Here is a 144,179-nt window from a genome sequence, read left to right as displayed (position 1 = left end):
TCTGCGGAGTCTGGCTGTGGTGGCCAAGTTTTTACATATATTTAAGGCAGAGATTGATAGATTCTTGATTGGTCAGGCAGGACATGAAGGGATATGGGGAGAAGGCAGGAGATTGGGGCTGAGAGGAAAAATTGGATTAGCCAAATGGTCAAATTCTGCTCCTATATCTTACAGTCATCAGGACTGAAAAGGAAGGTAGAAGAAGCCAGAATAACCAATCAGTTTAAGATCTTCGAGGACTCAGCTGAAGGGAAATGCCTTCACTCAGACAGTGATGAATCTTTAGAACTACTTGTGGAAACTGTGTGATTCAAAACAGAGATCTATAGATTTTTGACCATTGAAGGAAATGAGGGATATGGAGATAGTATTGGAAAATGAAATTGAAATGGGAGAGCAGCCACAATTTTAATGAATGGGAAAAAAAGCACTTTCTATGGCCTAATTCTTTAGTTTGCATGTTTGAACCAGCGTCCTGATAGGAAATAAAAGAGTGCAGGTTCAAATCCTTCTTCAGAAACCTGAACTCAATGAGGAAAGGCTGAGATTCCCAGCGAGGCACTGAGTGAAGTGCCTTATATTTGAGGTGACCTTAAACTGGAATCCAGTGAGCCTTCTTTTGCAAAATATCTTTAAAGGAAGGAGGTGGAAACTTTTGGCAAGGTGTAGAAGTGGTTCACGAAAATGATGCCTAGATTAGAGATTATTAGCTATAAGGAGGGTTTGAGTAAATTGGGATGGATTATTTCCTCTGGAGCATCAACGATTAAGGGACGAATGGATAGATGTACATCAAATTATGAAAGGCACAGACAAGCTTGTGTATATTGCTATCGATATGATAGTCTTTTTCCCAGTAAGGAAATATAAATACTTGAGGAAAAAGTTATTAGGTGCGAGGGGATATACATATGAAGTTATTTTTTTATATACATTGGGTACAAGGTGGCAAGAGAAGTGATGGATGCAGAAACAATAGCAAGTTCCTCCCGGGAGGGGGGAGAAGATGGCGGTGCGACGGCAGTTCACGCGGCCAATTCGATGATGATATCTGTTATCTGTCAAGTAGGGGACTGAGCACAATTCTGATTTGATGGAGACAGATGTAAGAGCACGGAGGAACATCTGGAAAACTTCTGAAATGCCCGCTTCGCTGCCGCTGCTACTGTGTGGTAACTGGAATCTCCGGAGCTGAAGGCCCCGAAATCCTCGGCTTTGCGTGTTTCAGCAGCCGGGGAGATGTTGAAGGCGCTCGGCAGAGGATGGCGCTCAGGAGGCTATATCGGAGAGGCTGGTCGGAAGCTCGAAGTTTTCGGATGGACGGACTCAGTGTCAGCTGGGGTCGGCTGCTTCCAAGGTATCGGCAAGTTGACGGTGCCTGGAGGTTTATGGCAGGGAGTTTCTCCCTTTTGCCGCCTGCTATCGGGGACTCGGGAGTCGATTGACTCAGGACTTTGAGACTTTTTTTTTTACTGTGCCCATGGTCTGTTCTTCATCAAATTATGGTATTGCTTTGCACTGTTGTAACTATATGTTATAATTATGTGATTCTGTCAGTGTTCGCCTTTGGTCTGTCCTGTTTTCTGTGATATCACTCTGGAGAAACATTGTATCATTTCTTAATGCATGTATGCATTTCTAAATGACAATAAAAGAGGACTGAGTGTTCTCATAATCTAAAAAAGTTTTATGAGGCATTTAAACAGGCATATGAACAAGCAGGGAATGGAGGAATATAGACCTTGTTCACACAGATGGGATTAGCTTGACCTCGCATTATGATTGTCACAGACAACGTTTTTCTGCTGTACTGTTCTATGTTCTATGACTCTTCGGTTGAAGGAGAAGAAATCAGAGATCCTTTGACAAAGAAGGAATGAATTATCCAGCACACTGGAAAAGTCTGAAGCACATATGTATAGCTAGGGTGCCTACAATGTTTGCACAGTACTGTAGTAATTTTATGTATTGCACTATACTGCTAGCGCAAAAAAAAACAAATTTCATGACATATGTGAGTGACAATAAACCTGATTCTGATATGGGTCTCTATTGCTGGCTGAGTGGGAAGGGGGTAGGGAGAAGGGAATCATGGTTGGGAAAAGGGGAAGGGAGAGTGGAGGCAGCATGAAGCACCAGACAGACATTCTGTAACGATCAATAAACCAATTGTTTGGAATCAAATAACCTTGCCTGGTGTCTCAAAGCCGGGTGTATTACCCCCCACCCCCAACACTCCTTCTCTGTCACCTGTCCCACACCCCTCCTGTGGCGCTCCACCCTCACCATTCCCAGCATCCTTTGCTTCCGCCATATTTAGAAACTCCACGTCAACAAATACAATACTTTGCAAAAGTCTTATACACCCTAGTTTGTTTTACGTATTTATACCTTCTGTATTTTCCAGTCTGTCCTTGGATTCTTGGATAACAGAAATTGTGGACATGCTTTTGGAGGAGCTTTTTTCACAATTTGCTATAGCACATCTTGTGAATGTCAATTAAAATAATTTGATATTTTTTATATCATGACAGTTAAAGGAACAATATTTATTTACAATAGCTTACATAAAACTCAAAAAAGTATCATGCTATGACATTCTAAGTTAGGCATATTCATTCAATAAGGCAGAATATTAAGAAGACTATCCTGTCCATTCTGAAATCTGGCATGAGATGCTTCAAATTGAAAACAATACACTGCACTTCAATTTGCATTATTATACTTAAAAATGAAGAGCTTGTCACCGTAGAAACTAAACAAGCTCAGTTCATCTTTTCCCAGTAATTGGAAGAAGGAATTACTTCTAGCTTGTTAAAACCCTATTTCCAGCTTTAAGTAAGAATCTGAGTGAATTAGTTATTGAACTAATTGATCAGTTAAACTGTTGAAGGCATACTCGCCTATTTCCATTATTCCCTGCTGCATCAGCCAATGTTGCAATTGTAAGCTGAACAAAATTTCTTGGAGCCAGTGGCTGAAATCTGGTGTGTGTACGTTCAGCAAACTTATCGCTGGTCAGTTCACACCACATTCAGTTTCGGGTTTCTTATCACTGGCATACAGAATGGCATTTTGAATGATATTTTGTTGCTTTGAGGCAACAGTACAAAGCAATACATAAAATTACTATAAATTATGGAAATATATAGGAAGTAAATAAGTAGTGCTCATTAGTCTTTGCAGTTTTTTATTGATTCTATTGTACTCCTGTCAATGCCTGCAAGAAAATGAATCTTGGGGTAGTATTTGGTGACATATATGTACTTTGATAATAAATTTACTTTGAACTTTGAAGAATGCAATACAGTGAGCTAATGTTCATGGGTTCCTGGACCATTCAGAAATCTGTTGGTGGAGGGTAAGTTATATATTTAACTATATGTCATACTGTATGTACACTTTATGTCAACTCAGTTTTTTTATTATCTGATCATATTGTGTTAACATTATTGTATGTGCTGTATGTGATATATATACTGTGTTTTGCACATTATTCACTGAGGAGCATTGTTTCTTTTGACTGTATACATGTATATGGTTCAATTGCAATAAACTTGAACTTCAACTTAAGAAGCTAAAATTCTGAGTGTGCTTCATCAGATTCCTGTACCTCCCTTCTGATGGTAGTAATGAGAAGAGGGCATGTCCTGGAAGGTGAAGGTTCTTCAGCTGGTGAGCTCAAGAACTGTCTGTTTAAAGGGAAGTAGCTAAATCTCCTGGTGTGGGATTTCAGGCTGCCCTACTCTCTGCTGATGGTAGCTGTGAGAAGATGACACGGTGCCATCTATAGGAATGGTGTGGGCCCCATAATAACACTGCAGTCAGTGATAATACCACTTAAGCACATTTTTAAAAGAAAATTCTACCAATTTCAACATGTTTAGCAATTCCCTGGATTGTACATCATCATTCAATACAATGTAACACATACGTTTTGGGCCACAATCCATCATCAGGACCATGAGCCTGATGAAGGGTCTTAGCCAGAAGTGTCAACTCTTTATTCTTTTCCATAGATGTTGCCTGACCCGGTGAATTCCTCCAACATTTTGTGTGTGTGAATTTGGATTTCCAGGATCTGCAGAATCTCTTGCATTCAATACACCTCCTTACCATACTAAATGTGAATGAAACCCAATTTTTAGGCATGTGTACTTCGTTTCATCTTTCAATAGACAGCCAACAGTACTTTAGGACTTATGATAAAAACAATCTGCACCAAGGCATTAGGGTAATTTTCTATCATTTCCTTGTGGACTGAATGACCCATTGTTATGCTGTACTGCTCCATGTTCCATTTTCTAATATCTTTTATGTTTTTATAACAATTCTTTACACCAAATTCAAGCAAAGAAATTAGGAAACAGGAAATAAATGTAGTTAATCAGGGCAATGTTAAGTTTATCTTATAGTGCTTTTTTTGTGGTGAATGGGATTTTGAGTAGCAATTATTTCATTCTCCTTTACACATGTGTAATGGAAATAACATTAAACAGTCTTGGATCTTGAATATTGAATATGACATAGAGGCAGGAAATGTAGGAAACCTCTTCCCATCACATAATGTCTAAAAGCAGTGGACATATCATGGATAATCAGAGCAACAAAGAAAATGCTAGAGGGACTCAGCAGGCCAGGTAGAACCTGTATCCATGATAAGGATGCGCCAAAATATTGATTGTTCATTTCTTCCCGCAGATTTTGCTTGAACATTGAATCAGAGTCAGAATCAGAATTAGGTTTATTATCACTGACATCTCTCAAGAAACATTTTGCAATACATAAAAATACTATAAATTAAAAGAAATATATATTAAAGATTCAGTAGTGCAAAAACAGAGCAAAAAGTATTCTAGTGCTCATTGTTCCACGATCCATTCAAAAATCTGATGGCGGAGAGGCAGAAGCTGTTCCTGAAACATTGAGTGTGTGTCTTCAGGCTCCTGATCCTCCTCCCTGATGGTAACAATGAGCAGAGGGCATGTTCAGGGTGATAGACGTTTTTAATGATGGATGCCATCTGTTTGAGGTATCTCCCATTGAAGATATCCTTGACAGGGGAAAAGTTGGTTCCCATGATGGAGCTGGCTGAGTTTATAACCCTCTGCAGCTTTTCCCAATCATGCTTAATAGAGCTTCCATGCTGGGTGCTGATGCAACCAGTCAGAATGCTCCAGCGTATTCTTCGTTGCTCCAGGTCCAACATATGCTTGAGTCTTCATGAATGAGAGGAGATTTGACAAAGAATATTTCACCTGAAAAGTGGAGTATGATCCAGTATGCTTGAATGGGTGTTGGAAGTAGATACTCCCAAAGAATCACTAAATTGCTACCATCTAGGTGCTAATAAATGAGATTCATGTTGATTTTGTGGTGGAGTGGAGCTATGTCTCCACCAAAAGAGATATAAGGTACCTCTTCCCTACAATGGCCTGCAGGTAACCCTTGGGCAAGGTGTAGCACCTGATCAGGGTCATGTGAAGCCATGGGAGCAGGTGGTCGATGGTTGTATGAGCAACGGGTGCATACCACAGGTCCTGGTTATCTGACCGCTGATGCAAGGAAGACAATCTCTGAAAAAGGTTAAAAATGGTTGGGGTCACCCATCTTGTAAAGACACTGCCTAGAAAATGGCAGTGGCAAACCACTTCAGTGGGAAAATTCGCCAAGAACAATCAGGGTTGCCAGTGACCACCCATGTCATATGACTCCGTGGGGCAAATGGCATAATTCTGCTCCTCTGTCTTATGATTTTCTTGTGAGAAGTAATGCCTTTAAGCTACAAAGATAAAATGAGGGCCTATTTGGTGTGATGTGAAAGATTCGTCAATTATTAGTTCAATAAAGAGTTTTTTTCTAGTGTCCTGCTCAAGATTACTCCATCACCTCTAAGCATACCATCCTCCATTTGTACTTTGTTGTTTGCGAGAGCTTACTCTGTACCATTTAGTTGTCACATTGTCAGAGTATATTGTTGTGGATGAAAAGTACTTTGGGGCATCTTAGCATTGTGAAAGGCATTTTATAAATAGATGTCTTTCTATTGATGAAAATAACAACATAATTTCACATCTATTTATAGTTGCAAACAGCCCACTATAAACTTTGTTAATGTTAGAATATAAATATGAGTGAGGTTGATGTTCCGGAGCATGTTGATATTAAGGGAGAGGAGGTGTTGGAGTTGTTAAAATACACTAGGATGGATAAGTCCCCGGGGCCTGATGGAATATTCCCCAGGCTGCTCCATGAGGCAAGGGAAGAGATTGCTGAGCCTCTGGCTAGGATCTTTATGTCTTCGTTGTCCATGGGAATGGTACCGGAGGATTGAAGGGAGGCGAATGTTGTCCCCTTGTTCAAAAAAGGTAGTAGGGATAGTCCGGGTAATTATAGACCAGTGAGCCTTACGTCTGTGGTGGGAAAGCTGTTGGAAAAGATATTTAGAGATAGGATCTATGGGCATTTAGAGAATCATGGTCTGATCAGGGACAGTCAGCATGGCTTTGTGAAGGGAAGATCGTGTCTAACAAGCCTGATAGAGTTCTTTGAGGAGGTGACCAGGCATATAGATGAGGGTACTGCAGTGGATGTGGTCTATATGGATTTTAGTAAGGCATTTGACAAGGTTCCACACGGTAGGCTTATTCAGAAAGTCAGAAGGCATGGGATCCAGGGAAGTTTGGCCAGGTGGATTCAGAATTAGCTTGCCTGCAGAAGGCAGAGGGTCATGGTGGAGGGAGTACATTCAGATTGGAGGATTGTGACTAGTGGTATCCCACAAGGATCTGTTCTGGGACCTCTACATTTCGTGATTTTTATTAACGACCTGGATGTGGGGGTAGAAGCGTGAGTTGGCAAGTTTGCAGACGACACAAAGGTTGGTGGTGTTGTAGATAGTGTAGAGGATTGTCAAAAATTGTGGAGAGACATTGATAGGATTCTGAAGTGGGCTGAGAAGTGGCAGATGGAGTTCAACCCAGAGAAGTGTGAGGTGGTACACTTTGGAAGGACAAACTCCAAGGCAGAGTACAAAGTAAATGGAAGATACTTGGCAGTGTAGAGGAGCAGAGGGATCTCGGGGTACATGTCCAAGATCCCTGAAAGTTGCCTCACAGGTAGATAGGGTAGTTAAGAAAGCTTATGGGATGTTAGCTTTCATAAGTCCAGGGATAGAGTTTAAGAGTCGCGATGCAATGATGCAGCTCTATAAAACTCTGGTTAGACCACACTTGGAGTACTGTGTCCAGTTCTGGTCACCTCACTATAGGAAGGATGTGGAAGCATTGGAAAGGGTACAGAGGAGATTTACCAGGATGCTGCCTGGTTTAGAGAATATGCATTATGATCAGAGATTAAGGGAGATAGGGCTTTACTATTTGGAGAGATGGAGGATGAGAGGAGATATGATAGAGGTGTACAAGATAATAAGAGGAATAGATCGAGTGGATAGCCAGCGCCTTGTCCCCAGGGCACCACTGCTCAATACAAGAGGACATGGCTTTAAGGTAAGGGGTGGGAAGTTCTAGGGGGATATTAGAGGAAGGTTTTTTACTCAGAGAGTGGTTGGTGCGTGGAATGCACTGCCTGAGTCAGTGGTAGAGGCAGATAGACTAGTGAAGTTTAAGAGCCTACTAGACAGGTATATGGAGGAATTTAAGGTGGGGGGTTATATAGGAGGCAGGATTTGAGGGTCGGCACAACATTGTGGACCGAAGGGCCTGTAATGTGCTGTACTATTCTGTGTTCTATGTTTTATGTTCTAAATATAGTGCCTGTAAATTCTCCTCCAGTTAGTAGTATGGATGTGTCATAACATAGAGGCAGTGTGTTTTACTCCATATCAGAAATTTTCTCAAAACCTACATCAGGACCAAAATGTCAACAATTCCTTTCGACCCACAGATGTTGCTCAACCATTGAACTCATGCAGCAGGTTGTTGGCTGCTCCAGATTCTAGTATCTAAAGTTACTTGTGTCCCCAGGGACTTCAACTTCTGTCAACTTCAATGGAACCAAACTTCAAGTTCAGGATTATTGTCATTAACCATACACATGTATACAACTAAATGAACATCGTTCTTCTGGGACCATGATGTAAAACACAGCACATACAGTCACAAAACAATATTAGCAGAAGTCCCTAGGTGACATGGCATGAAGATTGGTGGTGCACGGGATGTTGTCCTGGAGCCATATGTCTGTAAGAAGAAACCTACAGCAGTTCCTCATCTCACCCTGGGCCAGGTATTCTGCTTTGGTTTCCAGGAAGCAGACACTGGAGATCAGTATTGATAAGAGAGCTGGCCGACCATGGTTAACCTTTAACCTAGCACGGATTCCAGTGTACTTGTTGTACTTCTGTTTTTTCCTTCACCCCTTGGTGGTTGTAAAAGCCAACACTGTGGCATGAGGGCCTGGTCCAGAGAAATATACTCAACAAGGGTTCTTTCTGTGTTGTAATTCATAAGTAAGTGAAGCACTTTTGATCAAGGATAAGTTTCTGGTCATGCTTGCTTGATGACTTTTCTGATCTCTTACGAGGTTGATGGATGATGTGTGCAGAATGAAGATGAGGTCACTTGCATCAAAGTCAAACTATTGTAAAAATTACCTCTTATAACAATGATCAGTGAGGCACAGAGAGATCTGTATTTACCGACAAGTACCTTTATTGTTCAAACTAACAAGTACGTGATTCCATACAGGAAATACCTTGTGTTCACACCAGCTAATTATCACTGACTTTCCTGAATAATCAAAGAATAGCAAAGGTACTGCCTGGGTGAAGGAGCCTACACTGGACATGCATTCCTCGTAGTCCCAATTCCCTCACCACGTGTTTCACGCAGGGTTGCTCACGCTTGTATCTGCGATGGTTATTCTTCACAGTTACCACTGCCAGCACACATGAAGCATCCACTTTTATACCCATTCCTTACCAATCCAAGTAGTGTCCTGACGAAGGGTCTCGGCCTGAAACATCGACTGTGCCTCTTCCCAGAGATGCTGCCTGGCCTGCTGCGTTCACCAGCAACTTTGATGTGTGTTGCTTGAATTTCCAGCATCTGCAGAATTCCTGTTGATTACATTCCAGTGTCATTGGCCACAGGTCGTGTGTCTGAACTTTTACACCTTGTTATTGGCTCTGCACCAGGCCAGCGTTAATTTATTGCTCTCTTCCCATCAAGTAACAGTCAGTAATTTATGGCTCTTTGTTTTCAATCAGCAACAAGCTCGAATCACTCCAGGTAGGCAGCAACCCCAACATTCACAAACCTGCATATTATATCCAACCAAAGAACATCTCACAAATTGCAACATTGCGGCTACAACACTCCAGCCAGACATGGTCCTGTGGTTCACAACAGCCAAGCTGGCATATGTTGTGGAGTTGACAGTACCATGGGAAGGTGGTGTCGAAGAAGCTTATGAGAGGAAAAAGACCAAGTACTCTGAACTGGCAACTGTAGCTGCCTAGAATGGCTGGAAGACCAAGATTTTCCCTGTAGAAGTGGGATGCAGGGGATTCGTTGCTACATCTACGACCAGTCTATTGAAGAAGATGGGGGTGAGGGGTCACTCCCTCCAACAAGTTATCAAGTCCTTGTCAAATGCAGCAGAAGAAAGCAGCAATTGGATTTGGATTAAAAGGAAAGACAACAACTGGGCTGCAAGATGAAGACAGGAGGGTATGGAACTGAGGGGGGTGTATCTGGGACGCCAGGTAGCACCGTTGAGCCCTCTGGAGATGTTGTGGGCTTATCAACGAAACTTCAAAGAATAGGGTGCCCACCTGATGACCCCGATGACGTATCCACCCTCCCTCCTTGTCACCACTCCAAACCCACTGCCAACATCGAGAGTGCCAACTTACCATAGGGATTGAAACATCAAGTCCTAGTAGCTCTATTACTTCTTATTTGGAAATGATTTCCAGTCCAGCAGATTACCTGAAGTATCATTGTGTCTTCCTTAAAGCATTGATCAAGCCAAGCATGACAAGCTCACAAAATGGAGAATAGAATGTCTTCACAAAATGGCAGCCTCCATCCCAAGCACGCAATAAGAACAAAATTAGTCTCACTGCTTCCACTGTCCTTGATTCATTTAAATTCACTGATTTATAGAATGTAGTTCTTTCTGGCCAACAAAACTTTAATTGACAAGGCCTTCCAAATCACTGGAAAAGTACCAGCCGTGGTCCTCTGCCATATCCTTCAAATCCCTTGGAGCCAACATCAGTGTTCTTTCCCAGAAGAACATATTGAGTCTCTCCACACGTTCAACTGATTCATCTATTCCAATCTCTGTCTCGACAGGAAGTTTTGAGGAGGATGAATAAAAGACTTGAAGGATATTCTCATATCGGGTTTGGAAGATGAAACATCTCAAATTGTTCTTGGGGTTACCAGGCTCAGGAGTATTCAAAGAACAGGAGGAGCATCAAAAAAGTCACTGACTCCAAAAGCCTATAGCACTGGCCATTTGCAAATATTGAACATAGTGTCCGATATCCCAAACTACTTACCCACCCACCCTTCTGTCAGGTACCTCCTCCCACCTGTGAAGATCTCACATTGGCATCATCAGCCACCTTAGTGTGCACACACACTGAATAATAAGTCATCTTTGATCCTAAATGTCAGAATAAATGGCACAACCCTGAACTGATTCTACAACCTATAGTCTCACTTCCAAGGACTCTTTACAACTCATGTTGTCAATATTAATTTTATCTGTGCAATTTGTCTTTGTTTGCATATTGGCTGTTTGTCAATCTTAGTTAATGTGCAGTTTCATTTTGGAAAATTCTATTATGTTTCTTTTACGTCTTGTAAATGTCTGCAAGAAACTGAATCTCAGGGTAGTATATGGTAGTTCCATCACTTTTAACTTTGAACTTGAAATTTAAAGGGGAAGGTACATTGGATCTGTTATGTCTACAGTACTAGAAATGCCTAGAGATTAGGAAAATCAAAGTCGAGTTTATTGTCAGATGCACAAATGCACAATGAAAAACATCTGCAGCAGCAAGTGACTGCGTAATGCACTTCATCTGATCTATTTTCTCTCTTTGTCCCTCTCGAATAGTACTCATATCTTTTGATCATAACTTCTTGCAAGTGAACAGGCGTGGCATTCTGCAAGTCAGATTTCCCTAATGTTGTTGTCAGTGATATCTCACTGTTTAACAGCAGGGAATACTGCACAAACTGGAAGATGTCAATTCTGCCTCCTTTCCGGGGTGGAATAGTTTACCCCCATATAGAGTTCCCACTTGCCATCATGCTGAGAAGTGACAAGAAGCACGCAACCAGAGCTGATAACTTTGAATGACAGGTGTTGCCTGGAGATTGCAGCTCACAGCTTTCATGGTGTGGCATTGAATACTGGACTGCCAAAGTGTCAAAACAGCCAGCCACCCTGTACAATTTTAAACCACATAGGAAGGAGCTGTACAACAATCACATTTTTCTGCACTGTAAATGCAGCTGAAAAGGAAGGTAAATAATGCCCTTGCCCTATGAGCACATAAATAGGCCTTTCACCAGCAAGTAGAGTACTGTGCAAAAGTCCTAGGCATATATATGAACTGTAGCTAGGGTGCTTAAGACTTTTGTGCAGTACTGTATTTGTCAACGTGGAGCAGTGAGAGTTTGTAAATCTGGCAGGAGCAAAGGAAGATTTTGGGAATGGCGAGGGTGGAGTGCCATGGGAGGGATCTGGGACAGGTGACAAAGAAGGAGTGCCGAGGCAGGGAGCGGTGCGGGTGCAGAAATGCTTTCTCCATCTTCATGCTGAAGAGGGAGGAATGTGTCATGAAACGCAAGGTTATTTAGAGAGGTGATCTGTTCTCAAAATGGTTTATATTCAACAAGAATATTTAAATATGTAATCTCTGGATTTGGTCACTGGATATTTAAATCAACATCATTGTGTGGGACAAAGTCACCAGTCATTCTTACTTATTAGAATCAAATCAAGTTTGTTATCACTGATATATGTCATTAAGTTCACTGTTTTGTGACAACAATAAAACCGAGACATAAAAATTACTATAAGTCACAATAAATAAATAAATAGGTAGATAGATAGACAGGTAAATAGTGTAAAAGTTGAATAGGAAGGAAGTATACATGGACTCTTCAGAAATATGATAGCAGAGGGAAGAAGCTGTTCCTCTAACATGGAGTGTGGGTCTTTAGACTCTTGTAGCTTCTCCCTAATGGTAGTAACGGGAAGAAGGCATGTCACGAATAATGAGGGTCCTCCGTGACGGATGTTACCTTCCTGAGGCACTGTCTTTGAAGATGTCCTTGATGGTGGAGAGCGTTGTACTTGCAATGGAGCTCGCAGAGGCTGAAACCTTCAGCAGCCTCTGTGGATCCTGCACCTTGAAGTCTCCATAAGAAGCAACTTAGCAGTTTGAAATTCTATAGGTCTTGACAGAAATTCTGTTGGTAAGTCAGTTCACTTTGTTGCCAATAATCCACACAGTGGAACTAACCTCAATGCCCTGCTCAGATTTCTCAGTGCTTTATTGGGCAGGGTGCTTCTGGATGCAGTCTAAGACCCTGGAGCCTCCCTCTATACTTTCCATAGACCCACACTCCTCTGGGTTGGGTGGGAAGGGTGATTTTTCATGTTCTCCTGCCATGGCCTCCTTATTGCCACAGTGTAACCACTCTCAAGTTAGAAGATCAACACCTCTTATTTTGTCTGGGTAGCCTCCAACCTGGCAGCATGAACATCGATTTCTCTAACTTTGGTTGTTTCTTCCCTACCCCCTTCTCTCTTTTACCATTACCCATTTTGACTCCCCTTTTATCCCTTCTCTTCTCTTCTCCCCACCTACTCAGCACCTCCCTCTGGTGTCCTTCCCTTTCTCTCAAGATCCACTATCTTGTCCTATCAGATTCCTTTTTATTCAACCCTTTAGCTCTCCCACCAATCACCTCCCAGCTTCTTACTTTATCACCTCTACCCCACTCACTCACCTGGTCTTACCTGTCTTCTGCCAGCCTGTACTCCTTCCCTGCCCAACTCCACCTTCTTATTCTTGCTCTTTCCCCTTTCCTTCCAGTCCTGATCTAGGGTCTTGGCCCAAATGTCAGCTGTTTATTCCTCTCCATAGATGCTGTTTGACCTCTGCTGTGTCCCCCCAGCATTCTTTATGTGTTGCTCTTGTCTTTCATAGGCTACATTCATGCTGTGCATTTGTATTGGTGTGGTAAAAAGGACCTTGCCTCGCGAAGCCCTTGATCAACAGTAATATTCAGTTTGCAGTTTTACCTTCTGACAAAGATGTCAAAGCTTTTAACATTGTTTTTAAGATATCTCTGTTCTATAAAGATGTTAAAAATTATTAAAATTGAAGTAAATAATTAGAAATAACAACTTCACATAGCTAATTGAAACACTTTAGAACACTAGGAGGCAATTAAAGCATTAAACTTAATTGAAATTATTAATATGAGAAAAAACCTTTATCCCTGTTGGTTCCTCAATGTCATGCCTGGAGTTCCCTTTGAATTCAACTGGGTGTCAGATCCTGTGCCAAATCCCAAAAGAGACCAGCAGTGAACCCAATAACAGATGTGGTGCCATCTGTTGCTCAGTAAATCTTGAATGTTTGCATTGCAATGGCCGAAAGCTGGGCTTCCAATCGGAATTTCATTCTTAATCCAACAAGGTTCATCCATTAACTTTACCTTCAACAATCTATGTTTCCTTCAACAGTTCTGCAAATCTTTGCATTTTAACTCCTAAGGAGAGAAACCACAGCCCTGTCAGGCCTGCTCATGCAGGCTCCTCACAATTCCCACTCAGCTAACAGGAATCACCTGCAGCCTATTTAAACCCAGCTCTCATCCACAGTCCCTGTTAACTCATCAAACCAGACAGCCTCAACTAGTTGCTCCTAGCTTTCAGCTACTGTGTGTTAAGCATCTGTTCTCTCTGTTTTTGTGGCCCCTTTGGCTTGTTATTTTGCAATTTGTTATCAAAGTCATAGCTCATCGCAAAATAGTCTCCACTGCTTTGTGTTTGGTTTAAGCCTCCACTACATTTCCTGACAAGCTTCAGTGGTCAGGGTTCATTCCTGACCTCTGGCGTCTTCTTTGTGGAGTTTTCATATTTTGTTCTGTGACTCTATGGGCTTTCCTCTGTGGCTTGGGCTTCATTCTGTCTTGAATATTGCAGAATCATAAGTTAATTTGCTACTTTAATGATTCATTGATAGAGTGGACAGAGCTGATCGATAGAAAGTATAAGCAGTGGGGGGGAATTTCAGAATTAGTTCTTGCTACACAGAGGTGTATGGAATACATTGCCAGGGTTGGTGGTAGAGACAGATACATTTAAAAGACTATTTGATATGCACATGGATGAAAGAAAAATGGAGGAATATATGGTGTGAAATGTTAATCTTAAAATAGGTTACAGTTTTGGCACAACCTGGTGAACTGAGGGGCTTGTATTATGCTGGTATGTTCTATGTGTGTGTGTGTGTGTGTGTGTGTTGTAATAGGAGCATATACTAAAAGTAAGTTAATACTAATTAGGATAATGGGAGGTTTCTATTTCTGTTCTTTTTACTTACGGTGGGCTTTGTATATAGTGTGCCTGCCATGCCATACAGGTTGTGAAAGCTTCTGTATACACATAACGGTTTTGAAGTTCGACAAAAAGTTGTTTCTTCAGCATGAAGTTGTCGAGTGTGCCTTTTTCAAAGTAGAAGTTACTACATATTTTTGGCAACGAGGTAAACTGGTTTTGTGGACGTGTTGGCACGTTTCGAACGGGAGCAGCAGCTCCGATGAGGAGCCTCACGTTCGGCTGGCTACGTTTAGAACTATCCGTGAATTTGTGGACGTGACGGAGGACTGGCCGGAATATGAGGAAAGGTTGGAACACTTTTTCTGTGCTAATGGAATTATGGAAGAGGCTAAGAAGTGCTCTATTCTCCTGAGTGTGTGTGAGGTGAAGACTTACAAGCTAATAAGGAATTTAGCCACACCGTGGAAACCGGAGGACATTCCATATGACGAACTGGTCAAGCTCTTGGGGAACCACTACGATCCGAAACCTTTTGTGATTATCCAATGGTGTAAGCTTCACAGCCGTTTCAGGAAGCCGTGGCCGATTTTGTGGCCGAGCTTTGGCAGTTGTCAGAGCATTGTGATTTCGGAGTGGTGTTGGAAGACATGCTCTGTGATTGATTGATATGCAGCATTAATAATGACGACATACAACTCCGCCTGTTAGGGGAAACCCCACCACCGACTTTCAAGAAAGCCCAAGGCATGGAGATGGCTGCTAATAATGTCAAGGATATCCAGAAAGGACATGGGAGGTCACATTCGGCGGCAGTGCACCAAGTCAGGAGGGAGACTGGTAAACAGGCAAAGTGGGTGGAATGTTTCCAGTGTGGAGGGACACACTATGCAAATGATTGCAAATTCAAAGACACTGTCTGCCATGCTTGTAGCAAAAAGGGACATTTAGCTAAAAAGTGCAGAAGTTCAAAGGGTAAGGTTAAGCCTGGGCAGGGGAAAGCTCTACAGACTCAGGCAGCCACACGCCATCTAAAAGATGCAGATGAAGAGGCAGCGTGTGCCTACAACATGTTTGCAGTGGAAACAGATGAACCACCTGAACCATATTATGCTACAGTCACTGTCAGGGCATTAAGTTTGAGATTGATTCAGGGACTACTGCATCGGTCATTAGTGAGGAGACCTACAGGAGGGCATGGGGGTCCAACCTGCCCCCCATTAGACCGTCAAAGCTCAAACTTAGGACCTATACGGGGCAGCCCATACCTCATTTAGGGGTGTTATATGTGGACATTTCAGCCAGGGATCAGAAGGCTGAAGCCAGGCTAGTGATAGCTAAGGGGAGGGGGCCCAGTCTTTTGGGTCGCGATTGACTTCGCAAAATCCAGCTAAACTAGCATGAAAGTAAGTATGCACACACGATGGAGGACATATTCTGGTGCGCCCGGACATGAAGGCAAAAGTGGAGAGAAAGCAGGAAAAGCAGAAGGAGGGACATGATCAACATACACAAGAGAGACAATTAAAACCGGATGACAATGTCGATGTGAGAAATAATCAGCCATGGCTGCCTGGGGTTATTCTTAAGCAGAGTGGTCCCATATCCTATGTTGTTAAGCTGACTGATGGGCATGTTTTCCGCAGACATCAGGACCATGTGCTCCTGCGTCATGATACCGGCTCAGAGGCAGACAGTTCCATGAAGTTTCCATTTGTGAGTCAGACTACTGTGGAAGCATGTCCACCAGTGACTTTGCCAGAGGGCGAGACGGTGGCAGAGGGGTCGGGGTCCCTGAGGAGGATGGACATTCTTACACAGACACACAGACCCTTCTCATGTCCCCAACACCAGACCCACCCAAAACACCATCACCAGCGGTGCCTGCTGTGTCACCGGGGGTAGTGCGCAGATCACAGCGCACTCGTAAACCTCCTGACAGACTGAATCTTTGACTCGACAGTTCCTTTTTTTTTGTTGTTGTTGTTAGATTGAATGTTGAATCTGTCACATTTTCCAGATGTTTTGTACTGATAAACTGTTGCTGAGATACTAGTTTAAGTTTTCAGGGGTACGCAAGTTAATAATACCACTGTTTTTATTTCCTAGTTTTTACATTTGGGGGAATGTTGGATTTTAAAGGGGGAGAAGTGTTGTAATGTGAGCATTACTAAAAGTAAGTTAATACTAATTAGGATAATGGGAGGTTTCTACTTCTGTTCTTTTTACTTCCTGTGGGCGGTATATAGTGTGCCTGCCATGCCGTACGGGTTGTTAAATCCTCGGTTTTGAAGTTCGATATAAAGTTGTTTCTTCGGCATGAAGTTATTGAGTGCGCGCGTGTGTGTGTGCGCATGTGTGTGCGTGCATGCGTGTATGTGTGTGTGTGTGTGTGTGTGTGTGCTTTATCTGGACTCACTTGTTCATTTCCCTCTATAGATTCTCTCTGACTGATTGAGTACCTCCAGTGCCTTTGTGCATTGCTCAGCTCGGTCTCAGATCCTGTGCCAAATCCCAATGGAAACCTGCAGTGAACCCAGTAAGTCTGGCAAGTTTGCATTGCAATGGCAGAAAACTTGAATTCTGATCTGAATTTTGAACATCCATTAACGTTAACTTCAATAATCTGCTTTCTTCAACGGTTCTGCAAACCTTTGCATAGTCACCCTTTAACATGAGAACAACACCCCTGTCAGGCCTGTGCATGGTCTGCTCTTGTTTTAGCCTTTTAAGATCAGCACAGCATAATAAATCCTTTAAGTCCCAACCTTATTCTATTGATGCCAACTTGCACCTTCTCCAAAGACAATACATATTTCTGGTCTTATGGTGCAGGTGTTCTCCATGCTACATATGACTGACCTCTGCACAACCCATACACAGAATGACCGGTTTGGAGACAATAGAATGGAATGCATTTTCTTCAAGGCTATGGGCACCTTCTAACATTTGGGAACTGGGTTCACAATAACATCTGAAAGACTGAATTTAGTGCAGTGCACATTACCCTTGGTTGAGCTGTGGTTTTATTTAACTAGGTGCTCCCATTTCCAACTTACCATCTATTTGGGTTGCACACAGCTTTCAGGAACCAAATGTTCCTGAAGCAAATGTCTGATGATATTGAAAGTATCTCATCTCACCCTCACAACTGTTGATTTGTTAAGCACAGGAGTGTGAGGGAAGATCTGACTCTTGATATACTGGTTTGCACTTCCTCGGATAGGAAGAATGGAGGTGGTGGTGCTTAAAATTATTATGGTCTGGTATGGGACATGAAAACACAGAAACATAGGAAATGGGTCTTCTGAGCTGCTCAATTGTTCAGTATGCTGATCATCTAAATATCATGCTTATCATATTCCTTGAATACATCTTATGTTTTGCTCACAGCTTCATTCTGTAGCCATCCTTGGATGAACGGAGAATCTGGCATAGTTTGCATATTGTTGTTTGATTGTTTGTGATTTTTGTATTTCTATATTTATGCTCTATTCTTGGTTGGTGCAGCTGTAATGAAACTCAGTTTCCCCTCAGGATCAATAAAGTATGTCAATGTCGATGTCTATGTCTAATCTTGGTCCTGAGCTCCTTACCCTGTTTTACCCATAAGACCATAAGACATAGGAGTAGAATTAGGCCATTCAGCCGGGAGAGTCTGCTCTGTTACTCCATCATGGTTGATTTATTATCCCTCTGAACTCCCTTCTCCCTAGAACTTTTGACGCCCTTACTAATCAAGGAACTATCAACCTCTGCTTTAACTAGACCCTATGACTTTAGATCATTGACATAAATGTCCTTGGACTGTGACACTGGTTCTAGACATCTGCAACACTGGCAACAGCATTCCCACATTTGGTCTGTCCGCTCCCTTCTAAGCTCCTTCTGCTTTGCTCATTTGAGCTCAATTGTCCCAGTCTCTTTATAATAATCAGCATTACCATCCATAGAATTGGACTAGTGACCCTTCACTGAAGTCCCAACATGGCAGAAGTATCCATTCTCAGATAAGGTGAACAGAACTGCACACTGGGTGCTGCAAGGTGGGCTGGCATTGGAGAGGGTCCAGAGAAGATTCATTAGAATGTTGCTGGGAATGAAATGGTTAACACATTGGCAGTGTCTGATCAACACACATAAAAGTTGCTGGCGAACGCAGCAGGCCAGGCAGCATCTCTAGGAAGAGGTGCAGTCGACGTTTCAGGCCGAGACCCTTCGTCAGGACTAACTGAAGGAAGAGTGAGTAAGGGATTTGAAAGTTGGAGGGGGAGGGGGAGATCCAAAATGATAGGAGAAGACAGGAGGGGGAGGGATGGAGCTAAGAGCTGGACAGGTGATTGGCAAAAGGGATACGAGAGGATCATGGGACAGGAGGTCCGGGAAGAAAGACAAGGGGGAGGGGACCCAGAGGATGGGTAAGGGGTATATTCAGAGGGACAGAGGGAGAAAAAGGAGAGTGAGAGAAAGAATGTGTGTATAAAAATAAGTAACAGATGGGGTACGAGGAGGAGGTGGGGCATTAGCGGAAGTTAGAGAAGTCTATGTTCATGCCATCAGGTTGGAGGCTACCCAGACGGAATATAAGGTGTTGTTCCTCCAACCTGAGTGTGGCTTCATCTTTACAGTAGAGGAGGCCATGGATAGACATGTCAGAATGGGAATGGGATGTGGAATTAAAATGTGTGGCCACTGGGAGATCGTGTTTTCTCTGGTGGACAGAGCGTAGATGTTCAGCAAAGCGGTCTCCCAGTCTGCGTCGGGTCTTGCCAATATATAAAAGGCCACATCGGGAGCACCGCACGCAGTATATCACCCCAGCCAACTCACAGGTGAAGTGTTGCCTCACCTGGATGGACTGTTTGGGACCCTGAATGGTGGTGTCTGATGCTTCTTTGCCTGTACTTGCTCAAGTTTAGAAGAATGGGGTGGAGGAATCTCATAGAAACTCATCAAATATTGAAAGGCCTAAATAGAGTAGATATGGAGAGGATGTTTCCTAAAGTGGGGGAGTCTAGGACCAGAGGGCAATATATCTCAGAATAGACAGACATCTATTTAGAACCACCGTGAAGAGGAATTTCTTTAGCAAGAAGGTGGAATACTTTGCAATGGATGGCAGAGATGACCAAGTCATTACGTATATCTAAAGTGGAGGTTGATAGGTTCTTAATTAGTATGGGTTCAAAGGTTAGAGTGAAGGCAGGAGAATGAGATTGAAGGGTATAATGAATCAGCCATGATAGAATTGCAGAGCGGACGCAACAGGCCAAATGGTATGATTCTGCTTCGATGTCTCTGGTCTGAAATCACTCAGGTTCTTTACTCAAACCCTTTTGCTACAAAGGCAAATGTGCCATTGACCTTCTTAATTGTCTTCTCTGCCTGCATGCTTTCTTTCATCAAATGTTATACCATATGGCCACATAACAATTACAGCATGGAAACAGGCCATCTCGGACCTTCTAGTCTATGCCGAACTCCTACCCTCACCTAGTCCCACTGACCTGCACTCAGTCGATAACCCTCCATTCCATTCCTGTCCATATATCTATCCAAATTAACTTAAAATGACAACATCAAATCTGCCTCAACCACTTCTGCTGGAAGCTCGTTCCACACAGCCACCACTCTCTGAGTAAAGAAGTTCCCCCTCATGTTATCCCTAAACTTTTGCCCTTTAACTCTCAACTCATGTCCTCTGGTTTGAATCTCCCCCACTCTCAATGGAAAAGGCCTATCCACGTCAACTCTGTCTGTCTCCATCATAATTTTAAATACCTCAATCAAGTCCCCCTCAACTTTCTATGCTCCAAAGAATAAAGACTCAACTTGTTCAACCTTTCTCTGTAACTTAGGAGATGAAACCCAAGCAACATTTTATTAAATCTCATCTGTACTCTTTCAATTTTATTGACATCTTTCATTATAATTTGGTGACCAGAACTGTATACAATACTCCAAATTTGGCCTCACCAATGCCTTATACAATTTCAACATTACATCCCAACTCCTATACTCAATGCTCTGATTTATAAAGGCCAGCATACCAAAAGCTTTCTTCACCACCCTGTCCACATGAGATTCCAACTTCAGGGAACTTGTGGGTGTGAATTGGGGTGATGTTTTTGCAGGGAAATATACTATGGACATGTGGTCGATGCTTAGAGACCTCTTGCAGGATGTTAGGGATAAATTTGTCCCGGTGAGGAAGATAAAGAATGGTAGGGTGAAGGAACCATGGGTGACAAGTGAGGTGGAAAATCTAGTCAGGTGGAAGAAGGCAACGTACATGAGATTTAGGAAGCAAGGATCAGATGGGTCTATTGAGGAATATAGGGAAGCAAGAAAGGAGCTTAAGAAGGGGCTGAGAAGAGCAAGAAGGGGGCATGAGAAGCCCTTGGCGAGTAGGGTAAAGGAAAACCCCAAGGCATTCTTCAATTATGTGAAGAAAAAAAGGATGACAGGAGTGAAGGTAGGACCGATTAGAGATAAAGGTGGGAAGATGTGCCTGGAGGCTATGGATGTGAGTGATGTCCTCAATGAATACTTCTCTTCGGTATTCACCAATGAGCGGGAACTTGATGATGGTGAGGACAATATGAGTGAGGTTGATGTTCTGGGGCATGTTGATATCAAGGGAGAGGAGGTATTGGAGTTGTTAAAATAAATTTGGACGGGGCCTGATGGAATATTCCTCTGGTTGCTCCAAGAGTTGAGGGAAGAGATTGCTGAGCCTCTGGCTAGGATCTTTGTGTCCTCGTTGTCCACGGGAATGGTACTGGAGGATTGGAGGGAGGCGAATGTTGTCCCCTTGTTCAAAAAATGTAGTAGGGATAGTCCGGGTAATTATAGACCAGTGAGCCTTACGTCTGTGGTGGGAAAGCAGTTGGAGAAGATTCTTAGAGATAGGGTCTATGGGTATTTGGAGAATCATGGTCTGATCAGGGTTAGTCAGCATGGCTTTGTGAAGGGCAGATCATGTCTAACAAGCCTGATAGAGTTCTTTGAGGAGGTGACCAGGCAGAAAGATGAGGGTAGTGCAGTGAATGTAATCTATATGGTTTTTAGTAAGGCACTTGACAAGGTTCCACACGGTAGGCTTTTTCAGAAAGTCAGAAGTCATAGGATCTAGGGAAGTTTGGCGAGGTGGATTCCGAATTGGCTTGCCTGCAGAAGGCAGAGTGTCATGGTAGAGGGAGTACATTCAGATTGGAGGATTGTGACTGGTGGTGTCCCACAGGATCTGTTCTGGGACCTCTACTTTTCGTGATTTTTATTAACGACCTGGATATGGGGGTAGAAGGGTGGGTTGGCAAGTTTGCAGACGACACAAAGGTTGGTGGTGTTGTAGATAGTGTAGAGGATTGTTGAAAATTGCGAGAGACATTGATAGGATGCAGAAGTGGGCTGAGAAGTGGCAGATGGAGATCAACCCGGAGAAGTGTGAGGTGGTACACTTTGGAAGGACAAACTCCAAGGCAGAGTACAAAGTAAATGGCAGGATACTTGGTAGTGTGGAGGAGCAGAGGGATCTGGGGGTACATGTCCAAGATCCCTGATAGTTGCCTCACAGGTAGATAGGGTAGTTAAGAAAGCTTATGGGATGTTAGCTTTCATAAGTCGAGGGATAGGGTTTAAGAGTCGCGATGTAATGATGCAGCTCTATAAAGCTCTGGTTAGGCCACACTTGGAGTACTGTGTCCAGATCTGGTCACCTCACTATAGGAAGGATGTGGAAGCATTGGAAAGGGTACAGAGGAGATTTACCAGGATGCTGCCTGGTTTAGAGTGTATGCATTATGATCAGAGATTAAGGGAGCTAGGGCTTTACTCTTTGCAGAGAAGGAGGATGAGAGGAGACATGCTAGAGGTGTACAAGATAATAAGAGGAATAGATAGAGTGGATAGCCAGCCCCTCTTCCCCAGGGCACCACTGTTCATTGCAAGAGGGCATGGCTTTAAGGTAAGGGGTGGGAAATTCAAGGAGGATATTAGAGGAAGGTTTTTTACTCAGAGAGTGGTTTGTGCATGGAATGCATTGCCTGAGTCAGTGGTAGAGGCAGATACACTAGTGAAGTTTAAGAGACTACTAGACAGATATATGGTGGAATTTAAGGTAGGGGGTTATATGGGAGGCAGGGTTCAAGGGTCAGCACAACATTGTGGGCCAAAGGGCCTGTAATGTGCTGTTATTATTATTCCTAGATCCCTCTGTTCTGCTGCATTCTTCAATGCCCTACCATTTACCGTGTATGTCCTATTTTGATTAGTCCTACCAAAATGTAGCACCTCACATTTATCAGAATTAAACTCCATCTGCCATTTTTCAGCCCACTCTTCTAACTGGTCTAAATCTCTCTGCAAGCTTTGAAAACCTACTTCATTATCCACAACTCCACCTATCTTAGTATTATCTGCATACTTACTAATCCAATTTACAACCCCATCATCCAGATCATTAATGTATATGACAAACAACACTGGACCCAGTACAGATCCCTGAGGCACACCGCTACACACCATCCTCCAATCTGTCACACAGTTATCCACCACTACTCTCTGGCATCTCCCATCCAGCCACTGCTGAATCTATTTTACTCTTCGATATTAACTCCTAATGATTGAACCTTCCTAACTAATCTTCCGAAGGTTACAAGGACAGCCATGTCTTAATGCACCTGTCTTTTTCCCTAATCAACATTCTTCCTCCCTGTGTTTGCTACCAGAGTTGATACCCTTCTATTTATTCTCATTAAAATGTATCTGCCATGCACTTGCCCACTCCTTCAGACTGTATAGACGGAGTAGACAGCCAGGATCTAATTCTAGGATCAATGTATCTAATACTAGATGTCATGCTTTAAAATGAGTGGAGGAGTTGTTGTGTATTTAATATTTCAGTAATAGTTGAGTAATCTTGTACATATGTTGGTTGATTAAGCATTCTTGTTCATTTAAACAATTAATTACCTGTTATATGTAAAAATACGTGAATTGCATTCATAATCATGCCACCATGCGATACGTGCACGTCTCACCAAAAGCAAACTTGAGGTTACGTCAGTATTTGAATTAGTTTAATGTTTTCAAATTACAAAACATAACAGGAATAGTTTACCAGATATCAGTGTAGTAGTTTTTTTTTAATGCAGAGAGTGATGGGTGCGTGTTATCTTCTGTTAGAGGTGGTTATGGAGGCAAATGCAACAGATATATTTAAGAGCCTCTTAGGTACACGAATATGCAGACAATGGAGGGATATGGACTATGTGCAGGCTGAAGGAACTAGTTCAACCAGGCACAATTATTCTGGCGCAATATTGTGGGCCAAAGGACATGTTGCATCTTGAAGTGTTCGCTGAAGCCTGGAAATTTTACTTAGGTTGAATTTCTCATATAAACATTTCAAATGAAATTCCTTTGCAAGTAAAATAAACATTTCATTACCTGCATTAAAATGGAGCACAATAAAGCAAAAATCACATTAATATATTAAAGATTACTCCCACACTATCAGTAACCATCAGTGATTGCTCACACTATGACGCTTTGTCACCTTTATAGCGCAGTTATGAAACAAAGATGATTAATTTGGTTCCTATTGTGGTTTGGGGGCTTTGTTCTAATACGCTGTCTTCACATATGTTGTTGCTGCAGACAGCCAGGAATAGTCATGCATGAAACAAGAGCATCTGTCAATCTGAACAAAAACAAATGTAAATATATTAGCAGGGAAACTTGTTATTGCATTTTGCTTTACATACGCAGGAGTTTTTAAAACACTAGTCTGCATGGACCCTGCAGGGAAGAAGGGGAAAAGAACTGACCTGTAACCTAATTATCATATAACCCTGAAGGTTCTTGGAAGTATTGGGAGATGGAAGTCGTTACCATAAGACTGATCTGGCAAAATGATTTCAGCTCTAAGCTCTGGAAATGTCAGCAGCAGGTGATCTCAAATGAAGAGTGACTTGTTGTCTTCTCTCTCTTCCCTGACATTTGCTGAAAATTATTTAACCAATTCACTGTAATTAAACAAATTAAGCTCTGCATTTTCTTCTAATTCGTGGTTTTCATTACTTATGCTGAGCAAGGCGACAGGACAAGATGATAAGGCTGTCTAAAAGGCATTTGGGATCCTTGGCTTCCTAAACCAGGACATAGGAATCAAATTAAAGAAATTATGGTAAACACAGATATGATTGTATTCTGGTTATCAATAGTCTAGTGTTTCAGAGACGCGAGTTCAAATCCTACCAAGACAGCAGGGGAATTAAAAGCAGTTAATTAGACAAACCTGAATATGATAAAAAAAACTCTGCCAGTGACAGTGTTGAGCAACTTCTGCCTTCTTATTAAAAAGACACCCAAACTAACAGCTATCACGGGATATGTGGTGCCTTTACCCACCCCGTCTGTAACTGACTCCACACACAAAACTTAAATTCCCAGCAAGTTTTCCTCTTCAGGAGCGATGAAAGAATGTATGACAGAAAGCGCACGCCAGATCCAGGTGGTGAAGGATGATCTGAAGTTTGATGCAGCCGACACAAAGGGTTGACAGTAAACAACCTAGTTTAAGACCTGCTGAAGCAGGGAAACTTCCATTTTAAAAAAACCTTAGACTGTTTGAGTGATTTTATGGCACCACTTCTCCACTGGAACGCTTGGATTACTAGGAAAACATCTGTATTATGATCTTCTGGAACACAGACCCTTGTCAAAAATGGATTTGCTTCATTACTGGAGTTGCTTATTACTGTAACGCAGACCAGAGTACAAGGTGCTACAAGGTAGAACAGTAGCGGATTGCAAAGTGTAACAGCGACAGGGAGGTGCAGTGCAGGTAGACAATAAAGTGACAGGTCATAACAAGGTAGCAACATACACACAAAATTCTGGAGGAACGCAGCAGCCCCGGCAACATTTATTGAAAAAAGTACAGTGTCACGTACCCCGTGATGGGTTAAAGAACCAACAGAAATGGAAAACACTTTGGAGTCCGGTATTGCTATTAACTAATGGTATTTATTAGTAACTACGCAATACAGTAATATAAATGCAGATATATCAAATAGGTTAGCAACGATTATATATAAGTAAGTGTGGAAATATATGAAAACCAATCTTCTTCAAGTCTAGGGGTAAATAGGGAGTCTTACGATGATGACTAAAGTTCAGTTCAGTTCGTGGTATTGAGTTGAGTAGTGATGGAGAGAGAGAGAGAGAAAGAGAGATTTGAGTCTTCAGGTGAGCTGACGCTGTCGATCTTCCTGTTGTCTTCTGAAATCCTTTAGAAGTCACCGACTGTGACCACAACAAAGGGGACCGTTTTTCTGTGGTGGAATTATCAACCCAGGCAAGAGTTGGACACACGAATAACTCCCCACCATTCACACCCTTTTTACACTGCGAGAGCCACTGATTGATCGGCCTGATTGATCCTCCAAACCCACCTTTTCTACGGGCACAAAAATGCTCATTCAGTGTCCAAAACCATGCGTCTGTAGGTCTAACAACTGACCTTCTATTTATCTCACCGTGCTGAACACCAACTATCCATCAAGCAGCCCCTCCCTTCTCTTTCTGTAAGAACTTGGAAGCTGCTATTGTCCTTGTAAAAGTGTAAGCATACTGCTGAAAGATCACAACACCATCTCAAAGCTGCCTTTGCCTCTCTTTCTCTTTCATCCTCTCTCTCCTTTAACAAGGTATCTATGTTCCACAACTCTCTCTCTCTATCTTTTAAAAACACAGTTCATAGGGATAATTCGGGACCCCATCACCACAGTCAACGTTTCGGGCCGAGACCCATAGATTGTGAGGTCATGAGTCCATCTATTGTACTAGGAAACTGTTCAATAGTCTTTAAACAGTGGGGTAGAAGCTATCTTTGAGCCTGATGGTCTGTGTTTTTAAGTTTTCATATCATCTGAGGCAGAGAAGAGAGAATGTCTGTGGCACGTGAGGTCTTTGATTATGCTGCCTACGTTGCTGAGGCAATGAGAAGTACAGGCAGAGACCACAGACAGGAGATTGGTTTCTGTGACGTGCTGAGATGTATCCACAACTCTCTACGGTTTCTGGTAGTTATTGTCAAGCAGTTGCCAGACCAAGCCCTTGGAGCATCCAGATAGCATGCTTTCCGTGGTGCACTGATAAAAAGCTGGGTGGCATGGTAGCATAGTGGTGAGCACAAAGCTTTTCAGTACCAGTGGCGAAGGTTCAATTCCTGTCTCCACCTGTAAGGAGTTTGTATGTTCTCCCTGTGACTGCATGGGTTTCCTCTGGGTGCTCCAGTTTCCTTCCACAGCTCAAAGATGTACCAGTGGGCAGTTTCATTGGTCATTGTAAATTGTTCCACGATTAGTCTAGGATTAAATTGGATGTTAGCTGGGTGGCACTGCTCAAAATGCTGGAAGGGCTTATTCAACACTATATCTCAATAAGTAAGTAAATAAATAAGATAATTAAGGTCAATGAGGGAATGCCACATTATGAAACCTCGACAAAAACTGACAAAATTTGTTTATTTTCAGTTAATTTTTTTCTTACAAATTCTGTAAGGGCTAATTTTTATTCTTTGGCGGGGATTTGTGGATTCTGTAAGGGTGAAATTCTGTTAGTTTATCTGTCATAATGTGCTGACTGTGTGGAGAAAACATTTGTATTATAACTTCACATAAAGGAAAACTCTGATTATGTTGAGGGAATCAATGCATAGAGTTATTAATGAAATGAGGTAAAAGGTGATCAGCCCTGACTTTATTAAGCAGTGATACAGTTTGAAGACAACGGATGGCCAACTCCTGCTTGGATGTCCTTTGTGCTGCTGACATACTGTACAAGGAAAGACAAGATTTGCACCAGGAGGGACCATATGAGCATTCTATGATGCACAGATTTTGAGCTTTTATGAACACAGAAAATTCTCGGGGAGAAAAAAATAACAAGGGTCAGGGAGTGGAACCAAGAGATTGTCAGGAAGGGTTAGAGAGACAGAGATTTGGGAAGGGTAGTAGGTCAGGGAGTAGGGGGAAGTGATGGTCATGGGGAGAGAGAGAAAGACAGAGAGAGAGATGGTCAGGGGGTAGAAAGAGGGTAAGGTAGAGGAGGAGAGAGAGTCAGAGAGTGGTAGTGAGAGAGTAAGGAATGGGGAGACAGACCATCAGAGAAGGGGGGAGATAGACTCACAGGGAGAGAGAGTGTCGGGGGAGAGAAAGTGTCAGGGAGAGAGAGAGGCGGGGCAGAGGGGAGTTAGAAGGTCAGGAAAAGGGAGATAGAAAGTCAGGGAATGGGAGAAAGAGAACCCTAGGGAGAGGGAGAGAGACAGCCCAGACATCCTAAATTGGCTACATCAGTCCCTTCAAAAAGCACAGAACTGGAATGGAAGGAACTCTCTTGTGATTCTGTGCACCGGAGCCTCCTTACCAGATATTAGCTTGATGAGGTTATGCATAGCATAATTTGCCATGTGGCACTCAAAGTTTTTCACTGAATCTTGGTACACCTGACCACAACTGACTAATAACAGCAATAATAATAGGCCAGTCCTGCTGAAGGGTCTCACCCCAAAACCGACTGTACTCTTTTCTATGGGTGCTGCCTGGCCTGCTAAGCTCCCCCAGCATTTTATGTGTCTTGCTTGGATTTCCAGCATCTGCAGATTTTCTGTTGATTGTGATTGGAATAATAATAATAATAATAACTGTAATAATCATCGCTGGGCACATTTACAGAGAGCACTATCACACAAAATCTGCATCCACCATCGATGACTTCCACTACCCAGCCAATGCTCTCCTATCACTACTGACATCAGAAAGAAGGTACAGGAGCCTCAGGACCCACACCAGCAGGTTCAGGAACAGTTATTACCCCTCAGTCTTCAGGCTCCTGAATCAGATGGAAGAACTTCACTCGTCACATGATTGAAGGTTATCAGATCGCAACCATAAGCTTCCACAACCTATGGACTCATGTCCAAGAACTTTACATCTCATGTTCTCCTAATTATTGTTTATTTATTTATTGTTATTATTATTCTCTTTCATATTTGCACAGTTTGTTGTCCTTTGTACATCGCTTGTTGTCCATCCTGTTGAGTGCCAACTTTCATTGATGCTATGGTGTTTCTTGGATTTTCCATGTATGCCCACAAGATAACAAATTTCAGGGTTGTATATGGTGACAATATACAATAGTAGCTAATAATGTTAAAGAGGATGCTGAAAGTTTCTTCAAGTATATTGAGTGTAAAAGAGGTGAAAGTGGATATTGGACTAATGGAAAATTATGCTGGAGAGATAGCAATGAGGGACAAGGAAATAGCAGGAAAACTAAATAAGCATTTTGCATCATCTTCACTGTGGAAGACATTAGCAGTATGCTGGAAGTTTGAGAGTGTCAATGGTCAGAAATGTGTGAAGTTGCCATTACTAGGGACAAAGTTCTTGGGAAACAGGAAGGTCTGAAGGTAAATAAGTTACCTAGAGCAGACAAGGTACACACAAGGGTTCTGAAAGAGGTTTCTGCAGAGATTGTGTAGGCATTACCAATGATCTTTCAAGAATCATCAGGTTCTGTAATGGTTCTGGAAGTCTGGAAAATCACAAATGTCACTCCAGTCTTCAAGAAGGGAGAAAGGCAGAAGAAAGGAAGTTGTAAGCCAATTGTAAGTCCGACAGTGGTTGGGCAGATGTTGGAGTCAATACTTAAGGACATGGTTTGGATATTGGGAGGCACATGTTAAAATGGGCTGCAGTCAACATGGTTTCTTCAAGGGAAAATTTTGCCTGACAAATCTGTTGGAATTCTTTGAAAAAATAACAAGCAAGATTACAAAGGAGAATCAGTGGATGTTTGTGTACTTGGATTTTCAGAAGGCATTTGACAAGGTGCCACACATGAGCCACTTACCAAGTTAAAAGCGTATGGTATTGCAGGAAAAATATTAGCGTGGATAAAGCAGTTGCAGATTGGCAGGAAGAAAAGAGTGGGAATAAAGGTAGCCTTTTCTAGTTGGCTTCTGGTGACCAGTGGGGTTCCACAGAGGTCTGTGTTGGGACCACTTCTTTTTATGTTATATGTCAATGACTTGGAAGATGGAATTAATGACTTTGTTACAAAGTTTGCAGACAATATGAAGATAGGTGGAGGGGAAGGTAGGTTTAAATCAGAATCAGAATCCTTATTATCGCTAAGTATGTGGACACATACAGGGAATTTGATGCTGGTTTCCCTGAGCTCTCGCTGTACAGAATCAAAAAGCAAACAAAACAATAGTGCAAATAATCATGAACTATATACAATGAGGTATACCTCTATATGTACGGGTGGACTTGGTTTATAGTAGACTAAAATTCAAGTGTTCATAAGACTGATGGCATACGGAAACAAACTGTTCTTGTACCTATTTGTCCTGGCATACAGTTGATCTAAAGCGCCTACCGGAAGGAAGGAGTTGGAACAGGTGATGTCCAGGGTGTGATGGGTCTACAATGATGCTGCTTTCTCACTTCCTGACTCTAGATGCATATAAGTCCTGGACCAAGGGCAGCTTCACACCAATAATCCTTTCTGCAGCCCTGACGGTTCTTTGGAGTCTGTGATGAAGGCCCGTCACTGACTACGGACAGCACATGGCGCACTCAGTAAAACACTCATCCCCAGCAGTAATAGTGACTGGCTCTGAAACAGAGCTGCTGCACGGAGCTGTCTCAGATAGAGGCAGCAGCAACCTGCACAGGTGTGCTGATGGTGGAGGATACCATCTTTAATTGGATAATTGAGTTAATTAGCTTTTGGTTGGTCTAGGGGGAGGGGCTTAGCACTTATAAGCATATATATATATATATATATATATATTTTGTTTTTTTTCCCAGTTTTTGTCTTGTTTTGAGGTAAATAAAAGCACCTCAATTTATTTTTGTGACTCAAGCCATCTGGTTATTTTTCTTAAACAATTGACCCACAGTTTTTTGTGACCGAGTCTATTCTTGTCTTGTTTGGTAGCTGGTCCAAACCAGACAGTGATGGATGAACAGAGAACAGACTGGATTATTCCTGAATCGAATTGAATCAGCAGCTCCTGAGGCAAGTTGTACTTCTTAAGTTGACGTAGGAAATACAACCTCTGCTGAGCCTTTTTGATAAGAGTGTCCGCGTTGGGTGTCCACTTCAAGTCCTGGGAGATTATGACACCCAGAAACCTGAAGGTCTCCATAGCAGACACAATACTGTTGAGTATAATGAGTGGGGGGAGTATTGGGGGGCTCCTCCTGAAGTCCACTGTCATCTCCACAGTCTTGAGCGTATTTAGCTCCAGATTCTTCTGACCACACCAGAGGGCCAGCCGTTCCACCACCCGTCTGTATGCAGACTCATCACCATCTCGGATAAGACGGTGAGGAAGTAGAGAGGCTATAGAAGTACTTAGATTTGAAGAATGGGCAAAGAAGTAACAGATAGAATACAGTGCAAACACGAGGAAATCTGCAGATGCTGAAATTTCAAGCAACACACATAAAAATTGCTGGTGAACGCAGCAGGCCAGGCAGCATCTATAGGAAGAGGTACACCATTTTTCTGTGGAAAAGTTAGATTTGACACAATCTCTCTTATATTTTGGTCCAGGTTAATGTGGTTTCCCTATAGTTGTAATTGAACATACTGTAGGGATCTTAGAGACAACAAACAGTAGAAGAGGCTAAACCATCAATGTAAAAATGATTTTAGCAACACACACAAAATGCTGGTGGAATGCATCAGGCCATGCAACATCTATAGGAAGAGGTACAGTGGATGTTTCGGGCCAAGACCCTTCGTCAGGACTAACTGAAAGAAGAGATAGTAAGAGATTTGAAAGTGGGAGGGGGAGATCTGAAATGATAGGAGAAGACAGGAGGGGGAGGAATGGATCTAAGAGCTGGAAAGATGATTGGCAAAAGGGATATGAGAGGATCATGGGATGGGAGGCCTAGGGAGAAAGAAAGAGGGAGGGGGAAGCCCAGAAGATGGGCGAGGAGTATAGCGAGAGGGATAGAGGGAGAAAAAGGAGAGAAAAAGGAGAGAGAGAAAAAAAATAATAATAATAAATGAATAAATAAGGATTGGGATACGAAGGGGAGGTGGGGCATTAACAGAAGTTAGAGAAGTCAATGTTCATGCCATCAGGTTGGAGGCTACCCAGACGGAATATAAGGTATTGTTCCTCTAACCTGAGTGTGGCTTCATCTTGACAGTAGAGGAGGCCGTGGATAGACATACCAGAATGGGGATGAGACGCGGAAATAAAATGTGTGGCCACTGGGAGATCCTGCTTTTTCTGGCGGACAGAGCATAGGTGTTCAGTGAAACGGTCTCCTAGCCTGTGTTGGGTCTCACATATATAGAGAAGGCCGCATCGGGAGAACCGGACGCAGTATATCACCCCAGCCGACTCACAGGTGAAGTGTCGCCTCACCTGGAAGGACTGTCTGGGGCCCTGAATAGTGGTAAGGGAGGAAGTGTAAGGGCATGTGTAGCACTTGTTCCGCTTACAAGGATAAGTGCCGGGTGGGAGATCGGTGGGAAGGGATGGGGAGGCAAATGGACAAGGGAGTCGCGCAGGGAAAGCCGAGGGGGGAGTGAGGGAAAGATGTGCTTAGTGGTGGGATCCCGTTGGAGGTGGCAGAAGTTATGAAGAATTATATGTTAGACCCGGAGGCTGATGGGATGGTAGATGAGGACCAGGGGAACCCTATTCCTAGTGGGGTGGCGGGAGGATGGGATGAGAGCAGATGTGCATGAAATGGGGGAGGTGCGTTTGAGAGCAGAGTTGATGGCGGAGGAAGGGAAGCCCCATTCTTTAAAAAAGGAGGACATTTCCTTCGTCCTGGAATGAAAAGCCTCATCCTGAGAGCAGATGCGGCGGAGAACGAGGAATTGCGAGAAGGGGATGGCGTTTTTGCAAGAGACAAGGTGAGAAGAGGAATAGTCCAGATAGCTGTGAGAGTCTGTAGGCTTATATACAGTGTCAAGAAGTGTACGGTCATGAGCTATGGTAAAATAAATAAAAGGGTAGACTATCTTCTAAATGGCGAAGAAGTAGAAAGATGTGAGGTGCAGAAGGATTTAGGAGTCCTTGTGCAGAATTCCTGCAAAGTTAATCTGCAGGTCGAGTCTGTGGTGATGAAGGCAAATGCAATGTTAGCATTCATTTCAAGAGGACTAGAACATAAAAGCAAGGATGTAATATTGAGCCTTTAACAAGTACTGGTGAGGCCTCACTTGGAGTTTTGTAAGCAGTTTTAGGCCCCTTGTTGTAGAAAGGATGTGCTAACACTGGAGAGGTTTCAAAGGAGGTTTCCAAAAATAATTCCAGGATTGAATGGCTTGTCATATGAGAAGCGTTTGATGCCTTTGGGCCAGTATTTTCTGGAAATCAGAAGGATGAAAGGTGACCTAATTGAAACCTATTGAATGTTGAACGGCCTTGATAGAGTGGATGTGGAGAGGGTGTTTTGCCATGGTCGGAGAATCTTAGACCAAAGGGCACAGATTCAAAATACAGGTATGTCCTTTAAGAATGGAAATGAGGAGGAATTCTTTAGCCAGGGAGTAGTGAATCTGTAGAATTCTTTACCACATGCAGCCGTGGAGACTAAGTCTTCACGTGCAGAGGTTGATAGATTCTTGATTGGTCAGGGCATGAAGAGATAAGGTGAGAAGGAAGGAGATTAGGCTGAGAGGGAAAATGGATTCGCCATGATAAAATGATGGAGCAAACTTAATGAACCAAATGGCTTAATTTTGCTCCTATATCTTATGGTAGTTTATGTGTTTGGAATGGCTCTATCTATTAAGCAAGTTTTCTTCCTTGTTTATCCTGTAATATTATATCCATACAGTTATTATGGATTGCCCTATCTGTAATAATGGATTATTCATAATATAACTTGTACGAGTCTGACTCTAAAACTTGATCATGTGTGGATTTATAGTAAAGTATATTGTATCTTATGAGTTTGTCATTATTTATTATTATTATTATTATTACTTACTTTTTCTCAGAAGCTAGTAAAATCTGAGGTATGGGCATAGCCAAGCATGCTGATTTGTCAACTGCTAGGAACGTTTGGACTACTTTTGTCATATTTAATATTGTGGCTTTCTGGAGATTTACATAGATATTACTCTGTAGCCTTAATTGTTTAATGCTATTGTGTCATGCCTTTGGGATGACATCGATTGTAGATATCACTATCAGGACAATGTATATCTTGTCTATGTTCCAAAGTCTTTCAATTTCCTCTTTTAATTTATTATTATTTTTAGTTTATTATTATTATTATTATTAAATAATGTCTTGACCAAAGTGAAGAATAGCATACAAGTTGGTATATAAGAAATTGAAGAGAAAATTGAGAAGTCAGGTCAGAGAGAATGGAATCGGTTAAATTGAAAGTGCGCGCTCAGAACGTTGTCCCTTGTAACCTGGTCTTTACAGAAAACAAAGATATTAATTCAGGAAGCAAATAACCATAGATAAAACATTAAAAATACGTTGTAACTCTTTGAATAACCTTTGACATATCAGGAAACTTTTCAAAAAATCTGCCTTGAGAGGGATTTAAAATGCATTAGGATATGAAGAAATCACTGCATACATTCATAACGTCTTGTCAACTGAATGCTAACTGACTAACTAATTCCCCTTCTTGTTTTGAAGTGATTCTGTTGAAGGTATTTGCTCGAAAAGGAATAGAAATATTTAACTCCCATCCTGGCTTTGTAGTGTCCTGCCTTGTCAAAACAAAGTAATGTTTCCTTTGCAGCAACCACTGTGGAATTGTAGGCCCTGATCAGTGGAACGCTACTCAAGAATCTCCTCAATGTCACTCACTGAGTGACATCCATAATAACCATGCTAAGGTCTAACAATGACTTGGTGATACGCAGGTCAAAGTATTGTCAATGGCAACTGAAGGTCACAAGGGAATGAGAAACCTTGAACTCTGGTCTCACTCTGACAGATTAGCTAATTTCTGCTTGTTGAATCTAAATCTTCCAGTTATAATGAATATCATAGCAGGTTAAAAGCAAAGTTTTTCATCTTTCAGTGTTCCCAAGAATGCAGTGCAGCAGCAGCTGATAGGTCTATGGAGATTTCAGCAGAGAACAGCAAATGGCCTAAAATATTTGGAGAGAGTCGAAAACTGGTCATGAGAATGATCCTGGGAATAAAAGGTTTAACATATGTAGAGTGTTTGACAACTCTGGGCCTGTACTTGCTGAGATTTAGGAGAATGAAGGGGCATCTCATTGAAATTTATTGTAACACCTGCATAGTGTGTAACGTGCTGTAAGGTTTCACTGCTAATGTAATGGCCTCTCTGTACTGTTCACTGCTAATGTAATGGTTTCTCTGTAGCAGCAATGTTTGGGTTATGACTGGAGATAACGGGGGCTTTGGAATGTGTGCCATCCAATGAGAGGCATGTTGTTTCTTTCTTGTGGGGCTGAGAGAAGGGATTCGCGGTCTTTTGTCAGCAAGAGGTGAAGAGAGAAGATGCAAATAGAGAGAGTCAGTAGGCCGCCGGACGGAGTGGACTTGGAGCGAGAGTCTGAGGATCGACGACGCTTGGAGGAGGTCGATGGGGAATGAATGGACGGAACCGTGCACTCCAACGTTGCGTATTAGACTGTTTCATGAGAATGGGCCCTTTTCCTTTTTTGTTTCTTTACTAACCATATCATCAAATTAAGAATTATAAAGCTCAATTGTTTAATTGCATATTGTGTACTGTTTGTTATTTTGAGGTACTGATTTGTAACAGGGGAACACATCACGCAGCATCCACCCAAACAAGATTTCTTAAGTTTGGCATGGCCGGAGGCTGTCTGCCCCTAGATTAAACCGCTAGATGAACCTGAGGGTTACAAGCGCTTGTCTTGTCTTGTGTGACTGGTCACCACATTCTTTATGAGAAGATCAAATTACATAGTACAACACGAGGTGCTAGTAGGTGATCAGAAGGTCTAGGTAGCGAAAGGAGGCAGTGCAAAGAAAGCACGCACTTCATCCTGATGAAGGGTCTCGGCCTGAAACGTCGACTGTACCTCTTCCTAAAGATGCTGCCTGACCTGCTGCATTCACCAGCAACTTTGATGTGTGTTGCTACACACTCCTAGAGGTAAGTTTTTTTTTTAAAAAAAACAATAAATGCAAAATATTTACATGAGTAAGAACAGTTCAAAATTCCAACATTTTGTCTGCGGTTCCCAATCTCAGATATCAAACAAACACCAAATACAATTTTCGTTAGAATCAGTGGGATTCATTAGAATAATCTTTATTACTCCAGTTTCTCTAACTAATTAGATCTAGTATCATTCCCTATTTAAAGGTTTACAGACTCACGTTTCCTTTTTATTTATCCCTAGTTTGTTAGAAAACAGATTGAATTCCTATTCTAAGATATTATGGTTAACTTCAGTTTCAGATCAGGTCAGTATGTCTACAAATTCAAATTCAATACCAAAAAATAAATAAATTATGCATATCTATCTATCTACTGTACCTATCTATCTATATATATACACATAGCTTAACTCCTTTCATGACGAGTTCTCCAACAACACAACTTTTAAACAAAGTTAATCTCATTTAGTAACTCAACAAAGTCTTTGTAAAAATAATCAGTTCTTGCAGAAAATCAAATTCAGATCCTTTGAATGAAAAATAAACTTATACATCCAATGGTCTGAAATCTTCTACATTTCGTTCCTGCACTGGTTCTTCAATCTTGGGTACCTTGCCATCCTGTTTCTTGGTTCATTGGATGAAATAGTGGGTTGCCTACGAAAAGTTGATGCACAAAAATTACACAAAAAAAGACTGACCAAATCCCTTGGTATGATTTAACAGAACTGATTCCTGATTACACAGTAGAGATCTTAGACACTTGTCTCTCTGCTGATATTGTCTCACCATAGCTGCGGCTTATCTTAGCCATAGCTTTAATAGATTTTTTACCGCTATCGTCTCTCCTCCAGGGGTTTCACACTGAGGATCTACAAGTAAGTAGGGTCGAGGTACTCACTACTAATTCCACTTTTAACAATTTATATCTTTAGTTTCCAATAGCTTGCTGTGTTTCTCTCGCTTGTCCGCGTCTGCATCAGCCATGCCTTGCTCTCAGATGCCTTTTTTCCGAAGTTCTCTTTTTTAAAAAAAACTTTTTCATCCCTCCACAGGTGGAGCCTTCTAACATTACATCTTTGAGTTCAATTAACCTGGGTTACACGACTGAATATTGAAAGGCCTAGATAGAGTGGATATGGAGAGGATGTTTCCTGTAGCAGAAGTCTAGGACCAGAGGGCACAGCTTCAGAATAGAAGGGTGTCCCTTTAGAACAGAGATGAAGAGGTATTTATTCAGCCAGCAGGTAAGGAATCTGTAGAGCTCATTGTCACAAACGACTGTAAAGGCCAAGTCACTGAATATATTTAAAGTGGAGTTTGATAGGTTCAGGAAATCCCTAAGAGATTCAATGCTCCTCTATGTTTACCTTTCTGAGACCTTCCACTGGTCAGGATCGACCATGGATATTGTGGCTTCACTCTCTAGGTGATAACACAAGCCAGTATGCAAGCCTGGACAGTATGATATGGAGAGCAATCTGTTACCTCTGCAGTAGGTTTCCCCCCTCACCCTCTTTTCTCTGATGAATCCAAAGGAACTGCAGAGACCAATACAGTTTGACATCAACGGCATCAACGTAGGACTGCCTATGGGACTCCAGCTCTGTATTTTTCCTCACTGTTTACTTCCGAAGCCTTCACCAAGTGTGGGCATAGCTGCAAAGCCGTGGAGGCTTGAGATCAAAGTTTCCCTTCTCCTAGATGAGCTGCCGCCCATGCCTGATGAGCCCCATGTACCTGTGGCGACTGGTTTTAGGGTGGCAGTAGCCTGCCTTTGCCCTTGCTCCTTTCATTAGAAATGGTTCCACCAGCTCTGTATGTAAACCATATTTGAAAAGCCGAAGTTGGACTTGGTTGTCAGAGGCTATTTGAGGCATGTGAGATTTTCCTTTCGCAGGTAATGTAACAATTATAAACTCAGTGTATTCTGCTGAGGCTGAAGTTCCAAAATAACACACAAAATGCTGGCGCAACTCTGCAGGTCAGGCAGCGTCTATGGAAATGAATAAACACTTGATGCTTTGGATTGAGACCCTTCTTCAGGAAGGGGGAAGATGCCAGAATTAAAAGATAAGTGGAGGGCAAGGAGGATAGCTGGAAGGTGAGAGGTGAAGCCAGGTGGGTGATAAAGGTAAAGGGCAGGAGAGGAAGGCATGTGATAGGAGAGGAGAGTGGACCATAAGAGAAGAGGAACCTGGGGGAGGCGATAGACAGGTGAGAAGAGGTAAAAGGCCAGAGCAGTGTGTAAAAGAAGAGGATGGGAGGGGGCAATATTTATTACTGGAAGAAGAAATTGATATTCATGCCATCATTATATTATAATTTATAATAATGCAACAATTGTTGTCCTGTGACAATCTGTATTGCAGCATCAGATCTAACCTGATTTTGAAGCTTATAACAAGCAGGGCTTTCCTGCTGATCTACTTTGAGGGACTGCTGAGATGTGCTTTCATTCCCAAGATGGACTGATTATTAAAGTTGATGAAAGTTTTGAAAATTCAAAAACTCTTAAAAATTGTGATACTTTAATCTTTTAAATAATCATTTAGTTATTTAAATTCAATAAAAAAAACTTAAGTCCAACAAATGGAAAATTCTTGTCATACAGCTGCTCTTTCATGCTAGACCCCTAAATTTCCCGGCTGTTAACTGTGTAAATGCTAATTTTTCTACATGAAAAAGCTGGCATTTCTTCAGAATCTCATGTTGAGAATCTCTTTTCAAACAAAGGTTTGTCATATATCTGTCTGTAACACATTGCAGTTTGACTCTGAACCTGCACAAAGTGAGAACTGTCCTAAAAAATAGACACAAGTCCTAACAGTCTGAAATAGAAGCATAAAAAGCCAAAAATACAACAGATTGAAGAGCATGGCAGAATTTTCAATCAGCCTTGTCTCACAGAAAGAAACGAAGCACTGTTCTTTGCACAGCTTTACGTGCTGCCACAACACAATGCTGTTTTTTTTTTAACCATTTATTACTGATTGTTTGAAATAACCTGGATTTTAAATAAGAAGCTGATTTTGAATCTTCGATACAAGTGCCAGTAAATCATTCTCCACATTGTGGTATTGATTTTGGAACCTATAGCTTATTACCAAAATAGTTAACAACTAGATTACCAATCTATGCAGAATGATCTGTAGTAATTCTGACTGCTAGAAATTCTGAGGTGACTGTAAGACACACAATGTGGGCAATGCAGTGGGACAATTGATGTTTTTTTAACAAGGAACACCCTGTAAATATTCTAAAGGCCTAAGATGTTGGAATTGATTGTGCACTATTGAAATGATCAAGTATTTCAAAAAGAAAGCTATTAATAGCTTAACAGAGAGCAAAGAAAATTTATGAGGATGTTGCCAGGACTTGAGGGCATGAGCTATTGGGAAAGGTTGAATAGGTTATGACTTTACTTGTCATTCAATTTGTATTTATATTTCTACTTTAATTCACATTAGTAAAGAAGATCAAAATAGCAATTTGTGTTGGCCATGTCATATCAGAGCCAACTTGTACCAGCGATGCAGTCAGTGACCACTTTTCTTAGCTACGCCTGTACACCTACCCATTAATGCGAATATCTAATCAGCCAATCATGTGGCAACAACTCAATGCATAAAAGCATGCAAACATGGTCAAGAGATTCAGTTGTTGCTCAGCCCAAACATTAGAATGTGGATGAGATGTGGTCCAAGTGACTTTAACCGTGGTATGATTGTTGGTGCCAGACAGGGTAATTTGAGTATCTCAGAAACTGCTGATTTCCAGTGAGCAACAATTCTGTGGGCAAAAACACCTTGTTAATGTTGCACCTCAAGGAGGATCTCTTCAATGTACTGAAACACAAGGAAACATTGTCCACAACAACAACAGCAGAAAAGGTATTAACAAGATTCAAAGAGTACGGAGAAAATTTACAAAGACGTTGCTGGGACTTGAGGACTTGAGTTAGAGGGAAAGGTTGAATAAGTTAGAACTTTATTCCCTTGCACTTAGGAGAAGGAGGGGAGATTTAATAGAGGTATTTATTATTATGGATTGTATAGATAGGATAAATGCATGCAGACTTCATTCCTTTAGTGTGAGTTGAGACTAGAACTAGAGTGAAAGGTGAAATAGTTAAGGGGAATCTGAGAGGAAACTTCTTCACTCAGAGGGTGGTGTGAGTGAGGAACGAACTGACAGCAGAAGTAGTAGATACAAGTTCAATTGTACCATTTAAGAGAAGTTTGGATATGTACATGGATTTGAAAAGAATGGAGCACTATGGTCCAAGTGCAGATAGATAAGACTAGACAGAAGTCTAAAATGGCACGGATTAGATGGGACAAAGTCATGTTTCTGTTCTGCAGTGCTATTTGATGATAACAGATCTATATGGTATTAGATAAACTAGGAAGGAAAAAAAAAGGTAGATCCAGCTCAAATAATTGTTAATGATGGGTGTGGTGAGGAACATTAAATAGGAATGGGGGAGTAAAATTGTGGATGAGTGGATCAACACATTATTGGTTGGTTCTCAGATGAGAGAGGGAATGATGACCAGAAAGCATCCAGATTATAGGATGAAGTCAGCCATGACGAGATTCAGCTATAGTTGGTGGGATTGGGAAGAACTAAAATTTTAACTTGAAGTTTTTAACTTGGGTTGGGCTCATTTGAAGTATGTTTGCAGCATCATGGTCCATAATCTTAGATGGGTTCAAAAAAATCCCTTTTGAATGACAGTAAAACAGAGAACAAGATACTTTTTCCAGTGACCTCAATTCTGACCTCTGGTCCTGGAATTTGCTCAATGTCCCTGCAACAATGTGGGATTAACCCCCACTCCACTCTGTACTCTGATTTCCTTCCCATATCCCAAAGATTTGGTTTATTAGCCACTGTAAACCAGTGGTCCCCAACCACCGGGCTACAGACTGGTACCGGGCTGTGAGCATATGCTACTGGGCTGCGAGGAAATGATATGATTTGGCGATATGAACCGATATGAGTCAGCTGTACCTTTCCTCATTCCCTGTCACGCCCACTGTTGAACTTGAACGCACGCGAGGTCCGCAAGAATATTGTCAATATTAAACCTGTCTGCGGTGCACGCAAGGTTGGGGACCCTGCTGTAAACTATCCCAGTGTGCAGGTTAGTGGTAGAGTCCATAAAATCTAGGAGCAGAATTAGGCCATTTAGCCAACAAGTTTGCTCTGCCATTCCATCATGGCTGATTTATTATCCCTCTCATCCCTATTCTCTTACCTTCTCACCATAACCTTTGATACCCCGGTTAATCAAGAAGCTATCAACCTCCACCCAATGACCTGGCCTCCACTGCTGTCTGTGATGAAGAATGCCATAGATTCATCACGCTCAGGCTAAAGAAATTTTTCCTCATCTCAGTTCTAACTAGACATGCCTCAAGTCTGAGGCTGTGCCTTTGGTCCTAGGCTCCCCCACGATAGGAAATATCCTCTCCACATCCACAATATTTGATAGGTTCATTCTCCTAAACTCCAGCAAATACAGACCAGAGCCATCAAATGCTCTTCATATGTTTGGGGATAGATGTACAGAGAATGTACAGAGAATAAACAGGTATCAGTTTAAATGAGTATTTGTCAGTCAGTAGAGATCTAATCAACAAAAGAGATGCTTACCATCGTTCAAGTGTCTGTATGATTGCTGAAATATAGCCTATAAATGTTTTTTAGTAGTTAATAATCTTACAAGAGTATTTATACCCTACTTAACATTCACAAAACTGGAGATCTCCTGGGATATTCACGCACAATAATCTAGAGTTTACAGAAGATGTTGTGAAAAATGAAAAGAAAACTTCCAGTGAGCAGCAGTTTAGTGGGTGAAAATGCCTTGATAATGAAAGAGGTCAGAGGAGAATGGCCAGACTGGTTCAAGCTGACAGGAAGAGGACGGTAACTCAAATAACCATGCGTTGAAACAGTGGTGTGCAGAAGAGCATCTTTCAATGCACCGCATGCCTGTCCTTAAAATGGCTAGGCTACAGCAGCAGAAGATCATGGACATATACCCAGTGGCCATTTTGTTAGATATGAGAAGTACCTAATAAAGTGGTCTCTGAGTGTATACTTTTTTTTTGCTCTGTGAGATTCGTGCCAGCAAGGGATCTCATAGTTCTGTAGTGCTTCCGATGATAAATTAATCTGAATCTAAATGCTGAAGCAGACTATCCTCCACCTACTGGTAACATTTCAGTGTTCTGGAGAGAGTTGGGTGAACAGAGAGCATCCAGCTGCATTGGAAATTTAGCAATGAGTTTCATGTTGACTCTTAACTGACGTATGATGTTAGGTTGTCTCGAGCTAAGAAAGTTATGCAGGAATGATATAGCTTGTTGAATGTGAAACTAATAGTATATCTAGCTGGAAAGCAGCATCCATCATCAAGGACCCTGCTATGCTTTCTTCCTACTGGTGTCATCAGGAAGGAGGTACAAAAGCCTCAGGACCCAGACCACCAGCTTCAGGGAAATATATTATCTCTTAATCATCAGGCATTTGAACCTGAGAGGATAAGTTCACTTAACTTTACTCACCACAAAACTGAACTGTTTTCACAACCCATGGACTCATTTTCAAGTACCCTTCACCTCATGCTCTTGATATTTATTGCTTATTTATTTATTTGTTTTTCTTTTTGTCTTCGCACAGCCTGTTGGTTTTTTTTGCACATTAGCTGTTTGTCTGCCTTGTTAAGCGTGGCTTCCTTGATTTTATCATGTTTCTTTGTACTTACTGTGAATGCCTGTAATAAAATTAATCTCAATGTTCTATATGGTGACATATATGTACTTAGGTAATAAATTTATTTAAAATTTTGAACTTAATATTGTGGAGTTAGTGACATTTTGTTTATTGAGATCCAGATAGCCACAATTTCTCAGAATATGTACTCAGAATGTGAAAAAGGTTAATTAATATTTTCACCACTTCGTATTCCATTATTCTTCATTTATCTCAATTCGTCCATGCTTCTCCGCATCTGTAGAATGACATGAGTGTACATGTACATAGTCCAGGTCTCTTCAGCCTCCTCAGAATGTAGATACACTGGTGAGCTTTCCTGATTGTGCAGGATGTGTTCTAGGACCACGAGAGATGGTACAAGAGTTTGAAACTGCTTGCTGTTTCCACCGTTGTGCTGCTGATGTAAAGAGGATTGAGAGATGTTTGAGGAACTCAGCAGGTCAGGCAGCATCGATGGAAGAAATCCATTGTACCGCAAAGATGGTTCCTGACCTATTGAGTTCCTGCAGCATTTTGTGTGTTGCTCCAGATTCCAGCGTCCTCAGTGGTATATGTATCCTTGGAGGCAATCAGTTGTTGCTTTTCAGAGTGATAGTATTGACCTTGGTATATATTCTTGTAGGATACTGGGGCAAGGACAGGGAATGTGGTTGACAGGCTTGTTACACAAGGAACAAGCATAGATTCAATGGGCTGACTACCTTCCCTCTGAGTTACAAGTATTCTCTGTGATTATCATCCAGTAAGAAGGGAAAGATACTTATTAATATGAGAGAAATTGAGAACAAGCTTTCATATATTCTGCTCCACAACTGTATGTTATATTTTATGATCAAAGACCCCACCATCCAGGCCATGCTTTCTTCTTGCTACAGCAATCAGGGAGCAGGTATGGGAGTCTTAAGTCCCACACCACTAGGTTCAGAAACAGTTATTACCTTTCAAGCATCAGCCTCCTGAACCAGAGTGAATAACTTCACTCACTGCCAACACTGAACTGATTCCATAACCTACGGACTGACTTTCAAGGACCCTACAACTCAGGTTCGCAATGCTACTTAATTATTATTTTTATGACTTTTTGTGTGCTTGTGCAGTTTGTCTTCTTTTGCACATTGATTGTCAATCTTTGTCTGTTGTTTATCATTGATTCTGTTGGATTTCTTTATTCTATTGTGAACGTCTGCAAGAAAATGTATCTCAGGGTAGTATATGGTGACATATATGTAACTTGATAATGAATTTACCTTGAACTTAGAATTTTGGATTATCTGTATGTGGATTTTAATTATGTAGAATGAGCAAGTAAACTTATTTAAGATTCTGCCACTTTGACAACATTGTTAGATCATCTTGACAAAATAATTCAAAATCCTCATTTACCTATTCTCAAGAATATTATAGAAGAAAATTGAATACTCAGCCATAAAAAAAGGACTGCAAAAATTACACATGGAAGAATCGAACATAATGAAAGATAAAGTTTGTTGAAGCATAGTCTGTTCCTAGAGAGATTTTTCTCTGACCCACCTAATTATATCCAATTAGATTTATGAAACCACATTCCCAGGAGACACTTAAAAAGGGTGATGGATTAAACCGTATTGGAACTGAAAGATCAGTGTTTTAGTAGGGGATGGGTGATTGGGCTGAGCTTTGGTTAGGAACTTCTTTATTTCCATGAAAAACAGAAAGCATCAAATGTAGCTGACAGCAAAGGATATGACAGTTTCCCAAAAGGATTGCTCATAACTGCCAGAACCTTGAGGGATAAAATAAGCGCTTTTTAAGCTTCGGTTATTATTGTTCTAATGACACAGACATCGTTCGACTTTGCACGCTTTCACCCGTGAGCCCCTGGTTCCTGTGGAGGGTTAATAGGGATAAGCTGGAGTTAGTCATTGACAGAACATATTTACCCAGTCGTAGGGGAATGATACCGGCTGGTGCCTGGAACAGTAGGTCAGTGGAAAAACACAATGCAACTAACGTTGAAGGCTGATTGGAAGAAATTGCTTTAATTATAAGAAAGGAAATGGTATATTCATTCCCTGATGGCAATATGTACTGTTTAAGAGCAGCTTCGAGATTTGAAGCTGTGTTTCTGTCTGTTCAGCCAGGTAGAAGAAGTCTGATTCTAAATTTTTATTTGAGTTCCACGAGTGAATAAAGACAGGAGCGCACTTGTACAAGGTTTTGCTCTAAGGCACTGAGTTTCAAAGCAGGGAATCAGAATCAGGTTTAATATCACTGACATATGTTGTGGAATTTGTTGTTGTTGTGGCAGCAGTGTAGTGCAATACATACAGCAAAAAATATAAATTACAAAAAGAAAGATACTTTATTTATTTAGAGCTACTGCGCTTCTGGCCTGATGAGCTGCATCAGCCAGCAACTTTAACCCTGGACTCATTACAGGACAATATACAATGACCAATTAACCAAATAACCAGTACACCTTTGGACTGTGGTAGGAAACCGGAGCACCCAGAGGAAACCCATACATTAACGGGAAGGATGTACAAACTCCTTACAGACAGCATCGCAATTGAACTCTAAACTCTGAGCTAACAGTCACGTTACTGCGACACCCCCAAACTGTATCTATGTAAAAATAAATATTTACTATGTATATATTTGATCATAAAGTATAGGAGAAGAATTAGGCCATTCAGCCCATTGAGTCTGCTCTGCCATTCCATCATGGCTGATTTTTATCCCCTCAATCCCATTCTCCTTTCTTCTCCCCGAAACCCTTGACATCCTGCCTAATCAAGAGACTATCAACATCCAATTTGAATATACTGAATGACTTGGGTTTTACTTCTTTCTGTGGTGATGAATTCCACAGATTCATTAGCCTCTGGCTAAAGAAGCTTCTCCTCATCTAAGTGGATGTACCTCAATTCTGAGGCTGTGTCCTTTGGTGCTCGACTCACTATAGGAAACATACTCCCCAAATCTACCCTATCCAGAACTTTCAATATTCGATAATTTCAATCAGATCTCCCCTCACTCTTCTGAACTCTAGCATGTATAGGCCCAGAATCATCAAACGGTCCTCATATATTAACCCTTTCATTCCCAGAATAATTCCAGTTTATTTCCTCTGGACACTCACCAAACTTAGCACATCTTTTCTTAGATAAGGAGCCTGAAGCTGTTCACAATACTCTAAGTGTGGTCTAAAAGCGAGCAGAGTTGAAAAGGTGACGGTTATTTCTTCAAAGGTTTGAACGGGGCACGACTGCGTAAGCGCATGGAGGTCGGCCAGTGAGAACAGTGGGAAGAGTTTAAAAGGAAGACAGATTTACAGAGTGGGCGACAGAGTAGTGGGAGACAGGGTAGGAAGGCTTTGGCTTAACGGGGCTTAGGCGATAAGGGGTTGAGGCCAAGTAGGTTATCTGTTTAAAATAAAGACAGAAAGCACAGTGGCATGCAAAAGTTTGAGCACCTCAGTCAAAATTTCTGTTACTGTGAATAGCTAAGTGAGTAAAAGATGAACCGATTTCCAAAAGGTATAAAGTTAAAGATGACACATTTCTTTAATATTTTCAGCAAGAAAACTTTTTTATTTCCATCTTTTACAGTTTCAAAATAACAAAAAAGGAAAAGGTCCTGAAGCAAAAGTTTGGGCACCCTGCATGGCAGTACTTTAGTAACACCCACTTTGGCAAGTATCACAGCCTGTAAACACTTTTTGTAGCCAGCTAAGAGTCTTTCAATTCTTGTTTGTGGGATTTTTGCCCATTCTTCCTTGCAAAAGGCTTCTAGATCTGTGAGATTCTTGGGCCGTCTTGCATGCACTGCTCTTTTGAGGTCTAACCACAGATTCTCGATGATGTTTGGGTCAGGGGACTGTGAGGGCCATGGCAAAACCTTCAGCTTGCGCCTCTTGAGGTAGTCCATTGTGGATTTTGAGGAGTGTTTAGGATCATTATCCTGTTGTAGAAGCCATCCTCTTTTCATCTTTGGCTTTTTTACAGACGGTGTGATGTTTGCCTCCAGAATTTGCTGGTATTTAATTGAATTCATTCTTCCCTCTACCAGTAAATATTCCCCGTGCCACTGGCTACAACACAAGCCCAAAGCATGATCGATCCACCCCCATGCTTAACAGTTGGAGAGGTGTTCTTTTCATGAAATTCTGCACCCTTTTCTTCTCCAAACATACCTTTGCTCATTGCGGCCAAAAAGTTCTATTCAAAAGGTTCAAAGGAATGTCTAAACAAACATGATGCATTTTGGAAACAAGTCCTGTGGACTGATGAAGTTAAAATAGGCAGGTAATAGAGAAGGGACGCATTCAGTCCGATGGTTTGAGATGTGTCTATTTTAATGCGAGGAGTATCATGAATAAAGCAGATGAGCTTAGAGCGTGGATCAGCACTTGGAGCTAAGATGTTGTGGCTATTACAGAGACTTGGATGGTGCAGGGGCAGGAATGGCTACTTCAAGTGCCAGGCTTTAGGTGTTTCAGAAAGGATAGGGAGGGAGGGAGGCAAGAGGTGGGGCCATGGCACTATTGATCAGAGATAGTGTCATGGCTGCAGAAAAGGAGAAAGTCATGGAGGGGAGTCTCTGTGGTTAGAAGTTTGGAATAGGAAGGGGTCAATAACTCTACTGGGTGTTTTTTATAGACCACCCAATAGTAACAGGGACATCAAGGAGCGGATAGGGAGACAGATTCTGGAAAGGAGTAATAATAACAGGGTTGCTGTGGTGGGAGATTTAACTTCCCAAATATTGATTGGCATCTTCCTAGAGTGAGGTGTTTAGATGGGGTAGAATTTGTTAGGTGTGTTCAAGAAGGTTTCTTGACACAATACGTAGATAAACCTACAAGAGGAGAGGCTGTACTTGATCTGGTATTGGGGAATTAACCTGGTCAGATGTCTAGTCTCTCAGTGGGAGAGCATCACAATTCTATCTCCTTTACCGTAGCATTAGAGAGGTAGAAACAGCGAAGTTAGGGAAATGTTTAATTGGAATAGGGGGAAATATGAGGCTATCAGGCAGGAACTTGGAAGCATAAATTGGAAACAGAAATGTGGCAAATGTTCAGGGGATATTTGCGTGGGATTCTGAGTAGGCATGTTCCAATGACACATAGAAAGAATGGAAGGGTACAAGATCCATGGTGTACAAAGGCTGTTGTAAATCTGGTCAGGAAGAAAAGAAGAGCTTATAAAATGTTCAGAAAATGAGGTAATGATAGGAATATAGAAGATTATAAGGCTAGCAGGAAGGAGCTTAGGAATGAAATTAGGAGAGCCAGAAGGGGCCATGAGAAGGCATTGGCAGACAGGATTAAGGAAAACCCCAAGGCATTCTACAAGTATGTGACGAGCAAGAGGATAAGACATGAGAGAACAGGACCAATCAAGTGTGACAGTGGAAAAGTGTGTATGGAAAAGGAGGAGATAGCGGAGGTACTCAATGAATACTTTGCTTCAGTATTCACTAAGGAAAAGGATCTTGGCGATTGAAAGGATGACTTGCAGTGGACTGAAAAGCTTGAGAATGTAGATATTAAGGAAGAGGATGTGCTGGAGCTTTTGGAAGCATCAAGTTAAATAAGTCACCGGGATCGGATAGGATGTACCCCAGGCTACTGTGGGAAGCAAGGCAGGAGATTGCTGAGTGGAGGGATGGGTTAGTAAATTTGCTGATGACACAAAGGTTGGGGGTGTTGTGGATAGTGTGGAGGGCTGTCAGAGGTTACAACAGGACATTGATAGGATGCAAAACTGGGCTGAGAAGTGGTAGATGGACTTCAACCCAGATAAGCATGAGGTGGTTAATTTTGGAAGGCAAATATGATGGCAGAATATAGTATTCATGGTAAGACTCTTGGCAGTGCGAAGGATCAGAGGGATCTTGGGGTCTGAGTCCATAGGACACTCAAAGCTGCTGCGCAGGTTGACTCTGTGATTAAGAAGGCATACGGTGTATTGGCCTTCATCAACTGTGGGATCGAGTTTAACAGCCGAGTAGTAATGCTGCAGCTATAAAGGACCCTGGTCAGACCCCACTTGGAGTACTGTGTTCAATTCTGGTCGCCTTACTACAGGAAGGATGTGGAAACCATAGAAAGGGTGCAGAGGAGACTTACAAGGATGTTGCCTGGATTGGGGACTATGCCTTATGAGAATAGTTTGAGTGAACTCGGCCTTTTCTCCTTGGAGCGACAGAGGATGAGAGGTGACCTGATAGAGGTGTACAAGATAATGAGAGGCATTGATCGTGTGCATAGTCAGAGGCTTTTCCCCAGGGCTGAAATGGCTAGCACGCGAGGGCATAGTTTTAAGGTGCTTGGAAGTAGGTGCAGAGGAGATGTCAGGGGTAAGTTTTTTTCACACAGAGAGTGGTGAGTGCGTGGAATGGGCTGCCAGCGGTGGTGGTGGAGGCAGAAACAATAGGGTCTTTTAAGAGACTCCTGGATGGGTACATGGAGCTTAGAAAAATAGAGGGCTATGGGTAAAGCCTAGGTAGTTCTAAGGAAGGGACATGTTCGACACAGCTTTGTTCGCCGAAGGGCCAGTATTGTGCTGTATGTTTTCTATGTTTCTATGATCCATGCCTTATAAAGCCTCAGCATTACATTTTTGCTTTTATATTGAAGTCCTCTCAAAATATATGCTAATATTGTGTTTGCCTTCCTTTACACTGACTCAACCTGCAAATTAAACTTTACAGTATCTTGCACAAAGAGACACAAGAGTCTATGCAACTCTGATGTTTGAATTTTCTTCCCATTTAGAAAATAGACTATGCCTTTATTCCTCTACCAAAGTGCATAACCATAGATTTCCCTACCCAATATTCCACCTGCCACTTCATTGTCCATTCTGCAGACTCCCTGCTTCCTCAACGCTACATGCCCCTCCACCCATCTTTGTATCGTCTACAAATATGGCCACAAAGCCTTCAATTCCATCATCCCAATCATTGAAATATAACATGAAGAGAAGCGGTCCTAACACCAACCCCTGCAGAACACCACTAATCACTGGCAGCCAGCCAGATAAGGACCCCTTTATTTCCACACTTTCCCTTCTGGCAGTCAGCCAATATTCTATCCATGCTAGTATCTTTCCCGTAATACCATGGGCTCTTATCTTGTTAAGCAGCCACTTGTGTGGCACCTTGTCAAAGGCCTTCTGAAAATCCAAGTAAACAGCATCTGTTGATATTTTTTTGTCTATCCTGCCTGTTATTTCTCAAAGAATTCTAACAGATTTTTCGGGGTTGATTTCTCCTTAAGAAAACCATGCTGACTTTGGCCTATTTTATCATATGCCTCCAAATACCCTGAAAGCTGATCCTTAATAATCGCCTCCAACTCTTTCCCAATAGCTGAAGTCAGGCATGTAATTTTCTTTCTTCTGCCTCCCTCCCTTCTTAGAGAGTGGAGTGATACTTGCAATATTCTAGTTGGAAACCATTCCAGAATCCAGTCATTCTTGAAAAATAATTACTAATGCCCCCACAGTCTCTTCAGCTACCTCCTTCAGAAACCTGAGGTGTAGTCCATCCGGTCTATGTGACTTATCTACCTTCAGACCTTGCTTCCTGAGCACCTTCTTAGTAATAGCAACTACACTCTCAGTTGCCCCCTGAAACTTTCAAATTTCTGGCATTCTGCTTGTGTCTTCCACAGTAAAGATTGACACAAAATATTTATTAAGTTTATCCGTTACTTCTTTGGCCCATATTACAACCTCTTTAGCATTATTTTTCAACTGTTTTATTTTTCACTCTCGCCTTTCTTTTAGTCTTTATATATCTGAAAAAACTTTTGGTATCCTCTCTTATATTGAGTATAGGAGTTGGTATATAACATTGAAATTGTACAAGGCATTGTTAAGGCCAAATTTGGAGTATTGTGTACAGTTCTGGTCACCGAATTATAGGAAAGATGTCAACAAAACGGAGAGAGTACAGAGAAGATTTACTAGAATGTTACCTGGGTTTCATCTCCTAAGTTACAGAGAAAGGTTGAACAAGTTGGGTCTTTATTCTTTGGAGCGTAGAAGGTTGAGGGGGGACTTGATAGAGGTATTTAAAATTATGAGGGGGATAGATAGAGTTGACATGGATAGGCTTTTTCCATTGAGAGTGGGGGAGATTCAAACAAGAGGACATGAGTTGAGAGTTAAAGGGCAAAAGTTTAGGGGTAATATGAGGGGGAACTTCTTTACTCAGAGCGTGGTAGCTGTGTGGAACGAGCTTCCAGCAGAAGTGGTTGAGGCAAGTTCGATGTTGTCATTTAAAGTTAAATTGGATAGATATATGGACAGGAAAGGAATGGAGGGTTATGGACTGAGTGCAGGTCAGTGAGACTAGGTGAGAGTAAGAGTTCGGCACAGACTAGAAGGGCCGAGATGGCCTGTTTCTGTGCTGTAATTGTTATATGGTTATCTTGGCTAGCTTACCTTAAAATAGTTCATCTTTTCTCTCCTTTTGAAAAGATTCCCAGACCTCTAACTTCTGATTAATTTTTGCTATATTATATACTCTCTCTTATCTTTTTTATACTGTCTTTGACTTCCCTTGTCAGCCACTGTTGCCTCATCCTTCCTTCAGAATACATCTTCATCTTTGTGATGTATCTACCCTGCTTCTTCGGAATTGCCCCGAGAAGCTCCAATTATTGCTCCTCTGCCATCATCCCTGTTTGTCCCTTTCCAATCAACTTTGGCCAGCCCCTCTTTCATGCCTCTATAATTCCCTTTACTCTACTGTATTACTGATAGACCTAACTTTAGCTTCTCCCTCTCACTATGTATAGTGAATTCTATCATATTGTGTCACAGTCTCTTTGGTGTTCCTTTACCTTAACCTCCTTAATCAAATCAGGTTCATTACACAATACCTAATCCAGAATTATCTTTCACCTTGTAAGTTCAATCACAAGCTGCTCTAAAAAGGCATCTTGTAGGTATTCTACAAATTCCCTCTATTGGGATCCAGCACAAACCGGATTTTCCCAGTCTCCCAACATATTGAAATATCACCCAACACACACAAAATGCTGGTGGAACACAGCAGGCCAGGCAGCATCTATAAGAAGAAGTACAGTCGATGTTTCGGGTCAAGACCCTTCATCAGGACTAACTGAAAGAAGATAGGAGATTTGAAAGTGGGAGGGGCAGGGGGAGACCCGAAATGATAGGAGAAGACAGGAGGTGGAGGGATGAAGCTAAGAGCTGGGAAGTTGATTGGCAAAAGGGATACAAGGCTGGAGAAGGGGGAGTATCATAGGACGGAAGGCCTTGGAAGGAAAAAAGGCCGTGGGGAGAACCAGAGGAAGATGGAGAACAAGCAAGGAGTTATTGTGAGAGGGAAAGAGAGAAAAAAATTAGGGATGGGGTAAGAAGGGGAGGAGGGGCATTAACAAAAGTTAGAGAAATCAGTTTTCATGCCATCAGGTTGGAGGCTACCCAGACGGAATATAAGGTGTGGTTCCTCCAACCTGAGTGTGGCTTCATCTTGACAGTAGAGGAGGCCATGGATTGACATATCGGACTGTGAATGGGACGTGGAATTAAAATGTGTGGCCACTGCGAGATCCTGCTTTCTCTGGCGGACAGAGCGTAGGTGTTCAGCAAAGCGGTCTCCCAAACTGTGTCGGGTCTCACTAATATATAGAAGGCCACACCGGGAGCACCGGACACAATATATCACCCCAGCCGACTCACAGGTGAAGTGTCGCCTCACCTGGAAGGACTGTCTGGGGCCCTGAATGGTGGTAAGGGAAGAAGTGTAAGGGCATGTGTAGCACTTGTTCCGCTTGCAAGGATAAATGCCGGGAGGGAGATCAGTGGGGAGGGATGGGGGGGACAAATGGACAAGGGAGTCGTGTAGGGAGCAATCCCTGCGGAAAGCAGTAAGGGAGGGGGAGGGAAAGATGTGCTTGATGGTGGGATCCCGTTGGAGATGGCGGAAGTTACGGAGAATTATACGTTGGACACGGAGGCTGGTGGGGTGGTAGGTGAGGACAAGGGGAACCCTATTCCTAGTGGGGTGGCGGGACGATGGGGTGAGAGCAGGTCTGCATGAAATGGGAGAGATGCGTTTGAGAGCAGAGTTGATGGTGGAGGAAGGGAAGCCCCTTTCTTCAAAAAGGGAAGACATCTCCTTAGTCACCTTCACTTTCATAGCATTGTCCTTTTTACATGATTTTTCTATCTCCCATTGTAACTTGTAGCCCACATCCTAGCTATTGTTTGGAGGCCTGTATATAATTACCATCAGTGTCACTTTACCCTTGCAGTTTCCTAACTTTGCCCACAAGTATTTCACATCTTTGGATCCTGCCTAATCTCTTTCCAAGGATTTGATTTAGTTTTTTTTTTACCCCTTCTGCCTACCTGCCTGTCTTTTTGATACAATGTGCATCTTTGGATGTTAATTTCCCAACTATGATCTTTCAGCCACGACTCAATGGTGAGTCGTTCCTGCCAAAATCTAGTTGTGCTACAAGATCATTTACTTTATTCTGTATACTGTGTGAAATCAAATATAACTGTTGAGTCCTGTATTCATCATCCTTTTTGATTTTGCCCGCATGCTATGTATCAGCTCATTTCACTGACTGCAATTTGGCCCTGTCATCTGCCTGTCTTACCTCACAGCCTCATGACACAGGGCATCTGTTTGTATACCAACTCTTGAGAAAATTGGCAGGCACGAAATGGGGAGCTAATGCTCACACACTTAGATCAACTGCCCCAGCACTCTGCTATGCACCTGCAGAATACTGTGCACCTGTGTGGGGCAGATCAGCCCATGCGAAGAAAATAGACCCGTTGCTTAACGAAGCCTGCTGAATAATCACGGGCACACTGCGCCCCACACCCACTAACACCATTTACAGACTTGCAGGCATTGCTACCCCAGAGATTTGAAGACACACTATAACAAAAATTGAAAAAGGTAAACAGAACTCGGATCCACGGCACCCACTGCATCATCATGTGCCAGCTTCCAACCGCCTAAAGTCGAGGAAAAGCTTTGTTACAGTGGAGGAACTACCGCATGGAACATTCCCCCCAAACATAGAGGATTGAGCTCTGGCAACAAACAGAAGCCAGAACCCCACCAAACAATACAGTGCAAGGCCACACAGAAATGTTACCAGATGGGGCACTGCTTGACAGATGGAAGTGGTGCACTGTCAACAGAGCGAGAGCAGGAGTTTGTAGGACGGGAGACGATATGGTGAAGTGGGGTTTAAAGACCAGTGAATCCTGTGAGTATGGCAAAAGGGTGCAGAGCATTGAACACATTCTGCGCAACTGCCCACTCTCACCTGATTTAGCTGACACTGACCTGCTCAACGTCAACCAAACAACACTAGAGTGGCTGGCTGTCTGGGGTGACAGGCTATGATGATGACCTCCTCAGCCCTATCACTCAGTTTCACACATCCCTGACAAATTAGTAGACAAAAAAGACCTCTCCAACAACTCTAGCAAAACTGCCCATAATGATATTGGTCCACCTTGGGTTCAGGTGTAATCTGTCCTTTTTATACATGTCATACCTGCCCCAGAAAATATCCCAATAATTCAGAAATCCGAAACCCTGCCAATTCCTCAGTCATGCATTCATCCACCAAATCATCCTATTCTTACCCTCCCTGTCATGTGGAACAGGCAGCAATGTAGAGATTACTACCCTGGATGTCCTGCTTTTCAACTTTCTACTTTCAAAGTTTTAAAGTCAATTTATTATCAAAGTACATATATGTCACCCTGAGATTCATTGCCTTGTGGACATATTCAATAAGCCCATAGAATAATAACCATAACGAAATAACTAAGTAAGCAAATATAATGAAGTAGTATTCATATATTGGTTTACTATCCATTCAGAAATCTAACGGTGTGGGGAAGAAGCCATTCCCTAAAACATTGAGTGTATGTCATCAGTCCGCTGCACTTTCTTGTTACTATCAAGGAGAAGGAACAGGAGCCTGAAGACACACACTCAACGTCTCAGGAACTGAAACTTCCCACTTCATGATAAAAACAATTGGACATGCCCAAAGGACCAAAACAACAAGATGCTTTAATAGCTGCATGAAATCGGAGGATTATATTACACTGGAATTATCTTCCACACAGTGTCCCAGATCAGCTGCAGGAGATAGGCTCGCGGAGCATGGCCTTATTAAAACAGTATCACTAAATGGGCTTTGTATCTGAATCCAGAGCCACAACATCATGTTGAATCACAAATTATTTTGAACTAATGAAGAGCTGCTGCCATTAGCAGCAAGTGCACAGAACACAATAGGTTAACAGCGGAGCTGACAGAGGCATTACAAATCATGCTAATTCTGGAAGGTGCAGAGAGGAGAGAGACAGAGGCTACATCCACACTACGCGGATAATTTAGAAAACAAAGCTTTTTCTCTTTGTTTTGACCCTCCGTCCACATTGAAACGGTGTTTTCATCCCCCAAAAATGGAGCCTTTCTCAAACACTCTCCAGAGTGTGTGAATTTGAAAACGATTGTTGCACGTTGTAGTGTGGATGGGGTAAACAGACAGATTTAAAAACGCTGTCATGACAAAACCACAACAACAATGCTTTTTCTGCTTCTGCTTGGTACTGTGCAAGCACTGCCGGACGGCTGTTATAACGCGCAGTCAGTGTGAACGGCGTGAGAGTTAAATTGTAAAGTAAGCTTTTATGACTAGATCCCTTAAATTGATTTGATTGAGTCTATCTTTAAAAATATTAATGTCAGAAATATTGCGCAGGTCTGGCGGCAGAAGATTCCACTCTCTTGTTGATCTTGGGCAGAGGACGGCTTCATGCGTGTGTTGTTTACTTTATTGTCTTCGTTAATAACTTGTTCGGAGTTAAACATCTCCACGTTCTCCACTGCTTTCCTGACTTTGTAGTCATTTGTAACACGCAGAAACAGCTCGACTTCGTTATCTGTCTAAACGAAGAAGTCTGGTCTGCTTTTTCCAGTGGAGGTTTTCTTTGTATTCCTCAAAGACATTGTTGAAAACTTTCTTTCACTGTTGTTGTTGGTACACTAGTTTTTGACCAATGGAAATAGCACAACGCTGTCGTGAAACGTAAATATTATACTGTTTCCTCTTCACTTGTTTTCTGTAGATGCGTCTGCGCATGTCCAGTAGGAGTAGATTCGCCCAAATATCCCTTTTAATATGGACAGAGATATTTTGAAAAATGCCTAGTGTGGACGCCTGTCGTTTTCACTCGAAACCGGTGTTTTCAAAATTATCTGGTCTAGTGTGGACGTAGCCAGACAGTAATGAGGGTGAGAGAAAAGGGAGAAGGGAATAGAGAAAAGAGAGATAGATAGATTGATTGATAAAGGCTCAAAGGTTATTTATTATCAAAGTATACAGCTTTGAAATTCTTCTTCAGATTGCCATGAAGCCAGGATAAAAAAGAACAGCAGCACTTTATCAACCTCCAACTCCCTCCTCCCTGCACAAAAATGATCGAAAATGGAACAGGCACATTGACCCCAATTCCCCCTCCCCATGCACAAAAAAACAAGAAAGATCAGGCGAGAAACAAAGAACATAAAAAAATTCTAAGACTGAAAAAAGTCTACAGTCCAAATACATATCCAAAACGTAGAATACCTGGGTAACCTTCTCTGGGGCCAGTGACAGGCCTTTCCCACTCCATGACAGAGCAATCCCACCAGCAATGAGAATAGATAGATAAATAGATGGAGAGAGAGAAATAAAAAGAGCGAAAGAGACAGAGAAAAGAGAGTGTGGGGGGAGAGGGAAAGAGAAAGAGAAGTGAGAAAGAGAGTTCTAAGGTTCTAAGGGACGAAGGATGAAAAACAACAGAACAGAGAATGAAAATCACTTGCAAAATAAGGAAAAGTGATATGAGGATATCACTGCTGATATGACAAGCGAATAAATTCGAGACTGCATTACAAGAGAGAGTGGTGATGTCAGAATGAATCATGCTGTTTATAAGCGAGCTAGATAAATGATTGCAAGGGAGATAAACAGTAGGACAGATTGAGAGATTGAGGAGAAGATGGAAGAGTGGGACAAGCTGGTTTACACTTCCAGAGTGTGGCACAGATTTAATGAACCAAATGGATCTATTCCCTTTAGTTGTCTTTCTGCTACTTGGTGATTTTGTGAAATTGGATTCAAAGTCATGTTAGTTCATTGCTATATAATCCTTGCTCACAGGAAGCTCACAGTGTAAAGAATATATAGTATATGGTAATAATAAATACAACAATAAGTACAACAATGAACACAAAACATCAGAATGGTACAAAGAATGGCTTTCAATCTGAAGTAACGCAATATGAAACATTCATATAACAGTACCAGAATAAAGAAGAGAGGCTGACCTTGGAATTCAAGAACATGGCAGCACCATCAGGAAGGAAATGTGAAAGAGGTGATTTGTCCAGGAGTCTGTCGGCAGTGGCAAAGAAACTGAACTGACATAAGTCTGGACATCTGGGCTTTGAAGTTCCTGTGTCTTCTCCCAAAAGGGAATGGTCAAGGTGACCACTTTTTAAAAATGTCTTTATGTTTTACTAAAGGTTAAAAGCTTGGTAGCCATAGGAGATGTCAAGCTTGGAGCTGAGTCTTATCACACTGCATGCTGGGTAAAACTGCCATGATGCCTGCTAGCAGTTCTACTGGCTAAACTCCTTCCTAAAACTTTAAAACATCAGACCTGCGCTGATTGAGACAAAGGTGCAAATAGCACTACTTCATCTAGTTATTGATTGATTTTTTTGAGAAATAGTGCTGAATAGGCCATTCCCGCCCTTTGAACCATGTAGCCTAGAATAAATATGGGACATTTCTCAATGACCAATTAACCTACCAATTGGTACATCTTTAGACTGTGGGAGGAAACCGGAGCACCCAGAGGAAATCCACATGTCACAGGGAGAACGTACACACTCCTTACATACAGTGGCGGGGGTTGAACTCAGGCTGCTGGTACTGTAAAGCGTTGTGCTAACCACCATGCCACCCTAATGTAGAATGTATTTAATGTAGAAATGAACACAATCATGTTGAATGATAGAGTCATATAGCATAGGAGTAGGCCCTTTGGTCTAATTAGACCAAGATTCCCATCTTCCCATTTGCCCACATTTGGTTTATGTCTCAAATCCTTTCCTCTCTGTCATCATCATAGAAGTAGGTTTATTATCACTGGAATATGTTATAACATGTATTGCATTGTCACAGTAGTATAGTGCAAGACATTAAAGTGGCTTTAAGTTACAATAAATAAATAATGAAAAATGGAATGGCGATGTAGTGTTTATGGGTTTATGGGCCACTCAAAAATTTAATGGTAGAGTGGATGAAGCTGTTTGTAAAACATTGACTGTGTGCCTTCAGGCTCCCGTATCTCCTCCCTGATGATAGTAATGAGATGAGGGCCTGTCCCAGGTGGTGAGGGTCTGTAAAGATGGATGCCACCTTCTTGACTCACTGCCTTCTAAAGACCACTTTCAATGGTGGGGAGGATTGTGCCTGTGACGGAGCTGAATGAGTCCACAACCCGCTGCATGCACTTCCGATCCTGTACACCAGAGCCATTCATATCAGGCTGTGATGCGACCAGTCAGAATGCTCTCCATTGTACATTGGTAGAAATTCCCTGGAGTAGTTGAGAGGTGAAAATTCTAAGGGGAACATGAGGGGAAACTTCTTTACTCAGAGGGTCACAAAAGTGTGGAATGAGCTGTCAGGGCAAGTGGTGCATGCGAGCTTGATTTCAATGTTTAAGAGGAGTTTGGATAGGTACATTGATGGTACGGATCTGGTCCTGGTGCAGGTTGATGGGAGTAGACAGTTTAAATGATTCCTCATGGACTAGATTGGCTGAATAGCCTGTTTCTGTGCTGTACTTTTTTATGGCTCTATGGCTCTATTTGGTGACATACAAAATCTCCTGAAACTGCTAATGAAATGCAGCCACCGCCGTGTGTTCCAAGTGCTGTTTAAATATTGTTAATGCACCTGCTTCAATGACTAAGAAACAGCAAATGATGCAGAAAATCAGAACTCAACATGGAAGCTGTAACAAGTAATCAGAAGGTCAGGGAATGTCTTTAGAGAGGGAGAAAAATAAGATTAATATCCTAGGTCAACGTATCTTCATCAGAAGCTGATAAATTAATTCCTATTTTTCTCTCATATACGTTGCCAAACCTGATGAAAGTCTCCAGCATTTTAGGTTTTTATTTTAAAATACCAAATGTAAGGATGGCTTACGTAAACTATTTAGAATATTGGAAAATATATGGATATTTTATCACCTTGACTTATATTGGTCTCAATACTTTAATGCGGTAAAATTATTCTTCACATTTCAAATTTCGCAATTCAATGTAACTTTATTATCAAAGTACATACTGTATGTACCACTATGCAACTTTGATATTCATTTTCTTCACACATACTCAATAAATCAATAACCATAATAACAATGAGAGACCACACTAACAGAGTGGACAACCAATGTGCAAAATACAACCAACTGTGCAGATGCAAAAGAAAGTAAGTAAAATAATTATAAATAAATATATAAGCAATAAATACTGAGAACATGAGATGAAGAGTCCTTGAAAGTGACTTGACAGGTTATCGGAACAATTCAGTGATGAGACAAGTAAGGCTGAGTGAAGTTATCCCCTTTGGTTCAGGAGCCTGTTGGTTGAGGGGTAATAACTGTTCCTGAACCTGGTGGTCTGAGTCTGAGGCTCCTGTACCTTCCTCCTGATGGCAGCAGCGAGAGGAGAGCATGGCCTGAGTGCTGGGGGTCCATCACGTTGCTTTCCTGTGACAATGCTGCATCTAGATGTGCTCAATGATAGGGAAGGTTTTACCCGTGATAGATTGGGCCTTATCCATTACTTTTTATGGGATTTTCCATTCAAGGGCATTGGTGTTTCCACAGCAGGCTGTGATGCAGCCAGTCAAGATACTCTTCACCACCCATCTATAGAGATTTGTCAACATTTTAGATATACAGAATCTTCGCAAACTCCTAGTGAAGTAGAAGTGCTGCCATACTTTCTACATATGTGCTAGGCCCAGGACAGGTCCTCTGTAATGATAACACTGAGGAATTTAGAGCTGCAGACCCTCTCCACCTCTGATCTGCTGAAGAGGACTGGCTCATGGACCTCCAGCATCCTCCTGCAAAAGTCAATGATCAGCTCCTTGGTCTTGCTGACAGTGAGTAAAAGGTTATTGTGGCACCACTCAGGCAGATTTTCAATCTCCCTCTTATGTGATGATATGTCACTGCCTTTGATGTGACCTACGGCAGTGCTATCATCAGCAAACTTAAATATGGCATTGGAGCTGTGCTTAACCACAGAATCATGTGTAAAGTGAGTAGAGCAGAGGGCTAGCCACATAGCCTTGTGGTGTACCTGTGCTGATGGAGAATGTGGAGGAGATGATGTTGCCAATCAAAACTGACTAGGTCTGCAAGTGAAGAATTCAAGGATCCAATTGTACAAGAAGGTATTAAGGCCAAGGTCTTAAAGCTTATTAATTAGTATTGAGGGGATGATAACATTGAATAGCAAGCTTTAGTCAATAAGGAGCATCCTGATGTATGCGTCTTTGCAGTCCAGATGTCCCAGAATGAAGACTGTTGTGGACCTTTTTTGCTGATAGGCAGATTGGAATGATCCAATTCCCTTCTCAGGCAGGAATTGAAATGTTTCATCACCAACCTCTCAAAGCACTTCATCACTATAGATGTAAGTGCTACTGAACAATACCATGTTCTTCTTAGGCACCAGTAAAAGTGAAGCCTACTTGAAGCAGGTGGATACCTCAGACTGTCAAAGCGAGGGGTTCAGGATCTCAGTCAACACTCCAGCCAGTAGATCAGCAGAGGTCTTTAATAGTTGGCCAGGTATCTGATCTGGGCTGGATGCTTTCTGTGGGTTCACCCTCCTGAAGGATACTCTCATCTTGGCCTCAGAGACTGAAATCACAGAATCGTCAGGGCCAGTGGGAGTTCGTGATGCTTCGTCCACATTTTGATGATCAAAGTGATCATAGAACACATTGACCTCATCTGAAATTAAAGCTCTTGTCATGGTCCCATCTGGCAATTCCCCATCTTGCTATTACCTCCTTAATTGGGCCTTAATCCCCTCATCTGATTTCCAATAATTCCCAGTTCCACTAATTACAGCACACCTGGTTCCCATTAGCGAACATGGGATAAAACTCGGGCAGCACAGCCATGCTTTGCCAGTTCGTTGGTTGACTCTAGTCAGAGTAAACCTCGTTTCCTAATTCCTTGGGACTGTCAGTTCTAAGCTCAGCATCATTTCCTGGATACTCTACGTAAACCTTGTCTCTGTGTAAAGACTTTCCTGGATACTGGTTCCCCATTCACAGCGGTGCTAATGCCTCACGACTCTGCCTCCGCGCCTGTATCCTGCACTTGGGTTTGTCCTCAGCCTCGTCCTTGCAACAGCACTGTTATCACCTATGTTGCTTGATTTCACTTTGTAAGAGGTGATAGTATTCAAGCGCTGTCACAGCTGTCAAACATCCTTCATTAATTCAAGTTTAGTCTGGAATTGCCACTTTGCCCATGAGATGGCATTCTGAAGATCGTATCTGGACCTCTTGATCGTCAGATTTAAATGCCTCTGATCTGGTCCTCAGCAGTTTGCGGACCTCATGGTTCATGCAGGGCTTCTGGGTTGGGGAAGACTCTGAAAGATTGCTTTACATTTAAGTAGTCATACGGTATATTATACTATGAATTCACTTTCAAATAGCAGAGAGTGCGTAAGTTTCTGGGACAGTTGTGGAATCAAAACTGCATGCAAGATCATTTGATTGCTTAATGTCATTTCCAGTACTCAAGTATAAAGTAGGATGAAATAATTGTTACTCTGGGTCTGATGCTGCACAAAGAAAACAAATAAGATAAAGAACACAATAATAATAAAAACAACACAATAAATATAAATACGTTAGACAGCTTATATACATAGATTGATTGTATGTCCATAAAGTGATTCCAGGCACAGGAGTGGCTGTACATACGTTGACGGACAGGAAATGACAGAGTAGTGGGGCTGGGGTGGGCTAGTAGATGGAGGTGTTGATCAGCCTCGCTGCCTGAGGAAAGTAACTGGTGATCCTGGTGTGGATGCTGTGTAGCCTCCTCCCGGATGGGAGTGAAACAAAAGGTCCATGAGCAGGGTGGATGAGATGCTTTATGATGTTACTGGCCCTTTCCTGACACCTTTCTATATAATGTCCTTGGTGGCAGGTAGGCTGGTGCTGCTGATAAGTTGGGCAGCTTTGACTACCTGTTGTAAAGTCTTCCTATCCATGGAAGTGCAGTTTCCAAACGATGAGGTGATGCAGTTGTTCGGATGGTCTCTGTTATGTAGAATGACGTGAGTGTAGGTGTGTATGGTCCACCAAGGGGAAATCTGTTCAAAAGGCTCTCTCAGCCTCCTCAGAAAGGAGAAGTGTTTGTTGAGCTTTTCCTGTGTATGTAGAATGCGTTCTTGGATAATGAGAGGTTGTGGGAGAATTGCACTCCCAGGAGTATCACCATCAGAAGTCTTCTCCTGTACTGTACCCAGGATAAGAATGATCAGAAGGTCATGCTAAAATTTCATAATCAAAAGTACCATATCAATGCATATCAGTACTTCTCCAAAGCATCTCCACCACAGTAAAGCAATACCAACTCCGATGGATAAGTCATGTCATTCGAATGCCTAAACAGATCCTTTACTCCCAGTCAAAGGAAGGTCAGCGAGCCCCTGGTGGGCAGAAATGCTTCAAAGATAACATCAAAATCAGCAACACAAAATAATCTGCAGATGCTGAGGTCAAAGCAACACTCATAACACGCTGGAGGAACTCAGCAGGTCGGGCAGCATCCGTGGAAAAGATCGCTCGACGTTTCGGGCCAGAACCCTTCGTCAGGACTGTAGGGGGAAGGGGCAGAGGCCCTAGAAAGAAGGTGGGGGAGGGTGGGAAGGAGAAGGCTGGTAGGTTCCAGGTGAAAAATCAGTAAGGGCAAAGATAAAGGGGTAGGGGAGGGGAAGCAGGGAGGGGATAGGCAGGAAAGCTGAGAAAGAATAGGGGAAAACAAAATGGGTAGTAGGAGGCGGAACCAAGAATTATTTCCGGTAATTCCCTCCCCCTCACTTCCCCTATCCCTATGTCACTCTGTCCCCTCCCCCAGCTGCCTACTACCTCGCTCTTGGTTCCGCATCCTACTACCCATTGTGTTTTCCCCTATTCTTTCTTCACCTTTCCTGCCTATCACCTCCCTGCTTCCCCTCCCCCACCTCTTTATCTTTCCCCTTACTGGTTTTTCACCTGGAACCTACCAGCCTTCTCCTCCCCCACCCTCCTCCCACCTTCTTTATAGGGCCTCTGCCCCTTCCCTCTTCAATCCTGATGAAGGGTTCTGGCCCGAAACGTCGACCAATCTTTTCCACGGATGCTGCCCGACCTGCTGAGTTTATCAAAATTAGCAGAAAGAAATTCAACATTACATCTAAAAACTGGTCTCAAAAGATACACTTGGAGGAAATCTGTTCAAGAGAAAGCTATGTGATATGAAATCAGCCCAAAGACCCAACGACTAATCACAACAACCACTGACTCTTACCCACACTGCACCAGAATATGTGGATCCTGGATCAGCTTCCGCAGCCACTTGAGGACCCACCAAGAGACGTCCTCTGAGGAGAACTCGTATTTGCCTCAAATGATCTCACTATTACTACCCACTAAGTCCATGGTAAGTAACACAGGACTGATAATATGGTTAGCTGAATGGGTTTGTAGCTTGCAGAGAGGATGGAATCAAACTGCAAGGTTAATGTCAGGAAAGCATCAATGCCTGTTTTCACTTCCACTGTGTTTCTGATGGGCATGTGTGAATGGATATATTTCAAGGAAACAGTGGAGGAAGATATATGATGAGATTGTCCTGAGAGGCAGCATTGGATTAATGGACTAAATTATTTTTCCTGTATTCTGCCTGTGAAATAAGAGGGAAAAAATTAAGAAATGATATAACTTATGAAGTGATACGACTTTGCAGCTCAGTTAAGTAATGATTCTTTGTCTGATTTTAATTAAGAAGGCTCTTGATTTAATCTCAGTGCTTTGTATGGGATCCACCAGGAATTCCTGTGGTGAAATACTAGAGCAGGAGCCTTTGATGAAAATCTTTCCTTCCCCATTTGTGAACATGCCTGAGCCATTTGCTAGAACATAGAATACATATAAACATGAGAAAGTCTGCAGATGCTTGAAATCTAGAGCAACACACACTAAATGCTGGAGGAACGCAGTGTGTTGTTCGTCCTTTGTAGTCGAAGATGACCATGGCTTCAAAGTCAAATGGGAGATTGGTGGCTGTGGGTCTGGAGGTGACTGATGAGGCCAATCCGGGCCCTGAAGGCTTGCCCACATGTGGGACACAAGTGGGTGGGTGCTGACGTGGCAGTGGATGCTGCTCGGGCCTTGCGCACAGCACGCTTTCGTTGCGCCTCGATGATGCGCCTGACTTCAGCTGCGCGGGCTCCTGTGGTGATCTTGCTGCGCCAAGCTGGACGGTCGAGGGCAAGCATCTCCCACGTGTTGATGTCGACACCCAGGCCTTTGAGGGACGCTTTGAGGCAGTCTTTGTAGTGTTTCTTCTGCCCCCCGACTGAGCGCTTGCCCTGACACAGTTCTCCGTACAGCAGCTGCTTAGGCAATCGGCTGTCTAGCATTCTGACCACATGTCCAGCCCACCTGGCTTGGGCTTTCAGCAGGAGGGTGTAGACGCTGCAGAGCCCAGCTCGTTCCAGAATTTCCGTGTCGGGGACTTTGTCCTGCCACCTGATGTGGAGGAGTCTGCGGAGACAGCTCAGGTGAACGTGGTTGAGCTGTTTGGCGTGTCTGCTGTAGACAGTCCAGGTCTCGCTGGGGTAAAGGAGGGTGGTAAGGACCACTGCACAGTAGACCTTCAGCTTGGTGGTAAGGCTGAGTCCTCTCCGCTCCCAGACGTTCTCACGGAGTCTCCCAAAGGTGGCGCTGGCTTTGGCAATCCTGTTGTTGACCTCAGCGTCTATGTTCACTGAGCGAGAGAGTATGCTGCCCAGGTAGGTGAAGTTGTCGACTGCCTGGAGGTTCTGGCCCTTCACCGTGATGCGCGGCTCCTGGTATGGCTTTCCTGGGGCAGGCTGGTACATAACTTCGATCTTTTTGGTGCTGATAGTGAGACCGAAGTTGTCGCAGGCTTGTGAGAAGCAGTCTATTTCACGCTGCATCTCCTGCTCTGTGCTGATGTTGAGTGCACAGTCATCAGCAAACAAGAAGTCTCTGATGACAGTCTCTTGCACCTTTGTAACTGCCTGCAGGCGCCTAAGGTTGAACAACCTGCCGTCAGTCCTGTACCAGACGTGGATTCCTTCTTCGTAGTTACGGAAGGCATCTGTCAGCATGACAGAGAATACCATACTGAACAGAGTCGGGGCAAGAACACAGCCTTGTTTGACGCCATTTGTCACTGGGAAGGCCTCCGACTTGTCGCCATCATCCAGAACTTTCACCATCATACCGTCGTGGAACTGCCGGACGATTGTGATGAACTTGCTGGGGCAGCCAAACTTCTCCATGATCTTCCACAAGCCTTCTCTGCTGACCGTATCGAAAGCCTTGGTTAGATCGACAAAGGTCGCTGTGTTGCTCCTGGCATCTTCCCCGCAATGGACAAGAGGAAGATGCCTCGGTGGTTGTCGCAAGACTGGCGGTTGCCTTTCCTCTTGTAGATGTGGACTATGCTGGCATCTTTCAGCTGTTGCGGGACCTGTCCCTTTTTCCACATGGACTGGAAGAGAACAGTCAGCTTTTGCATCCTGCTTTGTATACCTCAGCAGGGATTGCATCGGGTCCTGGCGCTTTGCCACAGGAGAGTTGCTTCACTGCCTTCCTGACTTCATCTACTGTGGGGAGGGTGTCGAGGTTCTTGTTGATCTCTACCTGGGGTAGGTGGGCAATGGCCTCGTCGTTGATGTCGGCAGGGCGATTAAGGACATTGTTAAAGTGCTCAACCCACCGATCCAGAATCTGCTTCTTCTCTGTCAGCAGCTGCGTCTCATCTGCGTTGAGGAGGGGTGAGGAGCCGGAGGACTGGGGTCCGTATACAGCCTTAAGCGCATCATAGAAGCGCTTTATGTCGTGGCTGTCTGCATAGCCCTGGATTTCATCGGCCTTCTTGCTGAGCCAGCTGTCCTGCATCTCGCAAAGTTTTTTCTGCATCTTTCTTCTTGCGTTGGTAAAGGCATCTTTCTTGGCTAGCGACGTGGGGTCATTCTGATGCGCTCTGTAATGTTGATGTTTCTCCGTTAGTAGTGCCTGTATTTCTTCATCATTCTCATCGAACCAGTCTTGGTTTCTTCGGGTTGCTGGTCCGAGATGTTCGAGGGCGGTAGTGTAGACAGCGTCTCTGAAGGCCGTCCACTGTTCGTCAACGCTGGTCCCGTCTTCCTGTGGTGTGTCTGGCAGTCTGCCTTCAAGGTCATCGACGAATTCTTCTGCAACCCTGCTGCTTTTCAGCTTGGAGACATTCAGCCTCTTTGCAGTCTTCTGCCCTTGGGGTCTTCTCATGGGCAGAATGCGAAGCCTGAACTTGGACACAATGAGGCGGTGGTCGGTCCAGCAGTCGGCACCACACATGGCTCTCGTCATTCTGACATCCATCCTGTCCCTCTTCCTGGTGATGATGTAGTCAATCAGATGTCAGTGCTTCGAGCAGGCAGCAACTACGTAAATGAATAGATAGTCAATGTTTTGCCCGAGACCCTTCATCAAGAATGAGAAGGATGGGGGAAGATGCAAGAATAAAAAGACACAAGGAGTGGAAGGAGGCTAATTAGAGGTGATAGGTGAAGCCAGATGGGTGGAAATAGTCAAGGGCTGCAGAAGAAGGAATCTGATAGGAGAGGAGAGTAGAGTAGACTATAGGAGCAAGGGAAGGAGTAAAGGACTCTGGGGAGAGTATTAGGCAGGGAGAAGAGGTAAAAGCTCAGAATGTGGAATGCGGGGAGGGAGAGAATTTGTTTACTGGAAGGAGAAATTGATATTCATGCCATTAGTTTGTAGGCTACCCAGATGGAATATAAAGTGAGTGGGGGAGGGCTCATCTTGGCATAGGAGGAGTCCATGGACCAACACATCGGAATGGGAATGGGAATCGGAATTAAAACGCCTGCCCACCAGGAAGTCCCGCCTGCGGCAGATGGAGCAGAGGTGTTCGAGATGTGATCCCCAATTTGTGAATATAGGTTCACGAATCTCACCAATATAGAGGGAGTCACATGGGGAGCACCCTTCAGCTCATGTTGTTGTGCTGACCTTTTAAATTACTCTAAGGTCAATGACAATATTACAATGAAAATGAATATTTGGACGAGGCAATAATTGAAAGGATTGTATGAAGTCTGTCCATTACCTGCACTCAGTGTCTGTGATGATTTTGTTCATTTGCAGTCAATTAAAAGAACACGGCAGTGTCTACTGGATGAGTTCCTCTGTCAATAGTTATTCGGAACTATAGCTATATAGTACTGTATAGTATTGATAGTGTTTTAATTTGTATCGTATTTCATTTAAATACATGATTTGTTAGATGCAGTTAAACAACTAGTTGCCTTTTTGATGCTTCTAACTATTTCCATGAAACTTTGGCTAATTGGGACAACTGTCTCAATGGGCAAAAATATACTCTTCCAATGTGTCCCCATTAAACTGGAACCCACTATATATATTCTTCTTATTGTATTTTCTATATGTTGCCCTGTGCTGCTCCCGCAAAACAGCAGATTTCATGACATATGTCAGTTATTATACCTGATTTTGATTCAGATTCCAACAACCAACACATTTTGGAAATGTGGGGGTGGGGGACGAGAAACTGGAGCTCTCAACTCATGATGTCACAGGAAGAATCTGGAAATTTCTACAGGGAAGTGCAGCAATTAGGATAGAACTTGGGTTGCTGGAGCTCTGAGGCAACAGCTCTACTAGTAGCTGCACCCTTGTGACATCTTAAGTGATAGGACATGATATAAAGAGTGGATTCAAGATGGTTTTTAGACTCAAAATGTTTGAAATTGGAGGCATGCAATTGTCTCGTGGGAGTTCATGAGTAAGTTCAGTAGTTTGTAACTTGGCTTTACTTTTCATTCAAGGATGTGAGATAGACCCAACCGATCCAACATCCTCTGACAGGAGGGATTCTGCAGATGCTGGAAATCTTTAGCAACACCCGAAAACTGCGTGAGGAACTCAGTCAATCAAACAGCATGTGATAAAAGGCCTCAGTCTGAAACATTAACTTTTTATTTCCCTCTATAGATAAAGTCATAGAAAAATACAGCATAAGAAACAGGGCCTTTGCCCTATCTAGTCCGTGCTGAACCATTTAAACTTCTGACTTGGATCAACCTGCAGAGGGACCATTGCCCTCTATACCCCTACCATCCATGTACTGTCCAAACTTATCTTGAAATCAAGCTTACATGCACTACTTGTGCTGGCAGCTCATTCCACACTCTCATGATCTTCTGAGTGAAGAAGTTTCCCATCCAGTTCCCCTGAAACATTTTGCCTTTCACACTTAACCCATGACCTATAGTCCCACTCAACTTCAGTGCAAAATGACTTTCTGCTCTTACCTGATCTATGGTTGAGTGAACTCGGCCTTCTCTCCTTGGAGCGACGAAGGATGAGAGGTAACCTGATAGAGGTGTATAAGATGATGAGAGGCATTGAGCATGTGGATAGTCAGAGGCCTTTTCCCAGGGCTGGAATGGCTAGCACGAGAGGGCACAGTTTTAAGGTGCTTGGAAGTAGGTACAGAGGAGTTGTCAGGGGTAGGTTTTTTACGCAGTGAGTGGTGAATGCATGGAATGGGTTGCTGGCGATGGTGGTGGAGGCGGAAATGATAGGGTCCTTTTAAGAGACTCCTGGACAGGTACATGGAGTTCTGAAAAATAGAGGTCTATGGGTAACCCTAGGCAATTTCTAAAGTAAGGACATGTTCGGCACAGCTTTGTGGGCCAAAGGGCCTGTATTGTGCTGTAGATTTTCTATGTTTCTCTGTTTATACCCCCATAATTTTGTATACCTCTATCAAATCTTCTCTCGATCTTCTATGTTTCAAGGAATAAAGTCCTAAGTTGTTCAATCTTTCACTATAACTCAGGTCTTCCAGACCTGGCAACCTCCTTGTAAGCAGCAGTGCTTTTGAATGTACTCCACACTCTTTCAACCTTATTTACATGATGCTGTCTGTAGGTGACCAAAACTGCAGACAATGCTCCAAATTAGGCCTCACCAATGTCTTACACAACTTCACCATAACATCTCATCTCCCGGACTCAATACATTGATTTATCAAGGCCAGTGTGCCAAAAGCTTATTTTTATGACCTTATCTACCTATGATGCCATTTTCAATGAATTATGGACATGTATTCCCAGATCGCTTTGTTCTACCGCACTCCTCAGTGCCCTACCATTCACTATGTAAGACGCTAGTTGGTTCTACTGAAGAGCAAAACCTCGCACTTGTTTACATTGAATTCCATCTGCCATTTCTCAGCCCATTTTTCCAGTTGGTCCAGATCCTGCTGCAAGCCATGATAGTCTTCCTCACTGTCCACTACACATCTTGGTGTCATCCACAAAATTGCTGATCCAGTTAACCACATTGTCATCCAGATCATTGATATGCTTTAGATGACAAGCAGTAATGGATGCAGCACTGATCCCTGTGGCACTGCACTAGTCACAGGCCTCCAATCAGAGGCAACCATCTATTACCACTCTCTCGCTTCTCCCACAAAGCCAATGTCTAATCCAATTTACCGCCTCATCTCCAAAGCCAATCAAGATGTCGCCTGACCTGCCGAGTTCCTCCAGCATTTTGTCTGTGTTGCTCAAGACAGATTTTCTTTTGTCCTATGATCACTGCCTATTGTACTATGTCATATCTTCTGCCCCGGTATGGCCTCTGACAGTCTAGCTGGGAGCCTGGCACCCTGGATTTCTCATTTGAGGACATAGGTTTAAGGAGAGAAGGAAGAGATTTAACAGGAATTTGAGGGGCAATTTTTTTTCACCCAGAAGGTGGTCAGTATTTGGAATGAGTTACCAGAAAAAGTGGTTGAACCAGATACATTAACTGCATTTAAGGGGTAATGACTAGAAATTAGCTTTACTTTTCAGATGTACATTGAAAAATTAAAACAAATAGTGACGTGTCATCTTGCATCAACGATGATTGTGGGGGCAACCCACAAATATTGCCATGTTTCTGGTGCCAACATAACATGCTCACAATTTGCTAACACCAACCATGTGTCTTGGGAATGTGGGAAGAAACTGAGGCACCCGAAGGAAACCTATGTGGTAACAAGGAGAATGTATAAACCTCCTTACAGACAGTGACAGGAATTGAAGCCCGTTCAGTGATCACTGGCATCGTAAAGTGATTGCATGTTCTGCTATGCTACCATGCTGCTCTGGGCAGCGACGTGGATTGGATATTTTCAGAGGAAATCTGGGTCTAGTTTAGGTGTGAATTTTGGTCCACCATGAGCTGGTTAGGTTCAAGGGCTTGCTTCCAATCTGGCAGATAACCCACTTTGCAGTAAATGCAACCTTCATGTCATGCTTTCTGCGTATTATAATATGCACAGGTCAGAGGAAGGAGAGGAGAACCAGTCTCCTGTTGCATATGTGCTGACTGGGTTTGCTGCAGACAGCCCTGCCCAGTCTGCAGTTTGTGATTTTGGGGTGGATGTGGAGCGGAGCTTCACATCCACCCTGAAAGTGTGGGCTGTTTTGTTACCTCATTTGCATCATCTGCTGATACAACAGGGTCTTTTAAGAGACTTTTGGATAGGTACATGGAGCTTAGAAAAACAGAGGGCTATAGGTAAGCTGAGTAATTTCTAAGGTAGGGATATGTTCGGCACAACATTGTGGACCGAAGGGCCTGTATTATGCTGTAGGTTTTCTATGTTTCTATCTAGCATATTTTCCCTTTCACCTCATTCAGGGTTCCAATTACATAACATTCATTCATTTTTATACATATATATTTTATTAAAACAGTAAGCTTATCATGGTCCATTCAGAAACTCTGTGCCCCCCCCCCCCAAGATCCTTATTTTTTTATTTGTGGCCCTTACAAAATCCAGAGTTGACCCCTGGGGGGCTATATGACCAACAGGTCAACAGAGGATGCCGTCTCCACGGCATTTCACTCTGCCCTGACCCACCTGGACAGCCCCAACTCTTAATGTCAGAATGCTGTTCATTGACTTTAGTTCGGCATTCAATACTGTGATCCCCTCCAAACTGATCACCAAACTTCACCAGCTTGGTATCAGCTCATCCCTCTGCAATTGGACCTTGGACTTTCCGACTAACAGACCCCAATCAGTTAAGTTAGACAACCTCTCCTCCTCCACTGTCACCTTGAACACCAGCGCGCCTCAAGGCTGTGTGCTGAGCCCTCTTCTGTACTCACTTTTCACCTATGACTGCGTTCCTGTACATGGTTCTAACTCCATAATCAAGTTCGCAGACGACACCACAGTGGTTGCTCTGATCAGAGGGGATGATGAGACAGCCTACAGGGACGAGGTCCAGCACCTGGCTGCGTGGTGTGCCAACAACAATCTGGCCCTTAACACCCAGAAGACCAAGGAGATTATTGTGGACTTCAGGCATGCCAGGAGTCACACTCACGTCCCCATCTACATCAACAGAACTGTAGTGGAGCGTGTATCAAGCTTCAAATTCCTTGGTGTCCACATTTCCGAGGATCTCACATGGCCCTGAACTCCTCCATCCTGATCAAAAAGGTGCAACAGCGCCTTTATTTCCTGTGGAGCATCAAGAAATCTCACCTCTGTCCCAGGATACTGACGGACTTTTACCGCTGTACCATTGAGAGCCTCACCAACTGCATCTCAATATGGCATGGCAATTGTCCCGTATTGGACCGCAAAGCACTCTAGTGTGTGGTGAAAACTGCCCAGCAGATTATTTGCACCCAATTGCCCACCATTGAGAACATCTACCATAAACGCTGCCTAGGCAGTGCGAAAAGCATTATCAGGGGTGCATCTCACCCTAACCATGGACTTTTTACTCTCCTCCCACCCGATAGGCACTACAGGAGCCTCCGCTCCCGCACCAGCAGGCACAGGAAGAGCTTCTTCCCTGAGGCTGTGACCCTGCTGAACCTCTCATCACAGCGCTAAGCAGTATTGCACTCATATTGTACAGTCTCAGTACTTTTAAATTTGTGTGCTGTAGCACTTTTTTTATTCACAGTTACATTGTAAATAACAGTATTCTTTGTATTTCTGGTTAGATGCTAAATGCATTTCATTGGCTTTGTATCTGTACTCAGCACAATGACAATAAAGTTGAATCTAAACTAACCTAATCTAATGTTGAGAACCACTGTGCTAGGATCAAGCAGACAGGCAAATAAGGTGTTTATGAAGCTTAAGATTTTATTAGCTGAGGTATAGAATTTAAAACAGGGTGAAAGCATTGAACAAAATAAGGCACGAGTCAGTTCTGACCAAATATCTGATATTTAAGGTGTTAACTCCATTTTTCTCTCCACAGATGCTGCCTGACCCAAAGGGAGTTTCCAAATTTTCTGTATTTATTTCCACAGTATTTTTCTGCTTTCTCAAGTTAGGCTACGGCTGGAGCATTGTATTGTCTGGTCATCCACACTAGGACTCTAGTTATAAGGAGAGGTTGGATAGGTTAGATTTGCTTTGCCTGGAGCAAAGTATGCTGAGGGGAAACCTGATTAGAGTCTGAGAGGCAAAAACAGGGTAGATAGTCAAAATCTTTCTCCCTGTGTAAGGGAATCAAAAGCAAGAGAACTTAGGTTTAAGACGAGAAGTTTTAAAGGTGATCTGAGGGATAAATATTTTACATAGAGTGGTCTGAGCAATAAATATCCATTTTACCTGTTCATTAAAGCTGCTTCCTCCTTTTTAGCCAGAGATTGGCCTGTTTTTAAGGAACATTGCAGTCCCTCCCACTAGCTGCTACTTGGCTGATGTTGTCACGTCACCGATAGTGTTTAGATCTGGCGCTTGGAAACCACACGGTCTCTTTTTCTCTCTTCGGGTCACCACGATCTGGGGGTGGAGGATGGTGATGTGAAAACATTAAACAGTGGAGGTGTGCTGCAGTAAAGAGGGTTCGGGGGCACTAATCAGATAAGTGTTTGCCACTTTGTGTAGGTTTTAGTGTTTGTCTTGTCCTGACACTTCAGGCTCATACTTTAGGTAAGTATTTGTAACTTGAAGGATTTAATGTTTTGTCTGGTAAATAAATATTTATCATACTTACCATTGAATTAGTGCCCCCACTCACCAGACCCATGACCCATGAAACAGATTTCACACAACAGTGGCTGTTATCTGGGATACAGATTCAGAGAGCATGGTGAAGTCAGATACAATTACCACAAAAAGAGCCATTCAGACAAGCACTTATAATACAGAACAAAACATTTTGGGCATATATATATATATATATATATATATATGGCTAGGGTGCCCAGGACTTTTGCACTATACTGTATTTACCAACATGGAGTGGAGAGTGAGTCTGTAAATCTGGCAGCAGCAAACAATGTTGGGAATGGCGAGTATAGGGTGCTGCCGGAAGGGTGTGGCACAGGTGGCAGAGAAGTACTAGGGTGACAGAGTGAGGTGGCACAGGGGCAGAGACACCCATCTCTGAGACACCAGGTAAGGTTGTTTGAATCCAAGCAATTGGTTTATTCAATATTACAGACTGTTTCTCTGGAGCTTTCTGCTCCCTTCCCAATCCTTTTCCCCTTTCCCAACCACGATACTCCTCTCCCTGTCTCCTTCCCACATTTAGTCAACACTAAAGACCCATATCAGAATCAGGGTTTATCATTACTCACATACAGTGCTTATAAAAAGTATCCACCCCTGAGAAGTTTTCATGTTTTATTGTTTTACAACTTTGAAAAACAGTGGAGTTCGTTTGGCTTTTTTGACCCTAATTGACAGAAAAAGACTCTTGTGTCAAAGTGAAAACCGATCTCTACAAAGTGATCTAAATTAATTACTAATATAAAACACAAAACAATTGGTTGCATATGTATTCACTCATTCCCCCCCCCCCCACTTTAATATGACACACCAAATCATCACTGGTGCAGCCAATTGGTTTTAGAAGTCACATAATTAGTTAAATGGAGGTCACTGTGTGCAGTCAAGGTGTTTCAATTGATTGTCATAAAAATACACCTGGACCTGGAATGTCCAGCTGCTGATGAGAGTCGGTATCCAAGCATAAACTAGACCATGAAGACAAAAGAACACTCCAAGCAACTCTGTGAAAAGGTTATTGAAAACCACAAATCAGGAGATGGATACAAAAAAATTTCTAAGTCACTGAATATCCCTCGGAGTACAGTTAAGTCATCATCATGAAATGGAAAGAATATGGCACGGCTGTAAATCTGCCTAATGCAGGCTGTTCTCAAAAACTGAGTGACTGTGCAAGAAGGGGAATAGTGAAGGAGGCCACCAAGAGACCTATGACAACTTTGGAAGAGTGACAAGCTTCAGTTGCCTAGATGGGAGAGACCACGCATACAGCAATTGTTGCCCAGGTGCTTTACCAGTCGCAGCTTTATGGGAGAGTGGCAAAGTGAAAGCCACTACTAAAAAAAACTCACATGAAATCTTGGCTAGAGTTTGCCAGAAGGCATGTGGGAGACTCTGAAGTCAGCTGGAAGAGGGTTCTATGGTCTGATGAAACCAAAATTGAGCTCTTCAGCCATCAGATGAAATGTTATATTTGGCATAAGCCAAACACTGCACATCAAAAACACACCATCCCTACCATGAAGTATGGTGGTGGCTGATTCATGCTGTGAGGATGCTTCACTGCAGCAGACCTTGGAAGGCTTGAGAAGGTAGAGGGTTAAATGAATGCAAGAAAATACAAGGAGATCCTGGAGGAAAACCAGATGCAGTCTGCAAAAGAATGGCAACTTGGGAGAAGATTTTATTTTCCAGCAAGATAATGACCCAAAGCGTAAAGCCAAAGCTACACAAGAATGGCTTAAAAATGACAAAGTTAATGTCCTGGAGTGGCCAGGTCAGAGTGCAGAACTCAGAACTATTTAGAATTTGTGGCTGGACTTGAAAAGGGCTGTTCACATATGATCCCCATGCAATCTGAAAGAGCTTGAGTAGTTTTGTACTGACAAATGGGAAAAATTGCAGTGTCCAGTTATGCAAAGCTGATAGAGACTTATCCACACAGACTCAAGGCTATAATTGCTGCCAAAGGTGCATCTTTTCTAGGCACTGTACGCCATGTATTTTTTGTGGCAGCAGTACGGTGCAACGCATAAAATTACTATAGTACTGTGCATCCTAGCACATATATATGCATGCCTAAGACTTTTGCACAGCATGGTAGATGGGAAAGGGGTAACTGGAAACAGACAAACTACAGGAAAATGGCTTTAGAGTAGATGGGCAAGGCGTTTGCCACAGAAAAGATAGGTCAAAAGGACTGTTTCTCTGCTCTATCACTTGATAAATACAAAAAAAGGTGAGAAGCCACTAGAATATATGCACAGTATAGTCACAACAGGAGATGTTTTATCTGGAGGGAAATAAATGTTTTGGATATTGTTTTTATTTGAACAGAGAAGTTCTACTAAGATGTGTAAGTTATGAATGGCTTAGACAGTGTGTACATCATTTAACAGATTTTTCAGTAATCAGGGGTATTGATTTGAGTTAATCTAAACCTTCCCTCCAAAATAGTCCATAATCCTTCAATTTTCTTTCCACCATATGCCTATAGAAGAGTCTCTTAAATGTCCCTTACGCATCAGCCTCACCCCCCCCCCACCTGAACTGGTAGTAAATTCCAGGCATGCTCGGTGTAATAAGTTTACTTCTGAGATCTCCCCTAAATGTTCCTCCATTAACCTTAAAAGGATGTCCTCGGGGGTTTAGCCATTACTGTCCTGGGGAAGAGATGATGGATGTCCAGTGTATCTGTTATGTATTTAATATTACAATAATATTTGAGTAATCTTGCATGTATATTGTTTGAGTAAGTATTCTCGATTGTTAAAATAATTCATTATGGGTTATCTGTAAAAGTATATTAATAATAATTATCATCATGCTACCATGTGATATGTACACGCCTCACTTAAAGCAATCTCAAGTTACACCCACATTTTAGACTCCTGTGTCTTCTTCTGCCTTAGTTTAATGTTAGGAAGTTAGAAAACAAAACGTAACGGCATCTATGCTCGTATCATCTTGTACACCTCCATCGGGTCATCTCTCATCCTCCTTCACTCCAAAAAGGCCCTATTCAACAACCTTTCCACATAAGGTATGTTTTCTAATCTGGTCAGCATTGTGATGAGTCTAAAATGGTGGCATAAATGGTAGAGGTGACTAAACAGGGGTATAAATCATTTCTATCAGGCACAACAGTAGTTTTTTTATGGCTGACAGTATTCTTGCGTTGTACGGTCTGTTAGAAATATACAGACAGCTCAAACACGAGGAAATCTGCAGATGCTGGAATTTCAAGCAACACACATAAGAGTTGCTGGTGAACGCAGCAGGCCAGGCAGCATCTCTAGGAAGAGGTACAGTTGACGTTTCAGGTCGAGACCCTTCGTCAGGACTAACTGAAAGAAGAGCTAGTAAGACATTTGAAAGTGGGAGGGGGAAATCCAAAATGATAGGAGAAGACAGGAAGGGGAGGGACGGAGCCAAGAGCTGGACAGGTGATTGGCAAAAGGGATATGAGAGGATCATGGGACAGGAGGCCTAGGGAGAAAGAAAAGGGGGGGGCGAACCCAGAGGATGGGCAAGGGGTATAGTGAGGGGGACAGAGGGAGAAAAAGGAGAGAGAGAAAAAGAATGTGTGTATATAAATAAATAACAGATGGGGTACGAGGGGGAGGTGGGGCATTAGCGGAAGTTTGAGAAGCCAGTGTTCATGCCATCAGCTTGGAGGCCACCCAGACGGAATATAAGGTGTTGTTCCTCCAACCTCTTTCCCCCCCTCCCCCTTTTCTTTCTCCCTAGGCCTCCCGCCCATGATCCTCTCATATCCCTTTTGCCAAACAACTGTCCAGCTCTTGGCTCCATCCCTCTCCCTCCTGTCTTCTCCTATCATTTCGGATCTCCCCCTCCCCCTCCCACTTTCAAATCTCTTACTAGCTCTTCTTTCAGTTAGTCCTGACGAAGGGTCTCAGCCCGAAACGTCGACTGTACCTCTTCCTAGAGATGCTGCCTGGCCTGCTGCATTCACCAGCAACTTTTATGTACAGGAAGCTGAAGCCTGCAGTAAGGAATGTCGGATGGCAAAAATGCTTCAATAAGTCAGCATCAAGGTGTGTCGCATGCTTAGTGACTGTGCAGAAATCTACAGATGCCTCATTTGTTTATGTGTTACAAATACTGACATGATGAGCAATAAATTTAGCACAAACAATCAAAAGCTTGGGGAATCCATTACACAGAGTTGGATACGCTGTGTAATGTGGTAACCAATATGCTTCAAATGCCAGCATTATCATTTGAAGGAGTAGTTATTGTACAGAGACTTCTCTTGTGAGTGCTAATGAAACAGTTTATGCAAGGTCCTGATGAATTCTCATGGAATGAGTGCTCATTGTAAGTTGATAATATTTGAAACAGGTCTATAAGTAGATGTCACAAATTGTACTTGGTCTGTCATCGTTTTCTTGCCAACTTTATTGTTATCAACTGGTTTGATTCAGTTTCCTTTATTTAAGGCAATTTGATGTATTTGATTGTTCATTATTTCAAAATAAAAACATATATTAATACAATCTAGGTCGTGTTTGGGCATCAATGTGCTGCAAATTTCCTACTGAATATTATTCTATTGACTGAAATGGAATGAAGTTTGGAGACAATGTGCAGCATGCTGATATCACTATACAACGCACTTAGGAATGATCAACCCAGACATTTCTAGGCACTATTACCTGTGAGATTACCACATGCAAAAATAATAACATGAAGGAGCTGGTGAGTTGGTATTTTCCTCCCCACATGGTACCATCAAACTCAAGAACTAAAATATTTTGTACAATTCATTCCAATATTGTCCCAATTTGAGCTCACAGCCTCGACCATTCCAATCTATTGTGCATTAACTTAATTTTATTTCATCTTATTTAGAGATACAGCTCAGAAAATGGCCCTTTCTGTCCCAAAGAGCCTGCACTATACAATTACACCCACATGACCAACTAGCCTACTAAACCATGCACCTTTGGAATGCGGGAGGAAACTGGAGCACCCAGAAGAAACCCACATGGGTGCCAGGAGACCGTACAAGCTTTTTACTGAGAGCGGCAGAATGGAACCCAGATCACTGGTGCTGTAGTAGCATTACATTATAAGAGCACAGCAGGTGATAAACAGATGGAACTTCTTTTTTATTGTAGAGAAAAAGTGTGGTAAAAGGCCCTTCTAATTCAATGAGCCCATGCTGCCCAATTACAGCCGTATGACCAATTAATCATACCATGGGTCACTTGGCTGAACTCTTGAATCAACTTGTAAGGTAATGTAAGGGTGACGGATGAAACATATTGTTCGCAATAGAAACTGTTCTACAAATGCCGTTACTGAGTTTTTCTGGTTCACTTTAAGAGATGGAGCCTGACGTAATGACATTAGTTTAAGATGACTGCTTTTGGTTTGTTCGTAATGGATTAAACCTACCCATTTTACTTTTAGAGTCTCTTACCTTGGAAAGAGACTGTGGCTATACACATTGCTTATGAACCTCATAATCCTATGGATCTGTATAAGATTAGTTTTGGGTCAGGTTTTAACTTTCATTCCAGGCAGAAATCTAAACTTCTGGTCTGTTAAACTTGTGCGATTATGGGAAATACATATTTGGATCCTCTATAATTCACAACAGAGCTCAAGGAAGATATTGCAGTAATAATTCTGGAATTAAAGGAAGATGCAATTTCACAGCAGGCCCAGCTGTAGGAACGTTCATAAGATCATAAGAAATAGTAGTAGAATTAGGCCATTCACCCCTTCGAGTTTGCTCTCCCAGAACATGGAGTGTTTTGAGGTTAAAAATTGTGGTGATCCATTTAGAGATGCAAATTTTTGACACAAAATTCCCTTCACACTACAGATGTTGCTCAATCTCTGGAGTTCTCCAATGGATTTTTGCTCCAGATTCCAGCATCTGCAGTCTCTAGTGACCCTACACTATGAATCCCCAGCGCTTTTCAATATTGGCACAGTTAATCTTCTTCTACACATTGTCTTTTTGTCTGTCTTTATTGTGTATAGTTTTTCATAAGTTCTATTGCAGGGGTTCCCAACCTTTTTTGCACTGCGGACTGGTTTAATATTGACAATATTCTGGTGGACCGGCCAACCCGAGTGTGGGCGGGGAGGGAGTTGTTAATCACAACCGGAATACAGATGATAAGTCAACTATAAGTCACTTATAAGTGACTAATACACTAAATTTTGTTTCTAAAGGGGTTTATCTAATGAATTTAACGTTAAACACACAGCACATATTTTCCTCGCATGAATATAGTGATAAGTCAATTATAACATTGGTCCCAAACCTCCAGGCCGCGGACCGATACATTGCCGTGAAGAATGCAGCAGTACAGCAGTGGCCGGAATGAACCCAGCACGCCTTTAAGAAAAAAGCCAAAGTAAATAAGCTAATTGATTAGGTGCTGCCTGGCAGAAATGATGTCAGAAATGGACCAAGTAAATTTGAGGGAAGGATGGGAGTTGGAGACGATGAAATTGCCAAGTTCTGCATGGGGGTAAGGAAGCAGCACCAATGCAGTGATTGATGTAGTGTAGGAAAAGTTGGGGAGTGTTACCAGAGTAGGCTTGGAACATAGACTGTTCCATATAACCGACAAAAAGCAGGCATAGCTGGGACCCATGCGAGTGCCCATGGCTACAGCTTTTATTTGAAGAAAGTGGGAGGGATCAAAGGAGAAATTATTGAGAGTGAGGAAATAGTTGGTTCCCCTCCACCACCATGGAACTTGTCCTTACTCTCAAGAAAGAAACTGAGAGCTTTAAAGCCTTCCTGGTAGCGGATGGTGGAGTATAGGATTGGACATCCATAGAGAAAGTGAGATGACTAGAGCCAGGGAACTTGAAATCACTGAAAAGATCAAGAGGGTGTGAAGTGTCATGGATGTAAGTAGGAAGGGACTGAACCGGGGGGATAAAACTGAGTCGAGATATGAAGATGTAAGTTCAGTGTGGCAGGAACAAGCAGAAACAATGGGTCTGCCTGGGCAGGCAGATTTGTTGATCTTGGGTAGGAGGTAGAAACGGGAGGTGTAGAGTGATGGAACTATGAGGTTAGTGGCAGTGGATAGGAGATCTCCAGAGTTAATAAGGTCGGTGATGCTGTGGGAGGCAATGGCCTGGTTCTCCTTAGTGGGATTCTGTTCAAGGGATAAAAGGAGGTGTCTGACTGTTGTTGCTGGGCCTCTGAAAGGTAGAGGTCAGTCCAGCAGACTACCACAACACCCCACCCACCCACCCCACCGCTTATCTGCGATATGTTACTGCTGGAAATCTGTTATTTCAGAATAGTATACAAAATTATCAGGGGTTCAGCAAGCAGGCTGTCTCGCTGAGGCTGGGAGACTAGTACTAGGGGTTATGGGTTAAGGTGAAAGGTTAAAGGAAAACATGAGGGGGATTCTCTGCGCTCAGAGGGTGGTAAGAGTGTGGAATGAGCTGCTAGAAGAATTGGTAGAAGTGGGTCTCATTTCAATATTCAAGAGAAATTTGCATAGGTACATGGATGATTGGGATATGGAGGGCTATGGTCCAGATGCAGGTCAATGTGATTAAGCAGAATAATAGTTTGGCACCAACTAGGTGGGCCGAAAGGTGTTTCGATACTGTAGTGCACTATGCCTCTGTGTTTCTATTCTGGAAACACTCAACAGGTCATGCAGCATCTGTTCAAAGAGAAACATTTAATGTTTCAGGTTTGGGACCTTTGATCAGAAATGGAGAAAACACACCAATTCCCTTCTTCCTAATTGTGATAAAGGGTCTTTGAGCTGATGCTAGTTGATCTGTTAAATTATTTTTTCAGTATTTCCTGTTTTTTTAAAAATTTTTAAAGCTGGAAACACTCAACGGATCAGGCAACATCTGTGGGAAGAGAAACAAATTTAATGCTTCAGCTCTGAAACTCTATGAGCACTGAAGTAGGCATCTATCTAAAGATAAAAAATATTAAAGATGAACATTACTTGTCATATGTACATCAAAACATACAGCGAAAGGCGTAATTTACATCAACAACCAACACAGTCTGATGATGTGCTGGGGGCAGGGCGCAAGTGACAGGGGTTTGTAAAATTACAACATTTAAAATACATTAGGGCAGGCACATGGATAGGAAAGATTTTGAGGAATATGGCCAAGTATAATCAAATAGGAGTTGCTCAGTTCAGTCGTGCAACAATTGGCGTAAACAAATTGGATTGAACGACCAGTTTTCATGCTGTATAACTGTAACATGGTAGCATACTGGTTAACACCATGCTTTACAGTATAGGTGACCCCCGTTCAATTCCCACCACTGCCTGTAAGGAGTTTGTATGTTCTCCCCATGATCTTGTGGGTTTTCTCCAGGTGTTCTAGTTTCTTCCTGCAATTGAAAGACATACTGGTCGGTAGTTTAATTGTCCATTGTAAACTGTCTTGTGATTAGATTCAACAGGAGAGTTGTTGGACAGCATGGATTGATGGGCTGGATGGGCTTATTCCAAGCTGCATCTCAATAAATAAATCACTATGGGTCTGTGATAATGTCGGAGTCTTGAAGAAATGTCTCGGCCCAAAATGTTAACTGCTTATTCATTTCCATAGATGCTGCCTGACCTGCTGAATTCCTTCCGTTTTTTTGTGTGTGTTATTCTGGATTTCCAGCCTCTGCAGAATCGCTTGAGTCTATAATATAGCCTTTTTTTGGTAACTTGCTGTTTGCTGTTAGTATAAGAGTGCCTGACAATGGGAATGTTGGTTCAGCTCCCAGAACAAATGTTCCTCACTTTGCTAACCACATTCAGTCAAGGTAAAAAGCTGAATAGCATTCTTAAGAAATCGAAGTTAGATGTACCGAACATTGTTTCATTTGGTTGTATATGTACAGTCAGATGGCAATGAACGTGAGTAACATGAGCAACATTCAAAATCCATTATCTATGCATAAATCTCAGGTGCACATTTTAAGGACTAATACAACAGTCAAAGTTTAGTTCATTATCATATGTACAGATATACTGCCTGTATGCATAGGTGAAGTGCAAAACTTACTTACAGCACATAACATCTGTTATATGGCTTTCAGAAGAGTAACATAAATTAAACAAAGTATATAACATTATACAAGAAAGAAGTTCCTCTAAGGTAGTTATGGCCAGGGGTGGTAGTGGGGATAAGGTCCCATACCTATTAAATGCTCCCAATAGCGTTCATCTCAAATAGCTTCCAACAACCAAGTCCAGCTCCTGGCCTTCATGCGTGGCTTAGCTACTAAGCCCAGCGGAACCATTCTACTGACAGGAGAAGGGACAAATACAGGTTACTGGCATCTTAAAACCAGTTGTTTTAGGAAGATGGGGCTTGTCAGCTTATCTAAGAGAAGGACAACTCTGATCTCAAACCAAACCTCTCCTGCCTTACTGCTATACCCACTCATGGAGAAGGCTTCCGGAGTAAACACCAAGGGAAAAATCTGGAGCTGGAGTCCATAAGGCAGTCCTGTGTTGAGTTCAACTCTGACTGGCAACACCTGCAATGCTTCTGGTGCCGAAATGTATCAGTCTCTGCCATTTTTTTTTGGTTCATCAGCTGCGTAGAGAGGGGAAGCTTGCTACATGGGCAGCAGCTTGCTCTCCATATCGTACTGACCAGACCTGGATATCTAGACAGCTAGGACACAATACCCAAGGTTGGTCCTGACCAACGGAGCCCTCTCAGACAGAAGGAAGAAAACAACTAGAACAAAAAAACCAACATCCTCTGCTGTGCGAAGTGAGGTAGTCATTAGGGTTTTTCATGTTAGTTTAAGAATGGAATAGTTGGAGGAAAGTAGTTATCCTTGAACTGGTGGTGTGGAACTTCAGGCTTCTGTATCTCCTACCTCATGATATAATAACAATCAACAATATTGGAAAAAATAGGCAGAATCTGTGGTAAATGAGACAGTTTTTTTTTTCTGGTCCAGAATCCCTCATCAGAACTGGGGAAGAAGGAAACCACATTGATTTATAGAAGCAGTGGGACAACTTGCAGAACACAGGAAACATCTCTGGAAGGGAGAGACCAAATGAGTGAATCGCAAAAGGAGGAGCAGTTAAGATCAGATATGACTGTACAATGTATTGCTAATAGTGAGATATGAAACATATCCAGCAGACAAAACTGTCCATTTCATTTGGTCTCACCCGACCAGAGACTTAGTTTTTTTTTTATATTGAGATAAAGTAAGGAACAGGTCCTTCTGGCCCAAAGAGCCACGTGGTCCAGCAGCCCATCTATTTAACCCTAGCCTAATCACAGAACAATTTACAATGTCCATTTAACCTACTAATTGGTATGTCTCTGGAATGTGGGAGAAAACTGGGGTAACTGGAGGAAACCCATGCATTTCTCACGAAGGAGGTACAAACTCCTTACTGATGGCGTTGGAATTGAACTCTGAACTCAGAAGCTCCAAACGGTAGTAGTGTCACACCAACCATTACATTCCCTTTGTTCACCCTTCTGCTTCTATATACCATCTGATTTTCTTTCTACTCCATTTCTGGTGATTGTCACAAGCAGGTATCTCAGTTTAAATTACATGTATGTTTTATTTATTAACTTTAAACACACAGGGAAGGATATAGTGTCGGTGCAGAGGGAAGGTTTTTGCTGTTCTGGGCAATCTATGTGAAAATAGATCACAGTTCAATTTCTACCTCAACATTAAAAAAATCTATTGATCTCAGTCTTGAATTTTCAACTGACTCATCATCTACCTGACCTTGGGGAAGAAATTTCAATGGATTCAAATCCCAATGACTGAATAATTATCTTCTTCTCTTAGACGTCAGCCTTCTTACATTGAAACCATGTCCAGATCCGCCAAGCAGAGGAAAATCCAGTACAGCTGTAAGATCGGGTTCAATTCCCAGCAACATCTAACAGCTTACATGTTCTCCCCATCACTGTGCAGGTTTCAGCTGAGTGCTCCAAGTTCCTCCCATGTTCCAAAGATGTATGGTTGAGGTTAGTGGGTATGCTATGTTGGCGCCAGAAGTGTGCCAACACTTGGGGGCTGACCAGCATAATCTTCGCTGATTTGATTTGGTGTAAAATGAAGCGTTTCACTGTATGTTTTGATATTTTGATGTACATGTGATAAATAGAACTAATCATTTACAGGTATATTTCAATGAGATCACTACTCATTCAAGTTTCAAAGGTTCATTTAATATCAGAGAATGTATACAGAAAGATCATAAGACCATAAGATTTAGGAGCAGAAGTAGGCCATTCAATCATGGGCTGATCCACTTCATCCAGTCATCCCCACTCCCCTGATTTCACCCCATACCCTTTGATGCCCTGGCTAATCAAGAACTTCTATCTATCTCTGCCTTAAATACACACAATGAGTTGGCCTCCACATCGCTCGTGGCAACAAATTTCACAGATTTACCATCCTCTGACTAAAGTAATTTCTCCGCATCTCAATTCTAAAAGGATGTCCTTCGATCCTGAAGCCATGCCTTCTTGTCCTAGAATCCCCTACCATGGGAAATAACTTTGCCATATCTAATCTGTTCAGGCCTTTTAACATTTGGAATGTTTCTATGAGAACCCCCCTCATTCTCCTGAACTCCAGGGAATACAGCCCAAGAGCTGTGAGACATTCCTCATACGGTCACCTTCTTGTACAGTATACAATCTGAAACTCGTACTCTTCACAGACATCTACGAAACAGGAAACCCCATAGAATGAATGATAGAGACAACAAAGCCCGCAACCCCCTCCTTTTGCACAAACAGCAGCAAAAACATGACCATGCCACCCCATAACAATTGTGCTAGAAAAAGCACCAACCCCCTAGCCCCCCTCACTCAGCAAGCACAAGCAAAAGCACCCAAAGAAATCTTGATCCAGAGTCCATCAAAGCTACAGTTCATAAACCAGCACATCGGTATCCCAGTCAAGCTCACTCTGTCTAGAGAGGGAGAAAGTGGTCACTCCTACAACAATGAGAGTGGAGACCAGCAACTCGCTGTTCTAAGTTTGAGTTTATTAGGTCAATTTCATTCCAACTTTTCTTGTGTGGCAGTCCTTTAGGAATCAATATAGTCAATCTACACTGAAAAGATGTCAAAACATGTACTCTGTCCAACGTGTGGATTAAATCCTTGCATTGTGCCATAAGTACAAGCTTGCTGAAGCCAAACGCAGTCCCAGCAAGGTCTCCTCTCACTCAAGCTCCAAAAACCTACGATGAAATACAAAAAATCTTGAACTTCTGAGGCCTGTTAAAGTCATATTTCTTCTTAACAATTGTGTAGACAATTTGCAGATTCCATTCAGCACAACTATTTTATTTTTAGCATGCATTTTATGTATAGTCCAAGGATCATTCTGTACATAAAAGGTCAATGTAAGACTAAGTTATTCAATTTTGAAACCTCTCCTGTTATTCAGCACACTCCCCATATAGTCTTAATGTTTTTTATTTCTGGAAATGTACCTACTTGCTGAAAAATAATGTTCAGTGGTTTGGCTTCCATAGCCTTAATTGCCAAGTAATAGAAACATAGAAAACCTACAGTGTAATACAGGCCCTTCAGCCCACAAAGCCTTGCTAAACCTGTCCTTACCTTAGAACTACCTAGGCTTACCCATAGTCCTCTATTTTTCCAAACTCCATGTATCCATCCAGGAGTCTCTTAAAAGACCCTATCATTTCTACCTCGACCTCCGCCGCCAGCAGCCCATTCCATGCACTCACCACTCTCTGCGTAAAAAATTTACCCTGACATCTCCAAATATCTTGGGTTATCTACTTTTTGTGTTAGGAATTTTGTTTTTCCTCAGTGTTATATATTAAATGCCTTCCTTCATTTATGCTTCTGACTGTCAACATATTCTTCCTGCACATTAAGAATGATTTTTTTTACATCAGCACTATCCTTTTTACAGATTCAGATACATTGTGATTATTTCATATTTATCGATAACCAGCATATATATTGCCAGGATTTCCATACTTTAGATTCGGGTGAATGTAATTAACTATTTTATAGTGCTTTTTGAACATCCTCTAGATCCACAGTTTTCCATCAAGAGGACCATGGCTGTATTGATTAAAGTCCCACCTAAGATGAGCATTGATTTTCTTTTGAAGTGTAAATTTATATTTTCTATTTCTTCAACCAGAGGATGGAGAAATTCACTCATAAAACAAGATTATTCAACTCTTCAAATGAATGCATGTGTTTTATTTATCTTCTTCTACCCTGAGGAGAAACCATAATGATTTTTGTGAGGCTTGTCCTTTCAAAGAGTTTACAGACGATTTTTGTAAAATTACTTCAAAGTATGAGTCCATTTATCCCATTGCACCTACACTAGCTCATTGAAGTAATTTAGTTGTTTCAGTACCACAGGCCTACCTGTTTCTTTACAACCCCATGCCTTCCACTTTAAAATGCCTGACCAAATTCATTTTAGAATTATTTATGTAAGTAATTTTCAGCATCTCTTTAGGGGTGCCATATCCCAACTGCCCTTCCGGCTCTGGAGTTCTCCACCATTCCTTTGTTCTATTTTAAAGTTTGGAGTGGATGCTTATATAACTTGCGTTTGGTCACCATAAGACCATAAGAGATAGGAGCAGAATTAGGCCATTTGGCCCATCAACTCTGTTCTGGCAACAGATTGGAGAAGTATGGATAAAGTAAAAGAGAAAAGTGTAGATAAAGGTAAAGTAAAGGCCAAAGTTAAAAAAGACAAAAGTAAGGGTGGAGTGCATAGGAGACAAAGATGTTAGATTTTAAAGGCACAATGAGTGTAAGGGCACTTTATCTGCATGTCGAAAGTATCCGTGATAAGGTCAGTGAATGTGGCACAAATCAGTATAAAGGGTTATGATTTGGTGGCTGTTACATAAGCATGGTGGAGAGGATTGGGAATTAAATATCCAAAAATATCAGGTAATACGGATGCATAGGCAGGAAGGAGAAGCAGCACTTAATTAAGGATGAGATCAGGGTGATAGTGAGAGATGATACAAGATCTAAGGAGCAGAATGTTGAATCCATCTGGGTAGAGATTAGGAATAGCAAAGGGAAAAAAGAAATCACTAGTGGGAGTTGTCTATAGGCCACCGAATTATGATATTACAGTGGCACAGGCAATAAACTGAGAAATATCTGAGGCATGTAAGAATGGAGCAGTTGTTATCATGGGGGGTTTAACTTGCACATAGATTGAGTGAATCAAGTTGGTCAAGGCAGTCTTGAGGAGGAATTCATAGAATGCATACATGATAGCTTTTATGAACAGCATGTTATTGAATCTACAAATGAACATGTTATCTTGGATTTGGTTCTGTGTAATGAGACGGGTAAAATTAGCAATCTTGTAGTTAGGGATCCTCTTGGTAAGAGTGATCACAGTATGATTGACTTTCTCATACAAATGGAGGGTGCAATAGTTTGAACTAAAACCAGTGTATTGTGCCTAAACAAGGGAGAGTACAATGGAGTGAGGGAGGAGTTGGATAGGGCAGACTGGGAACACAGGCTATATGCTGGGATGGTTGAGGAACAGTGGGTGACTTTCAAAGAGATTTTTCACGGTGCTCAACAGAAGTACAAAAGCAAGGACAGTAAGGCTGGGGACAACCAGCCTAGGATATCTAAGGAAGTAAAAGAAGGTGTCAAATTAAAAGCTTGTGCATACAAAGTCACCAAGAGTAGTGGGAAACTGGAAGATTAGGATAACTTTAAAAAGTAACAAACAACCACTAAGTGAGTAATAAAGAAAGGGAAGCTAGATTATGAAAGTAGACTCGCACAAAATATAAAAACAGACAGGAAAAGTTTATATAGTTATATAATACAGAAAAGGGCGGCAAAACTGAACATAGGTCCCTTAGAGGATGAGAAGGGGAAATTGATTTTTGGTAATGGAGAAATGGCCGAGGCTTTAAATATTTATTTTGTGTTGGCTTTCATGGTGTAAGACCATAAGACCATAAGACAAAGGAGCAGAAGTCAGCCATTCGGCCCATTGAGTCTGTTCTGCCATTCTATCATGAGCTGATCCAATGTCCCATTTAGTCCCACTCCCCTGCCTTCTCACCATAACCTTTGATGCCCTGGCCACTCAGATACCTATTAATCTCTGCCTTAAATACACCCAATGACTTGACCTCCACTGCCACCCGTGGCAACAAATTCCATAGATTCACCACCCTCTGGCTGAAAAAATTTCTTCGCATCTCTGTTCTGAATGGGCGCCCTTCAATCCTTAAGTCATGTCCTTTCGTACTAGGCTCCCCCACCATGGGAAACAACTTTGCCACATCCACTCTGTCCATGCCTTTCAACATTCAAAATGTTTCTATGAGGTCCCCGCTCATTCTTCTAAACTACAAGGAATACAGTCCAAGAGCGGTCAAACGTTCCTCATATGTTAACCCTCTCATTCCCGGAATCATTCCAGTGAATCCTTTCTGAACCCTCTCCAAAGCCAGCACATCCTTTCTTAAATAAGGAGCCCAAAACTGCACACAGTTCTCCAAGTGAGGTCCTACCAGTGCCTTATAGGGCCTCAGCATCACATCCCTGCTCCTATACTCTATTCCTCTAGAAATGAATGCCAACATTGCATTCGCCTTCTTCACCACCAACTCAACCTGGAGGTTAACCTTCAGGGTATCCTGTACGAGGACTCCCAAGTCCCGTTGCATCTCAGAACTTTGAATTCTTTCCCCATTTAAATAATAGTCTGCCGGTTTATTTCTTCTACCAAGGTACATAACCATACACTTTTCAACATTGTTTTTCCTTTGCCACTTCTTTGCCCATTCTTCCAATCTGTCTAAGTCTCTCTGCAGACTCTGTTTCCTCAGCACTACCGGCCCCTCCACCTATCTTTGTATCATCAGCAAACTTAGCCACAAAGCCATCTATTCCATAATCCAAATCGTTGATGTACAATGTAAAAAGAAGCGGCCTCAACACTGATCCCTGTGGAACACCACTGGCAATCCCTTTATTCCTACTCTCTGTTTCCTGCCAATCAGCCAACGCTCTAACCACGTATGTAACTTTCCTGTAATTCCATGGGCTCTTATCTTGTTTAGCAGCCTCATGTGCGGCACCTTGTCAAAGGCCTTCTGAAAATCCAAATATACAACATCCACTGCATCTCCCTTGTGTAGCCTACTTGTAATTTCTTCAAAAAATTGTAATAGGTTTGTCAGGCTGGACTTTCCTTTAAGGAATCCATGCTGAGTTCTGCCTATCTTGTCATATGCCTCCAGGTACTCTGTAACCTCATCCTTGACAATCGACTCCAACAACTTCCCAACCACTGACGTCAAGCTAACAGGTCGATAATTTCCGTTTTGCTTCCTTGCCCCCTTAAATAGCGGAGTGACAATTGCAATCTTCCAGTCCTCCGGAACCATGCCAGATTCTATTGACTTTTGAAAGATCATCGCTAATGCCTCCGCAATCTCCACAGCTACTTCCTTCAGAACATGAGGGCGCATTCCATCTGGTCTGGGAGATTTATCTGCCTTTAGACTATTCAGCTTCCTGAGCACATTCTCTGTCGTAATGGTGACTGTGCACACTTCTCTTCCCTGACACCCTTGAGTGTCCGGTATACTGCTGATGTCTTCCTTAGTGAAGACTGATGCAAAATACTCATTCAGTTCCTCCGCCGTCTCCTTATCTCCCATTACAAATTCTCCAGCATCATTTTCTATCGGTCCTATATCTACCCTCGCCTGTCTTTTACTCTGTATATACTTGAAAAAGCTTTTAGAATCCTCTTTGATATTATTTGCTAGCTTCCTTTCATAGTAAATCTTTTCCTTCCTAATGACCTTCTTAGTCTCCTTTTGCAAGCTTTTAAAAGCTTCCCAATCCTCTGTCTTCCCACTAATTTTTGCTTCCTTGTATGCCCTCTCCTTTGCTTTAACTTTGGCTTTGACTTCTCCTGTTAGCCACGGTTGCATCCTTTTTCCATTCGAAAATTACTTTTTTGGAATATATCTTTCTTGCACCTTCCTCACTTCTCGCATGAACTCCAGCCACTGCTGCTCTGCTGTCCTTCCCACTAGTGTCCCTTTACAGTCAATTTTGGCCAGTTCCTCTCTCATGCCACTGTAATTTCCTTTACTCCACTGAAATACCGATACATTGGATTTCGGCTTCTCATTCTCAATTTTCACAGTGAACTCAATCATTGTAGGACACATCTAAGATGTCAAAGAGACGATAAGGATGAGATGGGAGGTGAGGATCTTCATACAATAGCTATCACTAAAGGGGTAGTGCTGAGCAAACTTGTGGGCCTAAAGACAGACAAGTCCCCTGGTCCTGATGGAATGCATCCCAGGGTACTGAAAGAAAGAAGCTTTGGTGATAATTTGCCAAAATTCTCTGGACTCTTGTGGATTGGAAGATAGTGAATGTCACACCACTATGCAAAAAAGGATGTAGGCAAAAGGCAGGTAACTATAGGCCTTTTACAATAGTTTAAAGTCTATAGTTGGGAAAATGATCTACCAAAATTCTTCGGCACTGGTGGATTTGAAGACGGTGAATTTCACACCACTATTCAAAAAAGGATGTAGGCAAATGCAGGTAACTATAGGTCAGTTAGTTTAACATCTGTAGTTGGGAAAAAGCTTCAAGTTATCATTAAAGAAGGAATAGCAAGGCATGTGGAAAGAAATGGATCCATCAGGCAAATGCAACATGGATCCCACAAAGGCAGGCGCTGTTTCACAAATTTACGGAAGTTCCTTGAGGATATAACAAGCACAGTGGATATAGGGGAATAGATGGATGTTATTTACTCAGACTTCAAGAAGGCTTTCGATAAGGTGCCACATAAAAGGTATGCATCAGATAAGGATGCATAGAGTTGGGGTGATATATTAGCAGGGATAGAGAATTGGCTAACCAATAGAAGACAGAGAGTTGGGATATATGGGTATTTCTCTGGCGAGCTGTGTGCCACAGGAGTCGTTGCTGGGCCCTCAGATGTTCATGATATACATTAATGATCTGGAATAGGGGACAGAGTATAGTTTATCTAAGTTTGCCAATGACACTAAATTGAGTGGAAAAGCAAATTGTGTGGAGAATACAGAGAGTCTTCAGAGAGATATAAATAGGTTAAGTGAGTGATCAAGGGTCTGGCAGATGGAGGACAATGTTGGTAAATACAAGGTCCTCCACTTCGGAAGGAAAACTGGAAGATCAGATTATTATTTAAATGGTAAAAGATTGCAGCATTCTGCTGTGCAGAAGGATTTGGGGGTGTTTGTGCATGAAATGCAAAAGGTTGGTTTTCAGGTGCAGCAGACTATCAAGAAGGCAAATGGAATGTTGTCCTTCTTTGCCAGAGGGACTGAATTTAGACCATAAGACATGGGAGCATAATTAGACCATCTGGCCCATTGAGTCTGCTCCACCATTCAATCATGGCTGATCCTTTTTCCTGTCTCCTCCTCAACCCCATTTCCCAGCCTTCTAGGAGAAGAAAGCCCTTAACTCCAAGTGGAGTCATTGGGACGTCGTCATTACGGTGTTTTTTTAACAGGCTTCCTTATTTTTACGAGGCCGAGTTGCTAGCTGACGCTCAACCCAGCACAGATGGAAAGCGTGCAAGGGAGCCGGCTGGATTTGAATTCAGGAGCTTTCATTCCGAAGTCCGGCACTGATGCCACTATGCCACCAGCTGGTAATTTCTCAGCCTTCTCACTGTAACATTTGATGTCATGTCCCATCAAGAACCTATCAGTCTCTGCCTTAAATACATCCAAAAACCTGGCCTTCACAGCCTCATGCGGTAACATATTCCACAAATTCACCACCCTTTGGCTAAAGAAATTCCTCTATATCTCTGTTCTGAAAGGGCACCCTTCTATCCTGAGGCTGTGCCCTCTTGTCCTAGTCTCTCCAACCATGAGAAACATCGTTACCACATCTACCCTGTCTAGGCCTTTCAACATTCAAAAGGTTTCAATGAGATCCCCCCTCATCCTTCAGAATTCCGGCGAATACAGACCCACAGCCATCAAATGTTCCTCGCATGATAACCCTTTCATTCCTGAAATCATTCTTGTGAACCTCATCTGGATCCTCTCCAATGCCAGCACATCTTTTTAAGATGAGGGGTCCAAAGCCATTCACAAAACTCAAGGTGCGGCCTCACTAGTATCTTATAAACCCTCAGGATCGCATCCTTGCTCTTGTATTCTGGATTTCTTGAAATGAATGCTGGCATGGTATTTGCCTTCCTCACCACCGACTCAACCTGCAAGTTAACCTTCAGGGGTGTTCTGCACAAGGACTCCCAAGTCCCTCTGCATATGGATTTTCCTGGATTTTCTCCCCATTTAGAAAAGAGTCCACAAATTTATTTCTACTACCAAAGTGCATGACCAGGCATTTTCCAACATTGTATTTCATTTGCCATTTTCTTGCCCATTCTGCTAATCTGTCTAAGTCCCTTTCCATCCTACCTGTTTCCTCAACACTATCTGGCCCTCTACCAATCTTCGTATCATCTGCAAACTTGGCAATAAAGCCATCTATTCCATCATCTAAATCATTTATAAACATCATAAAAAGCAGTGGTCCTAGCATTGACCCCAGCAGAACACCATTAGTCACTGGCAGCCAACTAGAAAAGGATCCTTTTATTCCCACTTGCTGTCTCCTACCAATCAGCCAATGCTCTAACCATGTTAGTAACTTTCCTGTAGTACCATGGGGTCTTAACTTGGTAAGCAGCCCTATGTGTGGCACCTGTCAAAGGCCTTCTGAAAGTCCAAATTTACAACATTCACTGCATACCCTTTAACTATCCTACTTGTAAACTCCTCAAAGAATTCCAACAGATTCATCAGGTAAGATTTTCCCTGAAGGAAACCATGCTGACTTTGTACTATCTTGTCCTGTGTCACCAAGTACTCCATCAACTCATCCTTAACATTTGACTAACATCTTCCCAATCACTGAGGTCAGGCTAACTGGTCTATAATTTCTTTTCTGCTGCCTTCCTCCTTTCTTAAAGAGTGGAGGAACGTTTGCAATTTTCCAGTCCTCTTGCACCATGCCAGAGTCCAATGATTTTTGAGCGATCATTTCTGATCCCACCACAATCTCTAACCCTACCTCTTTCTGAACCTTAGGGTGTAGTTCATCTGGTCAGGTGACTTATGTACCTTTAGGTCTTTCAGCTTTTTGAGCACCTTCCATCTTGTAACAGTAATTGCACCCACTTTTCTTCCTTCACAAACTACAACATCAGGCATACTGCTGATGTTTTCTGCAGTGAAGACTGATGCAAAATACTCATTTATTTCAGTAGTCATCTCCTTTTCCCCCATTATTCGTTCTCCTGCCTCATTTTCTAGCGGTCCTATATCCACTCTCATTTCTCTGTTATTTTTAACAACTTGAAAAAAATTTTACTATCCACATTGATATTATTTACCAGCTTGCTTTCATATTTCATCTTTTCCTTTCTAATGATTTTTTAAATTGCTTTCTGTAGGTTCTTAAAAACTTCCAAATCCTCTATTTTCCATCTTATTTTTGCTTTGTTGTATGCCTTTTCATTTGCTTTTACAATAGTTTTGACTTCCAGTGTCACCCACTGTTGTACTAATTTACCAGATGAGTATTTCTTCAATTTTGGAATACACATGTCCTGCACCACCCTCATTTTCCCCAGAAACACACGCCATTGCTGCTCTGCTGACATCCCTGCCAGCAGCTCCTTCCAATTTACTTTGGCCAAAACCTCTCTCATACAACTGTAATTTTCCCTTACTCCACTGAAATACTGCTATATCTGACTTTACTTTCTGCCTATCAAATTTGAAGTTGAACGTAATCATATTGTGATCATTGGTTCCTAAGGGTTCTTTTACCTTAAGCTCCCTAATTGCCTCCAGTTTATTACATAACACCCAATCCAGTATAGCTGATCCCCTAGTAGGCTCAATGACAAACTGCTCTAAAAAGCTATCTCTTAAGCATTCAACAAACTCAATCTCTTGAGTTCTCTTAACTCAACCCCCAAGGATTCACCATCTTTCGATCCTATGTCTGTCACAGGGGGGCGCTGGTAGTGGACCCAAATGCAAGACACAGACACTGAAGTACTAGGAACAGGACAAAGATGCAGAACCTGTCTAGGACATGGACAAGAAACAGGGAAACCGGACAAGAAACTAAGAACTAGGAGCCTGGGCTTGAACCCCAAGTCAGAGACTGGACAAGGACCCAGAACCTGGGTCTTGCCTCGGGCTCGGGCTCGGGCTCCAGAACCAGGCAAGGACATGACATGACTGCAGGACTGGAGGCTGGGGTCTTGAGGCTTGAGGCTTGGAGACAGGCTTGGGGTCTTGAGGCTTGTGTCTAGGGTACTACGAGGCTTGGGTATGGACTCTGAGCCAGAGACTGGGCAAGGACCCAGAACCTGGGACTTGACTCGGGCTCAAACTCCAGAACTAGGCAAGGACAAGACGAGGCTACAGGACTGGACATGGCTTGGGTAAAGAACTCCCGGGTAGGGCAAGACACAAGCACAAGTAAAGGGACATGGACAGGACTCAGATAGGACTGGACAAGGCACGGACTGGACAAGGGCCTTCTGGAGCATGGAGCCTTGGACTAGAAGAGATGGGAGCATGGAACACAGAGCCGGGACCCCTCCTTGGGAACAGGACATAGGGCCGGGACTCATACACATAACACAGAGCCGGGACCCATCCTTGGGAACAGGACATAGGGCTGGGACTCATACACATAACACAGAGCCAGAACCCTTCCTTGGGAGCAGGACGTAGGGCCGGGACTCATACACAGAACGCTGAACATGAAGAGATGGATCCCAACACAAGGTGGTGGCAAACGGCCGGACCCACCTAGCGAAGGTGAGGACACAGAGATAGTTCCCAACACTGGGTAGTGGCAAATGGCCGGACCTACTTAACGAAGGCGTGGACACAGAGAGACAATTCCACAGAACGTAAGACAGTTCCTTATTTTGACCTAACAAGGCTCCGGTCTTGCTCTGGTGGTAAAACCTCAGCGATACAGGTGGGGTATACAGGCGATGTATCCAGGCAAGGTGAGCAGGCAAAGAGTCAGGCGAGGTATCCAAGCAGAGAGTCAGGCGAGGGAGAAAAGACAAGAAGGGGAACAGAACAGTCCAGCAGGGAATTCCTGGTTTGCAGAGGTACTTATGTCTCAGCCCCAAAACAAGAATCATGTGCCTACAACAGAAACTGGGGAAAACCAGAAACCCAAAAATAAGGACCTATAGACCGAACCGTGAACCTGAATACAGACTTCACGGACTGGACCATGACAATATCACATCTTTCTTCTGATTTGAAGCTATTCTTTTCCAGTAGAGCCACACCACCCCTCTGCCCACCTTCCTATCCTCCGATATAGCGTGTAACCTTGGACATCCAGCTCCCAACTACAACCATCCTTCAGCCAAAATTCAGTGATTGCCACAACATTATACCTGGCAATCTGTAATATTGCAACAAGATCATCCACCTTTTTTCTTATACTACGTGCATTTAGATACATCACTTTGAGTACTGTATTTGCTATTCTTTCTGACTCTGCATTCTTAATGACTTAATACTCAGCCTGTTGGCTGCAACTAAGTCCCATCACCTGCCTGCCCTTCCTAATAATCTGACTGTCTGCTATCTTTACTTTTTTACCCTCCGTCCTTTCCTGAGACCCTTCACTCCGGTTTCCACCCCCCTGCCAAGTTAGGTTAAACCCGCTCCAAAAGCTCTAACAAACCTGCCTGCGAGAATATTGGTCCTCCTCAGGTTCAGCTGCAACCCATCACTTTTGAACGGGTCATACCTCCCCCAGATGAGATCCCAGTTATCCAAGAACCTGAAACCCTGCTTCCTGCACCAGCTTCTCAGCCACACGTTTATCTGCCGAATCATCCGATTTCTACCATCACCGGCGTGTGGCACAGGCAGCAATTTAGAAATTACTACCCGGAAGGTCCTGCTTCTCAGCTTTCTACCTAGCCCTCATTGCTTTTCCTTCCTATGTCATTGGTTTTTCCTTCCTGTGTCATTGGTTTTAAGAGCAGAGAGGTTATGTTGCAACTGTATTGGGAACTGCCGAGGCCGCATCTGGAGTATTGCGTGCAGTTCTGGACTCCTTACTCGAGGAAGGATATACTGGCTTTGGAGGTGATGGAGAAGAGGTTCATCAAGTTGATTCCAGAGAAGAAGGGGTTAGACTATGAGGATAGATTGAGTCGCCTGGGACTGTACTTGCTGGGATTCAGAAGAATGAGTGGAGATCTAATAGAAACATATAAAATTATAAAAGGGATAGATAAGATAGAGGCAGGGAAGTTGTTTCCACTGGTACGTGAGATTAGAACTAGGGAACATTGCCTCAAGATTTGGAGGAATAAGTTTAGGATGGAAATGAGGATGAATTGCTTTTCCCAAAGAGTGCTGAATCTGTGGAATTCTCCACCCAATGAAACAGTGGAGGCTACTTCAGTAAATACAGTATATTTAAGGCAAGTTTGGATACATTTCTGCAGAGTAGGGGAATTAAGGATTATGGGGAAAAGACAGGAAGGTGGAGATGAATCCATGGTCAGACCATCCATGATCTTATTCAACAGCAGAGCAGGCTCGATGGGTCGGATGGCCTACTCCAGCTCCTACTTCTTATGTTCTTATGTTCTACAGCTGTGGAGATTGAGTGAGATTAGACTGAGATGGGTAAAATTTTGGACAATGTTGGAGACAAGGTTAATGGAGATTGGACAACACTAAGTTGAGACAAAGATCAGATAAGCCACAATCTCACTGAATGAAAGGAAGTCTCTGGGGATCCCTGCTTTCTTTATTATCTTTAATGTTGTTCTGTTCCCCCAGAGGGTGAAAATATTCTTTTCATCTCCTTTCCAGACTTCAGCATTGATTTTGTCATCTTAAGTTGTTACTGGATATCAAGAAGCAAGATTTTTATTTTCATCATCTTATTGAACTGGTTGACAGAAGGAAGTTAAAGGAAACATCATCTTTAACCATTTCTGCTATTGTGTTGTTAAGAAGGGTCTCCCCACAAAATGTTGACTGTTTATTTATTTCCATAGATGTTGCTTGCCCAGTTGAGTTTCTACAGTGCTTTGTTTGTGTTGCTTAGGGTTTCCAGTATTTTTAAATGTTTTCATGTTTATGATTATTCTGGAAAGCAGGATGGTCGTGACTGAGATTCATCTTAAAGAAAAAACACAAAAATTTGATCTCTCCTTCCAGTGAACAGATTTTCTCCTCAACACCTTTCCTCTATTCCAGACTCTGACCTTTTTTTTTCCTTGCCTGGCTATTACTGCCCCCTGGGTCCCCTCCTCCTTCTTTTTCTCCTATGGTCCACTCTCCTCTCCTATCAGATTCTTTCTGTTCCAGCCTTTGATTTTTCCACCCACCTGGCTTCACCTATCACCTTCCAGCTAGAATCTTTCCCTTTCCCCCACTTTTTAAATTCAATTATCTCTCTCCTTCCCTCTCAGTCCTGAAGAAAAGTCTCAGCCTGAAAATCAACTGTTTACTCTTTTCCGTAGATGCTGCCTGACCAGCTAACTTCCTCCAGCATGTTGTGCGAGTTGCTTTGGATTTCCAGCATCTACAGACTTTCTCATGTTCACAAAAAAAAGTTCATTTTGACCAACTTCAACCTGACAGATTACAGAGTGACAAATAAATGAACTAAGGATGAAACTCATTGAGCTTCAAACTTGCACTTGGTGAATGTTAAAGTAAGCTGAAGATATCTGCACAACATTTGGTTGAGACTACTGGTACCCGAGTAAGTGTGGCTATGATCTCCACAAGTAGAGCAGATTTCTATGTGCCAGGGAGAAAAATAGTCCTCTAGCCTTCTTCGAATAACTCTCGACACTTCAGAGAACTCCAGTAGGTAAGGAGTAATCTTCCTTGCTCCACAGAGAACAAACTCAACTTTACCAACATCGCCTCATAACTGTAATGATCTTTTTTCAGATCCTGTGGGAAGTATTTTTAAACAATATTGATTCACACAGATCAAGAGATGAGAAAAAGAACTCTTGTTGGCCTCTTACAAATTCATCGCTTCATTGTGACAACTGTTTGCCATGGAAGTTTTAACCTTTTATCAACTTTTTGTCTCGTTCCATATCAAATTGTTTCATTTTTAATTTCTGGTAGATATCATCTTATGTGCAGAAGGTCCTCTGCCTACTTTTTGGACATGCAATCAGATTATTTATATAAGCTACCTTAGGTATTTATATCTTTTATCATTATTGTGTTCTTAATCTCACAGCTTTCTTTGTGCTGCATTGGATCTGGAGTAGTAATTGTTCTTCTGTAAATTGTAGCAAAGCAAGGCTTAAGATGGTGTGCTAACAAAATAAGGCACAGATACTTTGTACAGCCTTTATACACTCATTGGTCACACTTTTAGATCTTCTGCTGCTGTAGTCCATCTGCTTCAAGGTTCGACATATTGTGCATTTAGAGATGCACTTCAAGTTGACAGGAAGGTGACAGCAACTCAAGTAACCACATTGTAACACGTGTTCATCTGGGTTACTGTTGCCTTCCCATCAGTTTGAAACAGTCTGGCCATTCTCTTCTCACCTTCATCGTTAACTAGGAGTTTTTGTCCACAGAATTGCCACTCACTGAATGTTTTCTTGTTTCTGGCACCATTGTCTGTAAACTCTAGAGACTGTTGTGCATGAAAATCCCAGATCAACAGTTTCTGAGATGGCATTTTTCACCAACAGAACTGTCACTCATTGGATTTATTTTTTTTTTGGTTTTATGCTCCATTCTCTGCAATCTCTAGAAACGGTGTGAAAACACATGAAAATCCAAGGGGATTAGCTGTTTCTAAGATAGTCAAATCACCCTGTCTGATACCAACCACCCTGTCTGATTCTATGGTCCAAATCGCTTTGATCACATTTCTTCCCCATTCTGATATTTGGTCTGAACAACAACTGATCCTCTTTACCATGTCTGCATGCTTTTATGCATTGAGTTGCTGCCACATGATTGACTGATTGGATTTTTGCATTAACAAGCAGGCGTACAGGGGTACCAAATAAAGTGGATACTGACTGTACTTATTGAAGTTCACTAGTGCAACAGTCAAGATGATAAGCTGATGGAGACTGTGTGCAGACATGGTGCAGTCTTCCAGGCTGAACATGGTCCTTGAAAGTGTTTGATGATGAAATTCAATAAAAAATAAATTACAAAAAAAAAGAAAGTTCAGCTTTTGTATAGCCTTTCTGTTCAAGGCCACTGAGCCACCAAGCAAACTAAGACAAGATAAAAATGCAAGTGAAGGATTCTTGGGCAATACAGTATTGGACAGTTATTTTGTAATTTTTCAAGTATTATTAGCCTATAGCACATAGAGTTAATTGGTTATTAACAAATGTAATATATATTATGATAAATAAAGATTCAAAATTCAAGATTGTTTAATGTCACTTCCTGTACACAAGTGTAAAGAGAACAGTATAATTGTTACTCCAGATCTGATGCAGCACAAAGAAAGCATTAAAAGTAAAGAACACAATAACAATATTAAAAATCACTATAAATAAAAGGACATAACAATAGCTTATGGTAATAAATAGATTGATTGTTTGTCCATAAAGTGACGTTGGGCCATATATAGGTGACTGACAGGAAATATCAAAGTAGTGGTGGAGTTAGTAAGTGGAGTTGTTGATCAGATTTTGCTTGGGGAAGGTAACTGTTTTTAGCCTCCTCCCTTTTGGGAGTGAGGCAAACAGTTCATAAGCAGGGTTGGTATGATCCTTTATGATGTTACAGGCCCTTTACCAGCTTCTTTTTGTATATATGTCCTTTATCAAGTTCAAGTTTAATTGTCATTTAACCATACATGAATGCCTATGACTGCACCAAACCAGCCAGCATTACTGCAAGGCCAGGGTGCAAAACACTGTAATAACAATGATTCACAGCACAAAACACATATAGCACATATGAGACAGTAGTAAAATACAGACACACAAAAAAAATCTATAGTCCAACTCCCTGAGACCATGAATGATGTAGCAGTCTTCAGTAAAATGCAATATATCTTGTCTTCTGCCAAGTGAAAACCGGAAGGCAGTACTGACTTCAGTAAGTATGATGCTGCACCATATTGCTTCTGGCTTTCTGATTTAGTGTACCGACTCTGATGCCACCCCCAGGTGGCTGTAAACTGTTACATACCTCGTGGGTATCTTGTGACTGTCTTATGACAATGATGTAATTGAGTATCTTGTGAGCATGATGCAATTGTCTTGTGATGGTGGGGTGATGTAATTTTCCTGCCAGCATGAGGTCACATGATGACATGCTCTCAACAGGTATATAACGGGAAACCCCTGTAGTTACGCAGTTGATTTGTTGTTTAATTCATCAGTGACTCCGTTATGCTGCGTGTTCGTCTCATGACGCAGTTTCGTTTTAAAGTGGAGTTTTACTTTCTATCGTAAGTCTAGTATTGGAGTGAAGACCTTACTAAAGTGTGGGAACGTGAAGGATTGAGTAAAGTTGGTGTTGTTCGGCGGTTTAATACAAGATTGACCTTATTGGGTCTTGTTCAGAAATAGTGACCTGCATCTGAGATAACTCCTGCAAGAAGTCCAACGGGATCCCACCACTAAGCATATCTTTCCCTCCCCCCCCTCTGCATTCCGCAGGGATCGCTCCCTACACAACTCCCTTGTCCATTCGTCCCCCACATCCCTCCCCACTGATCTCCCTCCTGGCACTTATCCGTGTAAGCGGAACAAGTGCTACACATGCCCTTACACTTCCTCCCTTACCACCATTCAGGGCCCCAAACAGTCCTTCCAGGTGAGGCATCACTTCACCTGTGAGTCGACTGGGGTGATATACTGCGTCCGGTGCTCCCGATGTGGCCTTTTATATATTGGTGAGACCCGACGCAGACTGGGAGACCGCTTTGCTGAACATCTACGCTCTGTCCGCCAGAGAAAGCAGGATCTCCCAGTGGCCACACATTTTAATTCCACATCCCATTCCCATTCTGACATGTCTATCCACGGCCTCCTCTACTGTAAAGATGAAGCCACACTCAGGTTGGAGGAACAACACCTTATATTCCGTATGGGTAGCCTCCAACCTGATGGCATGAACATTGACTTCTCTAACTTCCGCTAGGCCCCACCTCCCCCTCGTACCCCATCTGTTACTCTTTTTTATGCACACATTCTTTCTCTCACTCTCCTTTTTCTCCCTCTGTCCCTCTGAATATACCTCTTGCCCATCCTCTGGGTCACCCCCCCCGTCTTTCTTCCCGGACCTCCTGTCCCATGATCCTCTCGTATCCCCTTCTGCCTATCACCTGTCCAGCTCTCGGCTCCATCCCTCCCCCTCCTGTCTTCTCCTATCATTTTGCATCTCCCCCTCCCCCTCCAGCTTTCAAATCCCTTACTCACTCTTCCTTCAGTTAGTCCTGACGAAGGGTCTCGGCCTGAAACGTCGACTGCGCCTCTTCCTATAGATGCTGCTTGGCCTGCTGCGTTCACCAGCAACTTTGATGTGTGTTTCCTGCAAGAAGTGTTCATTCACCAGGAAAGGGTCAGTTCCTTTAAGCCAATTTATTTCCTTCATTGTGAATCCTTTGGACAGAATCAGCAGTAACATCACGTCTTTGAGGAAATCAGTTTCCAGAGAAGTCTCTCCTTATTGACTGTATAAATCACTTGGACTTTTGAATTTACCATTTTAAGACTGTGTTTGAATTTACCACTTTAAGAACTGTTCCAGAGTTGCCGTACAGCAGTTAACTTCTGATTAAGTTAGTCGTTTGAATACTTTTCGCTATTGTTGAGCAAAGTTTAATAAATGTTTATGTTTGTTTTTAAAACCTGTCTCAATTATATATTTATAGTTGCTGGTCATGTGACAAAATAAATGACACCAAGGTTTGAAGCCAAGTCCTTGCTACGATCGATGCCATGTTGCTCCCCAGCAGTCTGCCCCCACTGTTCACCAACAAATAAGTGAATCAGAATTGCTGCATTCCACATTAACTATGTTTAACAGGGTTCTGCGATCACAAGCAGGAGATCAAGATGATCACATACTGTTGGACCACACGCCACCATTGCACACCAACTTCAACTCTCCAACACAGAAAGCAGCATGATTCACACCAAGCTCAGCTCCTTCAATTTCTCTGCCAATGAGAAACTTGTTGATTGGATAGACTTGCAGTACCTTAAATTTCCAATGTCCAGCAGTGTCTTGTAATTGTAAAAATAATCCATTTAAAACAGACAATACTGTTGCATGCAAGCACGCCGCTGTCTCAATAGACAATAGACAATAGACAATAGGTGCAGAAGTAGACCATTTGGCCCTTCGAGCCTGCAACGCCATTCTGAGATCATGGCTGATCATCTACTATCAATACCCGGTTCCTGCCTTGTCTTGCCAGAAGAGGAGACGAGGCTGGTAGGCTGTACCATTGCTGCTTTTCAGCGGTTGTGAATACCCGTTGTAGAACCTCTCTGTCTGCCGCAGTACAGTTTCCATACCACGTAATGATGCAGCTTGTCAGGATTCAGGATGCTCTCTACTGTAGATCTGCAGAATGACATGAGTATGGATGTGCAAAGCCCAGCTCTCTTCAGCCTCCTCAAAAAATACAGGCATGGATGAGCTGTCTTGACTTTGTAGGATCTGTTCTGGGACCGTGAGAGACTGAGTGTGATGCACACTCCCAGGAGTTTGAAACTGTGCATTGTTTCCACTGCTGTGCCACCAATGTACAGAAAGGTGTGAGTGGTGTGAGTTCTCCTGAAGTCACTAATCATGTCTTTAGTCACTATTTTCTAAATGGAGAGATAATACAAAAAAACTGAGGCAAAAAGGAATTGGGAGTCCTTGTGCAGGACTAACCTAAAGGTTAATTTGCTGGTTGAGTCTGTGGTGAGGAAGGCAAATGCAATGTTAGCATTCATTTCAAGAGAATTAGAATATAAATACAAGGATGTAATGTTAGGACTTTTAAAGCACTGGTGTGGCCGCACTTAGAGTATTGTCATCAGTTTTGAGCCCATTATTGTAGAAAGGATGTGCTGAAAATGAAGAGGGTTCAATAGAAGTTCACAAAAATGATTTCAGGATTGAACTGCTTGTCATATGAAGAGCATTGATAGCTCTGAGCCTGTATTCACTGGAGTTCAGAAGAATGAGGGTTGATTTAATTGAAACCTATCAAATCATGAAAGGGCTTTATAGAGTAGATATGAAAAGGATGTTTTCTATGGTAGGAAAGTCTAAGACCAGAGGATAAAAATTCAGAATAGAGAGGCGCCCTCTTAGAATGGAAATGAGGAGGAATTTCTTTAACCAAAGAGTGGTAAATCTGTGGAATTGATTGCCACTGGCAGCTGTGGAGGACAAGTCTTTATAAATGCTTAAGACAAAGGTTGATAAACTCTTGATTAGTCAGAGCATGAAGGGAATGGGGGGGAAGGCAGGTGTTTGGTGCTAAGACAAAAAATGTGGCAGTCATGATGAAATGGCAGCGTGGACTTGATGGGCCAAATGGCCTATTTCTGCTCCTATATATTATAGTCTTCTCATCTATTGGTTGACATTGATAAAGAGGTTATTTGCCTGGCACCAGACTTTGAACTCTTACACCACCTCTCTGAAAGCTTTTGCATCATTGTTGGTGTTGAACCCTGCCACTGTCAAGTCATTGGAGAACATAACAATGTGAGTCCTGATAAAAATGTCAATTGATTACTCATTCCCATAGATGCTGCCTAGCTTGCAGAGTTCCTCCAGAAATGTCTGTGTTTTGCTTTGGACTTCCAGCATCTCCAGATTTTCTCTTGTGTGTGTTGAGGATAGAAACATAGAAAACCTACAGCACAATACAGGCCCTTTGGCCTGCAATGTTGTGCCGAACATGTACTTACTTTCTAAATTACCTCGGGTTACCCATAGCCCTCTACTTTTCTAAGCTCCACGTACCTGTCCAGGAGACTCTGAAAAAGATCCTATTGTATCGTTACTGGCAGTTTATTCAACGCACTCACTACTCTCTGTGTAAAAAACCTACCCCTGACATCTCCTCTGTAACTATTTCCAAGCACCTTAAAACTGTGCCCTCTCATGTTAGCCATTTCAACCCTGGGAAAAAACCTCTGACTATCCACATGATCAATGCCTCTCATCATCTTATATATTTCTATCAGGTCACCTCTCATCTTCCATCACTCCAAGGAGAAAAGGCCAAGTTCACTCAATGTATTTTCATAAGGCATGCTCCCCAACCCAGGCAACATCCTTGTATATCTCCCCTGCACCCTTTCTATAGTTTCCACATCCTTCCTGTAGGGAGGTAACCACAACTGAGCACAACACTCCAAGTGGGGTCTGATCAGGGTCCTATAAAACTGTAATATTACCTCTCAGCCCTTGAACTCAATCTCATGGCTGATGAAGACAATACACCGTATATCTTCGTAACCACGCAGTCAACCTGCGCTGCAGCTTTGAGTGTTCTATGGACTCAGCCCCAAGATTCCTCTGATCCTCCAAACTGCCAAGAGTCTTATCATTAATACTATATTCTGTCATCTTATTTGACCTACCAAAATGAACCATCTCATACTTATCTGGGTTGAACTCCATCTCCCTCTTCTCAGTCCAGTTTTGCATCCTATCAATATCCTGCTGTAACCTCTGATAGCTCTCCACACCCCCAACCTTTGTGTCATCAGCAAATTTACTAACCCATCCCTTCACTTCCTCATCCAGGTCATTTATAAAAATCACGGAAAGAAGGGGTCCCAGAACAGATCCCCGAGGCGCACTACTGGTCACCAACCTCCATGCAGAATATGACCCGTCTACAACCACACTTTGCCTTCTGTGTGCAAGCCAATTCATCTACTGCTCTAGCTTCATCAATGTGTTTATTCACATCCTCAAAAAATTCAATCAGGGTCGTAGGGCACGACCTGCCTTTGACCAAGCCATGTTGACTATTCCTAATCTTATTACGTCTCTCCAAATGTCCATAAATCCTACTTCTCAGGATCATCTCCATCAATTTACCAATCACTGAAGTAAGACTCACTGGTCTATAATTTCCTGGGCTATCTCTACTCTGTTTCTTGAATAAGGGAGCAACATCTGCAACCCTCCAATCATCGGGACCCTCTCCCGTCCCCATTAATGATTCAAAGATTATTGCCAGAGGCTCAGCAATCTCCTCCCTTGCCTCCTTCAGTAGCCTGGGTTATATCTCATCCAGTCCCAGTGACTTATCCAACTTGATGCTTTCCAAAAGCTCCAGCACATCCTCTTTCTTAATGTCTACATGCTCAAGCTTTACAGTCTGCTGTAAGTCATCCCTACAATATCCAAGGTTCTTTTCCATCGTGAATACTGAAGCAAAGTATTCATTACGTACCTCTGCTACCTCCTCTGGTCCATACATAATTTTCCATTGTCACACTTATTGTCTCACCTCTTATCCTCTTGCTCTTCACATACTTGTAGAATGCCTATGATGTGATTGCTCAGGTGTTTGGCCGTGCTGACATGGTGTGAGAAGAGTTAAGTATGATAGGGAAGGAGGAGCGTTTGGGCATCCTGACTGTCTGAGGTCTGTTCATTAGGACGTACAACACCCAGTTGCAGAGTGGTGTATTTAAACCAAGGAGTAGGAGTTTGTTCACCAAGGTCTGTGGGACAATAGTATTGAATGTCAAACCGAAAACCAGAAAAAACATTCTGACATAAGCACGAAAACAAGAACCCTAGACTGCTGAGTTCATCCAGCATTTTGTGTGTATTATTCTGACATGAGTGTCCACATTTTCTAGGTGTGTCAAAGCCATGTGCATGGCATGTTTTGGAATCTGTTGGTAAACATATTGGTAAGTATCCAGCGTGTCAGGAATGGAGTTTTTGTAATAAGTTGTTCAACGCACTTCATGATAATTGGTGTCACTGCCACCAGATGGTAGTCATTTATTTCTGAAGGTGTTTTGTTCTTTGGTATAGAAATGATGATGGCCGATAGAACAAAGAATAGTACAGCATAGTACAGGCCCTTTGGCCCACAATGTTGTGCCAACCCTCAAACCCTGCCTCCAATATAAGCCCCCACCTTAAATTCCTCCATATACCTGTCTAGTAGTCTCTCAAACTTCACGAGTGTATCTGCCTCCAGCACTGACTCACTGATATAAAGCATATGCAGACAGCAGCCTGGACGAGTGAAGTTTTGAAGATGTCTGTGAAGAGCTGGTGTGCACACTCCCTGAGTACTCAGTTTGGGATGGTGTCTAGGCCAGCCACCTGATATGACTTATTCCCTTCTCATGTCTGTTGCCATGACAGACAGTTGCTGCTTACCTGGGGAGGGGGTAACTTTCATGGCTGGCATAATATTACATGCCTGAAAGTGTGCAGAAAAGTTGTTTGGAGCAGCAGGGAGGCAGACATCGCTGGTACAGATGTTGTTTTGCATCGTCTGTAATGCCCTTGATGCCGTCATATACACCAGCCATTGGCAAATCTGCAAATGATGGGATTCAAAACTTCACAAAGTTTTATATTGAATCAATGTTAGTATATAACTTGTCAATTTCTTTTTAATAATGTTAATCTTTTTTTCAGATTCTAGAACAGTGTGGTGACAGGGGCCAGGCTATTCTCCTTGTGTATGAGTAAATAAAGTGTGATTGAGGAACAAGTAAGGTTTTCCGAGTCCAGTTAATCGGCGGTGACAATAGGGTAAATCTGGAATGAACATGGGGATAAAAGACAAACAAACTAATTGGGTGACGGAGTAAACGGGAGCAGTTAGAGGTGGAGAATATAGACAAAAACAAGTGTTGGGATCACAAATACAGTATGTTTCCACACAGAATCACAAAGATGTTTCAAACTATCTCACACTTCTGACAAAACGTCTTTGACCTGAAGAACTAATTTTGTTTCCAATACCAAAGGTGCAGCCTGACCTGCTCAGAGTTTTCAGACATAAACCCAAGAGGTTCTGCAGGTACTGGAAATTCAGAGGAACTCAGCAGGTCAGGCAACATTTGTGGAGGGAAATAAACTGTCAACATTTTGGGCTGAGATCTCATAAAGTTTCTCGGTTTGAAAGGTCGACTGTTTATCCACCTCTATAGACACTGGAACTTTACTGTTGAATCAGTTCATTGTTGAGGTGAGTGAAGTTATACACGCTGGTTCAGAAGCCAGATGGTTGAACTGTTCCTGCACCCGGTGGTGTGAGACCTGAGGCTCCTTTAACTCTGAACTACCCACAGCTACCATCAGGTAGGAGGTACAGAAGACTGAAGTCCCACAACACTAGGCTCAAGAACACTGACTTCTTTTCAACCATTCTCTCTCCCTCCTTGAACTTACCTGTATAACCGCAGCATAAGAACACTGTGACCACTTTGCACTACAATAATCTTGTTTTCTTTTTGTACTAATTGTGCCCGTTCTTGTCAATTTTGTACATGATACGTGTTTTTGTCTTGTGTCAAAGTTCAGAGTAAATTTACTAGCAAAGTACATATATGTCACCATATACTATCCTGAGATTCATTTTCTGTGGGCATACTGAATAAACCTATAGAATAATAACTGTAACAGAATCAATGGAAAGACCACCCAGCCTGAGCAAGAAGAGAACATGGCCTGTATGATGGTGGTGGGTGGAGGGGTCCTTGATTATGGATACTGTTTTCCAACAACAGTGCTCCATGTAGACAGTTGGAATGTGATTCAATAACTATCAGTTTGTTCTATTTATTCATCAGCCAATGTTTGAAGAACGTTGAAGAAGGGATTGAAGGCAGGTAAATCCCCAGGGCCAGATGGTCTGCATCCTAGAGTGCTTAAAGAAGTAGCCCAAGAAATAGTGGATGCATTAGTGATAATTTTTCAAAACTCGTTAGATTCTGGACTAGTTCCTGAGGATTGGAGGGTGGCTAATGTACCCCACTTTTTAAAAAAGGAGGGAGAGAGAAACCGGGGAATTATAGACCAGTTAGCCTAACATCGGTGGTGGGGAAACTGCTGGAGTCAGTTATCAAGGATGTGATAACAGCACATTTGGAAAGCGGTGAAATGATCGGACAAAGTCAGCATGGATTTGTGAAAGGAAAATCATGTCTGACGAATCTCATAGAATTTTTTGAGGGTGTAACTAGTAGAGTGGATAGGGGAGAACCAGTGGATGTGGTATATTTGGATTTTCAAAAGGCTTTTGACAAGGTCCCACACAGGAGATTAGTGTGCAAACTTAAAGCACACGGTACTGGGGGTAAGGTATTGGTGTGGGTGGAGAATTGGTTAGCAGACAGGAAGCAAAGAGTGCGAATAAACGGGACCTTTTCAGAATGGCAGGTGGTGACTAGTGGGGTATCGCAAGGCTCAGTGCTGGGACCCCAGTTGTTTACAATATATATTAATGACTTGGATGAGGGAATTAAATGCAGCATCTCCAAGTTTGCGGATGACACGAAGCTGGGTGGCAGTGTTAGCAGTGAGGAGGATGCTAAGAGGATGCAGGGTGACTTGGATAGGTTGGGTGAGTGGGCAAATTCATGGCAGATGCAATTTAATGTGGATAAATGTGAAGTTATCCACTTTGGTGGCAAAAATAGGAAAACAGATTATTATCTGAATGGTGGCCGATTAGGAAAAGGGGAGGTGCAACGAGACCTGGGTGTCATTATACACCAGTCATTGAAAGTGGGCATGCAGGTACAGCAGGCGGTGAAAAAGGCGAATGGTATGCTGGCATTTATAGTGAGAGGATTCGAGTACAGGAGCAGGGAGGTACTACTGCAGTTGTACAAGGCCTTGGTGAGACCACACCTGGAGTATTGTGTGCAGTTTTGGTCCCCTAATCTGAGGAAAGACATCTTTGCCATAGAGGGAGTACAAAGAAGGTTCACCAGATTGATTCCTGGGATGGCAGGACTTTCATATGAAGAAAGACTGGATGAACTGGGCTTGTACTCGTTGGAATTTAGAAGATTGAGGGGGGATCTGATTGAAACGTATAAGATCCTAAAGGGATTGGACAGGCTAGATGCAGGAAGATTGTTCCCAATGTTGGGGAAGTCCAGAACGAGGGTCACAGTTTGAGGATAGAGGGGAAGCCTTTTAGGACCGAGATTAGGAAAAACTTCTTCACACAGAGAGTGGTGAATCTGTGGAATTCTCTGCCACAGGAAACTGTTGAGGCCAGTTCATTGGCTATATTTAAGAGGGAGTTAGATATGGCCCTTGTGGCTACGGGGGTCAGGGGGTATGGAGGGAAGGCTGGGGCGGGGTTCTGAGTTGGATGATCAGCCATGATCATAATAAATGGCGGTGCAGGCTCGAAGGGCCGAATGGCCTACTCCTGCACCTATTTTTTATGTTTCTATGTTTCTAAGTTACCCCTTTTCAACATTTCCTCTAGTGTAGGGAAGCATACAGGCACGAACTTCGGTAGAAGGACTAACGGTGTAGACTTTATTCTAAATGAGGAGAAAACTGAGAAATCAGAGATGCAGAGGGACTTGAGAGTCCTCATGGAGGATTAGCTGGAAGGTTGACTCAGTGGTAAGGAATGCAAATGCATTGTTGGCATTCACTTCAAGAGGACTGGGATGTAATGCTGAGGTTTATAAGACACGGGCAGTCCACACTTGGAGTATTGTGAGCAGTTTTGGGCCCCTTATCTCAGAAAAGATGTGCTGGCATTGGAGAAGAATAAACAGTTGATAATTCATTTGTGTGTGTTGCTCAAGTGTTTCTAGTAGACTTTTCTGATTTTACTTCAGAGTTCCAACATATGTAGTTGGTTTGATTTTCATGCTTTTTTTCAACTACATTGCACATAATAAGCATTTGGCTTGCAACAGAATTCTTGGGCTCTGCATTTCAGGTAGAATGATAATGATTGAGTAAATCCCCTGTCAATCATTGCTATAAGTAATCAAAATTAATATTGCATAAAATTATGGTAAAGTGTCATTGTGGTTAAATTACTGGAGATGAAATCGTAGTTCCAGATCATTGATCTCTTTCAAATCCCATGATGCTGGCTGATGAATTTAAAATTCAAGCAACTGAATAAAATTTGGATTTAATAAAAGCTACTGGTCTGAGAAACAGTCGTTAAGTCGAGTAGAGATGAGTTGAGTTTTTTGAGATACTGCATGGTATGTATAAGTGCAATGTGAACCTATTCACACAGCAACACAGGCACAGGGACATAGCAGAGCATTTACAGAGATATGGCACGACACCTAAAACGTTGACAAACTTCTATAGACATGTAGTGGAGAGTATATTGACTGACTGCATCACAGCCTGGTATGGAAACACCATTGAATGTTAAATCCTACAAAACGTAGAGGTTAGGGCCTAATCCATCATGGGTAAAGCCCTCCAAACTATTGAGCACATCTACATGAAACGCTGAGGCAGGAAAGCAGCATTCATCATCAGAGAACACCACCCCCCCCCCCCCCCGGCCCCGCCGCATCACCCAGGACATACTCTTTTCTAGCTGCTGCCATCTGGAAGAATGTATAGGAGCCAAAGGAAAACTTCACTCAACTTCACTTGTCTCATCATTGAAATGTTACCACAACCAAAGGACTCACTTTCAAGGACTCTTCATCTCTTGTTCTAAATATTTCTTGCTTATTTATCTATTTTTATAATTTATTTCTCCTTTTATTTGCACAGTTCGTTATCTCCTGTATTCCTGTTGAATGCTCAGGCTGGGCGGTCTTTTCATTGATTCTGTTATGGTTATTATTCTATAGGTTTATTGAGTATGCCCACAGAAAATGAATCTCAGGATAGTATATGGTGACATATATGTACTTTGATAGTAAATTTACTCTGAACTTTGACACAAGACAAAAACACATATCATGTACAAAATTGACAAGAACGGGCACAATTAGTACAAAAAGAAAACAAGATTATTGTAGTGCAAAGTGGTCACAGTGTTCTTATGCTGCGGTTATACAGGTAAGTTCAAGATCAAATGGTTGAAAAGAAGTCAGTGTTCTTGAGCCTAGTGTTGTGGGACTTCAGTCTTCTGTACCTCCTACCTGATGGTAGCTGTGGGTAATTCTGGGATAGTTGGAGCTGGACAATCAATGATGCATGTGAATGATCAAATAATCTTAAAATAAAACTAACCTCTGCAGATTGTTTTATAGATTTCTGTTATAGATTCTCCCTTTGGTTCTCTCTCCCAACACATTAAATCAGAATCATCCCTACCATTGCTGAAGGCAACCTTACAGAGAGTCAGTATGGATTCTGAGCGAACTGAGGCACAATTAACATGTTCTTTGTCCAGCGGCAGATACAGAAGAAGTGTTGTGATCGGAACATGGGAATGTACATGGTGTTCATTGACCTGACCAAGGCCTTTGATACAGTCAGCCACAATGGGTAATTCTGTCGAAGCTTGGCTGTCCCTGGAAATTCCTCACCATCCTGCAGCAACTCCATGAAGGCCAAAGCGGTCAGGACAAACCGAACAGTAACGTGTCTGACCCATTCCCCATCAGTACCGGCATGAAACAAGGCTGTGTTTTGTCGCCAATGCTCTTTGCCATCTTTTTTAGTTTGATGCTATGGGAAGTGAAAGAGCCCACCTTGGAGAGCATCTACATTCGGTTCCACAATGACGGAATTATCTTCAACCTCCACTGCCTTCTCACCCAAACAAAACCGTGAAAGACCCCACTCTCGAGCTGCTAATGCAGATGACTGTGCTCTTTTCACGCACACAGAGGATGCGCTACAGGCTGCAGTCACTCAGTTTGCAAAGACCCCAAGGGCTTTCAGGTTAATAGTCAGTCTGAAGAAAACAATGATCCTCCATCAGAAGCCCCCTCGTGTCGTTTACAATCCACCTCGATAACTACTAATGACCACCCTCTCACGATGTTTGAGCAGGTCACATACCAGAGTAGTGTCATCTCCAACGATGCTACAGTAGTAAGAGATGTTGACAATTGACTCACCAGTGGGTTCCTCTACCCTCCTGTATGGAGAACCACCAGCTATGTCTGTCCATAAAAATCCAGGTGTATAGGGCTGCCATCTTCACAACACTGTTATACAGCTCTAAAGACTGGGTCTTGTACCATAAGGAAATCCGGTTGATCGAGCGATCCATCAGTGCTGCCTTTGTTCCATCATGGGTGTCATCTGGCAGGATCTTGTCTCCAACAACGAGGTCCTGGAGAAAGCTCAACTTACAAGCATTCAGGTTACTTTGCTACTCAGGCAGCTCCGCTGGTCAGGCCAAGTATCTCGCATACAGGGCTCCAGGTTACCGAAAGCAGCACTCTATGGAGAACTGTCTCAGGGCAACAGAGATGGTGGTGCCCCGCGCAAGAGGTACAAAGACCAACTTAAGCAGCAGCTAGTTCAGGTAAATATCAAGATCAACAAGAAGTAGCAGCTGGTTTGTGACAGAGACCTCTGGAGGACACTGACCCATGGCACAGCCAAGAATCTTGAGGAATTCTGAAGAACGACTGCTGAAGAGAAGAGGAGATCAGGAAGGACCCTCACACCCAAGAGCCCACATCCCAGCTGTTCCTGTGCCTCTACTGCTACAGAGTCAGCAGATCCAGAACTGGTCTCTATAGTCACCAACGATTGTGCCATCGCTCCTGAAGGTTCTTCTTCTCTCCTGATCTTCGCAAGCAAAGAGCCAGCCATCACAATCATCATCATCACATATATGTTACCTGAAACAACCTTGAGATTCATTTTCTTGTATGCATTTATTTGTATTTAAAGAAATACAATTGAATCTATTAAAAAGCCTCCACAAAACAGGACTAATAAGCTACAAGTTGAAATTTAAAAAGAGTACTGAGAACACCTAAGGACCTGAGTTACAGGGAAGCAGTGAACGGGCTCGGGCTTCATTCCCGGGAGCAGAGAATGAAGGGAGGTTTGATAGAGGAATACAAATTTATGAGAGAAACAGATAGGATAAATGTAAGCAGGCTTTTTTCCACTGAGGTTGGGTGAGATGCGAAGAGAGGTCATGAGTTAAGGGTGAAAGCTGAAATGTTTAAGGGGAACATGGGGGAAACTTCTTCACTTGGTGGGTGGTACAAGTGTGGAACAAGCTGTGGTGCTTACAGGTTTGATTTCAACATTTACGGGAAATGTGGGTAGGTATATAAATGGCAGGGGGATGGAGGGCTATGGTCCAGGTGCAGGTTGATGGGACCAGGCAGAAGAACAGTTCAGCATGGACCTGATGGACCGAAGGGCCTGTTTCTGTGCTGTAGTGTCTCTGACCCTATATCTCTAATGTGAGTTGTACATGAGCTAAGAACCTAACTGTTTGCCGTAAAATGGATATTATCTGCTCTTCAACAAATGTTTAATAGAATCACATAATTATGATATGTTGGTGGTAGTATTTATACCATTATTTAAAGTGCTGCAGAGAGATAATGCAATGCAGAACTAAAGCCCATGTTGTTCCTTAAGCACAGTAATGAAGAATATACAAAGAAATCAAGCTGCCAATCTTTTAATAAAAAACGGTAGGATAAAGTCCCACTTTGGGAATCAAGACTGATTTGCTTCATGACAAGGCGTTCTGGGGAATGAACTTCAACATTTTACCAGTGAGACCGACTCACCACTGGGACCTTGCTGTCTTCCTCCTACAGCAATCTGAATCAGAATCCTCCTCCCTCCTTTGAACCAGGGTACGTGCATAAATCTGGATACTGTAGCTCTGAATATCTGAACCAGGCAGAATCCAAATTTCTAAAGACGTACCATGGAGAACAATCCATCTGATTGCATCACCATCTGGTATTGGGAGGGGGCACTGCACAGAATCAGAAAAAGCAGCAGGTTGTCAACTCAGCCAGCTCCATTATGAGGACTAGCCTCCCCACCATCAAAGCCAGACTCCTCTAAAGGCACCATCCATCATGAAGGACATTCATCATCTGGGACATGCCCTTTTCTCATTACTACCATCAGGAGATGATATATAGGAGCCTGAACACAAACTCAATGTTTTAGTAACAGCTTTTTCCCTACTGCTATTAGAAATCTGAATGGTCCATGAACCAATGAACATTACCTCAAAATATTTGCTCTCCATTTTGCACGACTTATATATGTATGTGTACATATACAGGTGCACATATAGTAATTTTCTCTGCCATAAAACACCAGACTTCAAAACAGATATGTCAGTGATAATAAGCCTGATTCTGAATTCAACTCCATTTGGCCCGCAGTATGGCTAAGCACTGTGAGGTTACTTGAACAGTTGTACTATAAAGGAAATGCACTGACAATACAGTTGTTGTTGTCAGGTGCCGTGTCACTTCTGTCTTCATCATTGGCTCATCTCCTCGTTCCATCCAATCCATCTTCATAGTGCATTGCTTCAGGAAGTCTAGCATTATCTGTTCTTCACAACCCCCTGACTACCCACCCCCCACCCCCCCGTGGACCATTCCCTTTATCCTCTTCAATCTTCAACAGCCCAAAGAGCCGAAGTCAAAATAAATATATTATCAAAATACATATATGCCACCATACGCCACCTTAAGATTTATTTTCTTGCAGGCATTTACAGGAAAATTAAGAAACACAATAGAATTCACAAAAAATTATAATTACCAAAGAATGAAAAAAAAACAATGTGCAATAGAAGACCAATCATGCAAATAATAAAAATACATAATTAATACATGAATTGTAGAGTCCTTGAAAGGTCATCTAGGTTGTGGAGTCAGTTCAGTGGTGAGGTGAGCGAAACTATCCACACCAGTTCAGGAGCCAGGTGGTTGTGGGATGATAACTGTTCCTGAACCTAGTGGTGTGCGACGTAAGGCACTTGTATTTCCTGCCCGATAGTAATGGCAAGAAGAGAGCATGGCCTGGATGGAGGGAGTCTTTGATAATAGATGCTGTTTTCTTGTGGCAGTGAATCTTGTAAATGTGCTCACAGATTGGGAGGGTATTGCCTGTGTTGGACTTGACTGTATCCACCACTTTTGGCAGACTTTTCTGCTCCTGGGCATTGGTGCTTCCATACTGGACTGTGATGTAACCATGGCTCAAGACTAGAGCCTGGAACAAATTCTGCCCCATTGCTACCAGACATCTGAATGAATCACCTCCTTCACTACCCCTTCCCAGTGGTTCAGACATATTCTCAGACTCTTAATTCCACTCCTCCTGTTCTGTCACTTCAACATTTCTTTCTGCTCTACCTCAGTTTGCACTTCTGTATTTCATTGTATTTCCTCTCACTGCTGTGTCATCATGGCAGTAGATTGAACTGGAGGAAATCTGTTCCAGAGGGGGCTGCACTGCATGAGAACAATCTCCGCTGTGCTGCCGAAAATAGGCGTCATTTGCGAAAGGAGAGAAAGACCCAAAGACTAACCAAGACCATCACATGTTCTTGCCCACATTGCACCAGTACATATGGATTCCAAAGTGGCCTCTGCGACCACCTGAGGACTCACCAGTAGACAACTCATTTGGAGAACATGATACTCGGATCGAGTGATTGCAATATTACTATTCAGTCTACCATTTACTACTACCTTGCACACGCTTTACTTTGTGAGCTTCACTCAAGCAAGAAATTTCATTGTATCCTGTTGAACAGAATCAACAAACTCATTCGTAAGGCCAGTGATGTTGTGGGGATGGAACTGGACTCTCTCACGGTGGTGTCTGAAAAGAGGATGCTGTCTAAGTTGCATGTAATCTTGGACAATGTCTCCCATCCACTATATAATGTACTGGTTGGGCACAGGAGTACATTCAGCCAGAGACTCATTCCACCGAGATGCAGCACAGAGCGTCATAGGAAGTCATTCCTGCCCGTGGCCATCAAACTTTACAACTCCTCCCTTGGAGGGTCAGACACCCTGAGCCAATAAGCTGGTTCTGGACTTATTTCCTGCATAAATAATTTACATATTACTATTTAACTATTTATGGTTTTATTACTATTTATTATTTATGGTACAACTGTAACGAAAACCAATTTCCCCCGGGATCAATAAAGTATGACTATGACTATTGTCATCATTATCATCATTATGAGCCATGTCATATGGCGTGGCTGGTCATAGTCTTCTATCTGCTTATTCTTTTCCCTATCTATGACCATGACCATGACTGTTCCTGACAAATTCTTCTACAGAAGTAGTTTGCCATTGCCTTGTTCTGGGTCGTGTCTTTACAAGACGAGTGACCTCAGCCATCATCAATACACTTCAGAGATCCTCTGCCTGGCGTTAGTGGCCGCATAACCAGGACTTGTGATCTGTACCTGCTGCTCGTACGACCATCCACCACCTCCTCCCATGGCTTTACGTGACCCTGATCAGGCCCTAAGCAGGTGGTGTTACACCTTGTCCAAGGGCTAACGGATGGAAGGAGCACCTTTGAGTCATATCTCCACCCTGCCATCCTGGTGTTTATGTCAATAAACGGAATCTGATGCATCCATGACAATATTGAATGGCAATACAGACTGGAGTGTCTGAGTAGTCTTAGCAACACACACAAAATGCTGGAGGGACCCAGCAGGCCAGGCAGCATCCATGGAAAAGAGTACAGTCGAGGTTTCGGGCCGAGACCCTTAGAAAGGACTGGAAAAATAAAAAAGTTGAGGAGTCTTCTCCTGCACCTGATTTGCCCAGGTACAATTTCAATATCATTTTGGATATACCATTAATAGCACAGATGGGTTAACATCTAATCCCAAGCTATAATATTGCATGAGAATATATTCAATCAGATCTGATTGTACTGACAAGTTTAAAGACAGTCACTGCTTGCCAGAAATCATGTTTGAAAGCACCCTGTTCAGCCAATCAGAACTGATTCTTTTTTCCAGCCTCTCTGATCCAATTCTTTTCTAATGTCTGATGGCTATCTCTCTTTTTTTTGTATGTGCATGCACCATCCATCAGATATCTCCCCAAAATCGTGTTTTATTGATCTCCATTATATTCGCTGTCAATTCTCTTGCAGTCCTGTCGTGTTACACTTATCAGGAGTGACATGCGACTTGAAACGTTTCAATACTGTATCTGAATTACTCGTGAGCAGAGTTTTATGACATAAGTGAAATGATGCATAGAAAAGTGGAAATAATTGAAAGCCATGTATTTTTTTTCATCATATATAAGTGAATTAAAGGCAAGCTTTGCAAAATTACTTTAAAATGCCATTTATATTTAATTTGTGCCAAATGTGAGTGCAGTTTAATGCTGTGGGCTGCATCTAACAGAACACAACCACCAAGGGAAATGTCACTTAAATCCTTAATCAAGCCTTGCATAAAGAGGTTTCAGCTCTTCCCCTTCATATGACTGCAACCCCAAACAGAGCTGTCAAGAAGTACTATTCTGCAATGGAGATACAAGAGACCGCAGACGCTGCGATGTGGAGCAACAAACAATCTGCTGGAGGAATGCCATGGTTCCAATAGAATCTGTGGGGGTTGGGGTGGGGAGAGAAATTATTGATGGTTTATCCTGATGTAAGGTTGCAATCTGAAATGTTGACAATTCCTTCCCTTCCACCCCCCTCACAAATGCTGCTCAACCCACTGAGACCCCCAGCAGACTGTTGCTATTATTCTGTCACGTAGTCCCAGTAAAATATTTGGAATGCATTTTGAAGCTGGAAATAATTCTAAAGATCTAAATAGCTCAGGGGATTGATGATTGGGTTGCGTTGTTCTCCGATCTCTGGATTGTGCAATCACCAGCGCACTGGCGATGTCTCCTCACATGGTGATAAAGGGTTTGCAAGTAAATTGCAATGATCGCAGGACTCAGCCCAATCAGTTTTGAAGGTCTCTCATAAATTCAGGAAATTAAAATAGAAGAAATGTGGGGCACACATGGCTCCACATTTTCATTTCTAATTCACATATCAGCTGAGAATCCACAGGCACAGAAAAGCCCAATAGTGGACGGGGCGTGGTCAGGAAAACTCTCCTTATCTGAATCCTTATCATAAAATTATGACTTGTAGTTTGATTCAACCTAGCCAGAGTAAACAGAATTTTGGTGGCTTATTACATTTTCATTATCAGTGTAAACCAAAATGATTTTGGACCTTTAATCAGTGCTTAAATCCATGCATTACCATTCTGCAGAATGGGGATGATCACAGTGCTTGCTCACTGCCTTGTAATAAACTCAACATGCTCTGAACTAGATATAATATTCTTAAAAAGAGAAAAATAGCCTGGGATAGCATACTGGTGCAGCTAATAAGCCTCACAGCTTTGGCAGACATGGCCTTCGATGCCTTCTGTCTGGAGAGCACATTCTCCTTGTGACTTGTAATACTATGTACATTTTTGCTCACCCTGTTATAGGAAAGATGAAATTAAACTGGTAAGCGTGCGGAAATGATTTGAGGGAATGTTGCCAGGGCTGAGGTACTGAGTAGGTTGGGCAGACAATGTCCTCATTCCCTTGGAAACTAGCGAATGAGGGGCAGCCATACAGAAATATTTAAAATTGTGAGTGACAGGGATAGGGTGGACTGTCAGAGTATTTGCCCCAAGGTAGGGGATCCTGAAACTAGAGGGTACTGATTTAGGGTGAGAGGGTAAAATATTAAAGGGACATGAGGAGCAAATTTTTCACACAGATGGCATATGGAATAAGCTATCAGATGAAGTGGCTGAGGCAGGTAAAATCAAATCATTTTAGAAGCACTTGGATAGGTACATAGAGGGTCTGGCTGAACACAAGAAATTGGGATGAGCTGGGTGGAAACAATTGTCAGCATGAACTGGATGGGCTGAAGGGCCTGTATCTGTGCTGTATTACTCTATGAATCTATGACTCCCTGACTGCAGTGACACATCAGCAAAACAACTGGAGAAACTCAGTGGAGGGAAATGGACAGTCAATGTGTCAAGTCAAGGCCATACAGCAGGTCTCAAGTTTAATTCTCAACCCGAAACATTGACTATCTATCCCCCTTCATCTTTTGTTATAAGTGAGTGTTTGATGGTCAATGTTAACTCAGAGGGTCGAAGAGTTTGTTTTCTTACCCCATGACCATCAATCAACCACCCATTTATACTAATCCAATATGAATCCCATTTTTCAATACTCCCATTAGAAAAGTAGCATAGTGGTTAGTGCAATTGCTTTACAATGCCAAAGATCACTGCTGATAATCAATACCAGCACACCTCTAGGATGTATGCTTAGCCCTCTGCTCTTCTCTGTGGCTAGGCACAACTCAAATGCTATCTATACATCTGCTGACGACACAACAATTGTTGGCAGAATTTCAGATGGTAACAAGAAAGCATGCAGGATTGAGATACCAGCTAGTTAAGTGACTTTGCAGCAATAACTTTGCACTAGGCATCAGTAAGACCAAAGAATTGATTGTGGACTTCAGAAAGGGTAAGATAAGGGAACACACAAGTCCTCATAGAGGGATCAGAAGAGGAAAGGGTGAGAAATTCCAAGTTTCTGGGTGTCAGCATTTCTGAGGATCTAACCTGGTCTCAACATATTGATGCAGCTACAAAGAAGGCACAACAGCAGCAATGTTTCATGAGGAGCTTGAGGAGATTTGGTATGTCACCAAAGACGCTTGCAAATTTCCACAGATATATCATGGAGAGCGTTCTAACTGGCTGCATCACCTTCTGCCATGAGGTTGGAGACTACTGTAGAGGATCAAAATAAGCTGCAGAAAGTTGTATACTCAGTGATCTCCATTATGGGCACTAGCCTTCACTAGCATAGGCACTAGTATCCAGGACATCTTCAAGGAACAATGCCTGAGAAAGGCAGCATCCATCATTCAGGATCCTCATCACCGAGGACCTGCCCTCTTCTTATTGCTACCATCAGGAAGGAGGTACAGGAGCCTGAAGACTCACACTAAATGATCCAGGAACAGCCTCTTTCTCTCTACCGTCAGATTTCTGAATGGACATTGAACCCATGAGCACTACCTCGCTACTTTTTCCTCTCTTTTCGCACTACTTATTTAATTTAACTTTTAACAAATACATATATTTTTTTCATTATGTACTGCAATATACTGCTACCACAAAACAAACAAACTTCACAACATACGCCAGTGTTATTAAACCTGATTCTGATTCGGATCTCCGATCAGGGTTTAATTCCCAATGCTGCTTATGAGGAGTTTGCATGTTCTTCCCGTGACCATGTGGGTTTTCTATGGGCACTCAGGTTTCCTCCCACATTCCAAAGACGTATGGTTAGAGTTAGGGTTAGTGAATTGTGGGCATGCTATTTTGGCAGCAGAACAAGGTGACACATGTGGGCTGCCTTAGCACAATCCTCACTGATTTGATTTGATGCAAACACGGCATTTCACTGCATGTTTCAATGTAAATGTGACAAATAAAGCTAATCTTAATCTTACATTCCCATCAACTCCCCACTCATTCTACACTCAATAACACACCAGGAGCAATTTTCAGTGGCCAGTTAACCTGCCAATCCACATATGCTTAGAATGAGCGACAAAACAAACAGGAGCATGTAGAGGAAATCTACATGGTCAGAAGGAGAATGGGCATACACTTCCTTTAGCTTTACCAATGTTATTCTTATTGTTCTTTTATTTTTGATACTGCCTTTTTGAAAATGGTGGGCACGATAATTGTAGGAATTTCACAGCAGCTGTCATCAGGGACAGAATGAGTGAGAAAATTCAGACGGATTATAGAGAATCATTGGAAGAGGTACAGTCGACATTTCGGGCTGAGACCCTGACGAAGGGTCTCGGCCCGAAATGTCGACTCTACCTCTTCCAATAGATGCTGCCTGGCCTGCTGCATTCCACCAGCATTTTGGGTGTGTTGCTTGAGTTTCCAGCATCTGCAGATTTCCTCGTGTTTGCGTAGAGAATCATTATAGATTTGCAAAAAGTGGGTCACATCTGACTAGTCTAGTTGAACTTTTTGAGGATATTGCATGTAAAATAATCACAGGAGTTTCTATGGATTCAATCCGTGACAATTTGGCAACACGTCTAGAAAAATCCTGACACATTTAAAATACTTGAACTCCCAGCTGAATAGCATTTTAGAGGTAAATTGGCTAAAGGAAACAGATCAACATCACCTCCCAAGTAATAGCCAGGGTAAGCCAATAAATACTATCCTTCCAGGAATATTCGCAGCCCAAGAATGAGTTGTAAAAGGTTAACTGATTGTTGGATGGCACAGATATTCTGCACTGACAACCCAGACTTGTGTGAATACATCTGATTTCAAAAACATATTAGAGAGTCGTCATTATGCAACATGTCACATAGTTCTTTTTCTGGAGCATCAGAGCATATTCCTTCTCCCAGAAGCATATAAAATTTACCAGAAAGCCCATCAAAGTAAGCCAGATTTTAACTCTGGCTCATTTAACTATAATATTTGCAAGTCATTTAACTAATGGCTTTTTAAAAACCAACACTTTGACATCTATCTGGATGGATTGCAACACAAGTTCAGTATTCCAGTTGGGGAGCTAAGGGAGGACTCTGGCCTTAAATTACTACTTCGCTCTTCGCAGTTTTCATGGATATTTTCACACCTTCTGCTCTTTCCTACTGGAGTCAATGAGCGGGCAGTCTCTCAGTCAGAGCAGTCAAATTCTGTGAAGATTTTATAGCTTTACTCTTTTGCTGCTTCCCTTACCCAGGGAAATCTCTCCAATCCATCAAATCGATCAAATAAGGCTCTGATAAAAGCTGTTTTTTTTTCTCTGTAGTGCATTCATGCCAAATCCAGGATAGCGAGGAAGTTTATCTAGACAGTGGGAAATTGGGTAGGTAAGTGGGCCAAGGAATGACAAATGGAGTTTAATTCAAATAAGTATAAGGTCTTTATTTTGGAAAAGCCAAACCAGGAAAGGACTTCCATAACAAAAGGAAAAGCCTTGAGGAATGTTGTAGAACAGAGGACCAAGATGTACAAGAATATCTTGAAGGTGATGTCACAGAGCAGTGGTCCACAACCTCCGGGCCGCGGACTGATACATTGCCGCGAAGAATTCAGCGGTGCAGCGGTAGCCGGGAGGCACACAGCACATCTTTAAGAAAAAAGCTGAAATAAACAAGCTAGTTAATAAGGTGCCACTTGGCACGTAAATATCGGCACAGATCAGAGGCAATTGCCAATTGCATCGCCTCTGCTCTGGGCCGACATTTATGTGCCAGGCATCACCTAATTAATTAGCTTGTTTATTTCAGCTTTTTTCTTAAAGATGTGCTGTGTGCCTCCTGGCTACCGCTGCACCGCTGAATTCTTCGCGGCAATGTATCGGTCAGCAGCCCAGAGGTTGGGGACCACTGTCATAGACAGACAGAGTGATGAAGATGGTTTTGGCATGCTGGCCTTCATTAGTCAGGGCTTTGAGTGCAGAAGTTAAAATTCTATATTTGTAAAAAAGCATTTCAGGATGTATATACATTTCTCTGACATTAAATTTGACCTTTGAACCTTCGAAATATTGGTGAGTATGTACTTACAGAATTGCATTCAGTTTTGGTATATCCCCATCCTCACCATCCTCTGCATGAAAGATTTCTCCCTACCTATTTGACCAATCATTTTCAGGGAGCCAAGGTCTTGGGGCCCTTGACTCGGGCCCCAGGATGGCTCATTTCATCTATGCAGTTCAAAATTCAAGATCTGAGATTGTTTAATGTCATTTCCAGTATCCAAATATAAAGAAGATGAAATATTTGGTACTCTAGATCCAATGCAGCACAAAAAATAAACAGTAAGATAAAGAACAGAAAATAGTAATAATAAAGACAATATATGAAAGTACATCAGCTAGCTTTTATGCAGAGATTGAAGATTATATACATAGACTTCTAAATTATTATTAATGACGTGTTGATGACAGGGAAGTCATGTTTGATTAATTTGTTAAAGTTATTTGTGAGATAACAAACAAGAAATGATCATGGTGAAATACTATTTAGACTTTCAGAAACCCAGGTGATTTTGCAGATACTGGAAATCCAAAGTAACACATACAAAACCCTTACCTAGCTTCCTCTATTACTGACTAACTTCTACTTACTTCCCTGCATCCACTTATTTTGTCTTCTTCGCCGTTCCTTTCTAGTCCTGATGAACGGTCTTGAACTGAAACGTTGGCACTTTATTTCTCCTCATAGATGCTGCCTGACCTGCTGAGTTCCTCTGGCATTGCATGTGTGTGTGTTACTCGAGACTTTCTGAAATCCTTCATTGAAGTACCAAAACAGAGGTTATTAAGTACAATTAGAGCATATGGATTTGAGTAGAATTAACTAATGTGGCCGAAGGATTAATTGATGGATAAAAGTCAGAGAATAGAAACAAAATTACTTTTGAGTGAGTTGGTAGGGTGTGACTAATGGCTTGTTAAAGTGATCAGTGCTGGGCCCAGATGTTCAAAGATTTGGATGAGCAGATTGTATAATAAATCCAGATGTTCTGTTAATGCAAAGTTTGGTGGCAGCATGCATTGTGAGCAAGATTGAGGGAGGCTTCAGGAAGGTCTGAGCAGATAGAACATGACAGCTTGAATGTAATCTGGAGAAAAGTAGTGAAAAACTCAAGGTTTTGTTGTTCAAATCGGCTTGTACGTTCTTGTGCATTAATCACTGGAAGTTAATGTGTGGGCACCGTCTATAAGGCCATACGACATAGGAGCAGAGTAGGCCATTTGGCCCATTAATTCTGCTCTAGCATCCCATCATGGCACATTTATTATCCCCTTCAACCCCATTCTCCCGCCTTCTGTCTGTAGCATTTGACACCCTGACTAATGAAGAACCTATCAACCTCTGCTTAAATATACCCAATGACTTGGCTGTCCAAAGCAATTAATTCCACAGATTCACCAGCCTCTGCCTAAAGAAATTCCTCTACATATCTGTTCTAAAAGGACAACCTTCTGTTCCGAGGGGGTGCCCTCTGTTCCTGGTCTTCACAACTGTAGGAACTATACTATTCTCGTCCACCCCTTCTACATCTCTCAATATTCAGTAGATTTCAATGAGATCCCTCTTTATTCTTCTAAAGTCAAGCAAGTACAGGCCCAGAGGCATCAAATGCTCCTCATACATTAACCGTTTCATCCCTGGGATCATATAAATATGAAATCAAATAGTATATTGGCCTTTACTTTGAGTACATGACTAAAGATGTCTCTTGGGAATGCCAATATACCATTAATCAGGGCCTAGTGAAATTACATATAGAATAGCAGAACCAGGTTTAATATCACCAACATATATGTTGTCTTTGTGGCAGCAATACAATGCAATACATAATAACAGAAAACAATGTGAATATACATATACATACATCTGTCTTTGGTGAGATACTAATTTTCTCAAGCTCCTAATGAAATATATACACAGTGACCACTTTATTAGGTACACCTGAATACCTGCTCGGTAATGCAATTATAAATTTAGCTAATAATGTGGCAGCAACTCAATGCATAAAAGTATTTAGACGTGATCAAGAGGTTCAGTTGTTGTTTAGACCAAATATCAGAATGGGGAAGGTATGCGATCTAAGTGATTTTGTCTGTGGAATGATTGTTGGTGCCAGGTGGGCTGGTTTAAGTATCTCAGAAACTGCAGATCTTCTGGGATTTTCACACACAACAGTCTCTTAGGTTTACAGAGGATGGTGCAATAAACAAAAACATCCAGTGAGAGGCAGTTCTGTGGGTGAAAATGCCTTGTAATGAGAAAGATCAGAGGAGAATAGCCAGACTGGTTCAAGCTGACAAGAAGGTGACAGTTGCCACCACTTTCCAAGGAAGGATCCTTGAGACAGATGGAATGCAATGAACGTTCACATGTTTCTTATTTGTGTAATGGAGGGTTTAATCTATGAAAACAAATTAAGCATTTGAGCTCTGTTCTCATGCTAGGAAATGATCCCTGTGGAAAGTCGGGGGGAACGAAAGATGTGTTTGGTGGTGGGATCCTGTTGAAGATGGCAGAAGTTGTGGAAAGTTATGTGCTGGACGCAGAGGCTGGTGCAGTGGTAGATGAGGACAAGAGGAATCTTATCCCTGGTAGGGTGGCAGGAGTTTGGGGTGAGAACAGACGTGCATGAAATGGAAGAGATGCAGTTGAAGGTAGAGATGATGGTCTAGGAAGGGAATCTCCTTTCTTTGAAGAAGGAGGACATTCTTTTGTTCTAGAATGAAAAGCCTCATCCTGAGAGCAGATGCAGTGGAGATGGAGGAATCCAAACAGATTCCACCACCAAGCACATTCCCCCCAACCCCCAATTTCTGCTTTCTGCAAGGATCACTCCCTACTCGACTCCCTTGTCCATTCGTCCCTCCCCACTGATCTCCCTCCTGGCACATATCCATGTAAGTGGAACAAGTGCTACACCTATCCCTATGCCTCCACCCTCACTACCATTCAGGGCCCCAAACAGTCCTTCCATGCGAGGTGACACCTCAACCCTGAGTCTGCTGGGATCATACACTGTGTCCGGAGTTCCTGGTGTGGCCTCCTGTATATAGGTGAGACTCGACGTAGATTGGGAGATCAATTTGCTGAGCACCTACGCTCCACCTGCCAGAAAAATTGGGATCTCACAGTGGCTGCCCATTTTAATTCCACTTCCCATTCCCATTCTGATATGTCTATCCATGGCCTCCTCTACTGTCGCGAAGAGGCCACACTCAGGTTGGAGGAGCAACACCTGGTGTTCTGTCTGGGAGGCCTCCAGCCTGATAGCATAAACATCGATTTCTTTAACTTCTGGTAATACCCCTCCCCTTCACCATTCCACAGCCCCCTTTTCTCTCTCACCATATCTCCTTGCCAGCATATTGCCTCCCTCTGGTGCTCCTCCCTCCTTTTTTTCTTCCATGGCCTTCTGTCCTCTCCTATTAGATTCGCCCTTTTCCAGCCTTGTATCTCTTTCACCAATCAACTTTCCAGCTCTTGACTTCAGCCTGACCCTCCTGGTTTCACCTATCACCTTGTGTTTCTCCTACCCCTCCCCACCAACTTTTAACTTTACTCCTCACCTTTTTTTTCCAGTCCTGCTGAAGGGATTCGGCCCGAAACGTCGACTGTACCCTTTTCCATAGATGCTGCCTGGCCTGCTGAGCTCCTACAGCATTTTATATGTGTTGCTTGGATTTCCAGCATCTGCAGATTTTCTCTTGTTAGTGAGTTTGTGTTCATGGTTCATCGACCTTTCAGAAGTATGATTTTGGAGGGGATGAAGCTGTTCATAAAATGTCATGTGTGTGGCTTCATTCTCCTGTAACTCCTCTCTGATGGTAGTAATGAGGAGGGGACATGAAGAGAGGTTGAGATAAATGAACTTATTGTATGGATCTTCAAGGTGGCGCCAGCAATCAGCACAACCAATACAACATACTGCAGACAGCTCACAAAGCTAATTTGCTTTCTTTTCATTTAAATATGCTTCTACTACTAAACTGCATGTGATTGGAGTCTGTAGTTTACATTTTGCTGATGTGTTTTTGGGCAGTCTGAGTGATCTAGTGCTTTTGCTGTCTCTGGGGGAATTCGGCAAGTTTGAAAGGGAAATGTGCAGTCTGAAGGTGGAGCACGAACCCATGATCAGCTCCATTACTTCTCTCCAATTAAAGCATTGAGCAAGATTAGAGGATGAGAGCAGAAGGTGAGCTAGTGTCCAGCGATGTTTTTCTGTGGTTGACCAATTTCCCTCTCCGTCTCACTCGCTCCAGCCAGAGGAAGATGCAGAAGTCTTGGACCCACGTTGCAGGGTTTAGTTGGTGCAGCTCTTGGCCGTGGACTCACTTTTGGAGGATTTTGCAGTTTATGTTACATTTTGTTCCTGGATTCTGGTTACATTCTTTTTGCTATTTTTTGACATTTGATGATGATGATTTTGTGCACTGGGGTACATTGGCAGAGACTAGATCTGTGGCCTGTCGTCAACTAGGTCTGTAGTCAATGAACCACATAGCACTAGACTGAACTGAACTAAACCAAAATGAACATTCCTAGACCATTCTGAGTAGTCTGCGGTTTGATGTTTAATATTCAGTGTGTTACTCACTTGCTTTTTGCTGTGAGCATTATTTGTTCTTTTTGCATTTTGCGTGTTTGATGTTTACTTTGAAGGGGTCCATGGTGTTTCTTTGTTTTGTGGCTGCCTGCAGGAGGACAAGTTTCAGGGCTGTATACTGCATACAGTACATACTTTCATAGCAAATGTACTTTGGAACTTTGGAGGTGTAATGAACTACAAAGTCTACCTCCAGTTCTGTTTCTCATCCCGTTTTGTACAGGATTCACTGGAGTTATCCACAAGGCCCAGAGCTGAAACCATGGATGAGAAGGAGGCAAGGCAGAAAAAGTAGAAATTGTTTTGCCATTTCTCCATGGTGTCGACCTTTCAGATTTAGATTAGTTTTATATGGATTGAAACAGAATCAAAATCAGCGGCTGTGCAAGGGCACTGGGTGAGGGACGGTACAGGTGGAGGCATGATCAGGTCCTGAAGACCCTCGCTGAAGCCGTCAGCGCAGGAGTTGAGTGAGCGAAGCGTTCCCGACCCTCCAAGCAGACCATTGCCTTTGTCAGAGCTGGGGAGCAGCCAATACCTGCCAAAAGAACATCTGCAGGCATTCTGACCTCTGCAAGGGACTGGCAGCTGTTGGTGGACCTCGAAGGGCAGCTGAAGTTCCCCAACCATATCGCAGCCACCACCCTGCGACCAGACATTATCCTAGTGTCTGAGTCGACTAAACAAGTGGTGCTGCTGGAGCTGACAGTCCCATGGGAAGATAGCTTGGAAGAGACCTTTGAAAGGAAGCTCTCCAAGTACGCAGGACTGGTCAGCAACTGTCAGCAGGCTGGATGGAGAGCGAGGTATCTCTCAGTGGAGGTTGGTTGTAGGGGATTCGTAGCCCATTCTTTAGTTAGAGCCTTCAGCATTTTGGGCATCGAGGGAGAGAGGAAGAGGAGAGCCATCCGCAGTACCATCGATGCGGCAGAGAGGGCCTCAAGATGGCTGTGGCTCAAAAGAGGGGAGCCATGGAGTCATAAGCAGCTAGCCATCTGGACACAAGCTGGGGTCTGATCAGCCCCGACTGGGTCACCTGGAGGAGGTTGTATGATGTCGAAAGACGCGAAACACCCGATGATTCCAGGAACATCACTGAAGATGTGTCTGGAAGCATCAATAGATGTATGTACACAGATTGAAACAGAATCAGAATCAGGTTTAATATCACTGGCATGGCGTGAAATTTATTGTTATGCGGCAGCAGTACAATGCAATGCATAATAACAGAACTCTGAAAGACCCCGTAAGTGTACCTGGTCTGTCTGCATAGTCCTGGGTCATTAGACTTGAATGCCTCAGATCTAGCCCTCAGCAAACTAGGAATCTCCCGATTCATCCACAGCTTTTAATTTGTGCACATACAGTATGTTCACGTAGGCACACACTAATCCACACAGGTTTCAATGAACACTGAAGCATGTTGTGAAATGTACTGTTTGTGTCAATGACCAATACAATCTGAAGATGTGTTAGGGGCAGTGTGCAAGTGCTACCATGCTTCTGGTGCCAACATAGCATGCCCACAACCTGTGTGTCTTTGGAATGCGGGTGGAAACTGGGGCACCGGGTGGAAACTCACATGACCATGGAGAGAATGTACCAACTCCTTACAGACAGCCATGGAGTTGTACCCAGACCATCAGTGGTATAACAGCATAATCACTGCGTTACTCTACAGTCCATTTATGAGGGTTTAGTCACTAATTCAGATTTTCTTCTCACATTCAGGACTTTTTTGCATCTGCAATTATGCACCTAACTGTAACTAATCTGTGGCTATAAATATCTGCTCCCTTTTCTTTTCCTGTTTCATTTGCCACCTCTTTTATTTTTGTTCCTCATTTCTCTGATTTACAGCTGCCTCGCTCCAAAGCAAGCTAATGAAGCAGAGCCATCTGAAAATGATGCTTCATTGCAAATCATGCGATGTTTGAAAAGCAAATGAGAAAGCAATAAGAGGAAGTGGAAGTTTCTAAAGGATGTATAACCCTTGATGGCTGATATCACCACAGTTTCTATATTCAGCCTCAGAACAGAAAGATGTCCCTTTAGAACGTAGATGAGGAGGAATTTCTTTAGGCGCAGAGTGGTGAATCTGTGGAGATCATCGACACAAACAGCTAAGTTATTGAGTACACTTAAATTGGAGGTAGATAGGTCCCTGATTAGTCAGTGCATCAGAGATTGTGAATTAAAGGCAGGAGAATGGGGTTGAGAGGAAATATAAATCAGCCAAGATAGGATTGGGCCGTGTTGTGTAGCTAATAATACAATAGTCTTTGAGAAACCGTATATATATATATAAATAGTTTAATTAAGCATTCTTATTAATCATGGGTTATATGTAAAAATACATTAATTGCATATGCCATTATGCTATCATGTGATACATACATAAAGACAAAGTTAGACCCATATATTGGACTCCCCTATCTTCCGTTAAATTAGCTTAATGTTTTCAAGCTAGAAAACATAACAGGCCAAATGGTCTAATTCTGCTCCTATGTCTTATGGTCTTATAGTTATTTGTAAAGAATATGCAACGCTTTAATTCAGATTTAGATCCATATTTATTAATCACATGTACATCGAAACATGGAATGTCTTGCACTGCCTGCATTCATAACCAACAGAAGCTCAGAATTGCTGGGGGCAGCCCACACGTGTCGCCACACATTTCTGCACCGGCGTAACATGTCCACAATGTTCAGCAGAACAACACAACAAGAAAACAAAAGAAGACAACAACAGCAAAGCAAGCCCCCTTCCCACCCTCTTGAGTCTTGCATGGTAGAGATTGTGTGGCAGGACAATTGTTGTGAAGCCAGAAGAACAATTCATTTACACAAAAATCCCTTCGTCTTGTGAAGAAACGTTAATCTGTTTGGTTAGCTTCAGAGGAATTAAGTACTCGTTGAGTGCTACTTAATTACTGCAGATTAATTGACACTAATTACTAATGATGGTTTGTGAAATAATCTGTGGCTGTGTATTGCTTTATTTCTTAAAATGGAATGAGCAGTGAAATGTAGATAAGCTTGATACTGTCTGTTGCTGGACAATCACATGGTTAGTGAAAGCATTTTCAAATGCAATCACAGTAATTTGAAATCTATTCAAAAAGATCATGACATTTAAAAAAAGTTGATGCTGGCAAGGAATGTGAAATTGTTGGATTATTGTTAAAACCTACCTACTTGCTGTTAATGTATGGGGATGAAAATCTTCTGTCCCTGCTTTCCACTGCAGGACATTGAGAAGGAGACTCTTAAAGCTCTTGGGTAGCTTAATGGTCATGCCACAGTAGAGTAATGGTTAGCATGACACAATTGCAGCTCAGGGTGTCAGAGTTCAGAGTTCAATTCTGGCACTGTCTGCGAGAAATGTATATGTCCTTTTTGTGAACGCATGGGTTTCCTCCAGGTGCTCTGGTTTCCTCCCACAGTCCAAAGACTGGTTATACATCAGAGCCAAAATCAGGTTTAATATCCCGGCATATGTCGTGAAATTTGTTGTCTTTGCCGCAGCAGCTGAATGCAATACGTACTAATAGAGAAAAAAAACATTGTGAATTACACTAAATGTAATTCACAGTTTATTTAATTTAAAGTAAATTAAAATTAAACAAGTAGTTCAAGTAGTGCAAAAATAACAATAAAGTAAGTAGTGGGATGGTGTTCACAAGTTTAATGACCATTCAGAAATCGGATGGCAGGGGGAAGAAGTTGTTCCTTAATCATCGAGTGTGTGTTTGTGTCTTCCAGCTCCTGTCCCTCCTCTTTGTTGGTAGTAATGAGAAGAGGGCATATCTTGAGAGATGTAGTCTTTAATGATGGATGATGGATGGAAAGGTTTTAAAAGGTATGTGCCAAAGACATCCAGATGGATCTATCTTAACTAGGCACTTTGTGGGCATGGATAAGTTGAGTCAAGAGACCCATTTCTGTGCAGTATAACTTTGCAACCTTAAGGCTGTTATAGCTGAGGTTGGTAATGGGGACAAGCTCCCATTACCTATTAAATGCTCCAATGGTGTGCGCCTCAAATAGTCTCTGACAACCAAGTCCAGCTCCTGGCCTTTACATGTGGCCTGACTGACTACTAAGCCTGGCGGAACCATTTTTACTGACAGGAGAAAGGGCAAAGATAGGTTTCTGGCACCTTGAAACCGGTTGCTTCAGGTAATTTGGGCTCGTCAGCCTTGGTAGGCAGCTCATCTAGGAGAAGAAAAACACTGATCTCAAACCTCCACTGCCTTGCAGCTGTACCCACTCACGGGGAAGACTTTGGGAGTGAAAAATATGGAGCTGGAGTCTCTAAATCAGTCCTACATTGAGTTCAATGCTGACAGGAAACTCCTGCGATGCTGCTGGTACCAAACTGTATCGGTCTCTGCTATTCCTTTAGGTTCGTCAGTTGCCTGGGGGGGGGGGGGGGAGCTCGTTACATGGGCAACAGCTTGCCCTCTATATTTTACTGCCCAGGCTTGCATGTCTAGGCAGCTAGGCAGCTCTGATCAACAGAGGCCTCAGACCTCAGAACTCTGCAACCTATGCAGTGTGGACTCTTTAGATTCCAACTTCTTTATTGCTGCCAAACATATAAAGCAGAAACTTGCCATTGATTATACTTGTGTTTACTCCTTTGAACCTGAGTGGCTTTTGTGGTTTGCACTTGGCCCCTCAACTAAGGATTTCTGTAATGATAAAGCAATGCATAGACAATTGGAATCTGCTGTTTCATATTACCACTTGAATTATCATGTCTCAGAAACAAAAGACAAGATACAAATTGGTGACAGCTTATTTACAGGTATGCCACTCATTCATATCTCCCTGAATTTTCCTGTCACATTCTCACAACTGATTTTCTGGAAAGGATTTTGGAATAGAACACTCATTTTAATCAGGGAGGTTCTGAACTGAATTTCAGAAATGCACTCAAAGGTGAACAGCTTAGCAGGTTTTGAAGGATTTCCTAGAGTTTTTTAAATCACTCCCGAGCTGTAATATATCCGATTTCCTGCAGTCTGCCAGACAAGTAGCTAACTGAAAGCCAGGTAGGTCTCAAATAGCTTCAGAACAAGCAACCGTACTCAGCTAGAAAGAAACATCAACCCTTGGGGCCCTGCCCCTGTTGTAAGTTAGCTTTTATTATCCTGAAGCTTAAATGAACCTCATAAGTGGAGCAAAAGCTCCATAAAATTACCACACCTCCTTCTTGAATAACTCAGTGACATAGGTTTTCACATTGGTTCCATATTAACAGTAAGTCCATTGGACAATAAGACAAAAGAGCCAATTTAGCCCAATGATTCTGCTCTGCCATTCAGTCATGGCTGATTTATTATCCCCCTTAATCCCATTCTCCTACCTTCTCACCATAAACTTTGATGATATCCTGACTAATCAAGAACACATCAACCTCCACTTTCAATATACTCACTGACTTTCAATATACCCAATGATTCACCAACCACTAGCTAAAGAAATTCCTCTTCTCTGTTCTAAGGGGATCTTTTTTTTCTGTTCTGAGGCTGTGCCCTCTGATTGTAGACTCCCCCAATATTGGAAACATCCTCCCCACACCCACTTTATTTGGGCTTTTCAATATTCGATAGGTTTCAATGACATCCCCCACCCCCCATTCTTCTAAGCTTCAGTCTCCTATACCATCATATACTACTCATACATTAACCCTATGATTTCTAGAATCGTTCTCAAGTACCTCCTCTGAACCCTCACCAATTTCAATACATCTTTTATTTGATAAAGGACCAAAACTGCTCTCAATACTCCAAGAGCGATTTGACCAATGCCTTATAAAGCCTCAGCATTACATCTTGCTTTCATATTCTAGTCCTCTTGAAGTGAATGCTAACATAGTACTTGCCATCTTTACTGTAGGATCAACCATTAGGAAAGCCTGCTCAAGGACTCTGAAGTACCTTGGCATCTCTGATTTCTGAATCTTCTCCCCGTTTAGAAAATACCCTACATCTTTATTCCTTCTACCAAAGTGCATGACCGTAAACTTTACAACATAATGAACAAGAACATATCAGCGCAAAAATATTCATTCATTTCCATTCCTTATTTCCCAAACTGAGGACCCAATGAACTGATGCCACTCCCTGGCTATTCCATAATGGTATGAAACATCAAGTCTCATACCTTCATCTCGTTTGCTATTCTACTTCAGCATGTTCCAGTGAGATAACCCTTTTGATTAAAATTTTGAGCAGATTTTGGAACTACTATCCAGGGCAAGATGTCACCCAAGTCAGAAAGCTCTCCACGGCATGTAGAGTTACAGAGTCATAAATAGGTACAGCACAGACACAGGCCATTTGGCCCATCTAGTTTGTGCCAAGCCTTTTAAACTGCAAACCCATTGACCTGCACCAGGATCATAGCCTTCATTATCCCTTCCATCCACGTACCTATCCAAGCTTCTCTTAAATGCTAGACTTGAACTTGCATGCCCCACTTGTTCTGGTAGATCATTCCACACTCTCACCACCCACTGGGTGAAAAAGTTTCCCCTCTTTTTTTCCTTAAACTGTTCACCTTTCACCCTTAAACAATGACCTCTAGTTGTAGTCCCACCCAACCAATCTATAGAATTCTTTTAGAGTCTTTGGCAATGTACTAAATTTCACCATACTCATAATGAAGTATAGCCACTGACATGCCCTGTTCATAACTGCATCAATATTTTGGGCCCAGGGTAGACCTTCAGAGATGTTGACAACCAGGAATTTGAAACTGCTTAATAGGTCATATTTTTCATGACATAAACAGGTATCAACAAAATTTAGTAATTTTATAGAGCTTTTGCTGTAATGAATGAGGTTGATTTAAGTTTTAATATCATGAAATCTAACTTACAGTATCCCTCATCCCTCAATGAGAACTGGTGTGTGGAGAGCAGGTGAATAAGTTAACATTGAACACAAACACTCTGGTGTGCTCTCATAGTCATGGTCCTTTTGGAATGAGTCCAATCAGAACTAGGTTTTTGGTCATAGGTAGTCCTGTCATGTTGAGGAATTAACTATCATAATTCCATTAAATTCCAGGGATGAGATGTTAGATTCTCTCTTCTGGAGAAGGGCATTGCCTGGTTGATTTTTCGTACAATTGATGCTTATCAAACAATAGAGATTGGACCTATTATTATACCTTTAGGATGTGAGAGGAAACCAGAGTGCCCAACCAAAACATATAGAGTCTTGGTCAAAAGCAGCTAGCACGATCAAAAAATAAAGATCTGGATCTGTGTATGACCATAGCATGGACATCCACCCCAGACATTCTCTCTTCTCCCCCTTTCAACGGGCGGAAATACAAAATGCTGGAGGAACTCAGCAGGTCAGGCAATGACAGAGACCCTTCAGCCTGAAACATCAACTGTTTATTCATTTCCAAAGATGCTGCCTGACCTGCTGAGTTCCTTCAGCATTTTATGTGTATTGCTTTGGACTTCCAGTATCTGCAGAATTTTTTATGTTTATGAAAATGCAAAAGCCTGAAAGTATATTTCACCAGGCTCAAGGACAAATTCTATCCCAGTGTTTTGAATGAACCTCTTGTACGAAAAGATGTTCTCCTGGCCTTACAATCTACCTCGTCATGACCTTGCATTTTATCATTTACTTGACTGCACTTTTTCAGTAGATTTTACACTTTATTCTGCATTGCTACTGTTTTACTTTATTCTGTCTCAGTGAACCATGAGATGATTTAATGTCTATAAACAGCATGTAAGACAAGATTTTTACTGCACCTTGGTACACGTGAACAATAATAAACTAAAACCAACAAGTACACAAATTTCAAATCAAGTCAGGATTAAACCCAAATTCCTGAAGTGTATGACATAATGCCAGCTGCCGCTGCCCAATGCTCTAAACAGAAATGGTTAAACCAAGTGGTAAAAACAGTGATGATAAGAGCTGTATAAGAAAGAAAACACGAGAAATCTTGTGAAGGCCAGCCAGAATATTAAAGGATTCTTATACTTTGTAAAAGACCTTTCACCCATCAGGCTCTGTAACCAACGTGGATAACTTCACTCACCAAAGCTGAATTGATTATTGAACTCACTTTCAAGGACTCTACAACTCATGTTTTTAGTGTTATCTATCTATCTATTTCTAATCTTTAGGCCAGCGATGACGTCCTGCAGGCAGTTCACAAAACTATTTCTTTTACTTTTTCTTTTTTCAAATGTGATTCTAATTCTAAACTTCATGCGATTGGAGCTTGTGATTTAAAGGTTCATTGTCAAAGTATACATGTACAATAGAACTCTGATATTTGTCTTCTCCAGATAGCCAAAAAACACAAAAAGACCATGGATGTGTTTTAAAGAAAAGGCATCAACTCTCACCCCTCCGCATGAAAAAGAAATGAAACAAAACTCACAGACCCCAAAATTCCCCACCACTCCCCGCACAAAAAGAACTGTGACAATATCAATCCTTGACCCCCTCACTCGCAGAGAAAAAGCAGCAATAAATACAACCCCGACAACCACACTCACAGAAAAGAACAGTGATAGTAGATTCAAAACCCCAAACCCACCTCTTACACGTAAAAAATTAACAGATCGCCCATCTGTCAATCAGTGACGAGAAAGAAAACACCAAAAATCTGAAAGAAACCCATATAAATTACAGTCCAATAATCACGTAAATGTCAAAATATCTGACATATTTTTGGCTGAATATGAGGAGAATGACTCCTGCATGAAAATTGTGATGGTGTGTTTTTGGACCGACTGAGCAATCTGGCACTTTCTGTCTCGAGAAATTTTGGTGAGGTTGGCAGCGGAGTGTTCAGCCTGGAAGCCTGGAAGCAGGGCGCGAACCCATGATGCACTCCACTGCTTCCCACCGATTGAAACGTTGAGCAACGTCGAGGTTGACAAGGATGAGACTGGACGGCGCTGTCTGCCTGCTTTTGAACATTTTCCTTATCCTCTTGCTAGCTACTGTCAGAGAAAAGACAATCTATATTTATCATATATAAATCAAAACATTGAAATATATAGTGAACTCCGACATTTGTGTTTAATCTAATTTAGAGAGATTTGTGCTGGTTAGACTGCAAGGGTCAAAACACTTCCAGTGCCACTATAGCGTGCCCACAACTCCTGAAACCTAACCTCATGTCTTTGGAAAGTGGAAGGAAACTGGAGCACCCAGAGGAAACCTACCTGGTTATAGGGAAAGCATACAAACTCCTTACAAACAGCCGCGGGAATTGAACCCAGATCAATGATCGCTGGGACTGTAATAACATTACACTAACCACTACATTACTGTGCTAGAAGATATAGCATGTTAAAAAAAAAATCAGTGAATGGAAACTAATGAAATTAATAACAGAAAAGGTCTCCAGGAACAGAGGGCATCCACTCCTGGTTATTAAAAGTAGAAGAGACAATTAATGAAGTGTTTATTATGATCTTCTGAAGCACTCAATTTGGGAACTTTTCTAAATATGGAAAAAACAGCTATTGTTAATCTTCCTGATGGATAGCATCATTAATGAGGAAATTACAGTCTCAGGGCAGTTAAGGTGAAGTGGTTATAAACCGTTATTAAGTTTGAAGGATTCAGCATTTAAACAAAGAGAAATTGATCAGAGAAAGCCAGCAAAGAATTGCCAGGTGTAAGACATGTTTCAATGGACAAAGAGTTGAAAAGACAGGTGAATTAAAATAATTGTGGCTCTGTGCTCCGGCCCATGTGAGAGAATTAGTAAAGGGAGTAAAAGCAGATTGTTCGATACAGTGAAGACATTGAAAATAATAGAAGCAAATGTAGAGTGATGTGTAATATGTCTCAGGCAGTTATTCCGATCATCCATTCTAGCTAGCTAACCCTCCTCCCTCTATCTATGGCCTTAGTCACAGCCCTGCACTGGAAACACTTTAAGCCACTTTTTATAATGCTAAGCAACATACACAAAATGCTGGAGGGACTCCGCAGGTCAGGCCGCATCTATGGAATCAACAAACAATCTAAGTTTCGAGTGGAAACCCTTCTTTAGGACTGAGAAGGAAGAGGGAAAATGCCAGAATAAAGAGGTTGTGTTGGGGGGGGTGGGTGGTAGGAAGGAGAGTAGCTGGATAGGTGAAGCCAGGTGTGTGGGTAAGGTCAAGGGCTGGAGAGGAAGGAATCTGATAGGAAGGGAGAGTGGACCATAGGATAAAGGGAAGGAGGAGTGGGTCCAGGAGGAAGAGCTAAGTAAGGTGAGAAGAAGTAAAAGGCCAGAGTGGGGAATAGATGAAGAGGGACGGGGAAGGAAAATGATTACCAGAGGGAGAAATTGATATTTACGCCATTTATTTATTTATTGGGATATAGTGCAAAACAAGCTCTTTGGTCTTCGAGCCTCGCCACCCAGCAATCTACCGATTTAACCGTAGCCTAATCACCCAGACAATTTACAATGACAAATTAACCTACCAACCGGTATGTCTTTAGACTGTGGGAGGAAACCAAAGCACACGGTCACAGGGAGAACATACAAATTCCTTACAGGCAGCAGTGGGAATTGAACCTGGGTTACCAGAACTGTAAAGTGCTGTGCTAACCACTATACTACATTGTATATATATGCTGGCATTAATGTATATATGCACCTTTTATTCCATATCGAAACTTTTACTTCAAACTTTATTTTATACACAGTTCTTCATTCTTCATAATCGTTGAATGTTGTTTTTGATGCATGTTAACATGCCACAGCCAATTCCTAATACATGTATATATAAATGGCAAATAAAATTGACCCTTGACCCTTGTTCCTTGAAGTCAAACAGAACTTTACAAACATGAATACTGCAGAAACAGAAATCTCAAAGGTGGAAAATATTGGAATTGACTAATGGATCAAACAGCATGTAGACAAAGAGAAAAAAATTAAAATTATATGGCATTTCGTCAGAACGAGGGCATATTATTGATTCTTTGTATGTGGATATGGGAACTGCTGGTACAGCTAACATTTATTGCCCATCACTAATTGCCCTCTAGAAAGTGCAGCCTTTTTGAACTGTTACAATCTACTTGGTGAAGGTAATTGCTTCTGTTAGATTTATAATCATTATAATGAATAAGCAGTAATAGACACTTAGTGGCCATTTTATTATGTACACTGTGCACCTGCTCAGCTATGCAAATATCTAATCAACCTATCAGCTTCTTAATGCATAAAAGCATGCAGACGTGGCCGAGAGGTTCAGTTGTTGTTCAGACAAAACATCAGAATGAAGAAGAAATGTGATATAAGTGACTTTGACCATGGAATGTTTGTTGTCAGTTGGGGTGATATGAGTATCTCAGAAACTGTTGATCTCCTGGGAGTTTCATGCACAACAATCTCTAAAGTCTACAAAGCATAGTGCAAAAAGTGAAATGAACCTCCAGTGAGCAGCAGTTCTGTGAGCAAAATTGCCTTGTGATGAGAGAGGTCAGAGGAGAATGGCCAGACTTGTTCAAGCTGTAGGGAAGGTGAAAGTAACTCAAATAACAACATGTTACAACAGTGGTGTGCAGAAAAGCATCTCTGAACAGACAACACATCATTCTTCAAAGTGGATGGGGTACAGCACATACTGAAACACACTCAGCAAGCACTTCATAAGGTACTCCCTGTACCTAATAAAGTGGTCACTGTGTGCATTTCCAGTCCAAGATGGGGGGTGATTTGGAAGGGTATTTGCATTTAATCATTTTTCCACATGACTATTATACTTATCCAGGGATTCAGAAGCTGCTTTTAGAGTTGCCATGAAAAACAATTAAGATTAATTTTTTAGACTGTTTACATTACAGCTGTGGCTTTAAGACTGTCTAAAATGCAGAAAAAGTATAGGAAGTAAAGTCAGAAGTAAAGACAAAATATGTGGGGTTTTGTGCAGCAGATGTTGTTCAAAGACCATATAATAATTACAGCACAGAAACTGGCCATCTCAGCCCTTCTACTCTGTGCCGAACGCTTATTCTCACCTAGTCCCACTGACCTGCACTCAGCCCATAACCCTCCATCCCTTTCCTGTCCATATATCTATCCAATTTAACTTTAAATGACAACATCGAACCTGCCTCAACCACTTCTGCTGGAAGCTCATTCCACACAGCTACCACTCTCCGAGTAAAGAAGTTCCCCCTCATGTTACCCCTAAACTTTTGCCCTTTAACTCTCAACTCATGTCCTCTTGTTTGAATCTCCCCTACTCTCAATGGAAAAAGCCTATCCACGTCAACTCTATCTATCCCCCTCATAATTTTAAATACCTCTATCAAGTCCCCCCTCAACCTTCTATGCTCCAAAGAATAAAGACCCAACTTGTTCAACTTTTCTCTGTAACTTAGATGATGAAACGCAGGTAATATTCTAGTAAATCTTCTCTGTACTCTCTCTATTTTGTCGTCATCTTTCCTGTAATTCAGTGACCAGAACTGTACACAATACTCCAAATTTGGCCTTAACAAAGCCTTGTACAATTTCAACATTACATCCCAACTCCTATACTCAATGCTGTGAATTATAAAGGCCAACATACCAAAAGCTTTCTTCACCACCCTATCCATATGAGATTCCACCTTCAGGGAACTATGCACCATTATTCCTAGGTACCTCTGTTCCACTGCATTCTTCAATGCCCTACCATTTACCATGTATATCCTATTTTGATTAGTCCAACCAAAATGTAGCACCTCACATTTATCAGCATTAAACTCCATCTGCCATCTTTCAGCCCACTCTTCTAACTGGCCTAAATCTCTCTGCAAGCTTTGAAAACCTACTTCATTATCTGCAACTCTACCTATCTTAGTATCATCTGCATACTTATTATTCCAATTTATCACCCCATCATCCAGATCATTAATGTATATGACAAACAACATTGGACCCAGTACAGACCCCTGAGGCACACCACTAGTTACTGGCCTCCAATCTGACAAACAGTTATCCACCACTATTCTCCGGCGTCTCCCATCCAGCCACTGCTGAATCCATTTTACTACTTCAATATTAATACCTAACGATTGAACCTTCCTAACTAACCTTCCGAGTAGGACCTTGTTAAAGGCCTTACTGAAGTCCATATAGACAACATCCACCGCTTTACCCTTGTCAACTTTCCTAGTAACCTCTTCAAAAAAATCAATATGATTTGTCAAACATGACCTTCCACGCACAAATCCATGCTGACTTTTCCTAATCAGACCCTGTCTATCCAGATAATTATATATACCATCTCTAAGAATACTTTCCATCAATTTATACACCACTGACGTCAAACTCACAGGCCAATAATTGCAGCACACACATAAAAATTGCTGGTGAACGCAGCAGGCCAGGCAGCATCTCTAGGAAGAGGTGTAGTCGACGTTTCAGGCCGAACCCTTCGTTAGGACTAACGAAGGACTAACAGTTAGTCCTGACGAAGGGTCTCGGCCTGAAACGTCGACTGCACCTCTTCCTAGAGATGCTGCCTGGCCTGCTGCGTTCACCAACAATTTTTATGTGTGTTGCTTGAATTTCCAGCATCTGCAGAATTCCTGTTGTTAGGCCAATAATTGCTAGGTTTACTCTTAGAACCCTTTTTAAACAAAGGAACAACATGAGTAATATGCCAATCCTCTGGCACCAACCCCGTTTCTGATGACATTTGAAATATTTCTGTCAGAGCCCCTGCTATTTCCACACTAACTTCCCTCAAGGTCCTAGTGAATATCCTGTCAGGACCTGAAGACTTATCCACTTTTATATTCCTTAAAAGTGCTTTTATATTCCTCTTCTTTAATCATCATAGTTTTCAAAACTTCCCTACCTGTTTCCCTTACCTTACACAATTCAATACCCTTCTCCTTAGTGAATACTGAAGAAAAGAAATTCTTCAGAATCTCCCCCATCTCTTTTGGTTCCACACATAGCTGTCCACTCTAATTCTCTAAGGGACCAATTTTATCCCTCACTATCCTTTTGCTATTAATATAACTGTAGAAACTCTTATTTTCTCCATACTTGCCAAAGGAACCTCATATCTTCTTTTAGTTTTTCTAATTTCTTTCTTAAGATTGTTTTAACATTCTTTATATTCCTCAAGTACCTCATTTACTCCATGCTGCCTATATTTATTGTCGATATCTCTCTTTTTCCGAACCAAGTTTCCAATACCCCTTGAAAACCATGGCTCTCTCAAACTTTTAATCTTTCCTTTCAACCTAACAGGAACATAAAGATTCTGTACCCTCAAAATTTCACCTTTAAATGACCTCCATTTCTCTATTACATCCTTCCCATAAAACAAATTGTCCCAATGCACTCCTTCTAAATCATTTTGCATCTCCTTAAAGTTGGCCTTTCTCCAATCAAAAATTTTAACCCTGGGTCCAGACCTATCCTTCTCCATAATTATATTGAAACTAATAGCATTGTGATCACTGGACCCGAAGTGCTCCTGAACACAAACCTCTGTCACCTAACCTATCTCATTCCCTAACAGGAGATCCAAAACTGCCCCTTCTCTAGTTGGTACCTCTATGTATTGCTGCAAAAAAACTATCCTGCACAATTTTGCAAACTCCAAACCATCCAGCCCTTTTACAGTATGGGCTTCCCAGTCTATGTATGGAAAATTAAAATCTCCCACAATCACAACCTTGTGCTTACTACAAAGACAGGAGGGATGGCAAAGCAAAGCAAAAGGGTATTCCAGTGGGATTAAAAAAAGGGGGGTCTTTAAATTAGAAAATAAAATTATGTTTTGATATTGTGAACAGTCAAGTCCAGATTTCTGTTGGAGTTAGAGTTGGAAATAGTTTATTATTATCACCTGTACCAAGATGCAGTGAAAAACTTGCCTTCCATACTGTTCATACAGATCAAATCATTACATAGTGCATTGAGGTAGAACCATTCCAATGTTCCTTTATGTGTCCCAATACCACTTTCCCTTTGGTTATGAACTGCCTTGAGATATTTTTACCATCTTCAAAATGTCCCATATAAATGTGATTTATGCCTTATGGTTGCTGTTGACTTTTCAGTGAAGTCTTTGCCATTTAGGTATGTTGGAAATTCATAAATTAAAACAAAGATATTTCCTCCATCTTGGATACAAAATGCAATGTATGCCTTGAGGTTGTAAAAAGTAAAGCAACAAGAGACTGCAGAAAAATGTCCAACAGGGTGGCATGATATTGTGGTGGTTTGCTCAACACTTTACAGTATCAGTGACCTGGGTTTATTTCCTGCAGCTATCTATAAGAAGTTTGTACATTGTCCCTGTGATTGCCCGGGTTTTCTTTTGTTTCCTCCTACAGTCCAAAGACGTACAGGTTGGTAGGCTAGATAGTCATTGAAAATTGTCCCGTGATTAGGCTGGGGTTAAATCGGAGCTTGCTGGCACAGCTCAAAGGGTAGAAGGGCCTGTTCCCCACTATGTCTCAATAAGTAAATAAAAAATAAAAGCTTTCAAAACAGTGTAGAGCAAGTAATCAATAAGGTGTCCTTTCAGAATGAGGTAGATTGTTCCTAAACTCTTTTTTTCTATTTTTACATATGTTATTCTGCTTTGTAAATGCTCTCCTCAGCGTTTTCCATTTCTTACTCCAGATAGAATTTTCCTCATCTCAAAGACACAACTCTTTTGGCTCAAGTTATGACTCCTTTGAGTAGCATTTAGCAGATGTCCCATCTTCTTTGATCCATAAGAAAGAAAATGTTTTTGACTCAGCACAGCCAATCCATTCAAACTTTAATTGCATTGAAGTGTGCAATGTGTCATAATCAAGAATGTGTTGTTTGAAAGGAATCTGGATACTGACTCACATTTAAAAGGAATTTGCATTAATAATTGAAAGGAGGAAAAACTCTGCAGGATTATGAGAAAACTACAAAAGAATGGATCAAATTAGTTAGCTCTTTCAATGAAAGATGGAATTTTAATGGAATATCATTCATTTGTTACATAACAGATAATTTCTGAAGTCAGCAATTCTCATTGAAAAGAATCATAAAATCATAATGACATGGAACACTGAACAAGGACAGTTAGTTCATTCTGTCTAGCAAAGACAAAACTGTACTCCTGGTCGTTCCAATTTCCAGAAGTAGAAGACCAAAAGACATGGGAGCAGAATTAGGCCATTTGGCCCATCAAGCCCATTTCATCATTCCATAATGGCTGTTTTATTATCCCTCTCACTTATATCCTCCAGACTTCTCCCTGTAATTTTTGACACCCTTACTAGTCAAGAACCTATCAGCCTCTGCTTTTAATACACCCAATGACTTAGTTTCCACAGCAGTCTATGGCAATGAATTCCATGGATTCACTTCCATCTGGCTAAATAACTTCCTCCTTTTCTCTGTTCTAAAGGGATCTCCCTCTATGACTGTACCATCTGGTCTAAGAATCTCTCAATACAGGAAACATCCTCTCCATGTCCACTCTATCTAGGCCTTTCAATATTCGATAGGTTTCAATGAAGCCAACCCCACCCCACCCCAATTCTTCTAAACCCCAGAACCCCAGAGAGCACAAGCCCAGAGCCACTGAGAAGGACGCCGTTCAAACCACTGAATAATAACTCTTCAAACAATCCCATCAATCTTATTACTCACTTATTTCCCTATAGCACATGCTTATCAAAACGTCTCTAATTTGCCCAATGCTCACAGTCAGCAGCCAATTCTTCCTCACTTTGGAACATGGGAGGAAACCAGAGAATTGGGTAACAAGCAGAAGTGCAGACTCCACGCAGACTGCACTTGACATCATAAATGCAAGAGAGTCTGCAAATGCTGGAAGTCTAGAGCAGCACA

The sequence above is a fragment of the Mobula hypostoma genome, chromosome 7 (genome assembly GCF_963921235.1).
Source record: "Mobula hypostoma chromosome 7, sMobHyp1.1, whole genome shotgun sequence".
NCBI lineage: Eukaryota > Metazoa > Chordata > Chondrichthyes > Myliobatiformes > Myliobatidae > Mobula > Mobula hypostoma.
This window is presented reverse-complemented; position numbering follows the sequence as displayed.